The 141,194-nt window shown below is 54.5% G+C and overlaps 1 protein-coding gene across 1 annotated transcript; it reads left to right on the top strand.

Moving 5' to 3' along the window:
- Positions 1-49,217: 49,217 nt before the first annotated feature.
- Positions 49,218-130,875, top strand: UNC5B (unc-5 netrin receptor B). Its single transcript, XM_030335147.1, has 17 exons — positions 49,218-49,296; positions 110,566-110,790; positions 114,675-114,818; positions 115,278-115,381; positions 116,134-116,314; positions 116,944-117,111; positions 117,939-118,103; positions 118,345-118,377; positions 120,151-120,345; positions 120,555-120,944; positions 121,592-121,679; positions 122,566-122,734; positions 122,904-123,137; positions 124,524-124,673; positions 125,367-125,531; positions 126,283-126,464; positions 127,299-130,875. Exons 1-17 carry the CDS (start codon positions 49,218-49,220, stop codon positions 127,462-127,464), a joined length of 2,838 nt encoding a protein of 945 aa, XP_030191007.1. The 3' UTR covers positions 127,465-130,875.
- Positions 130,876-141,194: the final 10,319 nt, after the last annotated feature.

The raw sequence follows: 141,194 nt of genomic DNA, 5'->3' as shown, positions 1-141,194 counted from the left end.
CAGAACAGAGCAATTGTGTTTCCAGTGCTCAAAGTTAATCCTTAGTTTATTCCATAGGATTTCATTACCATTTTTAAAAATCTTAGGATAGTTTGGGATCATACTAGCCACCTATAAATTCTCAAAGCAGAGCAGGACTAAGCCAGTGAGCAAGGTTCCTTAGTTTTGTACCGACCCTGGGTAGCCAGGGGGACAGACCCCTGCTTTACCTGTAGGCTCTCAGTTATCTTACCATTAGGAGCTTCCTTCCATAGAATAAGAATAGCACAGCTCTACAGAAGAAAAAGCCACGTTTCAGGTTTCCGTGTTAAAGGTGGCAGCACAAGGATGGTCACAAGGGAGACACAGGGTTGGGTCCTTGATCTGGGGAGAAGGGACTGACCTTCAGTAAGTAACCTTCACATTAGTTTCTTCAAGTGTAAAGATGATACATATGCATGTGTTCCACATCCCTGGGACGTGTTAATTCAGTTGATATTTAAAACATGTCTGAGACACTTCTGCCTCCGTTCTCATGTGTGAACTATATAGGATCTACCTTCAAGGGGTTGAGAATAAGCAGTTAGTGAACCACTTGGTATTCTCTAGAGTATAATGTACCTTCAGATGCTCGTTAACACCTGGCACGTGAGAGCTCCAGAAGTACCAGTTCAAAGAAATATTCCCCTCAAACACCAGGGGAGAAGATATTACAAAATGCAGTGAGCAACACTCATCTGTACCCATAGGAGTCCAGACACTAGTACCTTGGGATAGTGACTATCCCTGAGGAAGAGACCTTAGAGGGGCTTCTGAGGATGCTGGCAAGAGGTTGTTTTCCTCCGAGTGCCAGTTACATGAATGTTTGCTTTGGAGGTTTATCCAGCTATAGGCTTGATTTGTGCACATTTCTACATGTCTTATATGTACTAGGATGTTCGTGGCGGGCATATCCAGAGTAAAATTATCTACAATTCCCCACATCTAGTATTAAAGGAAAAGGAGACAGTTTCCCTAGGAGCTAGGCTGTGTTAAGAGAAGGTAGTCAAGGATGTAGAAGGAAGTCCAGGGTACTGACAGGTGTAGGTTTTTACTCTCGTGGTAGTCAAACTGACACTTCTGTGACTATTTACTGTCAACGGTATTCGTGAATTGTTTAAGTTGCAAGTTTTCTGTTTACTAAAGAGCACGAACTTGGGGAAACCACAGGGTCTCCTTCATAGGTTACCCACAGTTGCCCAACTGCTTTGCACCCGGATGCACTGGGACATGAAGTGGCTGATGGGTGAAGGAGGAACAGAGTCAGACTTTCCTTCCCACTTAAGAGCCAAGCAGCTAAGAATTGCCACCCTTTCTTTTATATAGCTCTCCAGCAAGTGGGCTAGACCCACTCAGACACGTCCACGTGGATTGATCTCAAACTCCCCCCCTTTAAAAAGTCACTCAGCTTTCAGATACCTAATTTACTTTTAGTGGCTCATGCCTAACGGAGGTTTTTAGCTTAGAAGAAGCCATTAAAAGAGCTTAGAGGAAACTAAGCAGCATTTCGTGTTGAACAGTGCGGTTGGTTGGGTTAGTAGTTAATACTAGCCTTTTCAACAGACCTCCGACTCTGTGGCTGAGAAGAGTCTCATTCGCATCCCTGTTAGACTGTGGGGGTTTCTGGTCACCTGGTTCCTTTATGCCAGTTCAGGGACTGAGGCTCCCTTCGGATTGTGGCAGGAGCCTCCTCAGAGGGTACTACTCAGCCAAGAAAAAAGATCACAAGAGAAGCATAGGCTACCCTCACGCAAGTAGCCTACATCTGGTCATGCTCTACTGGACAGAACTCAGCCCGTGACCATAGCTAGGTCTAGGGGAGGCTAGAAACTGGCCAAGCTGGGCATCCAGGAGGAAACTTGCATGCTGGGGGAACCAACAATCTCAAGCACGAGTGTACACCCTGAGAGTATGCATTTAAGAAAAAAAAAAAATCAAGCCTGGGGTCTTTGAAAGCTGAGTAGGTATCTAATATACCCCACTAAATCCTATTTAACAGAACAAGTTTTAAGAGTCATTGACCATTTAGAGGAAACTAGAGTTTTACTGACAGGATCAGTAGTTTCCTTTTAAACAAACTGCTTGTCTGATCAGATCAGTGTAAGTACAAAATTCAAGGACTTTAGAAGTCGGACTAATAGGTCCCTAGTGCCTCAGAATTCTGCTTTTCCTTAGCATTAAGAATCTTGAGTACTTGCATTTCAGAAGCATCTCTTAGAAGTGGTTCTATGTGGGTGGGTGTATATGTATATATACATGTATACATATATGTATATATAGGTTTTAACCTGACAGCATTGTTTTGCTCAGGTTTCAATCTCCTACTTATTCTCAAAGGCCAACGATCTTACTCCCAGGCAGCTGTGACCTATACAAACTAATGCTGTTTTACAGATTTCTGTAGAAGCACTCCATGTTCTTTGAGCACCTGTAATGCCATGCCTTGTAATTGCTGCAGGACAGTAGTCTCCAGGAGACCTTTCTGTATTTAGCTGACCACCATGAGGATGTTTCAGTTGGCTTCCATCAGCTAAAGTTATTTAAGGAGACTATTTTTGGTTAAGATAGAACTGGTAAGTGAAGGCAAGGAATCCTGCATTTATGCTGCTTTTTAATGGGCTAGCTCTTTAGAGAGAACGCTGCCTAATTGCAATCCCTAGGAAGTAGACCTAGATCCTAATCCATGTGAAGTTCAGCAAGCAGCAGTACACATCTCTCGATGGTAGTACATGGCTATGGAAGTGGCAATCTTCAAGAAGTAAACTCGAATTTCCTCTTTCAGAGCCAACCACAGACTTACAGGAAACACAGGGAAGGAAATGTATTGAAGTACACCAGAGATACAGTTGGCAAAGTCCCAAATGGGGAGGATTCTGCAGGACAGGTGAACCTGCTTCAAAAGAATTGAAAGGAAAGATGGAGAAACCTATATATGGAGACAAGACTCCAAATGTGATAGCATATAGACCCTACAAAGGACCCTAATTCCAATTAGGGGTGGAAGGAACTAGAAGGTAACTGGTGAAACAGGACTCTGGAGATTAGTGATCACTTTGTTTGGTTGCAGTAGTATAGTTAGGGTTCCCTACCCAAGTCCTGTCTGAGAAATACTGAAGTAGTTGTAATAAGTTTAAGGAGCAGGTATTTTTAGAAGTAGGACTAGTCAGCCTTCTGTTTATAGGACACTAGGACAGGAGATAGCCAATTTGATATGCTCCCGAGTCCTTTTCTGAAGCTAATGTGGGAGAGGCTTCCCAGAACAGCACATAGAAGGTCACAGCACATTTCTCCAGAGAAATTCTTAGTACCCCTTAGGCCAAGGGAAGGTCAAAGTGGCTGGATCTAAGTCAGGCTAGCTCATTTAAGCACCCTATTGCTCTGTCTACCTCCAAGACTATCCGGCTTCCCCCTTCTTCCCTCCCCAGCACCCACAGCCACACAAACAAGACAAGGATCACTCCATAGAACATTTAAGAGCCGAAAGCCTATGCCCAAGCCCCAAGAAAACATGGCAGAGAATTTCCTGGATCAAGCAGGATTAGATGCTAGTGTATCCGGACCATCTTCTCCCATCCCTAGCACCCACCTCACATTTGTGACCAACAGATACACATGGGTGTGAGAGCACATTGCACGTGCTTGTCTCCATTCTGACAACTGTTCTCTCCTTAAGGTGGCAGGAAGAACTTTGTCACCGGCCTATGTATAGTCTATAATGACTGATCTGCCTTCTTACAGGATGTTCTCCTATAAAGCCTAGTTCTCTGCCTACATCAAACCTTTTGCATTTCTCTACAATCCCCTATCTTAGGTAGTCTTGTATGTTAAGGATAATGGAGAGGGTGATCCCACAGATTAATAGCGGACAGCTCTCATCTTGAGGCTCCATAAGATACCACCCTTATTTCTTCCCCTCTATTGTGCAAGAGTTGCTCTATTCCATCTTTACTTCTTTATGTGGTCCAGCCAAGCTTCTGGTTCCACTATTTTAACAGTATCTATGGGCACCAAGTTACCCGTTTTGATAAGGGCGAGACAGGATCCCATTCAACTCAGACACCCACATTTGACTTCTCTTGCTTTCCTTTGATCACCTTGTGGTAGTCTTTTTGTTCTTCAGTCTTCACGACCACCTACTTTCCCCCTTTTGCCTGTGTCCCTGCCCAACCATTAAGCGCAGAGACTTTTCTAGGTGCCCCATTTTGGCACATGGGCAGTTTGGGAAGTGGTTTGGTAATTATATGCTCCCTAGACCATGAATTCCACGTTTACCTTCAGGGTACAGTCCTTGCTTCAGGGGATTCTAAGTTCAGTGGTCTTAATTGCCTGTTTGAGGTTTGTACTGATGTCCCACAGGCAATACAAACCAAGATTGCCTGGGACTGAATTAATGACCCTCCCCCTGAATCCTCCAACTAGTACACGGCTGTTTAACTCATTAACTTAGCATATCTACATGCTTAATTTTGATTACCTAGTATTTGACACCACTTAGCTGTTCTTTTTCTCCTAAATTCACCACTAAGCCCACTCACTTCTATCCAAATCTTAAATCCTTCCATTTTTCCATTCAGTATTTCCAGCCAGTACAAGCTAGGAAGCCAGCCCCTACAGTGCTTGATCTTGCAACCAGAATGACCTTTACCATAACTGAGGACACCTACCTATTTCAATGGCTAGGTATTCTTAATATGACCTTAAGTCCTGGATGGGAGTCGAGGACTAGGAAACAAGCCATTCTGGCTATCTTAAGCAAGATTAAGTTTAAGAGGGCTTTGAAGACTAGCAGATTTTAGCTGTCTGAGAAGGATTGTCTGAATAGCACCATGAAACCTGCCCAGTAGGAGACCGGATACCTCTGCCAGGACCTAGAAGGTGAGAAACTAAAAGCTACCCAAATTCCTTGACCCCTACAAGCTAGTGCCAGTATTAGAACACCTCTCAAACAAGAAGGATACTCCCAGATCCTGGCTTGCTGAGATAGACTCAAGTGCATCTAGTTGGCAGAAACTGACTGCACGTCTAGTCTTAACTAGAAGAAGTAAATAGATCAAAGATTTGTTTCCCGTTTTCTGCAGTACAGGAAGCTGGATCTACCATGTTTACTATATATACACGGTTCTTTCCCCTAATCTACCTTTAACCACATTTTATGCCTCTTTGTCCTTTAAGGTGTGTTTTATTGCCTAACACTACCGCCCACCCTCCTGCCTTCATAGCTCAAGGACCAAATGGAATTAGGGTGGCTTTTGAGCTCTGAGGGGAGCAGCCTTGAGGACTGGAGGTAAAGATATCCAAGACCCGCCAGATATCCTTCAGGACCCAACCAAGAGGCTAGGTCAAAAAACAGGAAGTCCTAGTATACCTAGGCTGGTCTTCTACATCCCAACAACCCCATTATTTGTGCTATGGCCCAGGGTAGTTGCAGTTCTATACTGAAATCCAAGGGAGATCGAGACCTCAGCCTCATGGTTAGAGACACACCAATTCTTTCTGGTCATAGAACAGCTGTTTAATAGCTATGGTCTCGCCATTCTATAGTCTCACTAGCAGTGTGAGAGGGTACTGGCCCCACCCCAGCTCCTCACCGATGACTGGTTCCATTATCGGTCTTTGTTGTCAACATACTGAGTGAAATGGTATTGGTAGATTGCCTAGGTCAATCCCCTTGGGTCCTTGAATGGGTTGTATGCACCCCTTTGTTTCTGACCCTATCCCCGTCTTTACCACCTGTATCGAGCATGCCCCTGACCCCTACTCCTGTAATAGTTCAGCTGATGCTTTTATTGGTATAAAGCAAAGCTGATGAAGTACATTCTTGTAATACAGGTCTATTTGAAAAAGACTTGTTCTAGATCAGCATTGACAAGTCAACTTTTGCTATCAATTTGATTGGGACCATGAACTTTGAACCTCAGTTCTCCAGAGACAAAATTCTATTTTTCTTATTAAAGCTGTACAAATTTTCATACCAGGTTTAATTTTACAAATCTTAAGTTTCCTCATCCTTCGTACCACCAGAATATTCTCAATTATTGCCTCAGTCCACAAAACCTAAGATCATTACTATCCAGACCTTTATAGAAAAGGTTTGCCAACCTATGTTCTAAGGGAAAAGAGATCACAAAAACTTCTAGCCTACTCTAGGTCAGCAACATACTTAAGTTTTCACATCTAGAATATAATAGAAGAGCTCCCCCAACCCCAGACAGGCAGGATATTTCAGTTGAAGATGTGACCATACTCAGGTCCAGGTGGCCTTTGGATTTAACAGACCAAGAACCGAAACTGGACAACAGCTAATTTAGGCTGGAAGGAACGGCGACCCCAAACCTCAACATCCTTAGCTAACTTGGTTGCCTTCGTTTGCTATTAAGTTGTCTCCTTGCAGTTTCCCTAAGCCTCTCACTATTTCCAGAGGAAAGATTCAATTTACAGGCTGTGAAGATCCCACATGGGAACACAGAAGCATGGGAGGTACTGCCATCTCACAGCCCCTGAAGCCTTATTCACTAGAACGGTTTTAAACTTAGGTGTGAATTCCAAAAGTTAGCTATGGCTGGTTACTTAAGATTAGCTCACTTGAGAGCTGGCAGATCAGGTGATAGGAAGTAAGAGCTGCGTCAAGAGACCTGCTACATTCACTTTCAGTCACCAGATCTTGGTAACACCAATAGATCAGGCTTTCTCCAGGAGACCGGAGGTTTTGTCTTGATACTATGGCATTAAAGGCTTAATTAAGAAAGTAGATTCAATTCCTTGCCTCCTTCCACCCTCCCCTAGTTACTCTACAGACTGAAGATATTTATAGCCCACCATACTCAGATTGAGGACTGGGCATAAAAGTGGACCAAACAAGCACTCCTTTTTAAGTCTTTACACAGTGAAGTGTAACCTCTAACTGTAAACATTTTAAGACCAATTTATGCAGCCTTCCCTGCAAGTGGAATACAGGTCTCTTTGAACTCCTGCCTCCATAGGCACTTTCTAGAAAAGCCCCCATGTCCGGTAGTCCTATGATACGGAGTTATTAAAATTCAGGACCGAAGCAAACCTGCAGCTCCAGCAGGACATTGCAGGGAAGTCACGGAAGCATAGTCTGTGTGCTCAAGACAGAACTCCAAAGTCGGAGATTGTTGATGCACACCCCAGACCTTTGAGGGCAGGGGAGAAGTCCAGTATTGGCCACAACATTAGTTAGGATCCAAGGAAGTAGGAGCACCATTGATAGCAGCCCCACAGGAATTTCAGAATTGAGAGGCTATCCTACTTTTATAGGCATTTGAAGTTCTGTACTGTTAAAGCTAGTAGAAAAAAGGAATAATGTTTGACCTTGAGGGTAAGAAATCCATTAACATCCAAGTCATGAGTCAGGAGAGGATGGAACAAGAATATTTAGGCTTGTTCTTTATCAGCCATATCAAGATTCCACTGGTGACTGGAAAAAAAAAAAAAAAAGGTCAGCAGCACTTAAAGTGGCAAGGGTTATCTAGAAGATACAGGGAACTCCCACCAAAGGAAAGAATGCCAATATAAGAGATTGACTATAGCAACAGGTAGTTCAGAAAAGACTTACAGATAAGGTATACTCCTTTATTAGTCAGAAATACAAGTTTGTAGGGTCATCTTTTACTGATCAGGTTAAGAAGGGTGTGTTCTGGTGGAGCTCTGGAGGTAGAAACATAGTCCACTCTGAGGAGTGGTAGTCTTTCAGGACACCGAATACCCTTATAACGCAGCATTCCCAGGTTAGGTACATACCTCAGATCTTGAACATGTAAGACCTTTAAAGGCCCTCCATTCCTCACAGCAGTCAGTTAAGCATGAACAGGCGAGCTGCACTGAATGGAGGGCTATGCCCATTAGCAGTTAATGCCTAGACTTCTATAGCAACAGCATGAAGCAGTTTCAGAAGTGACCAGGAGACATGTGCCTACTATTTATGTAGATACATATTCTAGCCACCCTCCAGGATAAACTCACTCCTCCCAGCATAGGAATTTCCCCTAGACATGAGTTTTTAGTTATTCCCCACAATAGAGTGAGGTGGGAATCCCTGCTGCTCCAAGGTGTCAAGGACACCACAAGTCTGACACTAGTGGGGTAGCCCATGACCAAAACACAGGCCAAGAGACAGCCATGCTTGTTGATTGGATAAGCTTCTCCAGTTCAGAGCCCAAGATCTATAGACCCAGGCCTAGCTTCCCCAGGCCACATGTTATTAGAGCACTTATTTGGGATTTGAGGTTCTCCTGATGGCTATAAATTCTCGAAGCTTCTACAGGAATCTAGAAAGAGCTGGACATTAAGTTTTGACATAGGAACAAAGGAGCACAGAATACTTCAGGTAAGAGCAAGACCTCAAACCAAATTCATATGCACCATGGCCAAGAGTTACCAGCAGGTTGGTCAATTGGTATAAGGCTAAGTTCAACTCAAGTCAGAGTCCCTGGAGTTACTGGCTTATCATTGGTTTAGGGACTCCTCCAGAACTCAGGAAAACACGGAGTCAGCAGCGAACAGCAGGTCCTCTGAAGAGACCAAGCTGAGAAGGCCAGCTCTATCCAAGCCAGAGGGAATTCTTTCCCACAGACCAGAGAGGTTAGAACCCCAAACAAAATCATGGAGGGGAGAACAACTTCAAAGCCCTCTTTAAAAAAAAAAAAATGCGGCCGAAGAGCTGGTATCCAGCAGAGCTAGGGAGAGAAGGGGACAGCTTGCCTCCCCCCAAGTATACAACCTCTACTTGGGAACAAGCCAGGCAGTGGTGAGGGTTCTAGTGTTCTGTATGCTGTACCTGAGGCTGAGTCCCCAACCTACACTGGGGGCTAGGGAAAAAGGGGGCCCCACCTCCTGACTGCACTTAGCTTCTGCCATAAGTCCTATCACACTTGGTTATGGCTTTGGCTTAGACATGGAAGGCCAGCTCCACCACAAGAGGCCTAGAGACAGCCTGGGTCCTTTTGCCATGTGAGCCCTCCAAATCATGGGAGAGAGTGGCTGCATGCCACGTTTTGTGACCAACAGAGATAAAGCTATTTAGATGAAAGCCAGTTCTAGCATGTGAAGAACTTGAAGGGATGGTTCACGCAAGAACACTGAGCAAAGTCAACAACTCCTTAGATCCATTAGAGTATTGGGGTCATAAAAGCAAGCTGCTGCCCTAAGACATGGAGACAGATACACAGAATCACAGCCAAGGCCAACTTCCCTGCAGAAGCCACTGGAACTGGTAGGAACACTTCGACAGCCTGCTGGAGGCCAAGTTGCTAGGCTAGCTTGAAGTGAGAAATTCTAGGGGTTGCAGTGGTGGGGGTCCCTTACTTTTGTAGAGTTTTACCTCCAGAAATCCCACCGGGTTCTCATGGTTAAGGTCAGACAAGAAAAAGTCCCCTCATTTCAGGCAGATGGAAGGAAAGGGTTACCATTTTGCAATCTGCCTAGAACATCCTCCAGGACAGAGGCTGTTCTTCCAAGGACCACTACATCAGGAGTCTTACTTAAGAGAAGGCTAGTTGGCTAACTCCAGCCCTTCTAGTCATCTCTGAAAGGAGAAAGGAAGCTGAGCTAGGCTTCTGAAGTTCAGCCTAAGCACCCAGACCCACTAAAAGTTCTAAAGCTTAGTCAGGAGACTGCGTATTACTTTTGCTATGGCTTACCCCTATACCCAATAGGGCTCTAGTCTAGACTGGGTTACAACAGAGCCACAAGACATGGACCCTATTTAAGAAGGAGTTCATAGGGAAAGTGAGGAACAGTGGAAGATTAGAGGAAACTAAAGCCTCCAGTCCTCACAGCTACCTCCATATTTTGTCCAACCTAATCATATCAGCTCCTACTTTCAACATTCACCACTCCCTCACACGGAGTGTCAAAGAGGCATGAAACACAATCGGAGGAAAGAGTAGACACCAGTAAGATTCAGATAGACCAATTTGGGAGTTTGCAAATACAGAATTTAAGATAACTGGTGAATATGTTAAGGGCTCAAATGGAAAAAGGCAATACACCACAGCAGAGGAGTAACATGCAGAGATGGAAACTCCAAGGATTAAGAAACGCTGGTGATCAAGAACACAAATAGAAGAATGCCTTTGTTGGGCTCATCAGTAGAGCCGACACCAAGGGAAGGAATGGAGAACTTGAAGTTAGGCCAATAGAAGCCTCATCCTCAAATACAAAGAGGAAAAACTTAAAAATGGACCCAAATCCCTGACCAGCAGGTGTTGAGTTAGTCTTCTTCCCCAAAGATTCAGGAGCAAAGTGTTCCTGGAATGAAGAGGCTCCTAGATCAGCCATACATCAGGTCCTCTATCCCTAGATCCTGTCCGTAGCCAACAGGCAGAACTCTAAAGGCTTCTCCATTCTCTACAAATCCCTGCCTCTCTGGATGCACCTGAGGACCAGCTGGGCTTCCCTGCCCAGTCTTGGCTCCTGGCTTGGGTCAGTGCTGGCCTCTTTTCTGCCAGCTTACTTGCTCAGGAGGAATAGAGAACAGGTAGGTTCTGGATCCCTGTACTTGTTACTTTCCTCTCAGTTGAGGCAGGTTCTTGAGGATCTCCCAGAACCTTAGGGAGACTGCCCAGTTTCAGTGCATCTGATGCCCTAAGCTCAAGGCAAGGCACAGTTAGGACTATAGACCCGCAACTCTCCTTTGTAAGGACTCTTACACGGAGGTATATTCTAAATGGCCAGGTATCCTTGTCTTGTTAGCCCCATCCTGAAGCTTCCTCCCCTGCAAGGGGAAAACCTACCCAGATGCCATGTCCAAGGCCAGGCAAGTTATCTGCAGGTAAAGTGGGCACTTGGCCTATTCAAGATGGCCCTAGATAGACCTTCCACTTCTTCCCATAGCCTCTGGTCAAAACAATGGAGGGATAGACAGTCAGGAATCACAAAGGATGCCCAAAGTCTTAGCTGACAGTTTAACCTGGGTTCCCCTCCCAAATACCTGTACTTTGCCACAGGAATTCACTCTTATCAGTAGGGCAGTATCTTCTGCACCTAAGATCAGACTTTAAAGACTAGGAATTCTTAAGATGAAAGAGTCTAGAGAAACCAGTCAAGAATTAGAAGTTTTAGTAGCATTGGATGTTAAGCAAACCCAGCCTTTTCACCAAGAAAAAACAAAGCCAGCTTTCTTCCTTCAAGTATTGAAAGCAAAAGGCAAAGCTGATAGAGGGTAAGGGACTAGGGCCTCCTGAGTAGGCATCAGGCAGTTGTGACGGTTAGGGAACAGGACTAGGAGCCCCAGGTAGTGCCTGGATATTTGGGAGCAGGAGGGTTAGTCCCTAACACAACTGGAACCTAGGAGGGGCCACAGGAAGAGAACATCTTCTGACCGGTACAGACACCCACAGAAGGGGACCAGGATGTTCACATGGCTTATGCTTTACTGGATAGCAGTCTACCCTGACTTGATCTAGGACACCTTTCTGGTCTTGGTCACAGTACCGTCTTCTCTGGCCCCAGGAAAGCCGCTGGAATGTCTAGTTGAAGGACCTTGATCTTTCTTCTCCAAGTCAATACTTCAAGTCTTACCAGGTATATAGCATTTGTCCCACCTGTTCCCTAGAAGTGGCTCATGAAGCAGAAGCCAGAAGATAAGGGATTAAGCCTTCATCTCCAGAGCCAGTATGGTTTTCTTCCATGCCCTCCAAAATGAAAGATTCCTGCTGGTTAATTGTACCCTGCATGTCCTAAAGCAGCTCTCCCAGATCAAGGTTAAGCTTCCCGCCTTATTGTCCCTAGTATTGGAAACTTCACCACCCCCAGCTCAGGAAGCAGAAGACCACCTTTCTTCAGGTTAACAGTTTCAGCAAAAACCTAGAATTGAAATGGCTTTCAAGACTCCAGTGACTTCCTTTATGCCGAGCCAGGACTTAGAAGATCTCCCAAGTGTAGTCAGACACAGAAGAGAATAGGACAAAATGTTGAAAGTGGCCTAGAGCTTTCCAAAGGAGACAAGCCCAGATAGCCAAGAAGTTCAAACTTCAAATAGACGATCAAAATTCATACACCTAGACTTTAAGTCATTAGGTCAAGCCCCAAAAGCAGTCAAGGAAAAGACCATGAAGATTCATGATGGACTTCTCAAAAAAGAGAGCTGGAAGACTAGGATGACCTCTACAGTCTAGAGGGAAAGCCTCCCGACAAAGGTCCTTCAAAACTTATGAAGGAGATTTAGACAAAAGCTGAGAAGTTTACCAGCTAACCAGCTCTATGGGAAGTTAAGCCCAAAGGCAAGGGGTTTCGGGTGGAATCCCTAGCATCTGGAAGGAACACAGTTCACAGGGAAAGCCTCAAGTCAGAACGAAGCATCTCAATTCAGAGAAAGTAGGACCACGTAACCGAAGCCATGAGAAGTTAGCACGAACACCGCGGTCCTAGAGTGAAGGCTAAGGTGCATATCCGAGTAGCCGGTTACTAGAACAACTCTTCCCTGCAGGGTTGGAAGACCTGGACAAGCCTCACCAGGTCTTTGGACACAGGAGACTGTAGTAGGCTTTCAACAATGAAGGCAATTAAGTCCTTTGGATCTTGTGAAGGATTTTGCATCTTCCAAAGATGCTGGACCTGATTGTACATACAAGTCCTTACACAGGGTTTCCTAGGCCTTTCCACTGGCCCAAGATCAGCTGTTGGCCAGTCTTTGCATTTAGCAGTGAGGACACCAGGTCTGGTCTGGATGTCCTCACAACACTTGAGCAAGCAGAGACTGGAAAATGGGAATAAACCAAGGAAAAGACAGCCCTCAGGATCAAGGGTCGGCAGCCTTGCCAGACAGGTAGCGAAAGCCTAGAGGACCTTCCATAAACAGTTTAGGATAGTTTAGAGAGGCAGTTATAGGAAAGCAGCAAGGACCTAGGAATTTCACCATGTACCTCTTAGTACATTTTGTTAAATATTTGGTTTCCAGTTGCTAGAATGGTCACAACCAACAGTCACGTATATAAGACTTTGTCGAACTCCTTTGGGAAAGAAACAAGGAGTTGGGTCCCGTTCCTGCTCTAAGAATGTTGATCACAACTGCCAGCTCCTTCTACCAGGATCAGGCCAAGACAAGGAACAAGGTGGAGAAAAAGCTGAACACCCTCAGGGTGGGGGCCATGTGAACCTGTGAGGTGGGGGCTCTCCTCCAGGACAGGAGGCAGCCTGAAAGGCTGTGGAAGTTAGGAACCAAAGTCATTTGACTTTTGCTTCCCCATCTCCCCCAGGACATTGGGACAGGTCCTGCCCTCTACCTGGCCTTCTACAGGTCCCTCACTCATGCCTCCAGACCAGGGGTCTTCAGGAAGACAGCCAGGACCCAGCAGAAGCCCTGAGCTAAGAACAGAGGCTGGGAATCGCTTGGCAAAGGAAACTCCTCCCTTCTGCCACCTTCTCCCCAACACTGGGAGGTTGCAGTCTGACTCGGCCTAATGCCCTTCTGCCTGGCAGGCCCTGCCCTAAGAGGGGCAAGCCCTTTGTGGGGTGAAGGGTGAGGATTAGCTGGGTTCCCAGCATCTGCTTACTCCATCCCAGGGCTCTCTCCCCTCCCACCCATCATCTACACCAGCTCAGCAAGCCCTTGGAGCATCTGGCCTCCTCTGCCCCTCACAGACCTAATTGGAAGTAGGCACTGCTACTAGTGAGAAGGACTTCAACTAGTTTGAGATGCTAATTCTAGCAGATTCCAGAGGTAGAAGCTTTAAGCACAACAAGGGTTTTAATGGTATTAGCTGTATTAAGTTACACATGAAAATAGATAATTGAGGACCCCACTAAGGAACATACCACAGTAACTTGAGGTTGAAGGGTCTCCCGGAAGGAGAGCAATGTAAGAAAAGCAAAGACATGGAAGGTAGGCCAATATCCAGGCAGGCGACAGCTCAGTAGTATGTAGAGGAAAGCATCCCAAGGTTCAGAGATGTTGATTGTAAACAGGGCCGCAAGGAAGGAAGAGAGAAGGAAAACCCCAAGGCCCAGAGGAGTTGGCTGGGAGATTCTCCTACTTTACTATGAAGTCAGAAGCTGGAGGAAGGCAGATGCACACTGTGACAGCTTTGGGGGAGGGAGGGGTCGGGATGGGTGGGGAGGGGCAAGGCCAGGCTCTCTGGAGGTGGTGAGCTTCCAGAGAACAGAGCCAGGAGATGACTGCCAGGGCATACACAGCTGCACCTGCCTGGGGACAGACCTCCTGAAGCCCAGAGAATGGCCAAGATCCGGGCACCTAAACGAGGGCCCATCACAGCAAGGCTATGGTCAGAAAGGCTCGTCGTGGCCAAAGCAGAAGCACCCCGTCTCCCCGTAGGGGCTGCAGAGACAGCCAGGGGCGGCTGTGGGAACAGAGCAGCCTGGCTCACAGAGCCCCCACTGCCGACCCAGGCCTGGGAAGGGCAGGGCAGCCCGGCTGAGGGGTCTGCTTAGCCAGCTGGGGAGGGGGCCCCCTCAAGACATTCGATGCCGTTTAACCAGCTGCTTGTACTTAGCTTGGAGCCAGCCTCCCTCCAGCCCCTTGCGGTAACTTGTCCTTCCACACATAGCCTACCCACTCTCTTCGCCCTCAGCTTTCATTCTAGACCGGCCTCAGCTTCCTCAGTGGAGCTCAACTGGGTGTCCCACAGCCCAGCTGCTCTCCAGAAAGGGGAGGGGCATTAACACCCTTCATTGCTGTCAGGGCAAGAACACGCTTATCCCCCCCCCCCCCCCGTCACCCCACCTCCCTTCTACTCCATAGAGAACCCTTAGGCCTGCTCTTCCCCAGCAGCCAGCTAATTTGGCCTCTCAGCTCACAGAGCAAGACGGTCTTCATCCTTGGCTCTAGCACTCGTCACAGGGCCAGGATCGTGCTTCCTGGAGCCAGGGGCCTCCGAGGCAATCCAAGGGGCTGCCCCAGGCCAGAGACCAGGGACATGGGGGGAGAGGGGGAGAGAACCCCACCCAGTATTGGGGGGGGAATCTCCTGCCAAGGAGGCGTATACATTTGGGCAGCGGGCCAAGAGCTGTGACTGCTCATTGAGGAAACAAACACGTAGCCTGGTCTTCTCGGTCAAGCCCCCTGGTCCTAGAGCTCTCAGCCATTCCTTCTCCAGAAGGCAGAGCTCAAGAACACGGCCGAGCAGGTCCTCGGTATATCCGACTGAGGGGATGTTTCCTGGCCCTGGTCCCAGAGTAGGGAGTCCTCAAGCCACCAGTCTAGACTTCCAAGCTTCCAGGCCTCCTGTCCACAAGCTCATCTTCCCCAGGCAGCACCAAGGAACAGACGAAAGTTCTGCCTGCTTTACACACCAAAGCCCACCAGCGAAGCCTGGATGTTGGGGCAGCAGGTAGTCCAAGACTAGGGCTCCCACATAGGAGATGCACACCCAGGACCTGGGTCTCCACGTAGCACCGCATTTCAAGCGCCAGACTCCTGGCAGGTGTGCTGAGCCTTCATTCGCCAGCTCTTTCCCGAGAGCCACGGACTGAAACCCCATGTGGGTCTTCAGGAGAAAGCGAGGCTGCTGGCCACCTTATCATTGGCTTAACAAGCCAAGTAGCTGCTTAAGGACCTCGATCTCCTTTCCAAAACCCGGCCCTGCTCAGAGGGGACTTAGTTCTAACAGCCAGGCCCGAAGCATGTAACCCCAGGTGCAACAGGAGCATCCTCAGCAATCCTGCCGGTGACATTACTCAGACATCCGAGGCAGCAGATAAATGGCAGCCCCTTTAAGAACAGGAGTGCAGGGCCCGGAACCGGTCTCAGCTCAGCAGCCAATGTCAGGACGGCCTCTTTTTCCTGGCCAGCTCTCCGAGATCTGCCCAGCCCAGACTGGCCCAGACCTCCTCAGGAACGCAGTCTCTATCCCACACACCCGAGTTCAGGGCCATCCAGAGACTGCACCCAGCAGCCACTCCCCTCCACCTCTTGGTGGGGTCTGCTCCAGCCGCACACTCCGTAGCCAAGGTCAGGGTCCCTTCTAGACCGGGCTCCAGCTTCCTTTCTCCTTCCTACCTCCACTTTCATCAGGCGGAAGCCCTGCACAGCTGTGCCCCAGGGCTTTCTCAGCTCCGTAGTACTTTCTTTCAAAGCGGCTGCTGGACTGAGCACCATAGGCACCTCCCCTCCCCCAAGCAAGGGGGATGCAGGATTCCCCCCACTGAGGCAGGCTACCAGGCCCCATCCAACCAGAGCATCGTGGGGGGTGGGGGGGAGGACGCTGACCGAGGTGGGACCCACACCCCTCAGCACCTGTGCCCCGGCTGGCAGCCTCCCCCGCTGAGCACTGGTTCACTAGGGAACCCCACAGAGGGCAGGCTGGCCCTCAGGGTTCCCACACGGTCCTTATCCACAGCCCAAATCAAGGAGGCACAGCCAGTCACCCGGCCAGGGGTCTTCTCCCAGCCCAGAGCAAGCACATCACCTGGAGAGGCAGTCTTCGGCTGTCAGGAGACCACATCCCGTAGCCCAAACCTTCGGTCACATCTCCTCTCCTCTTTGCTCGGTGTGTGTGTCCTCCCAAGGTCATGGCTGTTGTAGAGCCTAGAGTCTCCTTCAGTCCCAGGCAGTCAGTGCTCCTCACCCACTGGTCATGGCCCATGAGCTTTACCCTCTTCACTCAGACGCAGAGCACTTCAGCCCTAGGCGGGCAGGCGAACCCATCAGCCCAGACAAGGGTCCACTTGACGGTTTTTATAGGGCTCTGATCCTGCCTCTTCTAGAACAGTAGTTCTCAGATGCTTTAACCTATATCAGAATCACCTGGAAGGCTCGTTAAGGCAAGATCGCTGGGCCCTATCCCCAGAGTTTCTGATTCCGTAGGTCTGGGGTAAGACTGGAGAGTTTGCATTTCAAACACGTTTCCAAGTGGTACCAATATTGTGAGTGTGAGGCCCACACATTGAGAAGCACTGTTCTAGAATTTCCAGAGATGCAGAGGGCCTGTGCCTCCCCCTTTCACGAAGACACAGGTGCAGCTGGGTTTATAGGAATAGTTTTACTGCTCTGGGGTTGGTTCCTCAGGGTTGGATAAGGAGAGTGGGCCGCCGTGGGTTTCAAGGGCTTTGGGGCCCCTAACTCCACAAACCCCAAGGGCTACTGATGTCTCTTGGGAAGGGGAAGGCAGTGCTGGGCACTCGTCCCTTTCCTACGTCTGGGCCCTCCTGGAGCAGAGTCTTGGCAGGTGGGAGAAGACGAGGTAAAGAGGGGGGTGGAGAATATGGGGAGCACACCCTGGAGAATAGAGCTGATGCGTCCCCTGCCCAGCTCTGCCACCAGCTCCCCCGGGACGTGGGTAGTCGCTTGCTGGGGCTGGGCCACGTCTGTCATCAGTTCGGCTAACCTTTACTGAGTGCGTGCTGTGTGGCGGGCACCGTGTGCTGGGAGGTGGCCGTAGAAGTTGTAGCCCTTTGTTGCCTGGGGGAGTGACAGGAAAGGGGGCGAAGGCAGGCGGCGGAGGGAGCCCCTCCTGTTCCCCTGCTGGGGGTCCTTCCATCCGGGACCTGAAGACAGGGGAAAGGCAGCCAGGGGGAAAAGGCCAGCGCGGTCATTATGAGGCAAGCCATCTCCCCAGCTCTGCAAAACAAGCACACCAGCTGTCTAGGGGAAAGGGTGATCCTTAGACGCGAAATTCAGCTTTAAAAACTTATCTCCCCACCCCCGCTAGGCTCAGTCCGAGGCAAACTGCAGACTGTGTGTTTTATTATTTATCCTGAGCTTATAATTGGCCAAGTGTCATGTGGGGGCAGATATGCATGCCCAGGCTCCATCCCAGACCAGTGCCAGCAGACTTGGGGGGGTGGGCAGGACCCAGGCATCAGGAGGCTCTCTGTGCAGAATCCTTGGTTGCTTGGGGAATCACCGGTCTGGATTAGGAGGAAAAAGATGTGCAAAGAGACAGGCAGAGATGGGCACTTCCGGTGGCTGGGGAGGCAGCACGGACAGGGGTCCTGGAAAGGTGAAACCCCGTGGTGACTACGGGCAGGGCAGGAGTAACAGAGTAGAAATGTGGGTCAGGCCCAGTTTTGCAAAGCGTTTTCCTTGCGAAGCCAGGGAACTTAGCTTTCTCCTCATGGCCAGCGGGGAGCCACTGAAGGTCTCTGAGGAGGGGCATGACATGTCAAAGCTGAGTACCAGCTACAGCAGCCTCAGCCTCCTCCCGCCTCTTCTCTCCCTCCTAGATTTTATTGTTTGTATCATGTGATAACGAGGAAGAAGGGCTGGATCTCAAGAGCCCATCCTGTTAGAAGGCGTCGCTTTGGGAGGACAAGAAGATCAGAGGCTGAGAACACTCAGCGCTGACTCGTGCCCCTTCAAAACCATTAGAAATCTCCGGTGTGGCCTTGGGCAAGTGAGTTAGCATCTCTGAGCCCAGTGGTCAAAGATAGCTCCTTGTGCCTGCCCAGGAACACAGTGTGCAGGAGCGTGCCTTGAACAAGCGAAAGCTGGGCCCAGAACGAGATACATTCGGTACCCTCTGCAGGAGGCGCGGAGGGGCCAAGGAAGCGGGTGATTGGGAGAACATCTGAGCAAGATCACCTCCTGTTAAGTCCCAAACCTGGAGAAAAGCATCAGGGCGGGTGGAGTAAACACATCTATTTTTCATGATCCCGAGCTCAAATGTGAGAAGACGGTAGCAGGGTGATGTGGGATAGAAAGCAGATGAAACATTGATAAGCGCCAGATTAATATTGCAGGAGGGGCCAGGCCGCAGGTGTGGAGGCAGGACCCTAGGGTCCCTCTCCCAGACGAGGCTTATCTGGAGTATATGCTTGGCAGCGGACTAAGGGGCTGGGGCTGGACGGGGCGTTACGATGAGGCGTTCACTCTTCAGAATTCAAGCCTCGATTTTGCTGTGTGACCCGAACACGTGGGGTCGTCTCTCCGGGCTTCATCGGTGTTAATTCACCTGCTCCCCCTCATTAGGCTAGAACTTGAACCCTCACTTGGCTTACCATTCACACACTGCTCTGATCAGGTGGGCGTCCGTATAGGACCACATGTTGCAAAGCGGTAAGAAGAGTCTAAAATGAGCCATGAGAAATAAAAGGCCAATTGGAATAACCAGAATCCTTCAAAGTGATTCCCTTGGCTCCCAGCCCCACCTCAGCCTCAGGCCCCAGGGAAGACTCAGCCAGCAGGGTGCTCCCCGGGCAGCCAGCCCCAAGGCAGCCCCCCTGTGGTCCTGTCTGATGCATCAGAGTCTAGCTCGTGGCCTGGGATGCGTCCTTTGAGTCCTAGCTCTGGAAAAAGGCTGCCCCCAGTTAAAGGTCTCGTCCCCAGGATGGGCTCACGGGTTGTACAGCCTGAGGCGAGCCAGCAGTCCCACCAGGAGGCTCCTCCCCTATGAGACCTCAGTCTCCTCCAACCCTCCCCACCCCCCCACGCCCAAGACCACCCCCCCTCCGTTCCCTTGCTGAGAGTCCGGGACTCACAGCCCCACCTCGGCTTTCTTGTTCTTTCTGTTTCCTTTTCTAACAGTTTTGGGTTTGTTTTTTTTTTTAACCAGTATGTCACATCAAACAGCCTAGCAGGTCACCTTATTTTAACAGCTGCCATGTTTCTGTCCCCAACCAAGACAGCAGGGAAATGGAGTGGTAATCAAGAAACCCATCTTCTCTTTCTATGTTCTCATTTGCACAAATGTTTACTGAGAACCTAACATGAGCCAGGCACGTCCACGTATGCCGTCAGCCTGAATTGTGGCAACAGCGCTACCAGGAGGAGGAGAGCCTCTGAGGGACGTGATGCCGGCAAAGCCAGGGCCCCAATCCGGGCTGACCATCCCCTGAGCTGTGCTCTTCCCGTGGCTCCGCCACTATGGGGTCAAAGCTCCACCATCGCCTCAATATTCCCCTCTGGACAATGGCTACGGTTTGCTCTGCCCTGCCCCCACCAGGGCGGCCTTGAGGAACTTGGGAGGCAGTGACCTTGAAAGCCCCATCGGACCACCCTGTGGCTTCATCCCAGCCTGGCAGAGGGTGGGCAGGCTTCTCTCCATGGAAATAACACTGTTCCTTCCTACCCATAGTGGTGAGTCCCGCTCCAGACAGGATCATCAAGGCAGCATGGTATTGGCACAAAAACAGACACGTAGACCAATTGAATAGAACAGAGAACCCAGAATAGGACCCACAAATGTGTGGCCAACTAATCTTTGGCAAAGCAGGAAAGGGGATCCAATGGAAAAAAGACAGTCTCGTGAGCAAATGGTGCTGGGAGAACTGGACAGCAACATGCGGAAGGTTGAGCCTAGACCACTTTCTCACACCGTACACAAAAATAAACTCGAAATGGTTGAAGGACCTAAATGTGAGACAGGATAAGAAGCCATAAGCCAGAAATCTAAAACCCACTTTGGGTCAGAAGAATGCAGCGAGGGATTGAGATTTGGGACTTGGTACACTTAGGTTTGAATTATGGCTCTCACGTTCACTGTCTCACGGTCTGTGTGACCTGGGGTAAGTGGCTTAACTTCTCTGAGCTTTAGGAGTTTCTGCTTATTATCTTTTCTTAATATTTTTTATGTTTATTTACTTATTTATGAGAGAGAGAGAGAGAGAGAGAGCCCACAAGGAGGGGAGGGGCAGAGAGAGAGAGACACACACAGAATGTGAAGCAGGCTCCAGGCTCCGAGCTGTCAGCGCAGAGCCCTATGTGGGGCGCCAACTCATGAACTGTGCGATCATGACCAAAGTTGAAGTCGGACCCTTAACCGACTGAGCCACCCAGGCACGCCAGTTTTTGCTTATTATTATTTTTGCCCTCTTAAGTAGGGATACTTCTCTCACAGGATTGGATACTTCTCTCACGTCTTCGTCGTGAAGACACACGGTTAGTTTAGCAGCATCCGTCTGCCAGGCAGAATCGGGCCCTCGAGGGGTTACCTGCAGGTAATTGCCAAAGACCAAAGAGGCCCAAGGGGGAGGGGCTTCCAAAGAGTGACCCACGGGCTGTGGCCTGCAGACACTGGGGAGACCTGCGTGTGCGTGTGTGTGTGTGTGTGTATGTATTTGCGCGCGCGCGTGCACACACGTGCGTGCTTGTCTGTTCCTGTCCCTCCCTCTACCCCTAGGAGGCACGTCTGAGCCCTTTCTTCCCCAACCCCAGACTGTCTGGCTGGACACCTGCTAAAAGCCAAGCGCCTAGACGCGGCCAGCCCGTCTGGAACTTTGGGATGTTTCCACGCTAGCCATAGCGCTGGAGGGAGCCTCCACCAGGCATCAAATCCGGCACCCCTATCGCACAGAGGGGAGATGAGAGTCAGAGAAGAGAAATCGCACAATCCAAAACAACCAGGTGGGGGCCGAGACCAGACCAGGGTCCCCGACTCCCATTCCAAAACTCCTTTACTTGCTCTGTGCTGGCTAGAAGTAATTCTTTTCTTGGAAGAACCCAGAAAACGCAACCACGGTGTGGCCCACGCTAGTAGCTGGGACCGATGTGGCCCACTGACGGGTTCGCTTTGCCAGCACCCCTCCTTTCAGTGTTTAAAATTTTTAACCCACATTCAAATAAAGGTCAGAGATTTTTTCACAGAAATCCACAGTCCCACTTCTCCCTGCTAGGGAAGTGAATATGGTAACACTGGTAGGCACCTATTTGGGATGGGATGTGCCACTTCTCCACAATCCCCAATCCCCACCACTCCCTATAGCCTCACACCCAGCCAGCTTCATTCACTGTATATGACCTGCCTGTCCCCTACCGGGGGGTGGGGGGGGGCGTGGGGGGCTTTTGAGGGCAGGGTCTCTGCATTCCTGTGTTCTCTTCCCTTTCTTTTTATTTATTTATTTATTTATTTTTTAATGTTTATTTATTTTTGAGAGAGACAGAGACAGAGTGCCAGCGGGGGAGGGCCAGAGAAAGGGGGGAGACACAGAATCCGAAGCGGGCTCCAGGCTCTGAGCCGTCAGCACAGACAACGCTCGAACCCACGAACCGTGAGATCATGACCTGAGCCGAAGTCGGATGCTTAACCCACTGAGCCACCCGGGGGCCCCTGTTCTCTCCCCCTTTCTAACCAGCCCCCAAAGCTTCTGGCCCAGATGCTGGCTAAATGGCAATAGTGCCTACCCTCAGACACACGTCCTGTCTTCAAAATGCTTGCAAAATGCTCTCCCAGCTCCCCAAGGCAGTATCACACCTGCCTCCCAAACCACAGCAAAGCATGGCAGGAAGGGGAGCAGCGGGTATCAGCAGCCCCATTCCGCCGATGAGGAAACTGATGGGCGAGTGGGTGCGGGGTTGGAGCTGAATAAACTGGTAGGTGTCCACTGGGGTGGGCTTTGGGGACCCTCGCTGCCTGTCTGAATTTTAGAACTGGGAGGCAGGCCGCGCCTGGAGGGGCCCGACGCGAGGCCTGGTCTGGCCACGGGATCTGGAAGAGGTAGCTCCGTGAGGTGGGCAGAGGGGACCTTCCGGCCTGACATCATCCCTTCCCGCCCTGGCTGGCCCAGCTCTTGTCTTGAGCCACTGGGGGGTCCTGCAGGGGGAGGAACCCAGCCCTGCATACATTAGGAGTAACACAATTGTGTGAGAGCTGTAGAACATTATTGCCTGTGCATTATTGATAGTTATTGTACCCTGCAAGCCATAAATTATTGACAGGATCCAGAGAATGGCGAGGTGGGGGCTGCAGCCTGGGCGGAGGGGAGGCGGCTAGGGCCAGCACGTGCATAATGCCCGCCGAGGTGAGGTGTGGTGGGTTAGGGTGGAGGACCCAGGTGGGGGGAGGGGGGGAAGAATGCACGTATGTTCACCCCCAGGCGGAAAAGTAATATGTGTGTGTCTCTCTCTTTCCTTCACGATTCGTCACTCGTTCCTCGATTTCCCCTTCCTACACACCTTTGCTTCTTCCCTCCCGCCCCTTCTTCCTCGTCCTCCTCCGGCTCCTGCTCTCTGACCTCAAAGATGGCCTCTGGTAGACGGTTGGCATCTAAAAGCGGCCTCAAGGACAATGCCAAGTGCTGGCCACCCAAGTGCCGGGGGCACAGTGGCCCAAGATGGGGCAAAGCTGGGGAACAGACGTTGGGCGGGTTGGAACACAGAATCCTGTTTCAGTCAGGTTGGGTTTGAGAAAACTGTCAGTCCTCCGGGTGGAGGTGGAGCGGTGCTTCCTCACCTCCACGACGGCCATCACTTAGTGGGTGCTGAGAGCGTTAGGCCTGTTTCCTTCTTCCTCACAGCAGTGACGGGAGGAAACCACAGAGGGGTTAAGGCACTTGTCCAAGGTCACACAGCCAGTTAGTGCAGCCCAGGTAGTTAGACCCCAAGGCTGGTCTCTTAACCATTACCCTGGAAATGTGAGTGAGACTGTCCCTGAATGGGGAGATTGGGGGGGGGGGGGATTTTTATTTGCTTTTTGCGCTTATCTCTACTTTCCAAATTTTCTACAATGAATATGCATTGGCTTGTAATCAGAAAAAACACACACAACAAATTACTTTTTTAATAGCATCTCCCCTCCTCCCAAGTCCCTTGATGCCTCTAACCTATCCCCTCCCCAACCCGTCGGCAGCCCCAGGGGCATTCCCCAAGCAGGCTGGAAGGAGGGAGGGGAGGAGGAGGAAGAAGGCGGCCAGCTGACCCCAGCATACCCCCTCCTGCAGGCTGGAGGGAGAGGTCAACATAGTGTCGCCACCTCCGTTTACCTCATCCAAGTCCAGGGCCCGGAGCACGGGCACGGGGTGTGGGGCCGCCTCCAGCCTGTCCGCCGGGCCTGGCAGCTTGTCCTGTGGCTCGTCAAGGACCGAGGGTCAGCCCCAACCTCAGCTCTATCTGCCCACAGCAGCTGGGCCGGCAGCCGGGCCCAGGGCCAGGCGGGTACTGCAGAAGGGACCCCGTAAGCCCTTCCGGGCCCCGACAGTGCCTCCCGGAACACCATTCTCACCTCTGGGCACCGAGTTCCCTGGATTGATTAGTGTTCCCAGCCTGGGTGTGCAGAGATTTTTCTCGTCCACACAGCTCCGGGAGAGAGACTCTCCTATGCCTCACCACCCCTGGCTCCCCCTGGAAAGACCACAGTCATCCAGGAGGGAGCGGGAGCCTGGGACGGGGCCTGCCGCCCATCTGCACACCCTGCCCGCCCTCCTTCCTAGCGGCGGGCACGCAAGTCACGGCACCGTCCTCACTGTCACCCAGGCCTCTAGGAGGGCGTCGCGAGGAGCGATGTAGACCTTTGTGTGGTGACCTCACAACGTCAGCGTGATCCCGTTAGGTGGGCACACAGACTGCGTCCCGATCTAAAGCGTGCGTACCCATTTTGTGCTTAAAAGTACATATTTGAGCCATGTCGATATCAATGACGCGTCCGTGTAATCTGGGGATTTGGTTTGAAAGGGCCCCCTGAAGCTGCTCATGGAGATTAGGAGGCTGGTTGTCGGCTGGGCAAGGACAACACTAAGAGAGAATGAACACATCTTGTTTTACATAATCCAAAAAAAGAAGTGATGACATTATGGGTTATTTTTTCCCCACCCAGAACAAATAAAACTTTAAAAAGAACTAAACATGGCGGGCAAATTTATGCCTCTAGCAAACTACTTGCAATCCCAGTGGCTGGAGAATAAGCGCTCCCGGGCTCCTGCCTGGGAGCAGTGTCCCCCTCCGGGGAGTGTTGGGCACCCCGTTGGCAAGGGCTACAGCCAGCGGTCCCCGTGGACAGGTGGCTCCGGGCTCCTTGGCAGGACTGGCCTTGGCTCTGGGAAGATCCAATCACCCACTCAACAGTGATGTCAGAGACACCACCCAGGTTCCGCCTCCCTCCCTGGATCCTTCTGTCACCTTTCCGGTCTATGCCCAAAGGCTCCATGCTGAGGACAGGGACCGCTGAGCTACTCAAAGGAGACCAGGTCTATGCCCTCTTTCCACTTATCAGGCCCCCGATATGTGCCAGACATTATGCTATGTTCCTCCATTTCCCCCTCTTGACATGCTTGTGTCACTATTCTCTGGGAGGAGGGATGGGACAGATAGAGGCCTCAGCCAGGGATGAGGTAGTCCTGTCCAGCTGGGAAATGCCCAGCTAACAAATCTATTGTTATAGATACGTCTGTCTTCCCACAAAAGACAGAGGGAAAGTGACTTTTCTTGAAAGGCTCAGAGACACCGGCCCGTTCACTGTTTGGAGCTGGTAGGACATCATATAAGTTCATAGGCCAGAATGGGGGGAAAAGTCCCCCAAGGGGAAGAAACTGAGGGACAGAGAGAGTTGGTCCTTTTTGGATGGGGAATGGATGGGGGAGGAGCTGGTGGTGAGGTGGGAGCACAACAGAAGGGCCTCAGCTCCCATCTGGGTTGAATGGGACACCTGGGGCGTGGCTGAGCAGATGCTCCTGGTGTCCATGGAGACAGCTGCAAGCATGTCCTGGATTTGGCAAGCCACCCTGCTGTCCCTCTCGCAGGTCACCTCTTTAAAGAATGAGAAGCTCCGTTGGGCAGATGGAAAGACTGAGGTCCAAAGAGGCTGTCCTGGGGTAACGACCATACCTCCCTGGGTGAGCCTCATGCCTCCTGTGAGCCCCCACGGTACCCTCCATTGTTCTGCTCCTACGTTCAGCCTTCTGGAGGAGGGGAGCAAGCTGTGTGGGCCACCCCCTCTGCGGGCAAGGCTGGAAAGCCCTAGATAAGGGAATCAGGGAGAATGCCCAGCCTTAGGTCTTAGAGCATCGTGGCCATACCTACCTCCTGTTGTCTGGCCAGGCTCCAGGAGGATGCAGGAAAGGGGACGTGGGGGGAGATCTGGGAAAAGGGAAGGGAACTTTCGGTCCCAGCTCTCCTGCCAACTTTCCGGGTGATGACAGACAGCCCTCACAGGCTTCGAGACAGGAAATGACAGTGACAGTCAGGGACTATCAGGGTGAGGGTCTTGTATCACACTCCCTGCTGGTGGGGGTGACCCCGGTGGGGTCTGGGAAGAGGGCTTATCCATGTGGAAGGGAGGAGAGGGAGCATCTCTATGACAGGACAGGAGGGCGGGTCCCCAGGCACATGCAGGGGAGGTGGAGGGAAGGGGAGATGAGCGTTGGGCGGAGGTGGCACTCTACCTGCGCTGTCCCATGAGGCAGCCACCAGCCAGAAGTGGCCACTGAGCACTTGAAATGCGGCTACAGTGACTAAGGAACCGAAACTTCCGTTTTAATTTTTTAATTTTGATTTTTTAAAAAAAAACTAATTTTGATGCATTTACATTTAAAATTTACTGTAAATTTAAAAACCAATACTCAATTCACTTATTGGAAAACTTTTGAGTATGTTTAGAACAGCATGGATACTTTGCTGCTGTAAATTTTGTGAAATGTAAACACTGATCAAGTATTTCAGTTGGAAACGTGGAATTCAAACTGAGATATACTTTAAGTATAAAATACACACCAGATTCTGAAGAGTGAGCACCTTAAAACTGTAATAACTGTTAACAGTGTTCATATTGGTTACACGGTGAAATAAAAATATATTGGGCATATTGAGTTAAATAAAATCATCAAATTAATTCCACTTGTTTCTTTTTACTTTTTAAAATGTAGCTGCTCAAAAATTCTACTTATTTTTTTTTAACTTTATTTATTTATTTCATTTTTTTAATGTTTATTTTTGAGAGAGAGAGAGAGAGACAGAGCTCTAGAGGGGAAGGGCCAGAGAGAGAGGGAGACACAGAATCCGAAGCAGGCCCCAGGCTCCGAGCTGTCAGCACAGAGCCCGACGTGGGGCTCGAACTCACGAATTGTGAGATCATGACCTGAGCTGAAGTCGGACGCTTAACCGACTGAGCCACTCAGGCGCCCCTTAACTTTTTTTAAATGTTTATTTTTGAGAGAGAGAGAGAGAGAGAGAGAGAGGGTGTGAGCGGGAGAGGAGCAGAGAGAGAGACGCACACAGAATCTGAAGCAGGCTCCAGGCTCTGAGCTGTCAGCACAGAGCCCGAGGCGGGGCTTGAACCCACGAACTGAGATCATGACCTGAGCCGAAGTCGGACGCTCAACCGACTGAGCCACCCAGGCATCACTGGAAAATTTTACATTACATACGTGACTTGTTTTATATTTTAGCTGTGCAGAGCTCAGAGTCTTGAATGCTGGCCTAAATTTAACATGAGAATACACGTTACCCACTAAATGGCTCCCATGTGACTGGCCCTGGAAGTCGTCCTTGCTCCCCAAGGGTGAGTAGGGCCCCTTCGGTGTGCTTCCAGAGGCCCCTGTGTGCATCTCAACATTGAAAAACAAAAAAGCACTCTGACTCTAAGGCTTTATAAGCGTATTTTACTCGAAATGTGCACTCTGTGACTGCAGCATGTGAGTTGGGGTTCTGCTTCTAGGCTCTGGTGTCCCACGCCACCACCCTGAGCTGTCAGCAGGCCCCATGCCCAGACTGTCCTAAATCCAGCCAAGCGTGAAGAGCAGGTGTCATCAGACAGGACCGGGGCAGGCGTCATCAGGCCAGGCCTCCGCAGGCTTCCTGTGGCCGGGTGCTGGTGGCGGGGGGGGGGGGGGGGGTGGAGGGGGGGTGGTCCCAGGGGAGCACATCATGACACACGACAGGCCTGTCAGCGCTGATGCTATAGAAGGGATATACAGGCCAGTGAAATATGACCCCAGTTCCTCCCTTGTAATATCTGGGCTTGGGTCACCCGTGTGCAGGGCCCCCTGCCAGAAACTCTCTAGCTTATCACGGATCTGCCTGAGGGGAGAGGACCCTGAGGGATGAGGAGTTGGGCCCAGAGAGGAACCAGATGGACTTGCCTGTCCTGTTACATTTCCCTCTGTCCCGAGTTTCTCTGGACCGTTTTCGTGGAGCAGGTTTTCACACAGTCCTTGAAACCACCTCTAACCTGGTCCTGCTCCCAGGGAGAGAATGTAAAGGCCAAAATTCCACACAAGGTAGTTTCTAGGGGCTGCAGTGCAAGACAGGAATTGCTGTGTGGCCCGGGGAGAGTCGCGCTGCTTCTCTGTGCCTATTTTCCCAAGCAGGAAGATAATGCCGGAATCCCCTCTTATGTCCCACACCTGACGTGGACCAGACCTCTACGGAGTGAAGAGATGCTGGGGAGAAAGGTCTGCCGGTGCAAGCATGTAGAGATTGGAGACCTGAGCCCGTGGCCGATGACCCAATCCTAGACCCAATACCCAAAGGAAGCAGATACGCTGTGGAGAGCTTGGTCTGCAAAGCAAGATGTTAAGTGAAAGCTACAGACATCCTGCTTCCCACTTCTCTTCAAGGATTCCTCTGGCTCTCCCTCCCCCACCCCCCACTCTATCCCCGCTTCTTCTCTGTACAGGAATAGACCCACCTTTTCACTTATTCGGTCAACAAACATCAATTTAATATTTATCATGAAAAGTGGCCAGTACAACGCTGAAAGCACACTGGATTTTATTACGATGATAAGACTGAAGATCACTTGGGTGAACAAAGACTGGGAGTCAGAAAGACAGGGCTACATAGCATAGGGCATTTGTCGTGCTGTGCAACTTCAGGCAAGTTCCTACCCTCTCTGGGCTTCAGGAGTCAGAAAGATAGGGCTACGTAGCATAGGCCGTTTGTCGCGCTGTGCGACTTCAGGCAAGTTCCTACCCTCTCTGGGCTTCAGGTCCATTCTGGTCCAACGAGGGGTGTGGGGTGGGTGAGTCAGAAGAGATGACCACGATCCTACAACGGGGAGAAGGGAGACAGTGACGATTAGCATGGGTGAGACAGCCGCCTCGCCCTTCCTGAAACAGGTGACCAGGGAGCAGCCGTATCTCTTCCCCATCTGGAGTGAGTCACTGCACACCAGGAAGGCTTTGAGGTCCTGCTTAGACACTAACTGCCCCAAAATATGTCTCCTCTAGTCTTTCACAATGTCTAAAATTCCACCATTAGCACCGCATCCCTTTGGATCCCCAGCACGTTATGTTCCACTCAGATCTCATGAAAATATAGAGAGCTATAGAGAAGACACAGAAATAGCTCATCGGTAAGACACTGGTGAAAATAAGCCGGCAGGGCGGGGCTTGGTTTGGCAGTCAAGAGGGGGCATCCCAAGAACCAAAGGCTAACTTCACCAACTTCATCATGATGATCAGCCGGGCAAACTTGAGGTCCGGACCTACTTCAAGGCCAACCCAGGGCAGCCAAGTTTGCCCTACAGACTCACCTCCCACCCCAGCCCGGTTCCCACCTCTCAACCCGGCCACCACGCTGTGCGAATTGAACAGCAGCAGCCGCCACGGCCCGGGCACCTGCTGTCACCAGGCACCGTTCTCTGTGCCGGGATTCGACCCTGAGAGGACAGACTGCCCGCTGCCCTCGGGGGAAGACACGCGATAAACAAATAAACAAGGTCCCTGCAGATTGTGCAAGTACTACGATCAGGTTTATGCTTTAGAGGGTCACTGGTTGCGGGATGAAGAAGGGATTTTTAAGGGGACAAGTGTAGAGGCATGTGTCCAGAAAGCTCGCCACCTGCTCCGATCCCCCATTTCACAGCTGGGGAGACGGGCACCCAGCAAGGTGTGGTGAAAACAATCAGAGTCGACTGGTCTCATCATAAACCCTGGCCTTGATGTTACTCACTGGGTGGCATTGCTGGAGTTCTTCAGCCTCTCTGAGCCTCAGCGCCCACGTCTGCTAGTGGGGCTCCCACACCCCTTGTAGCCATTTGTGCACATCCATCCACACCCTGTGAGCACGGGTGAGATGACCGGTGCAGAGAGCCCAGAGCAGAGCAGTGCCCAGTAGACGGGACCGTCCGCATCAGGGTGACCTGCCCAAGTTCACACAGGGAGTGAGGACACACGCCAGAACTGGACCCCCGACCTCCCAGTGCCCTGTGCACCCCAGTGAGATCCAGTCAGCTATCAGTGAAGTTTCCAGGGCACACGATGGAGGATGGAAAAAAATTAATAGGATGTTATGCAATTGACTAACATCAGAATAAGCGATTTTTAAAAAGAGGGCGGGGAGGAAAGAACCTCGGAGGACGCTCTGTCTTCACAAGCTGCTGCTCTCTGCTTCCCAGCGTGTTTTTCCCTGGGGTAAGTAAGCTCAGTGCGAAACACAGTAAATTAGTGTTCAACAGGAAAAGACCATCCCAGCCCGGGGCGGGGGGCTCCTGCCTGAGCAGAACCACGAGGAAGGGAGCTTGCTTCTCTAGCAAGAATGCCTGAAGACAGCGGGAGAGTCCAGCCGGCCCTGCAGGCCTGCCGGGATGGCCTCAGGGAGGACAGCAGCCCAGGGGAGGGGCCGGCTTGCGGCACTGGCACCGGCCTGGGGCACCGCACGGAGGAAGGTGATGAGTGACCCCTGAGCCTGGTTCTTGACGCTCCCTTCATGAGCCGGTCGTCTTCAGGCAGGTTACCCAACTGCCGTGAGCCTCGGTGTCTCCATGTTTAAGCACTGGGCCGGCAGCACCCTCCTGTGCAAGGGGGCTGTGGGATCCCACGGGACCACCTACTGCAGAGCCCAGGAGGGCTCCCGGAGGGTCGGGGTCTCCCCCTTTGGACAGTGAGGAGAGAGGGGGTTCCTCGCAGGTGAGAGCAGGCTGGGACCAGAGATTGGGGGCGGAAGGAGCCGGATGCAGGGGAACCGGTAGCTGCTTGTCTGGGTGGGGCTGGGCAGAGCCAGCTGCACAGCCCCCTCACTTAGTAGGGTGGGGGGCGGGGGCGGGGAAGACACTCAGATACTGAGGGAGCACAGAGCGGGGCAGGTAGGGGACTTGCACTTGGTTGTATGTAGAGGTTTTAAAGCAGCACTTTAAGGTACTTGTGTTAGCTTCCTGGGTGGCTCAGTCGGTTAAGCCTCTGACTTGGGCTCAGGTCATGATCTCACGGTTTGTGAGTTCAAGCCCCGCGATGGGCTCTGTGCTGACAGCTCGGAGCCTGGAGCCTGTTTCAGATTCTGTGTCTCCCTCTCTCTCTGCCCCTTCCCCCCTCACAAACATATACACTCTCTCTCTCTCTCTCTCTCTCTCTCTCAAAAGTAAACACTAAAATTTTTTTTTTTTTTTTTAAAAAAAGGACATTTATTGTCCCACTGCTCTGAAGGCTGGAAGCCTGAGATCAGCGTGTCCACAAGGGCTTTTGCGGAGACTGGGGACAAACCCTCCTCGGCTCTCCCTGGCTTCTGGAGGTGGCCAGCAGACTCCCTTGGCCTGTGGCTGCCACCCTCTGTCTTCACGTGGCTCTTCCTGCCTGTTCACAGCCTCTTCCCTCCGTGTGAGTTCGGATTTCTCCTTGCAGGACACCAGTCATGCTGGATTAGGGCCCGCCCCAAACACCTCATCCTAACTTGGTTACATCTGCAAAGACCCTATTTCCAAATAGGGCACAGTGTGAGATAATGCGAGTTAGGACTTCAACATACCTGTTTTTGTTTTGTTTTGTTTTGTTTTTGAGGATGAGGGGACACAACACAACCCATAACAGTGCTTTTAGATAGACTTACCTATAAGCTGGAGAAAAAAGTGCCTATTTTCCTTACCAAGCTATATTATGTGGGGGACAGCTTGGAAGCAGAGACAGGTAGCAATTACGGGGTGTGGGGGGGGACTAAAGGTCCTGCAGGGTCCCTTTGCTGTTGCCAGTGCTAAGGGTTGGGACTGAGGCAGCCCCTCAGAGAGAGACAGGTACTCTGACCTCAGGTCTAGAATAATTAAGACGGAAAAGGAGTTGATGTGTGTCAAGCCCCCGACTCCTCATACCACAAAGCCCAACTCATTTCCTTCTCGCCATGACCCCACAAGGCAGGTGTTGCACCCGCTTCCCGCTTCCCGGAGAGGGAACTGAGGGTTAGCCAGACTAGAGGGCTTTTTAAGGCCACACAAGCGTCTGTCGTGACGAGCGCTGGGTGACGTTTGGAACTGTCGAATCACTATAATGTACACCTGAAACTGCTGTAACACTACATCGACTGCCCTGGAAGGAAGATTAAATTAAATTAATTTTTTAAAAAAAATCGTGGGGCGCCTGGGTGGCTCAGTCGGTTAAGCGTCCGACTTCGGCTCAGGTCATGATCTCGCGGTCCGTGAGTTCGAGCCCCGCGTCGGGCTCTGTGCTGACAGCTCGGAGCCTGGAGCCTGTTTCAGATTCTGTGTCTCCCTCTCTCTCTGCCCCTCCCCTGTTCATGCTCTGTCTCTCTCTGTCTCAAAAATAAATAAACGTTAAAAAAAATTAAAAAAAAAAGAAACGCATTGATTTCTAAATATATTGATCTTATATGCTGCAGCCTTGCAAAATTTGCTTCTTAATTCTTGTGGCTGTCTTAGAGATTCCGTCAGATTTTTCACATAGGCCATCATGTTGCAAATAAAGACGGTGGTAGTTATTTCTCACCAATTTCCTTGCCTCTGATTTCTCTTCCTTGCCTAATTGTACCGGCTAGAACCTATATGATGTTTTCGGCTTTACTGAGATATAATTGACATATAACATTGTGCAAGTTTAAGGTGGACAACCTGTTGATTTGATACACTCGTTTATTGCAAAAAACGGTATCACCTCCATCACACCACATAATGAACATTCCTTTTTTTTTTTTTATAGTGAGGACATTTAAGATCTTAGCAACTTTCGAGTCTATAATATACTACTATTAGCTATAATCACCAGGGTGTACATTAGATCCTCAGAACTTACTCGATCTTGTAACTGGAAGTTCGTACCCTTTGACCTGAATCTCCCCATTTCCCCCTCCCGCAGCTCCTGGCCACCACCACTCTACTCTGCTTCTATAAACTTGGCCGTTTAAGATTCTCCATATAAGTGATACCATACAGTATTTGTCTTTCTCCATCTGACTTACTTCACCCAGCATAATGCCCTTAAGTTTCATCCATGGTGTTGCAAATGGCAGGATTTCCTTTCTTCTGAGCCAGTGTATATATATCTCAAACGTGTATATATATTTCAATTATATAAATGTATCTCTCTCAAATCTCAACAGTGAGAAAATAAAGAGCCAATTGAGAGATGAACAAAAGACTGAAACAGGTGTTTCATCGTACCTAGTAGAATGGCTACAATGAAAAAGACTGACCATACCAAACATTGGCAAGAATGTGGAAAGACCGCAACTCTCACGCCCTACTGGTGGGAAGGTCAACTGGTACAACCGCTTTGGAAAACAGTTTGTCAGTATCTTAGAAGTTTAAATACACACCTAGTGTACAAACCAGGGATTCCATCCCTAGATAGTTAAGAGAAACGAAAGCACGTATCCATATAAAGGCTTGCACACAGGGGCAGATGCGGCTTCAGTCAGATGAGCATCTGACTCTTGGTCTCAGGGTTTTGAGTTTGAGCCCAACTTTGGGTATAGAGAATGCTTAAAAAAAGACTTGCATGCAAATACTCGGGATAGTTTTATTTGTAATAACTAGAAACAACCCACATGTCGAGAGGCGATTGAATAATCGAATTGCGGTATATCCATATAATATGTTACTACTCAGTAATAAAGAATCGACTATGGATATGCTTAACAACATGCATGAGTCTCAAAATAAGTATGCCGAGAGAAAGAAACCAAACAAAAGAAGAGTACATCTTGTGTGATTCCATGTTTAGAAAACGCAAACTAACACCCAGTGAAAGAAAGCAGACTGGTGTTTGCTTGGGAGGGTGGGGAAGATAAAGGGACAGGAGGGTGGGATTACAAAGGAGCATGAGGAAGCTTGCAGGAGCAATAGATAGGGTCACAATCTTGGGGTGGTCATGGTTCCATGGGTGGTGTCTAAACTTACAAGTTATACACGTCAAATATGTGCAGTTTATTATACGTTAACATACATTTAGGTTCCAATAAAACTGTCCACATTGTTTAGAGTATATGTTCTGGTCCATATGTATAACAAATACACAAAGTTTATAGCAATCAATTTGATAGACTTGTTTGCCTTTTCTCTTATTGCTCAAGGCAGCTATATTTTCTATTTAAAATATTGTACTCTAACATATAAAACACATTTTTCTTATTACGTAGGAAAAGGTTGTTGCTATGGTAATACCAGACAAACCAGCCTTCAAAAGAAAGTGTTACTAGCAAAAAAGAGACATTACACCATGATAAATGGTCAATTTATCGAGGAGACTTGACCTTCCCAAATGTCTATGTTCTAAAGTACTTCAAAGTGCTTCAAAGTACATGAAGCGAGTATTCAGACAACTAAAAGCAATAGAACATTCTAACATTATTCTTTGAGTATTTGAATAAGATTAAAAAGGAAATATGATTTGAACAAAGGAAGTAGATTTGAAGAAAACTATCAGTTTGTCAGTTGTTTTCAACAAATTACCTGACATTTATAGAACATTACATTTAACAATTACAGAATATACATTATTTATATATGTACACAGAATACTTATTGTGATATTATATAGATTATGGTTACAGATATTCATCAAAAACACATTATAGTAAATTTTAAACATTTTTAAAGTTTATTTTATTTATTTTGAGAGATAGAACACAAGCAGGGGAGGGGCAGAGAGAGGGAGGGAGAGGGAGCAAGGGAGAGAGAAAGACTCCCAAGCGGGCTCTGCACTGTCAGTGTGAACCCCAATGTGGGGCTCGAACTCACACACCACGAGATCATGACCTGAGCCGAAACCAAGAGCTGAACACTTAACCGACTGAACCACCCAGGCACTCCACATTATAATAAATTTTAAAGGACTGAAGTCATGAAAAGTTTGTTCTGTGACCACACTTGGATAAATTAAATGTCAATAACAAAAAGGTGTCTAGAAAACATCACATATTTGCCAATTAAATAGCACACTTCTAAATAACTCATTGGTCAAAGAATAATGCTCTGGGAAGTTAGATAATATTTTGAACTAAGGGAAATTATTTTGAGATCTTTCCTCTTTTCTGACATAAGTATTCAGGGCTATGAATTTCCCTCTCAGCACTGTTTTTGCTGCATCTCACAATTATGCTGTACTATCATTATAATTCAGTTCTAAGTATTTTTTTTAAGTGTTAGGAGATTTTCCTGTTATCATTCTATCATTAATTTCCAGTTTGATTCCCCTCGTGGTCAGACTACATGATTTCAATTCTTTTAATTTGTTGGAATCTGCTTTAAAATCCAGGATATGGTACACTTTTGTGAATTTTGCATGAGCACCTGAAAGAATACGTATTCTACTGTTTGGGGACAGTGTTTTATAAATACCTATTAGATCTGTTGTCTGACACTATTGCTCACTTTTTCTATATCTTTATTGATTTTTTTTGTCTGGTAGAGAGAAAGGGATGTTAAGGTCTCCAACTGTAACTGCAGATAGATCTATTTCTATTTCTCCTTCCAGTTTTGTCAGTGTTTGCTTCATAGATTTTGAAGCTCTGTCGTCTGGTGCATACATTTTTAGGATTTCTATGTCTTCTTGGTGTGTTTTCTCTTTTATCAATATTTAATGTCCTTCTTTGTCCCTGGTAATTTCCTTTGTTCTGAAGTCCACTTGATCTTATTAATACAGCCACTCTGCTTTTTAAAAATTAGTGATTGCACAGTATAGTTTTTTCTCTTTTTACCTATATTGCTATATGTGAAGTGGGTGTCTTGTAGATACTATATGACTAGGTAATTTTCTACCCACTGTGCCAATCTCCATCTTTTAATTGATGTATTTAGATGATTTACGTTTAAAGTAATTATTAGATGGGTGCCTGGTTGGCTCAGTCAGTAGAGCATGTGACTCTTGATCTTGGGGTTGTAAGTCTGAGCCCCACGTTGGGTATAGAGATGACTTACAAACAAAATCTTTAAAAAAAAAAATAAAGTAGGGGCACATGGGTGGCTCGGTTGGTTAAGCATCTGACTCTTGATTTCTGTTCAGGTCATGGTTCTGCTCTCATGGTTCATGCGTTCGAGCCCCACATCAGGCTCAGCACTTACAACCTGCAGCCTGCTTGGGATTCTCGCTCTCCCTCTCTCTCTTTCTGCCCCTTCCCCACTCACACTTGCAGCACACTCTCAATAAACAAACAAACAAACAAACAAACAAACTTTTTAAAAAGATAAAGTAATAATTGATATGTTATGGCTTACATTGGCCACTTTATTATTTGTTTTGTTCGTTCATTCTATTCCTTATTCCTTTGTCGCCCCATGCCTTTTCTTCCTCCTTGTAAGTATTTGAAGAAACTAAACGAGATGGAAAAGAAAACATATCAAGATGAATGGAATGTGAATAAAGTGCTGCTAAAAAGAAAGCGTAGCTCTAACTGCTTGTATTAGACAGGAATAAAGCGAAAGATCAACGAGCCAAGAGTGCATGTTAAGAAGTAAGAAGATCAAGTTCCATAGTAAGTAGAAAGAAAGAATTAATAGAGCGGAAAACAGGGGCACCTGGGTGGCTCAGGCGGTGAAGCGTCCAACTCTTGGTTTCAGGTCAGGTCATGATCTCACGGTTTGTGGGTTTGAGCCCTGCATCGGGCTCTGAGCTGACAGTGTGAAGCTTGCTTGGGATCCTATCTCTCTCTCCCTCTCTCTCTGCCTCTCCCAAGCTCCCTCTCCCTCTCCCTCTCTCTCTCTCTCTCTCAAAATAAATACATAAGCTTAAAAAAAATAGAGCAAAAAACAATAATATAAAGAATAGAGAGATAAAAGAAAAAGTCCTCAAAGACAAATCTGATCATTTGAAAGATTGAAAGAGATCTTATCAAAAGAATGATAACCCCTTAACTGGACTGAAAAAGAAAGAAAGAGAACAAGAAGACACTCAAATTGCCAATACCAAAAACAAAACAGGGGATATAATTAGTTCTGTACTAAAACCATACACAAATAAATATGACAATTTAGATGAACTGGAGAAATTCCATCAACGTAAAGCTTACCAAAACTGGCCCAAGAAGAAATAGAAAATATTAACGGGCCTGAATCCATTATAGAATTGGGTTAACAACTAAAACCTTCAACAAAGAAAACACTAGTTTCAAGTGGCTTCACTGAAAATTCTTTCAAATATGTAAGGAAGAAATAATGCCAGGGCGCCTGGGTGGCTCAGTCGGTTGAGCGACCGACTTCATCTCAGGTCATGATCTCGCGGTTTGTGAGTTCGAGCCCCACACGGGGCTCTGTGCTGACAGCTCAGAGCCTGGAACCTGCTTTGGATTCTGTGTCTCCCTCTCTCTCTGCCCCTCCCCTGCTCATGCTCTGTCCCTCTCTGTCTCTTAATAATAAATAAACGTTTAAAAAAACTTTATTTTTTTAATTTTTTTTCAACGTTTATTTATTTTTGGGACAGAGAGAGACAGAGCATGAACGGGGGAGGGGCAGAGAGAGAGGGAGACACAGAATCGGAAACAGGCTCCAGGCTCCGAGCCATCAGCCCAGAGCCTGACGCGGGGCTCGAACTCACGGACCGCGAGATCGTGACCTGGCTGAAGTCGGACGCTTAACCGACTGCGCCACCCAGGCGCCCCTAAAAAAACTTAAAAAAAAAAAAAAGAAATAATACCAATGCCAATCTCACACCAACTTTTTCTAAAACTAGAAAGGAGGAAATGCTCCCCTACTCACTTTATGATACCAGCCTGACTCACCAGTGAAACCTCACAACACTATTACAAAAAATAAAAGTATAGACCAACATCCCTCATGAACATCAATGTAAACATGCCTTACCAAAATATGGGCAAGTTGAATTCAGAAAGATACCAAAAGGATAATATAGGATGACAAAATGTGGTTTATCCCAGTAATGAAAGGCTAGCTTCTCACCTGAAAATAAATCACTGTAATTTACCACAGGAACCAAAGAAAGAAGAAAAAAGTTATGATCATCTCAATCAATGCAGAAAAAACATCGGACAAAATCCAATCCCCATTCATCATCTAAAAAAATATAAATAAATAAATAAATAAATAAATAAATAAATAAATAAATAAAAACTAAGCAAAGTGGGAATAAAATAGAAGGAAAACAGCTGTGGAAAGCTGACGGACGGCTGACGTCATACTTAATGATGAAATATGAACACTTTCCCCCTATGATCCAGAACATGTGTATAATGTCTGCCCTCATCACTGCTGTTCAACACTGTGCTGGAGATTTTAGCCAGTACAGTAAGGCATGAGAAATAAATACAATTCATAACACTTAGTATGGAGTGAGTAAAATGCTTTTTATTCACAGACGATATGTTTGCGCATGAACAGAACCCAGATAAAACAGCTAGTATTAATTAGTAAATTTAGTAATGCACAATATACAAGGTCATTATACAGAATCAATTGTATCTTTATACAGTCAATTAGAAAATGCCAGAAAAACCATTTTAATAGCATAAAAACCTGTAAGATATATAGGAATACGTTTAATAAAAATATACAAAGTCTCTACATTGAAAATGACAGAATAAGGCCCAGAGAAGTTAAGAAAATGAAGAGATGCCTGTTTGCAGATTGGAAAACTCAGTGTTAAGAAGGCCAGTTCTCCCCAAACGGATGTATACATTCGATGACATCTTATCAAAATCTTAACTTTTTTCATGAAAATTAACAAGTTGCTTCTAAAGGTAATAAAAATGTGTGTGATCTAGAATCCAAAATAATATTGGAAAAAAAAGAAGGTTAGAGAGTTAACAGGTTAACTGTAAATCTACGGTAGTGAAGATGGTGTGGTATTGGGGTAAGGATAGACAAATGGATTAATGAAACAGAACAGAGGATCAAGAAATAGATTCACACTTTCACAGTTCATTGATTTCTGATAAAGGGGGCCAAAGCAATTCAATGCGGAAGGGAAAGTCTTTTCGAAAAAATGACGCTGGAGGCAGTGAATATAAATATGGGGGGAAAATGATCCTCGACCTCCATCTCACACTACACATTAAACATAATTAGCGACGGATAATAGACTTAAACAAAAATGCTAATTACAATAAACGTTCTGGAAGGCAACAGAAGAATATCTCTATCACACAAAACGCAGTAATCATAAAAGAAGAAATATAAAACATTCGATCTTTATCAACATTGAAAATGTCGGCTCTTTAAAACACACTTGTAACAAAATGCAAAAGCAAACTGTAGGCGGAAGGACTCATCTGACAAGGGATGTGTACTCAGAATGTTCAAAGAACTCCTACAAACCAATAGTAAAAGGAGAAACATCCCAAGAAAGATTGGGCAACAGGTTTGAACAGATCCATCATAAAAGAAGACACTGAGTGGCTAATAAGCATATGAAAAGGTGGCCAGCATCACAGTTAAAACCAGAACGAGATATCACTTCACACCCGCTGGTTTCGTCAAAAACACCGACAATATCAAATGCTGGTGAGGACTAAAACTGGAGCTCTCCAGCATTGAAGGTGGGAGCACAAACTGAAACAATCACTTTTGAAAAACTGCTGTGGCCATTTTCTCTAAAATTAAATATATTTTTCCCTGAGGAGCCAGCAATTTCACTCTTGCTTACTGTAGAAAAATGGACACCTATGTTTCCAAAAAAAAAAAAAAAAAAAAGAATTTGTTCCAGAATATTCATAGAGGCTTTACTCATACCAGATTAATCTGGTAAACAATCCAAATGTCCATTACAAGAGAGTGAATAAACAAATCGGGATATGTCCGAATAATTAATACTATTTAGTAATAACAAGGAACGAACTTCGTTACCACAGCAAGCTGGAATGGATCTCAGTCATTACGGTAAACAAAAGGAGCCAGTCACAGAAGAGTCCACATTATCTGATTCCATGCATGCCGCATTCAGGAATAAGCAAAATTCATCTACGCTGTTAAAAAACGGAACAGTGGTTGCCTCTGCAGGGTGAGGACTGACTGGGAAGGAGACCAGGGAATTTTCCCAGATGATGGAAATGTTCATACCTTGATTGGGAGCGTGGTTACTAGGTGTGTTTGCTTGTCAAAGTCATAGAACTCTACACTCAAGATCTGTGCATTTCCTTGTATGTAACTTACACCTCAGCCGAATTTTTTAAAAGACAGAAGAGGAAGCAGTGGGCAGGAACGTGGGTGTATCAGTTCTTGAACTTTCCTTTCCTTGACCTTGACCTCCTCCACCATTTGGGATCTCCTGGTTCCAGTAGGTCACTCCAACCAGAAAGCACCAGTTTAAGTACCGATTTTTGCACAGGTCCTTTTTTTTTTTTTTTTAATTTTGAGAGAGAGAGAGAGCGCACAGGCAAGAAGGGAAGAGGGGCAGAAGGGGAGAGAGAGATAGAGAGATTAAGAATCCCAAGCAGGCTCCACACTCAGCACAGAGCCCAACACGGGGCTCGATCCCACAACCCTGGGATCACGAGCAGAGCCGAAATCAAGAGTCAGAAGCTCAACCAACTACGCCATCCAGGCACTCCCCTGCCCTGGTCCTTGAGTGATAGAATTCTGGACAGCAATCATTAGAACTTTTTACAGCTCTCTTAACTTGGAGCAGAAGTTCTCACTGGTTTAGAAATCTCTCACCATACAACTTACCTAACTACTCGAAAGAAAAGGTAAAGCCCTTGAAAAGCTTAGCCATTTTAAGAAAGAATATGCATACCCATGCACACCGGCAGACTCGGCATCTGCTTAAAAGATACCAGCGGTGATAAAGAGTCATCAGCAACCACAGACTGAGAAGCAACCAATGAAAGGCTTAATAGGTCTAAATTCATAGTTCACAGTGGAATCGATTTTATGGCAAAAGAGTGGAACAAAGAGAAATCTAAATATCCAGAACCAGATGAGCTGACTGCTGATATTACAAGATGGGGCAGAGGAAGTGACAAGGGGTGCTCCCTATATGGCCCTTCGCTGTAGAGTCAGTGTGCAACAGAAAGGAAAGGTTTATAACTATCCCTCTCCTCAAATACACACACACACACACACACACACACACACACACACACACACACACAGTCTATTCCACCACGGGGATTTTTTCCTTTCCCTCTTCTTCCAATTAAGATGTTCATTGCCCGTGCAGCCAATTCACAACTTGGGAGGCCCACCTCAAGAATACTCTCCCCAGAATAATTTCTTTGGCATTTACCCTGACAATAGTAGTGAGTTACTTTCAAAAGAACCAGCTACTGAAAACCCAGAGCCCCGCAATCCCAGAAACATGGGAATTTTGTCTCTTACAGATTAATTTTGAATTACCTCTCAGTTTCAGTTCGAGGAACTGCTAGAACTCAGTAATTATACTTTTGCCCAGATGAAAGTTTTACAGAATTGTAATTATCAAGACAGTGATTTGTAAATAAAGTCGATTTACATATTAATCTCGGCAAGTGAATTATCTTATACTCTCTGGATAGTATGAATACTGTGTTTAATTTGATTAGCAGCCCATTATTCCATGAACAATACTAGAAGCATCACATGAGCAGTTCTGAAATCAAAGGGCAAAAGGCATTCCTATACATGCCAATGCTGTATTATTATAGTTTTCAGACAAACATGAAGTGTCTTGATGTTTTCATTAGACAAACTAACTTGATGTTACCTGAATACATTTAAACCAGAATGTTCAGTCTTTTTAAAAAAAAATTTTAGTGTTTTTATTTATTTTTGAGACGGAGAGAGACAGAGCATGAGCAGGGGAGGGGCAGAGAGAGAGGGAGGCACAGAATCCGAAGCAGGCTCCAGGCTCTAAGCTGTCAGCACGGAGCCCGACACAGGGCTTGAACTCACAGACTGTGAGATCATGACCTGAGCTGAAGTCAGATGCCCAACCGACTGAGCCACCCAGGCACCCCAAGTCTTTTTTTTTTTTTAGAGAGAGAGAGAAAGCACAGGAGTGGGGGAGGGGGGCAGAGAGAGAGGGGGAGAGAGAATCTTAAGCAGGCTTCACGCTCAGCACAGAGCCTGACGCAAGGCTTGATCCCATGACCCTGGGATCATGATCTGAGCTGAATCAACAGTCGGATACTCAACCGCCTGAGCCACCCAGGCACCCCATTAACTACAATGTTTGAAACAGAGAATACCAAAGTTTAAAAGGTCTATCTTGCTATTTTAATAATAGCAAGTCCTTGTTAGACCATACCCTCTCCTCTTCCTCCTCCCTCTACAGAGATAATTCCCCATTCACAACTCCAGACTTCATCAGAAGAGGCTGGTAGTGTGGACCAGTCCTAAGAATGTGAGTTTAAAGTTCAGAGTCAGTACTGGCTCTGACTGTCCCTTTCCTTCTCCCAGCCTCAGTTTCCATTTCAATTAGTCCAGGATCAACACTCACCTCCAAGAACAATGGAGAGGAAGAACGGGAAATCATGTGGTTACAAGAACACAGGGGGAACTTACACAGGCGGTTCTGTGTGTTAGTTAGGTAGTCGTTTGGGCTCTGGAACCAGACTGCTGGGGTTTCAGTCTGGCCTCTGTCTCCCACTAACTGGGGAAAACTGAGTCACAGTTTTCTCATTTAAAATTTCCTTTATTGTTTATTTATTCTTGAGAGAGAGAGAGAGACAGAGCACAAGTGGGGGAGGGGCAGAGAGAGGGAGACACAGAATCTGAAGCAGGCTCCAGGCTCTGAGCTGTCAGCACAGAGCCTGACACGGGGCTCGAACTCAAGGACCGCGAGATCATGACCTGAGCCGAAGTCGGACGCTCAACCGACTGAGCCACCGAGGCACCCATCGGTTTTCTCATTTTTAAAATGGGGATAAGCATAGCATCCACTTCGCAGGTCATCATGGAGATCAAAAGAACTAATTCATGTAGAGCTCTTGGCTTGGCATCTGGCTCGCTGTTAAGTGCTTAGTACACGTTAGCTGGCTTTTTTAAGACAGTGGCCACTCCCCTAAGCACTGGTCAGTCCTGCGTTCACACAGGTACGTTGGGGGGTCCACAGGCACCTTGAATTTACCACGTCCAGACCCCAATTCTCCACCTTCTCCCCAACCCACCCCTCCTACACTTTTCACTACTCTTGCCATTGCAATCCTGCCTTCCCCTGCCCGGCTCCCCCGGCCCCCATTCTGTCCCCTAGCCCCAAGTTCCCACGCTCAGTGAGGCCCCAAAGTCCAGAGTCCCCAGGTCCCACCCCCGCTGCCCCAGGCCAGTCACACTGCCTGGGCAACAAACCCCTGGCTTCCCTGCCCTGGGCTGTCCTCCTCAGTCTGCCCCCGACACCCCAGCCTCAAATATGCTCCCACAGCTCAGTTCCCATCAGGCCTTTCTCCAGCTCAGTCAGAACCCATGACTCTCCATTTCCTACAGAATGCATCTCTAACACAGCAACCCTTGCCTTTGCTGGGAGCTTTCCCCTCCTGCCTTCTCTGCCCTTTTGTCCCCTGGTGGAGCCACAAGGGCCTCGCCACACCCTGACCACACCATCCACATTCCTGACCCTGCAATCTTCTCACACTGTCCCCTCAGCCTGGAATGCAATCTTCTTCCAGGTTTATGGCTTCCTTCTCACCCTGGGTCTTTCATCCAGCACTCCCTGTACAGAGCTCAAAGGCCCCTCAGGGCAGGACGGAGACCTGCCAGCCACAGCCTGGGGGCGCATCCCAGGCCCTGCTTTGGGGCCTTTTCTCTGTCCTGTAAGCAGGACCTTCATTTGTAGAACCCAATGCAAAATTATTTTGAAGAGGCCTCTTTGTTCCAAAGTTATTAAGAATGTTAAGATGGACAAATCCCAACTGAGGAACATTCTACAAAATACCTGACCAATAATAATCCTCAAAACTGTCAAGATCACATAAACAAAGAAAAGGCTGAGAAAATTTCAAAGCCAAAAGTAGCCTCTGAGGTCATGATCACTATGTGTAACGTAGCATGCTGGATGGGATCCCGGAGCAGAAAAAGAATATTAAGTAAAAACTAAGAAAATATGAAGTTTAGTTCATAATAATACATCAATATCGGTTCATTAATTGTAGCAAAGATACTACGTACTAACGTAAGATATTAAAAGTAGGGGGAACTGGATAAGAACTTTCTATACTATTTTGACAATTTTGCTGTATATCTAAAAGTGTTTTAAAATTCAAAGTTTTTTTTTTTTTTTTAATTAATTAACAGAAGCAAAACAAAGAATTCTGAGAAGGCAACAGCAGAGACAATGAGTAAATTGTCCAAGACAGAGCCAGGATTTAAACCCGGATCTGCCTGACCCCAAGGCTTTTGTGACTAACTGCTTCTGTTGCTTGAACCCCAGGGAGAAGGCCCTCGCCTGGGGACAAGAGAAAAGATGTGTGTCTGGGTGGGGGTGGGGGGGGAGGGGGCTGTCACAGTATTTAGCGGAGGTTAAGAACCCAAGCCTGATGGTCACATAGTGTTATGCATCTGTTCATACGAAATTCCCAGAATAGGTAAGTGCACAGAAACAAGAAAGTAGATTCATGGTTGCCAGGGGCTGGGAGAGGGAAGAATGTGAAAGGGACACAGCGGAGGTAACTGCTTAATGGTGTGGGATTTCTTTTTTGGAGGGACAGGATTGCTGTTGAATTAGACGATGATGATGGCCGTCCAGCATCATGAATATACTAGGAAACACGGAATCATATTTATTTATTTATTTACTTATCTATTAAGCTCAATGCCCAACATGGAGCTTGAACTCATGACCCCAAGATCATTGGGGTCTGAATTGTACACTCTTAAATGATAAGTTTCATGTGATACAAAATTGAAAAAGAGTATAAGCTTGAGATCCATTCCGTCTGGATTTGAATCTCCACTGGCCCATTTGCCAGCTGTATGTGACCGTGGGCCAGTTGCCTCTCTGTGCCTCAGTTCCTTTATCTGGCAAATAAATAGGGGTAACAGTGCCTGTCTCATAAGGTTGTTGTCAGCATATAAAGGACTCAGGATAGTACCTGGCACATAGAAAGCAATCAACATTAGCTACAATAATATTACAAAGAGACGGTAGAGCTTCAAAGGCCTCAACGTTAGGTGCCTCCCCACCAGGGTCCAGGTGTTTGGGGTCCATAATGGACTGGATGGGCCAGGGGGGGAATTACGAATTCATCCTTAAACCTCCCGCCCCATCCCAAACCCCACTCCCCAACCTCCCCACCCCCTCCTCCCCCCCTCACGCAACAAGATCCTCGAAACCGAGCAGTCTGAGAGCTCCCTTCCCCAGACCACCCAGGGGCCCAAGAACCACTCCTGGGCGGCTCCCGGGTGGAAGCAAGTCTCTCTTCCTGACCCATGGCCTTCTCTCCCTTCTCTCCCTTCCTTACCCGCGGCCTTAGAACGGAGGTTGCAGCGGCAGGCCGCGGGAAATGAGCTGCAGCGCGCCGCCTAGTGGCAGCTGCGAGCACACGGGTCCTGGTCACAGAAGGAGGGGCCAACCCGGAGCCGCCAGCCCCGCCGGCCGAGACAACCCCGACAGCGGCTCTTAAATCAGCATTGTTACTAAATAAATAGCTTGTGTTCAGCCAGATAAGGGGCTTTGTGTGTATTCTTTTTAATTCTAGGAGATAGTGTTTCCATTTTACAATCGAGGAAACTGATGCTAGGAAAGGCTCAGCAGACAGCCCCCCCTTTCTCCCAGCAGGTAAGAGCTGTCCCTGGACCATCAAACGTCAATCAGCTCAACTCCAGATTCCACAGCTCTGGCTCCCACAGGCTCTTCTGGTTCGGGAGAAATGAGGGTAGTCCGTGGAAGCATCTGCAGCCCCCAATGAGGGTCAGAGCTGGTTCTGGAACTGATTTCAAAGCAGCTGTGTTGCAGAAAGGTGCCCCCCGCCCACCTTCCTCCAGCCCTAGGTCCCAGGCCCCCAGGAAATGGAGGGGGAGGCGCAAGGTTCCTTCTAGGGCCCATTTGACAAGTCTGGGGACCCTTTGCTCAGTAGCCCCTCTTTTTCCAGCCTCATTGATGTTTCCACTCAACCGATATTGATTGTAGGCCTACCATGTGCAGGATGCTGTCTTACAAGCCAGATACATGATAGTGAACAGGAAAGGAGGGGCCCTGCCTCTAAGCAGCTCATCACCTCCTCCTCCTCCTCCTTAACTCACAGCAGGAACACCTTTACTGCGAGTGTGATGGCTCTGGGTTTGGGAACACCTTGGTAATTCTTAATCCAGTTACACTAATGACTCATCCCAGGGCCTGGGCCTTGCCCATTCTTCACCCATCCCAGGGAAAGGTGTGGGCTCAGGGCCTCTGAAGGCCTTTCCCTGACCCCAGCTGAGGGCCAGCACTCACACTGTTACAGCATGGCGGGGGGGGGGGGGGGGGGGGCAGGGAATTACAGAGGGATCCCCAGTGTGGTAAGTTCCCCACCCTGATGCTGGAGTCCTGGAGGGAAAACCGGGCCCAGGACCCCCACCCCCCTCCATGGGGATATTTTAAGAGTTGACAGAGTTTTTAGGCTGGGGAGGAAAGTGGGACAGCCGGGAGGAGAGGGGCAAATAAATGACCATATTTATTTTGCTTGCCCTCCCATCCCCCCCTGCCCTGCCGCCAGGAATTAAACAAAGTCATGAAACCAGGCTAGAAGGGCCTACCTGGTGCAGCTACTGCCTGAACAGCAAAGTCCAGAGGACTGAAAGTTTTTGGAAAAATCTCCAATTCCCACCGGCTTTCTGATTAAGAAAGAGAGAGCACGTGTGTGCCCATCAGCCCTGTGCTCCCCGCCTGCCATGTTTCTGCTGAGGTCCCTCCCTGCCGAGTTGTCCACCACAGTGTCCTTGACCATGTGTCTGCACCCAGACGGTGATGGTCAGTTGTGGGTCCCGGTACCTGTGTTCCTGTATGGGTTTCCTCGTGGTAGTCAGGCATCTAAGTATCTACTGCTTCCGTGTCATCTTAGGAGTATGTTTGTTCTTTTGGGGGTGTATGTCTGTGTATATGTCTGTGGCTGTGACAAGGGGTGTGCGTGTGCCTTTTTTGGTCCTGTGTCTTAGGTATGTGGTCGTCTCTGCAGCTGGGTGCCCATTTGTAGGTGTTTCTGGGAGGGTCAGTTTGCATTTGCACCTGTGGGTCTTTGCTGTGTGTTTACCTGTGTGTGCTTTTGTAGGTGTGTATCAGTGAGGTATGCCTGTAACTGTGTCCAGAGGTATGTGTACGTATGTGTGCTTATAGTTATATGGACGGGTGGAGCTGGCTTGGTGTGATCAGCTATTGACTCTCTCATCCACTACCCTTGCCTGGGCTGCCCTGGGCCAAGCTAAAAATAACCCGCCTACCTTTGCCCACAGGGACCTTTCTCGGTTGGCCAAAGTTCTTCCCAGGGAGTCCGGCACTACCCGCATTCCCCCTCGTGATCCTGAGTACCCAGCCACAGAGGGCGGAAGGGGCAGACTGACTATAGGAACCCTGCCCCAGAGGCTCTGGACCCCAACCTGTGGGGCAGGGTGTGTGGAGGAGGGTATGGGCAATACTTGTTGTTCCTCTGTCCCCACCAGGTCCTCTCTGGTCCCCAAATCCTTTCTTCTTCAGCCTAGAAAGTATCCCTGGGCATACTTGGCTCTATTTCAGCCCATCCCCTACAGGCTCCTCGGCCCAGCTGGACCAATCTCAGGCTTCCTTCACCCCTTCCTGAAGCTGCCCACGGCACCTGTATTTGAGGAGCTATTCTAGATCCCAGCTCCAGAAAAATCCCAAGTAGAGAACAGATCAGAGCTAGGGAGAAGAGGCATTCCTGCTGGCTGGCAATATCCTTCTCTGCCAGGCCAGCCCCTGAGAGGTGGGGAGGCTCCCCAGCTCAGAGTTTCTTTCTAATCCCATCTTTCCTGCCCCCTTCATTCACTCATTCTCTCCAAGCTGTGTGATCTTGAGCAAATGACTTTACATCTCTGTGCCTCTATTCCTTCATCTATAAAATGGGGATAGAGTTGTTGTGAGGACTGAGGTCATGCGTATCAAGTGCTTAACCCCATTCCTGGGGCACAAGTCTTTGCCAGTGTTAGCTGGCCCACCACTTCTGACGTCTCTGTGTTTCAATCTTAAAATACCACCATCCCTCAAACTCCACCTAAATGGCCTTTGGCCTACCCTTGGAAGGCCAGGACTGGTATACCCCCCAGGAATCAGCCTGGCAGGGAGGGGAGATCTTGGAAAGAGAGATTACTGACATTTCATGCAGTTTCCATACATAATTTTTTTTTCATTCAATCCTATGCCCCCTTATGAAATAATTATAATTTTTTCTCTATTTTAGATGATGATGAAGGGAGCATCAGAATGATTAAGTAACTTGCTCAGTTCAAGGTCACACAGAAGGTAAGGAACAGAGCCCAAGTTTCTCTGAACCAAAAATGTTTGTACCCGTGCCCTCTACCCCACTGTTCCTTGGAGGACAAGTTTTTAACGCCCTAGTCCCCTAAAGTGCTACAAGAGGTTTAGAGGCAGTTCTGCCTGAGGTTATTCAGACAAGTAGACCCATCCAGGATGATCTACATCCCAGGTTCATACCCAAGTTCACCTAGCTGTAAGCCCCAGCTTGATCACGACTTCGGCGTTCAAGATTTTCTCATTTAGAGAGTCAGTTTTGGAAACATCCCAACATGTAGAAGGCATGGGACGTAATACAGACGAAGGGAGCCAAAAGTGAGACTCCTCAGTTTGATCAGACGAGAAAGCTGACACAGCCAAGCCAAAGGAGAGCTTAGATACACTTCCTTAGTTTTTGGAAAAGAAAATTGGCCAGACTCCACTTCCAGCTGATTTCCAGCGGCCGGGTTTTCCAAGTCGCCAGGCCCACCGGCTCGCGAGGACCCCCCTGAAAGGCCCCCAGCTCGGCAGAGGCCGCGCCCGGGTGGCCCTCGGTTCCCCCCCTCCGGGGCCCCCTGCCGGCCCCGCCCCTGCCCGCCCAGGCCCCGCCCCGGCCGCGCGCCGTCCCCCTCCGCTCGCGGACTCACTAGGGCGAGCGAGCGGCGGCGCTCGGCATTGTGGCAGGCGGCGGAGGCCGGCGAGGGCGCCGGAGCCGCGGGTAGCGGCGGGGCGCAGAGAGGCGCGCGCGGGGGTTCGGACGGCGCGGCGCGGGCTGCTGCGAGTGTCGCTGAGTGCACTCACCTTCTGTCTCGCAACTTCGAAGCCAGGGCGTGGGAGCGCGGGGAGCGCTCGGAGCCCCAGAGCCTGAGGAGCGCAGAGAGGGGCGCGCCGGAGCCTGGCGGGAGAGCGGGCGCCGGGCACCCACTGCGCTCCGAGCGCCCGGCAGCCCTCTGCGCAGCGTGGCTGCCGCTGTCCCCACGGAGGGCACGGGCTGGCGCGGCCGGGCGCCGGGGAGGACGGCGAGGAGGAGGCGGCGGCGGCGGAGACGGCGGCGGCGAGGCTGGGGCCAGGGAGAGAGCCCCGGGGGAGAGGCGCCCGAGCCTGGCCGCGGGAGCATGTGGGCCCGGAGCGGAGCGCGGGGCGCGCTGCTGCTGGCGCTGCTGCTCTGCTGGGACCCGAGGCTGAGCCAAGCAGGTAGGGAGCGATCGGGCGTGGGGGCGGACATACGTATAGGGGACATTTGCGCCCCAGTCTCCCGAAGTTGAAGTGGTCCATCACCGCGTCGGTGTGCACAGGGAAAGCGCCACGGCACCCAAGTTAGAAGGTAGATTTCTCCGCCCACCAAAGTGGGCGATGGCGCAGCCACCCCTCGGGCGGCGCAGGCCAGGTGGTTCAGAGTAAGCTTCCTGCCCCCGCCTAGAAGGGATCACTTCTTTTCCTTGGAACGGGTGCCCGAGTCGAGGTCTGCTCCTACCGGAGGACTGGCCTCCAGGGGACCCCAGGTTCCCCGCGCACGGAGACCCGGGGTGGGGGGGGGGGAGACTCGCCGCTTCGGTCAGGTGTGCGTTTATGTGCGGTTCGCCGGAAACTTCCTAGTCGGGGTCCGGGCTCGTCCAGGCTCCTACGCGCTGCACTCTCCGGAATCAGCAAACGGGAGGGAGGGATAGAGAGACCTGCGGAGCACTGGAAGTGCGGGTCTGCTCGGCCTGCCGGAGGAGGCAGGCTTGAAAGGCTTTGGCTATCGAAGGGGGAAGGGCCGAATACTGCTCGCACAGCTTTCCCTGCGACCGCAGGATCCTCTGGTCTGGAGGAATATTTTCTGGGGTTTGGTATGTATGTGTGTTGGGGTGGAGGGGAGTACATAGTGATCCTGCCAAGTTTCCGTCTAAATGGGTCACTGACATTCTCCCGGTCCGGGGAGCGGACGAGGTGCGCGTATCTACATTGGGCCTGTAGGATGCCTTAAGGGGGTTGGTGGGCTCCTGAAATAAAGTGCCTACCGCCACCGCCTCCAGCACCTCGCCGTGGTCGTGTACACGTCTCCCTCGTCTGTGGCTGGGCCCCGCGTCGCTGTCTGGGCTGTGTCTTCCCGGCGAGCCGGTGGACGCAGAGGAGCCAACCTTTCTTTGGTGCCGGAACCCAAGTAGGTGAGCTGGCAGCGGCGGCCGGACACCTCCGCTCCCTGGGCGGGGCGGGGCGAGGCGAGGCGAGGCGAGGCCAGGCGAGGCGAGGCGGGGTGGAGTGGGTTGGGTAGGGGGCGTCCCGCGCGGAGCCCTCTGAGTTGAGGCTGAGAATGGGGCTGGAAACCTGGCGCAGAAAGTAGACGAGGTGACGCAGCCCTCCCCCTCCACCTCCGCCGTGCTGTTGGCATCCGCCCCCCACGTACACCCCAATAGCCGAAGATTCCTCACTCTGGAATTAATGATTCCCACGACCTTGGAGCGAGGGCTTGGTTTTAGCACATCCTCCACTTTTTTTTTTTTCCCCCAGCCCTGTGTTGTAAAGTTACGACACAATCATTTGATCCAGGTTAATTACGATTTGGGCAGACTCTGGTATTTAAAGCAGTGTTTTGAAGTTGGAAGGTACTGGTGGGGGAGGGGGCAGGCTGCTGAATGACCAACCTTGTTTTAAAGAGCGCAGTTTAATGCGGGAGGTGCTGGGCTGGGGTGTTGGTTTCTGGTTTGAGGGTGTTTGAGGGGAGGTGATTGAAGGGTAGGGTGAAGTCTTTGTGAACTTGGGCAGGATTGGCGCTTGGGAAACTGTTTTAGAACCAACCGGGCAATGGGATGGGGAATAAATACTGAGGTTACTGAGGGTGGGGGGAGGGTCTCCGCTGGGCAGGAAAAAGACAAGACTGGTTGGCCGAGAGTTCTCCGGAGCCAGGTTCCGCTGGGGAGGCTGGGGGTGGCCTGCCTTTCCTGCTTAACAAAGCATCCAGCCCCCACCTTTCCCAGAGGAAACCCCAGGCCCAGGGCTTTGATGGATTTGGGCACAAACGGAGCCCAGCCAGAAATGGCCTCTAATACCAGGCTTTGATTTCTCACTCGTGAGCAGAACCGGTGTTGGAATTGTGCTCATTACTTAGCACGGCAGGGGCTGCCTGCCCACCAGCCTAGAGAGGGGCCAACTGGTGGGGTTGGCCTGCAGCCTTCCCTCGGCCCAGAGCGTAAAGCCCTTAGAAATCTGCCTTCAGGAGGGAGAACCGGCGCCTTCCTCCTACACAGCTCATCTCTCTGATGCCACAGGCACAGAACTTCTTTCAGAATGTTCTTTGGGTCTGCCCATTGGATCCTTCATGAGTCCCATTTCACTGATGGGGAAAACCAAGGCCAGCGTGTTGCCTTTCCTCAAATCTTGCCTTCACTTGACCACAGGTTGCAGACGTGCGCACAGGGCTGCTCCTCTCCAATAGTCAGGCTGGTTCAGGTCACATTGGATTCCTCCTCGGAGCCCTCCTCGGGGCCCCATCCACCTCTGCCTCGAGGTTTATATCAAGCTGTGGGAGATAAGGCTGTCTCCATAGAAGGTGGGGGGGTGGGTCTTTCTGGGAGATGTGCAAGCTCCCCTCAGGTAGCAGGCGCCGCTCTTTCCTCTCACCGCCCCCCTCCCCAGTAAATATGGAGATGAGCTCCCTTTACAGCACTGAGGATTTTTAAGCCATAAAGTTTGATGGTGGAGAAATCAAACCCAGAACCATAAAACCCCAGACCCTTAGAAGCGGATGTCAGCAAGTGACTGGCCAGCAGAGGCCACTTCAAAAGCCTGGGTTAGCCCTGAGGATCTCCTGTCACCCCACCCACCTGTTAGCCTTTCCTGGAGCTTTTTTTTTTTTTTTTTTTTTTTTATTTTTTTTTTTTTCCAACGTTTATTTATTTTTGGGACAGAGAGAGACAGAGCATGAACGGGGGAGGGGCAGAGAGAGAGGGAGACACAGAATCGGAAACAGGCTCCAGGCTCTGAGCCATCAGCCCAGAGCCCGACGCGGGGCTCGAACTCCCGTACCGCGAGATCGTGACCTGGCTGAAGTCGGACGCGACGCTTAACCGACTGCGCCACCCAGGCGCCCCTCCTGGAGCTTTTAATGAGTCTTGCCATGGCCTCTGGCTGGGATGGTTGAGAAGGGACCACGGTGTCATGATAACATTTCCTTTTAAGATGCAATTAAAAATCTGAGTTTTCCGAGTGTCTCTGCTCTGTGTGCATGTGTGTGTGTGTGTGGGGGGGTGGTAGTGTAGTGTGGTGTGGTGGCCCATCCGTGTCTCTCTCTACACGATAGCAAACACCCATCTCAAAAAAATGGAAAATCTAGAGGGTCTTAATGAGATTTCTCATATAGTGAAAGTATCACAGCAGGGGAGGAATTTCGGAGGTAATTTCTCTCCTCCCCCCCCTCCACCCCCACCCCTCCGGAATTCCGGAGGACAAAACAATTCCTCTCTTTTCCAACCCCCTTATTTATGCTGAAGCTTTGGAACAGGCCCGGACGTGCCCCCCGGGGTTACTCGGGGACTCAGGGATAGATCTGGAATCTGAACTCAGGCCTCAAACCTCAGGCTAGTTGTGGCTCCTTCATTCCACTAGCCTGCAGACTGGCCAGCATGGATCTGGGACCGAGATGCCAAATTGAGGCCCCACAGAAGGCCAGCGGCTAAAGATAAGGTTTGTTGGGTAGTTAGGTCAGATGGGACTTGTATAGCAGGAGAAGGAGAAGGTGTATAGCAGGTGAAGAGATAGAGTCAGGAACTCAGACCCCAGACGGGTGGAACAGGGCTGGGCCAGACATCAGAAGTAAGGTCCTGAGACTAGCCAAGTGCCCAAAGTTTGCTCCACTCCTGGTGCTTAATCTGCCCTGGGTGAGACGAATCACAGGCCAAGCTCCCTTGGGCTCTGAGACTACCTGGCTCTACATTTTAAAGCTTTGCCTTCATATAAATGGGGCAGAATATATTTTTACTTTCTATTTTCAAGCTTTGGGGGGCCCCATCTCCTCCCCACCCTGTGGCTGTTGGCTGTCGGGCCTAAGATGAGATCTGCTTCCCATCTCTCCTTCCCTCCTCATCAGTGTCTTCTAAGGAGGGCGTGGGCTGCCTAGGAATTTGGGGATGAGGCTAGAGGAAGACCCCTTCTGTTCCCAAGTGCTTAGAGTAACTTTAGGGATTCTGAATGGCCCGACCTGGAGCGCCCCCCTCCTACCCTGCCGGTGGCTAAGCGCGTTCTTTAGACTCTCAGCTCTGGAGTTGGGCTGGAGACACCCTGTAGGAAAGGGAGTGAGGCAGGGGCCAGGGTTGGGACTGGGGCTGGGGAGTGGAGTCATCTCAACCAGGTGCCTCGGCTGGGGTAGCCTCCGGGGGAGAAAGGAGGAAGCGGGCATCCCAGGCCACAGTCCCGGCCCCCTCTTCACCAGTTTCCTAAACAGCTTCCACAAATGGAGTCATTAAAGCTGTGAAGGCAGAATGAAACCAAACAAGTGCCTTCTGTGCTTTTTCTGTTTCGTTTCTTTATTTTTTTTTTAAAGGGAAATTTAAAATACCGTAATGAAGATAATACGAGGAAGGGCACTTTCGGGCAGGTGGGGGGAATTCATGCACTGCCCCCTTCGATTTGCTTCCGGAGTTGCGGCTGGGGCGCCCCCCTCCCCCCGTGGGCCTGCGCTCGGGGGCGGGGAGCCCCGGCCGCCCGGGGAATGCCTCCCGACCCTCACTTTGCCGAGCCACTTTGCGGAGCCGGGCCCCGGGCGGGCGGGCGAGTCAGATTCGCACTCGGCCCCGCTCCGTCGCGGCCAATGCGCCCCCATGGGGTGGGCAAACCGCGGGTCCCACGGCGCTCCTTTCTCTCCCAGTCTGGGCTTTTCTCTCGCTAATGGCAGCGAAAACACATGCTGAAGTGCAGGCATAAATCAACCACCTCCCTGCTCCCATACCCCTTTTGTTCCCTCTTGCTTCTTTCCGAAAGCGCCGAGGTGCTGGAAGCCCCCGAATCGACCCTTGCGGACAGCGCGGCCTGAGCCTGACCCTGACCGTGATTAGCCCTCTCCGCGGGGGTGGACTCCGTGGCGCCCCGCCGGCCTCGCGCTTACCTGGGGGCCCTGCACCTGGGCGTCCCTGCTCCCTCTTCTCTCCCGCACCCCACCGAGCTCCTCCCGCTCCTCCTCGGCACCGCCCCCCCCCCCAACCAGCCTTCCGGTCTTCTCTCCCCTCCCCTGGGCTGTATCCGTCCACACTGCACCGCCTCTCGACCTCCCAACAGCGCCAGTGCGCCCAGCCACCCTCCTCATCTCCCTGAACGGGCTGCCCCCAGTGCCTCACAACTTTTCCTGAGCCCTGTGGCTCGGTTCTCGGAGAAGGCAAGCTGTGGGTGTGAAAATGTGTATTAGGGACGTGGGCCGAGGTGGGAATGTGCGGTGGGAGGTGAGGATGGGTGTGGGGTGTTAGGCTGTGGAGGTGAAGGTGCAGGAGGAGGGGATGTGTAGGGGAGAGGTATGCCTTTTGTATATGGGGGTGTGATGTACGTGGCTATGTGTGTTTGGGTGTGTGCAATGTGCATATGGGCACAGCTGTGGTGTGTTTGTGTATAAATAGGTATGTGTAGTGTGGGGACAGTGAGTCACCACCAGGCATGGGAAGCTCCATCCATTGTATGCTGTTGGGGATGTCTCTTCCTGGTGGGACCCAGGCCATTTGCCCTTCAGCACTAAGGAGGCCTGATTTTGCCCTCTGCTGGGGGTTGTGAGCAGGATTTGGTTCAAGTGCCAGGTTCCGGAGTTGGAAGGGCAGAGGCCAGCATCCCCCATTGAGGACAGATAGAACAGGCCTGATTGAGGGTAGGTCCCGCTGCCCCAGAAGGAGGAAGGTCAGCCATAGATAGGTCCTAAAGCCAGTCCAGGAGCTTGACTGACAGCCCCCAGGACAAGCGTCTGAGTCCTTGGGTCGCCTCCAGTTGACTTCCAGCTTACCAAGAACAGTGGCGGCACCTAGGGTTTGGAGATCTGCTCTCTGACCTGGGTCAGGCTCATGCTGCAGCCCTCTAGGGGCAGTGGGGTCTCCTCTGGAATTTGCTAGAGAAGAGGCAGACAGAGCTGGAGTGAGTGGCACCCCTGATGGAAAGCAACATAAGCAGGCATGGCTGGGGCCGGGACTCTCGGTGGAGGCGATTGAAGGAGGACACATGTGCACCCAGACACACACAGGAGTCCTACTCCACTGTCTTACCACCTCCTTGGTCACCAAGGGTTCCCCCTGCCTTCGCACTTTGGCCTATATTGACTGCCACCCTTAGCTCTCAGATAAGAGATGAGCCAATGTGGAGCAGGGAGACCTATAGGAAAGTCACAGCCCCACTGCTGGTGCATATGGCTTTAGTGTTATCAACCCTCTTAGAGGTGGGACCTCGCTTGGTCCTTGTGAGAACCCCACAGGACGGGAGGATGCTCACTAGGAAACTGACCTGGGACCCAGATCAGAGCGGGAGCCGCCCTGGCCCCAGCCCTCAAGGTGGTGACTATGCTGGATGCTGATGTCCACTTCAGAACCATGAAATGCCATTCAGGGAGCCTCAGATGCCAAATGGGGGCAGTGACCATATAGGTAGGGAGAGCACAGCAAAGTGTAAACTTTGTAAGCCCTGGGGCTTCCTGGAGGAGGTGATGGGAGCCAGACCTTGACTCTCTCTTTTTCAGGTCTTTCTAACAGCATGTCCTGAAAAGATGGGATGGGGGCTAAGCCAGCTAGCTGGGGCACCTGGGCAGGGGTGGCCGGCCCCAGGCCTCTCCCACTCTCAGAGAATTGGCCGTATCGGCATCTGCTCGGCCACCATCTTGGGCAAGCCCGGTCCTTGGTGAGGCACCCCCTGGCCATATTTCCACTCATGGGCCTCTCAGCCTCATCCGAAGGGGTGCACCTTGGGGACCTGACCCTCAGCTACCTCTGACTGCAGGCTGGGACCTGGGGTGGAGGCTTGAGAGGAAAAGATATCTCATTTTTTGATTCGTTCCCTGTGGCTCTTTTTTTTTTTTTTTAATTTTTTTTTTCCAACATGTTTTATTTTTGGGACAGAGAGAGACAGAGCATGAACGGGGGAGGGGCAGAGAGAGAGGGAGACACAGAATCGGAAACAGGCTCCAGGCTCTGAGCCATCAGCCCAGAGCCCGACGCGGGGCTCGAACTCATGGACCGTGAGATCGTGACCTGGCTGAAGTCGGACGCTTAACCGACTGCGCCACCCAGGCGCCCCTGTTCCCTGTGGCTCTTAAAGATGGAGTGAGCTCAGAAAATACTTCTTAAGCACTAGAAGGCATGGTGTCGGGGGTGGGAGCATGGGATGGTATGCTTCCGTGCCTTCTGCTGTGCCCCCAGGGCGGACAAGAAGGGAAGGACAGAACCCTGTGCCCAGGAACTTCTATGAGCCGGCCAGAGGGGAAGGTTCACTTGTCATTACCGCGGGCCTCAGTTTCCTCATCTGTAAAATGGGGGCAATAATACCATCCTCATGGAGCTGTTTCAAGGATCCTGCGCCCTGGTTATGATAAAGTACTTTGCACAGTGCATGGCACACAGTGGTTACTCGGGTGCATCCTCCTCAGGAGACAGCCCTGTGACGCCAGAGACGGCTTCCTCTAGAGGCCTGGGGGGAGGAGAAAGGATGGAGGCTTATGGCCTGGAGGCCCAGCAACTCCTGGCCTGGGAATTAGGAGGTTCTGGTGTTTGCTGTTCTGCTGCTGTGGGACAAGTGCCTTTTCTTCTCTGGGTCCTGGTTGGTCTCCCCTTCTGTAAGTTTAAGGTTGGGGAAGGTGGAAGGATGGCCTTTAAGGGCCTCAGGTTTTGTTTTGTTTTGTTTTTGTTTTTTGTTTTTGTTTTTTTTTTTTGCTTGGTTCCAGCTGAAGAGGCCCCAGCAGCCAGCAAGAGACAGAGGTAGCTGAGGCCCAGAACCACTTGTGTTTACAGAGGCCCCTCTAGAACATCAGTATATCGACTGGAATGCCCTTGTGAGCATTATGTGGCCCTGGGTCTCTCTCTGAAGCCATAAATTACCCTTCAGGACCTCAGTCCCTTTTTCCTGTTCCATAAGCATCTCCTGTCTCAGAGGCAGAGAGCCCCAGATGCCAAGCAGGGCCCAGGGGACAGAGAAGGACCCTGTGGCAGACAGCCTGAGCATTTGAGAGAAGAGGCCCTTGTTCTCCCCGACCCTGCCAGGCTCAGGGGGGCCCCGTGGAGGATGTGGGAGGAACACACTCTCAGACCTAGCCAGACCATTCATTGTTTCATTTCTCAGGGATGGAGGGTGACTGATCTCGGGGTGGGGAACGAGGGATCTGTCTCCACCTCCCCCCTGGAATATTGGCCTAGCCCTAAAACTTGGTGCACCCTCACATTCGTTCAGAGTGAGCAGGCACTGGGCTCTGCGGTGAAAGTTGGGCAAAGCCTGGGCCTGACCCTTGAATTGGTTTGTGTCCCTTCTTGAGGCACGAGCCGTGCATCAGGTGTGCGCTGCCGGGTGCAAGAGTGAGTGAGACGGCGGAGAGGAGCTCACTCAAAGATGAGCCAGGCCACGTGTGGCCTGGGAGGGATCCAGTGCCACGCTCAGGGGGCAGGCTGTGCAGTCAGACCGCTTGGGTTCAAATCCTGGCCGGGGCATCCTCCGGCTGTGTGCCCTAGAGCAAGTTGCCCTCCCTTCCTGAGCTTTAGTTTCTTCATTGGTAAAGGGGGACTGCTAACAATGCCAGTCCTCATCAGATTGGACGAGGGGAGACGATTGGATTGTGGGGAAGAACGAGGTCACACACACAAGAACTTTGCACGTTCTCAAGTGCTCAGTAGCCTCGCTGTCCTCCTCAGCGTCATTATTACTGGTGCCACGTATCGAGTGGTACAACAGGGAGTGTTGCTTCTGTTAAGGAGTGTTGCTCCTGGGGGCGCCTGGGTGGCTCAGTCAGTTAAGCGGCCGACTTCGGCTCAGGTCATGATCTCACGGTCCGTGAGTTCAAGCCCCGCATCGGGCTCTGGACTGATAGCTCAGAGCCTGGAGCCTGTTTCAGATTCTGTGTCTCCCTCTCTCTGACCCTCCCCCATGCATGCTCTGTCTCTCTCTGTCTCAAAAATAAATAAATAAATGTTAAAAAAAAAAAATTAAAAAAAAAAAAAGAGAAGGCTCCTGTGCGCCTGCGTGGCTGGTCAGGGAAGGCTTCCTGCAGGAGGAAGGGTGTCGTTTGGCCTTTGAAAGATGAGCAGAGTTTGGGTAAGCAGAGAGGGCATTCCTACGAGGGGGTATATTTGCAATCGGCTGGGGGTGGGACATGTGGCATGTCCATCCAGGAAACAGATTCCAAATTCAGCCACTGATTAGTATCTGAACATCTGGTACAGTAAGAATTCTGGGGCCAGGGGTCCCTTAGTGCTGTGGAAAGAGCCACGGCTTTGGAATTGAAAGCATTCATTCACTGAGTGCCTGGGCCAGGTGGCTCAGTGTCTCTGGACCTGCACATCCCCACCTGTGAGGTGGCCTGCCACCTTCACTGGGCCCTGGTGTGCTGTGAGATGGCATATGGCTCTCCCCTACCCTGATCCGGCTGACCCCTGCTTTTCTCCCTGTACATCTCTGGGCAGGAGAGCAAGCGGGCAGAGTGACAGCTTCTAGGTTGACCAGAGAGCATGGGAGAGGTGGCAGGATGAGAGAGGCTGCCTGCCTTTTCTGGTCCCCTAGGCCTGGTGGCATCACCAGGTCTGGGAGGAAGGCATCACCAAGGTCTGGGAGGAACATCTTCTACTGAGATCACCCAGGAGCCAGCAACCCCCTGAGGCCCTGAGTGGCGTCTAGAGGCATTACCGGAGTCAGGAGACAGCCGAAGGAAAGCAGCTCTGTAATGTGATCAGAGGCGCCCGCCTGCCCAGCCTGGGGCCAGAGCACCCATGGAAGATGCAGAACTTACCAGAAATTCAGTCAGAAATTCCAGGAAAGTCGTGCCTGGCTCCTTCCCCCATCCCACCTTGGAGCATTCTGTGACACACAGCAGGGCAGAGCGAGGCTCACAGAGTGGGCAGTGGCCCAGGACCAGGTGGCAAGGGTTCCATGGGACAGCCTGGCACCCTTCCCTTTCCTTGTCACTGAGCCAGGGCCCCGGGGACCTGGGTGGAGGCAGGATGGGGTTGAACAACCAGCTAATGAAAGAGCAGCTGTGACACTAGGTGACTAGGAGACTGGGTCTGAGTTCACTCCCTTGTGTGTCCCTGGCACCCAGCACAGACCCCAGCACCTAGAAGGTGCTCGATGAACACTCGTAGAACGGATGGATGCGAACTCGCGGTCAGGCCTTACTCACCCAGGTGCCGCTACGATTCAGTCCCTACCGTGTTTGGACTTGACCGTTGTCGACGTAACCAAAGAGCCAGAAGATTCTTGCTGCTTTGCTTGCAGCCTCCCCACCCCCACCCCACCCCCGCCTTTGCCTGCCTCTCTCCCTTCATCCTCTTCTGCTTCTGCCTCGGAGCACTTACTACGTACCAGTGACAAAAGTCAGAGCCCCCGGGTGTGAGAGAGTTGACTCACTAAGTCCAGTGGAGCCACAAGGAATTAACCAAGTAGTGCAGTCAAGTGCCTTTGACCCCTTTGTGTGGAGAGAGGGGACTCTAGCAGGCATTTGCCGGGCTGGTAAACGTTGTACTTCTCTGCAAGGTGGCCTTCACCAGGTGCAGCTGGCCCAGGCCCTCGCGCAATGTTTGCTTCCTGCTTGCATTCCCAGGCCCATTGATCATTCCCCTCCAGCTTGCCTTCTAGGGCTCAAGAGAACGCCTGTCGCATGCACCTGGGCTCTGGGGCCCGGGAGTAGGTGTGGGCCGAGAGGGTGTTTCTAAAGGCCCATGGGTAGGGTCTGACCGCAGCCCTCCGCCTTCCATGGCAGCTACTGCCAGCTCCTTGGCTGGAGCTGGGTTTGGTGCAGGGGAGCAGTTTTGGCTGCTGGGCGTGGCCGAGCCAGGTCGTCCCTGGCTCTGTGTTCAGTGCTAACACTCAGGGAGCCTCCCTGGGAGATTAAACACCCTGAGGACCTTGGCTGAGGCCGCGGTAGCCCTGGCCAGTATCACGCTCCCAGCTGGGCACCCCCTGGTCCTTGCCAGGAGCCCCTGTCCCAGGCTAATCTGGAATTCCTGCCTGGCAGCCAGACAGCCAGGGCTGCTGGGCACAGTGACCCCTGCTGTAAATCTGACCTGGCCCCGTGTTCTCCTGCTGGTGCGCAGCAGAAAGAGCCCGGAGCTAAGGGTTGGGAAGCCTGGATTCTAATCCTGTCTACCAGTTAATGTGCTGTGTGGCATTGAAGTGGTCCCTTTCCCTCTCTGGGCCTTCAGTGCCCTCCTCTGTCCAAAGGATCTGCCCTAGAATTAGAAAACGGGGTTCAAGTCCTGTCTCCGCCCTTAACTGTAATTTTCTGAGCCTACATCTCCTCGCTATAAAAAAAAGAAGCCCTGATTGGTTGTTGGGGAGATCGAATGAGATGGGGCACGGTCAGTAAAAGTTGGTTTCCTTTTCTTTCTGCCGAGGAAGAAATCAATCTCAAGTTGCTGGTTACACCCCTTGTTTCTTTCTAATAGTCCCCTCTTGACCTGGGGCGCATTAGACATAAGGTACAGGGTGGCCCACAGCACGACTTGGTTGATCCACCTGGGGTTACAGCGAGGGGGAGAAGCCTGCGGGTCATTATGCATTTAGAAGGGCCCTGGACTAGAGATCTGCAAGCTTCAGCTCTAAGGCCAACTCTGTGTGACAGAGAAGTCACTCGCCCTCTTTGAGCCTCCGTTTACCCATCAGCAAAAGGAATAAAAGAAGCTGAATGTCAGATAGGGCCAAAGGAGAACCGCCCCCCCCCCCCCCCGGAGTTAGACAAACCGTTCTCCAAACCTCCGGAGCCGATCTGCGATGGAAGGAGGCGGGCAGAGCAGGGTCTGTTGCCCCAGACACCGTGTGGTTCATCCGAGAGCTGCTTGCTATGGGGCTGGAAGGGTCCACGATTTCACTTCCCTGGCTGGAACCTCCCGCTGGTAGGTAGGCCCTGGCCTTTCCCCTAACCCGGCTGGCCATGGCTATTGAGCTAGATGACAGCGTTTGGGTCACTTCCCATCCTTCTGCGTGCTCCACACCCCAGAGCAGAGGAGGCCGGGGTGCCACGTCAGGGAAGGTTAGCGTCAGGGCCGGCTTTGATGTGTCTGAGCCAGCACACCATCTGCCATGCCCACCAGAACTTACATAATCCCTCGGCCGGCTGCCCGTTCTTAGAAAACGGGGCAGGCAGGACCAGCGGGGAGTAGAGGACTAGGGTTTTCTTCTCTGCACTGTATTCCCTGGCAGCCCTCACCTCCCCAGCCCGGTGTTCGTTCTCTGAGTTGCTCCCACACCATCCGGTGCCCGAGACATGAATGCAGGGTCAGAGCAAGACCGAGGTTGGGTGGGGACGTGGCGGGCCTCGAGGGCTGCTTGCTGCCTGGCCTCGCAGACCTCGGGGGCCTCCGGCAGGCTGTTTGCTGACGGCACCTGGCCCGCAGCTCACCAGCCCCTTGCTCGTTCCTCTGCTGAGCTCTGATGGGGTGGGGCCAGGGGGGCAGCTCACGATTCCGGGAAGCAAGGGCAGACCCTCCCGCAGTTGCTACAGAGACATTCCCCTTCCCACATTTTGTCGTGTAGTGAGCATTTTTAATATATCTAAGTAACAGCCACATAATGCTATCCACTTATTTCCAAGACCCAAGACCCAAGATCCAGTCCTGTCTTTCTCATTTGCTAGCTGTGTGATATCGGCCAGGTTTCTTCGACATTGTTGGTCTTTGTTTCCTCATCTGTGAAATGAGAATGATAAAGCCTGCTTCACATAGCTCTCTTGAGGACTGAATCAGATAATAAGGCATGCAGAGGACAGAGAAAGCATCCAATAAATGGTAGTTGTCATCCTTGGTTTCCATTTCCACTCTCTCTCTCTCTCTTTTTTTTTCCTAAGAAAATGATACAGAATGACCAACTCTGATCCATTCTAGGAATGCAAGGTTGGTTCAAAATCCATTAATATTAATAACATATGCCAAATTAATATCATATACCATCTTTATGAATCTAAGGAAACAAAATCATATGATTAGCTCTATAAATGCTGAAAAGCGTTGGTCAGAATTCACCACCCATTCATCATATAAACACTCAAGAAACCAGCAACTTAAGGGATTCTTTTTTGCATGATAAAATATATACATACCTAGTCCTAAAGCCAGTATCTTCTCTAATGGGAAAACACTAAAGGCATTTCCATTGAGATCACTAGTGAAGCGCGGGCACCCATCATCTCTTCTATTCAACACTGTGCTAGAAGCATTAGCCAATGTGATTAAATGAGAAATCACCTAGAGGCATAAAAATGGGTAAAGATGAAGTAAAACTATCCCTACCAGATGTTAAAGCCATACTGGAGCACCTCCATAATTAAAGCTGTGGCACAAATGTGTGAATGTCAGGCCAGTGAAACGTAATAGAAAAGTCCAGAATGAGACCCAGTGCGTAGAGAAATCCAGCATACGACAAAGATCGTGTGACGGCCTACTGAGACAAGGCCAGACTTTGAAATAACTAGTGATGGGACAACTGGGTAGTCATTTGGAAAAAGGTAAACTTTGATCCACATTTCGTACCATAGAGAAAAACAAAAACAAAACAAAACTCCAAATGGATTAGAGATCCAGATGTAAAGAGTGACACTATACAAAACAGAGGGTGAATTCCTCTTTAACACTGGGGTAGGAAAGGCATTCTCACTAGGATTCAGGATCTAGAGGCAACAAAATAAAAGAACGATCGCGTTTATCATATAAATATTAAAGAAAAAAATTTTTTGACAATAAAGCACCCAAAACTAGTCGAAAGACAAAATATGTGACCAACCAGGAGGAAATGTTTGTAACGTATACCTCAGACAAAAAAAAACTAATATCCCAGTATAGAAAGCACTCTAAAATATTGAGGAACAAAGGCCCAAAAACCTGATAAAAAGATAAAGAGGGGGAAAAAAGACATGAATAGATAATTCACAAGATAAGATAATAAAACAATGACCCTTAAACACATAAAAACATATTAAAACTCATAGTTAGAAAAACGCAGAGTAGGGGCGCCTGGGTGGCTCGGTCGGTTAAGCGTCCGACTTCGGCTCAGGTCATGATCTCACAGTCTGTGAGTTCGAGCCCCGCGTCGGGCTCTGTGCTGACAGCTCGGAGCCTGGAGCCTGTTTCAGATTCTGTGTCTCCCTCTCTCTCTGCCCCTCCCCTGTTCATGCTCTGTCTCTCTCTGTCTCAAAAATAAATAAACGTTAAAAAAAAAAATTAGAAAAGAAAAACGCAGACTAAAACGCAACCCTGAGATCCCACTTCCCGCTTTGTAAGACTGGAAAACATTAAAAGTTATGACCACACCTTGTGTTGGAATCACATTGGCGCATGTTCCTGCCTGGAACTGCTCATTGGTGCAAGCCTTCGGGTACGTAAACTGACGATATTTAACAACCGCACATGCATCCTATATTTTTCGGCCCAACCACCTTCTAGAAATCTTCCCTTCAGGGTACCTGGACGGCTCAGTCGGTCGAGCATCTGACTCTTGATTTTGGCTCAGGTCATGATCTTGCGGTTGTGAGTTCAGACTCCACATCGGGCTCTGCACTGACGGTGGATCCTGCATGGGATTCTCTTCCCCTCCCTCCCTTCTCTCTCTCTCCGTCTCTCTCTCTCTTTCTGTCTCTCTCAAAATAAATAAACTTAAAAAAAAAATAGAAATCTTCCCTTCAGGTACACCTTTATCAATACAAAAACACATACGCACGTTGTTTGTAATTGCAAAATATTGGAAATCACCGGAGTGCCCCGGTGGAGGCCTTGAGTCAGCTCCGGGACAAGCACATCCTGGGCACCGAGGCAGCTATGAAAAATGATAGCATTCTTTGGGGACTGATAGGGTGTGACTTCCCGGACATATGGAGAAGCAAAGGAAGCACAAGATAGTATCTATAGGATGCTACCTTTCACGTAAGAAAGAAGTGGGTGTGAGACCAGGCCAGATCCGCACCTGCCTTCTCATTGTGTTTTCACGGCTATTTGAATACTTTCCGCTTCCTCATGCGTGCTCGTAGGTCCAAGCAGTGAGCGCTGCGTGGGGGGACAGCTTCCCGTGCTTCTCCCAGGGAAGATGGAGAGGGCAGGACCCACAGGTGCTGTCCCTGCCCTGGCTTCCTGTGGTCCTGAGCGCATCCCGTCGGCCCCCTCCCTCGGACTCGATTTCCCCTTCTGTAAAATGGGGGCTAATGAATCCCACACCGCTTGCCTCGCAGAGAGGAGGTGGGGTCATCACAGTTCATGTGTGTGCAAAGGGTTCTGCACGTTATTTATTATTTACCCCCGGGGTCCGCAGGTTGATCTTTGGGCCTCAGATAAGCCTTGGATCCTCCCTTTCCAGTCCCTTGCCACACACATGCATGCACACACACAGGCACACACACACACACACACAAACCCTCCATTCTATGCAGAGCCGCAGAACATGCTGAGGTGGCTGCTTAGTTGGCTTTCACCTTGATTAGTGAGGGTCCCACCCGCACGCACTCCATCTGTGTGCCAGGTGTAGTGTAGGCCCTCTGCGGCCCCGGCCTCCCTCCCGCTCTGGGTCTGTTCTCTTGCCCCCATCAGCCAGTTTGCACATGCTGTCTCATTTCGTCCTTTTAATGACTCTGCGAAGAAGGTCTTAGAGGACCAAACCGGGGCTCAGGGAAGTGACATGACCCACCCCAGTCTTCCAGCAATTATGTCAGAGCCTAGTCTGGGTGTTCCCCTAGTCTGGACTCCACATTCCGTGTTCCTTCCGGGAACCCACTCTGCATCCACTGCCCGGGATGGGAGCAGGTCTTCCCCCCTGTGAACGTCCCTGGATATCCCCGTGAGAGCTGGCCACGCAGTGATGATGTCTGGAGTGATTGCGTGGTGACGCTCGGGAGCACCGGAGCCGCTTTGCCAAAGGCAGAAGCCCCACCGGGGTGACAGTGGTCTCAGTAAAGAGCTGATGTGCAGAACTGGGCTCTTCCCACCGGCCTGTCCCGGCCAGCACGCCAGCCTTGTCTCTCCAGCCTGTGCCATTTTAAGGGTTGGTCCAAGAGGGTGCATGCTCACGTGGGTACATGAGGAGGAACATTGGCAGCCCCAGGGGCACCTTGTCTGCATGCCTCGGGCCCCTGCAGGTCGGGCATAGTCTGAGGGGAAGGCGCCGAGGCAGGCCTAAGCCTCCACAGAGAGGGAGGGGGCCTCGGGCAGGCAGTGGAGGGCATAATTGCCGGAAGGTCATGCTCCGAGCCCTGAGAACTCTGCTTACCAGTCAATAAGTCGTTTATTACACCCTTGACAGCGTCCTCCTCTGCCTCCGCCCTGAGCCCTGTGCAGTTTGCAGAGGGAAGGGCCTGGCCAGCTCAGGGTCTGGCCTCTCCAGGGAGAGGGGCCGCTGGAAGCCTGAAGTAACTCCCCCACCTCTCCAGCACGGCCCACTGGACCAGAGTGCTCGCCCAAGCCCCTGGCGGTGGGGGGGAGGGGGTTGCGGATCTCTGCTGAAAAGAGCTGGCTGAACAAGTTCCCAGGAGCTTGAGCCTGTCCACCTCACTGCCCTGGACTTCATTTCCAAGGCTTCTCCTAGGGAACCCTAGTGCTTGTGGGGGAGGGCCAGCCTTCAGAGCTTCGCAGAAACCACAGCCCGGCAGACCTCGCGAAGGGGCCCGTGAGGGCCCGTTTCTGGCTCTCCCGCCCACCACATGCCAAGGTGGTGCCCATTATTGCTCACGGGCGTGGAGCACTTCGAGCAAAGAGCACCTTCAGTGGAAATCTGAGCTTCTTCACAGCCCAGGAGGTCCTCAGGGTGAGTGTTTTCACTTCCCTCTTACAGGTGGGGGAACTGAGGCAGAGAGAGAGAGAGAGGGATGGCTTGCCCGAGTTATTGGGTGTTGCTTTGTGGCTGGCTGATTTTTCACCCTTACCAGGCCCTCTCTGCCCTTGCACGGCTGAGAAAGGTTAAGAAAAGAATCATTTGAGACTATTCTAGATTGCCTTTCCAGGACACCCTGTCATACCTGCAGGTATTACCTCCAGGGAACTCAGCAGGAGTTGAGAGGGGCTGTTGGGGCTTTAGGTCTGACTGGTCCGAGAGGCTAAGGGTGTTTACCTGTTCAGGGCCTGGGGAAGCTGGTGGTCCCAGAATAGGCAGCGCCCCCCACCTCCACCGGCCTCTAGCCCTCCTGGCTATACCACCTCCAAAGAAGGAAATCAAGCTCGAGGAAGATTGAGCCAGTGGCCGCTTTCAGTGGTCTGTGCAGAGTGACCTGGTGAGCTAGCTTGCTTCTGGGAAGAAATGTTGCAGAGACAGCCAGCCGCCTTCTCTCTGCCCATTTTGCCCTCCCTGCCACATCAGGCCTCTGAGTCTGGGTACCTGGGCCACCTGTCCCCTCCCCGGAATATGTCACACCCTTCCCATGGATGCTCACCACGGGTGAACAGCTGGAGACAGCTTGCGAAGGGAAATTCCGGATCCCACTAAACTCCGAATTCCATGGCCTTCTCTGGCACCATTCTGTCTGGCCTTCGATGGGCTTCCTGGTGTGGGAAGAAGCTCCCCGGGTGTGTCACGGGTCTCGGCCATGGCTGGGACACACGGGTTGCTTCTGTGAAGAGCAGCAAACAGCACCTGGGGGGAGGGGAGGACAGTAGGCTTGACCGCAGCAAGCAGGCGCGCTCCACAGTGGAGTCATTGTCCCACGTCACCCTCTTGGGAGCGGAGATGCCACATCAGAGCACACCACTGTCTCTTGCTAAGCCTCGGTTTCCCCGTTTGTTAAGTGAGGGGTTTGAACCTGTGAACTCTGAGGCCCTTGAAAGCTTTCAGCTGCACATTTTCTAACCGCCCCCCCCCCCCCCTTAGCCCAGCAGCCTGTAGAATTTCCTGAGGTCCCAAGAGGGCAGTTGCGACACTGACTGGCTCTTTCCCAGCACATCCTGTCTAGCCAGGACCCTGTCAACAGAGGGGCTGATGAGAGACTTGGCCCTGTAGCTGCAGGGGTGCGTGGTCCCCATGTCTGTAGGCATGCCTCCACACAGAGTGCCCCCCTCAACCCACTGAACTCGGCACGGCTGGCTCCTCCCTGTCATCCTGGTCTTAGCCCCGCTGTCCCTTCCTCAGAGAGCCCTTCCCTGATCCCCTGCCCCTTTTACTTTTCTTCTAGCACCTACTGCCACCTGGGATGATCAAACGAGCACGGACTCCCACGCTAGCTGGTTTATTATCGGTACCCTCCAGCATGTAAAGTCCACGCAGGCAGGCCACATACGTCACCCTCACCCGGTAATATACCTGCAGGCCTGGAACAGTGCCTGGCACAGAGTGGGCCCTTGGTGAACAGGGGCTCGGTGAATGAATACGCAGGGTCGTGTGTGTGAATCTCCTAGAGTTTTTTTCAAAATTCACGTGTCTGGCCTTCACCCCTGGCAGTTCGTACTCAGGGAGTCTGGGCATACGAATTTTGACGTTTCAGACGCACACCCCTTGTTGAGAAGAGACCTGCTCGGTGGTATGATGGGATCACCTCTGCCTGGGTCCCCCCACGCTGAGATTCTGACTTAATTGGTCTTAGGGTCTGCCCTGGACACTGGGAATCTTAAAAGCACCCCAGGTGACCCTGTTTTGCTGCCAAGGTAGAGGGCCCAGGATCCAATCCTCTCCAAGGCCTTTCTGGTCCAAAGTTCTGTCATTCTTGGAAAGCCCTGCAAGTTTAAACCCCTCTGTGTCCCGCATGGCAAACCCAAACCTCCAGTGGGGGGGAACCTCCTTGCCCTACCCTCCTGCACAGATAAAGAAAGCGATGCCCTGTTCGACGGTCACAGGCAGGCAGGCAGGGGTGTGCCCAGGGCCCCGTGGCCCTTCTCCTCCAGCGACTCCCCAGGAGCACTGGTGGCTCTGTGCACAGCCCAGCACCTCCTTTTCCTGGCAAGAGGGCTGAGCTGTGTTGGAACCTGTCTCTTCCCCTCCCTTGGTAGCACACAGCTTTAAATAAGATCTTCATTTACCAGAAGTTCACACCACAGCTTATGTGTTATATGAGAAGCAGCAATCTTGTGCTCGTGGGGAAGTGCACTGAGACGTAGTGGGGGGGGGCAGGGAAGAGGGGGGCGCTGGAGGAGAAGCGGCTGCAGGGGGCGTGCGGGAGGAAGGAGAGACCCGTGGAATCCTAGCTGGCGTCCTGCCCCGGCCCTGGTAGTGCCATGCTCCTCTGGGCTCAGCGCGTGGCGGGTGGGGGAGGTGCCCCCACTCTGCCGGCTGACCTCATGGCTGCTGGAAGGCTCGGAGCTGGGTGGGAGTGTGAGGTCACCAGCAGCTCTGCCAGCGGTGGGGGGAGGGGGGACCCTCCACTGTGCTGCTCCGGGTCATTTACATGTTGTCAGTTGCTGTTGCTGTTGACCTGTTAGTTGCCTCCTGCCCCGCCTTGGAGGCTGTGATAAGGGAGGGATTCGGTGGCCATGGACAGATGCGGCTCCTCCTCCGCGGTGTCCTGCCTCTGTTCTTTCTTTTTGATGGCATCAACATCAATAAACCAGTTCCAGTTGTCCAGGACTCTACAGGTTCCAAGGTGTCGTCCTGCACTTCCCCCAGCCACTCTGTGAGGTGGGTGTGATTACGTCGCTTGTGCCGAGGAAGAAACTGAGGCTCGGGAGCGCTGAGTACCTCGTGAAGGCTCCCGTGGCAGAGCGGCGACCTTGGGCCGAGATTTCTCTTGGCTCCGCCTACACCTGGTGGGGGACTGGAGGGCAGATCACCATCACATCTCTGTGTGCCCTGCAGTATTTTTACTCCCATCGGTATTTGTGCTGGTGACCTGAAAGCCGAGAGATCAGAGACGGAGTATCCGAGTGCCTGAGATGACCTTGAGCAAGGCTGCTTCCCTCTTGGGGCCTCAGTTTCCCCAAAGATAAACCAAAAGAGTTGGATTAGGTGGTCTTTCGGGAAGGCGCTACCTCTTAGCTGCCCCTTGCAGGTTTCCGAGTGCGCCCTAGCATTGAGAAGCTGGGGAGGAGGGTCTTACGGTGGCCCCGTCACGGGATCTGTGGTACAAGGCCGAAGTGCATGTAATAAATATTGAGCCGACAAATGCTAAGCCGCATCCCCAGCCTCTGAATAAATAAAAAGTTGCCCAGAATAACAGCCCGGAAAATGCTGGGGCTCCAGCCAGCACTAACCTTCACCCCTCCCGCTGGCCATGGCTTTGTGCCTCCTCCTCGCACTGTCTCCCCTCCCCCTCCCGTCCACTGTCCATCACTCACTCCAGCCCCAGAGGCAGGCACTGTCCCAGACTGGCCTTAGTTCATGGCTCTGCGGATGACAGCTGGAGCTCACACCAGCCAGACCCTCATGCAGCTAGGGGTGGGGCTGGGGGGTGTGCTTTTAATCCCCAGTGCCAGCCAGAAGTCTTTCCTTCTTTGTGGGATCCTCCCTAGCATTGCCAGCCCCCTCCCTGGGAGATGAACTAGCCAACTCCAGCAAGAAGTCTTCTACTGTGATTGCTCCTGGCTGAGGCTAGCAGGAAATTAGGGCCTGGGATGCATAGGTGGCCCCAGGATGCTCCGGGATCCATTGGTCACACTTAGTGATAGTGCTTTGATGTGTATATGAGGGTGTATTTCCTGTCTCTTTGCGTTACAGCTCAGCATTTATAGGAGCAGAGACCCAACTGTCAGGTCAAACATAAAATCACAGATTGTCAGAGCTCTCTCTCTTTTCATAGACAAGGAAATTGAGGCCCCAGGTGAGCATGTGGGGGGTGAGGAACATTTTCCCAGGGTCACACAGCTAGAAAGTGGCAGAGCCACTAGATTTGAATGAACATCTAGGGCCTGTGCCCTTGACCCCCACTGACAGTGCTCTCCTCCCAAGGCCTTTGTTGGAACCCCACAGATGACCCGTCATCCTTGGGATTCAGTCTAGCCCCAGAGGAGAAGTCCAAGCCTGGGAGAACGAGGCTCCTTGGTGCTATTCTTGGTTTATGGACCACCCTGGGAAGACAATGCCCCATCAGGAAACTTTTCCGCTTCGTGAAAGGGACCACTGTCACGTCATGGGGTTGCACTGAGAGTGTAGGGGCCAGTCCCAAGAAGCAGAGCCCCTCTGTGGCCTTGCAGGCCCCCAAGCTGTGTGAGAGGCGAGCGGCAGCCTCCTGGCATAGAAGGCTCTCAGCACCAGGCAGAACACAGCCCCCCTTTCCGTGGCCCTTTTTAGTCTTCACGGACCATGTCTCCATGGAGGGTTCCAGTAGTTCAGTGGTGGTTTTAGCCCCCATCCTACAGGTGAGAGCACCAAAGCACAGCTAGTCAGGGAACTTGGCCCGGGTCTGAGGGCTAAGGCCACGGCCCAGCCAGCTCAGGTGTGGCTGGGAACCTGAGGGGGGAGTTCAGCTCAGCCCTCCTCTCCTGTTGTCTCCTGAAGGTCCCAGGGCCAGCCTGAACTGGCCTGGAGCCTTGGTATCTAGACACCCTCCGGGGCAGGGCCAGATTCCGTTGGTCCTCAGGCTCTGCAGGCCCAGAACAGACCACCCTATCCCCCTCCTCCCCAGCACCCAGGGCAGGTCCCCTCCTCCCCTCTGGCTGCCACAAAGCAAATGCCGGGGCCTCCTTGCAGGACTCCTGCCCTGTTGCTGCTGCCTCTGACATCCCGCCCCAGAAGATAAGGATCCTGTCTGGCGCCTGAGTGCTTTTTTTCCTCCTTCTTTCCGAATCTGTTCCCTGATTATCTGCAGACAGCCCCTCACTGGGGGGCCACCAGGGAGAGGGCCCAGCTCACAGAGAAAGACAGGAGGGGGTGGTGCCCAGGAGGCCTGTAGCCACCAATAGGCCCTGCTGGCCAGACCCGCCCCCTCACCCCCTGCACGCATCTGGGGGCCTGACGGCCATTTACTAAGCCCTCACTCTAGCCTGAGCCCTCAGCTTAGCAGAGAGCTGAAGGCTAATATCTCTGGGTGGACTGACCCACTTTAGTGGGAAGAGGGGTATGTGGACGGAGTGGGCCAGAGGGTGGGGTCGCTTCCGTGGTCAGCGTTCCTCAGCATTGGGCCTGGATGGTGCCCAGAGGGGATGTGGTAGCGGCTACAGCCAGCCAGACAGCCACATCCTGTGGGAGACGCTGGCCCTTCCCAGGCCAGACAGGGGCTGAGGACACTTAGGGACAGAAGAGGGAGGGTGCTCAAGGGCTCCTAGAGCCTCTCCCCCAGCTCTGGGGACTGGTCTCAGAGATGGCCAGGGCTGGCAGGGCCTCCTGGCTTCAACCAGGAAATGAGGGGTGACTCCCCATCACCTGGGCCTAGGACCTGGCTCCATGGTAGAACCCCAGCCTTAGACTGCCAGGGCCACCCCTAGAGAGCAGCGAGTCACATTCAGGCAATGTACACAGATAGGGAGACCTGTTCAGAGCAAGAAGGGATCATGCCCCTGTGGCCCGCTGGCAAGTTGGATGCTCTTCCGTTTCCCAGGGGTCAGGAGTCTGCATCACGGGTCCACTGCACTGGGAGTTGGGAGCCCTAGATTCAGGTCAGTGTGTTAACGCTAACATGCTGTGTGACCTTGGGCAAGTTCCTTTTCCTCTCTGGGCCTTACACTCTTCAGCTGTAAACTGGGGAGGCAGCCCACGTGGGATGAGGACATACGGCCTCGTGTTGGAGGTAATATTCTGGCTTGGAGTAGGTGCCCCATAAAAACGATCGTGTCCAGCCATGAGCAGGGACCTCAGGACTGGCAAAGCCCGCTGCAGGAGCCTGGGTGGCGGTCTGTCAGGAGGCTGGAGATCAGCCATTTCCCTCCATGAGTCTTTTTGCCCGTGCGGGCTTTGGAAAAGGCCCTACATCTTCCCTGCTCCCAAGCTCCGCTCGCCATCCCCTCCCCCAGCCCCCTAAAACCATTTGGGGGGAGGGAAGCCATGCAAGATCATTTTTTATGGCTTCCTGGCCCCGGAGCCAGAGGGCTGAGGATTGGGTGGTGTGGGCTGAATTCCTGAGCCTCCCCGTCCGGAGCCTTCAGCTCGTAAATATGAAGCCCGGGGCTGAGAGGATCTGGCCGTTAAGCTGTCAGCAGAGCGCCCACTTAGAAAGTCATAATGTGGTTCTCGGAGCTCCTCGGAGCTGGGCCCAGGGCTCTCCCACCCCACCCTGACGGCTGTGGGGCTCCCTCTGCCTGGGCCCCCCGCTTGAGCCACCAGTCACCCGTGCTTCCTCCTGCTGCCACCCTTAGCTGTGCCTTGGTTTCTTCTATGTGCAAGGACCCTTCTCTCTTGGTCACCAAGACTGGCGCTTATGTGGACAAGCTCTGGCAGCAGAAGGGGTCAGTTGTCACCTTTCCCACTCCTTAGCCGTGTGTCCTTAGGCACGTCAGCCCATCTGACACCCCCCTTCAACCTCAGAATGGAATTAGTAGCAATCTACTCCCATAGCACCTGTTGCCGTGGAGTTGAAATGACGTTATGTTGAGAGGGGAGGTATCACTCGGTGGTTAGGGGGCTCTGGAGTTTGGGAGCCTGGATTCAAAACTCAGTTGCACCCCTCTCTGACCATAGGGCCTTGGGTGATCATTTTACCTCTGGTGGCCCCCGTTCTCCCGTCTGTAAAGCGGCGCACATACAGCATCTGTCTCGGGGTCGGTGTCTCCGTCCTCAGCTTGTGGCCTCTATGGGGTCGGGAAGGGACCGCTTTATTGGGAGCAGGAATGGTCTTTATTAGGGCTCCTCCTTAAGTCCCCCCCCCCGCCCCCCGTCTTGAGAAATGTTTAATGCTTACCTTAAGGCAAGTAAAAACAAATGCCTGTCCATTTCCCTCATTTGTGGTGAGCTGGGTGGGTCGGGGGAGGAGGCGGGGGAGGAGGGACGGTCACCTGAGCTGGGGGAGAGGGAGTGAGGTGGGAGCAGCCCCACTGGGCAGGTAATTGGGGACGGAGGGGCCTCCTCTGTCTTCCCACAGTGGGTGGGAGAGAAGACGGCTTCTGTGTCACTTCATTAAACTCCACCACAAATAGCCCGACTGCCTAAAACTCCCTGAGGCAGAAATCGGGGGGCCATTCAGCAATGAAAGAAATAAATAGGAGTGTGATCATTAAAAATAAGACAGACCCGGTTGCCCTGCTCCAGGTGGAAACACCGGTCTCCCAGCGATCTGGAGCCCCAGGAAGGCATTGCTGACTGCACACAGGGGTCGACCATTCTGGAAAGTGCCTCCTGCTCCCGTAGGGGACGTGACAGCCAGGACGCTGGCACACAGGCTTGGTTATGGCCCGGGGCGGGGGGGGGGGGGGCCTGTTCCTGGGCGGCTTCCCGAGAGATGTTCTTGTCTTCCCGAAGCTTCCACGGACTGCAGGCTTTTCTGCTCACACTCACTCTTGTCCTCTCTCCTCTGCACTTGCCTTGACCTTGCTCCACGAGTTCTGTCCCCCTCCCATTCCATCTACACTCTCCTGCGGGGCCTACTGGGCCCAGACTTAGAAACTGAGGCCCGATAACTCCTGGCTAACTTCCCCGCCGCTGAGCCGCCCTGGATGGTGGATGGTAGGGGAGAGGGTGGGTTCAGGTTTGAGTGGCCAGTCCTCCTCCGGCCACCATAAACCTGCCCTCTGTCCCCCGGGGCGGGGAGGGGCCTCTGACCCAGGAGAAGCTGGCTTCTCACCGTCTCTCACCTCACAGACACCTCATAGTCTGGGGTTTATAAGGCAGCAGATAACTTTGCGGGGAGCGGGGTGAGTTTTGGCAGCGGCCCTGGGAAGAGGCAACCTCTTCCGAACCTGAGGTCAACAGAGACCTCTCCCCGTGGGGAAAGGGCTCCTGAAGCAGCAGGACGGCTCAGGCCCAAGGGGTGAGTGAGGCTGACAGTAGCCATCTCATTTGCAGGAGGGGTGGGAAAAGGGACGGCTGGAGAGCGGGCTGTGGTTCCTCGTCGTGCTGAGCAGTCAGGAGCCCCCCACGTGTGTCACTGGGCAGATCGCTTCACCTTGTGCCCCGTTTCCCCCTTCCCAGCAGCACCTACCTCAAAGGAGGTTGGAGGAGCCCCAAGAAGTTCAGCCCAGGGCCGGGAGGCTGGAAGTGCTCAGAAGTGCACCCCATGTCCCTCCCAGTGCCTGCGGGCTAGTAGTATTTAGGGCTACGCTAGACAGGGCCCAGCCAAGACAACCAACTCTGTCACCCCTCCTGCCACCCTGCCCCGTTCTCTGTTCAGCAGCACAAGAGCAGAGAGTTTCCCCAGGTGGGCAGTGGGCAGCAGGCTTCTCCTGGGCCATGAGTGACAGCCAGTGCCAGAGGGTTCCTGGTGAGTCTGAAGCCCCGATTTCTCAGGGCAGCTACATAGGCCTCTCTCCTGCTTCTCCACAGGCACCCTGTACATGTAAACCTCCGGGCCTGCCCTCGGGGAGCTCTCTGCTCCGCGGGGGAGATTGGCCTTGGCCTTGAGGGAAAATAAGCAGGTATTCTATGTGGGGTGCTGGGAGGCGGGAACAGCTGGGCTGTAGGAGCTTCAGGCTGGTGCAGGAGGGCGGCACATTGGATGTCGAGCCAGCCTCCCCTCCTCTCCCCACCCCTGTGCTGTGGTTTCTCCCCTCCGCCAAAAAGCTCTGCCTCTGAAACAGCCCCAGAGATCGTAAGCCACGCTTCTCACGTGCCAACCTGCTCCACACCCCCGAGTGGCACTATTGCTCTCCTGCCATGTGGCCTGCTCGGTTTTGGGACAACTTGGGCAGCTGTCGGTCAAGCCTAAATCTGCCTCCTCTGGCTTCCACCCGCTGGCCCTCGGCCAGCCACTTGCCGCTATGGTTCCTCTGCTAGCATAACCTGCTGAGCCTTAAATTCCCCTTTCCCTGGGACCCAAATATCCCCAGTGAGGAAGGAAGCTCCCAGGGCATGGCCAGTGGTCCCAGACATTGAGGCACTGCGTGTGGCCTGCCTCTGGTAGGCTCCAGTGTGGGCACAGGGCCAGCATGGAGGGTGTGGGTGGTGAGGCTTGGAAGGGCCAGCTTTATCCCTCGCCCTGCTTTCTGCTCCCTCTGACTCCAGCCTCCCAAGGGGCCCATGCATTGCTTCCCGTTAGGCTCACGGCAAGCAGAGGCCAGCAGCAATGATTTCCTCCCTGCCCAGCAGATGCCTGCCTTCTCTCTGACCCGAGCAGATAGATACCCACCCCATTCCTGCCCTCCCATCTGCCCCCCATTCCTCCTCCTACTACGTGGTCTCATTTCTAGGAGATCGGGGCGGAGGGGGGGCGGGTGATGGGGGCAAAGGCAAGGGGAAAGCATATTTGATATTTCTGGCCATCCTTGTCTAGCCTGAGAATGCTTGTGACTGAGAAATCAGAAGAAAGTTCCTTTGATGGCCCTTAGAAGTAAGAGGAGGCAGGTTCTTTGGTACCAGTCCCCAAGAGCCAAAGACAACTTTGGTAGGGATTCCTCCCTGGAGGGAGATTCAGGCAGGCCTGCTAAGCTTGTTTTCATTTAACAGCCTGGGAGTCCACGATTCCCTGATTTTCTTGCTTTGGGGCTTGATATTTCTAAGTTGTTTTTTTTTTTTTTAAACGTGTATTTATTCTTTGAGAGAGAGAGAGAGAGAGAGAGCGCACAAGCAGGGGGGGAGGGGCAGAGAGAGGGAGACACAGAATCGGAAGTAGGTCCCAGGCTCCGAGCTGTCATCACAGAGCCCGACGCGGAGCTCAGACTGATGAACCGCGAGATCGTGACCCGAGCCAAAGTCAGACACTTAACTGACTGAGCCACCCGGGCGCCGGGGGGGTTGATATTTCTGAGTTGGTCGTCACAGGAGCGAGCCTCCACGTCTCCGAGTTCCATGCGCTCTCCGTGTATCGACCCCATTCATCCCGAAAGCCTCCTTAGGCAGGAATTCTGTCCCCATCTTCCAGAGAAGCCGGGTGCCCAGCTGGGGTTTCACACTCTGCCAGCACACCTCCAGACCCCACACCATAATCCCTGCATTGCTGCCGTGCTTGCATTATGCCTGGCTGCCTTCTGTGGTGCCCAGAGCCTGTGTCTTGAGATTCGGTTCCCTGTCACGGGCTTCAGCCAGAGGAGAGGTTGCCCAAGCATCCTTGAGAAGCCTGGTGGGCCACACGTGCCCAAAGGACCCCCTAGAGAGGCCACAACTGCAGCAGGGGCCCCCTGCAGACATCCTAGACATTGCTTCGGCTTGTTGCAAAGGCCCCCTCCACCACCCCAGGTTGGTACTGCAGCTCAGCCTTCTGGAATCAGGCTCGCGTCAGGGAGCCTGGTGGCCGGCCATGTCCCAAGGTCAGTGCTGGCTCCAGTGGCCCTCGGTCTGTTCGAGGAATGGGCCAGAGGCCACAGCAAGCACGCGAACCCGAGGGCCGAGGGCCGCCCTTAGGAATGACCTTGCTGTCCTCCCCCACGCTGAGCGCTGCCCAGGTAGCCCTGGATTAGCTGAGTAGGGGGAAGGCGCGCAGGGGAAGGTGCTATCGGGCATACTAGCTTTTTGTCCCTGGGAGCACGGCCTGGACTTGAACAGCAACAGTAGTAACGGGCACCAAGACACGAGGCTCGCCTTCTTCTCGGCCTGGCAGTGCACCAGGAGATCCGTGTCTTTAAATCACAGGCTGTCAGAGCCGGAAGGAGCCTTCTATCCCCGTGGCCCAAGTCGAGGCCCCAAGCCTGTAAGTGCCGCCCAAGGACACGGGATCATAATGGTGCTCCTGGGCCATTCGAGTGGGTTAAGGCCAGGTTCCCCTTAATAATAAACCTCCAACAATGGGGATAATAACAGCCCAGGCCCCTGCCCTGTTATCTCGCACACCACCTCAGATGAGATTACAGCCCAGAGAGGATGCGGGGCTGGCCCGGAGCCACGGAACGTGGAGGTGAGACTTCCCCGGGAGTCCCCGGCTCCTACTGACACGCTCACCCGTGGCCTGGTGCTCCAGGAGGCCACCCCGAGGAGCTCCCTGAAGTGACAGGCGTGTTCCCTACCCGCACTGTTCAGCCCTGGCAGCATTGGCTGCATGTGGCTGTTGAGCACTGGAAAGATGGCTATGCAACTAAGGACCTGAATTTTTCATTCTAATTAATTAAAGATTAAACAGCTAGTGGCGGCCGTGTCGGATGGCGCGGCTCTGGAGGTTCTGGGAAGATGCCATCCGTTGTGTGTTTAGTACGGCATCAGCATCCGCCGGGGAGTTAGTCCCCTCTCTCCTCCCCACAGGGGCTCCTCAGACACCACTCCCCACCCCACCCGACCTGAATGGCCAGGGCAGGGGGACCCGAGAGGCCAGGGCAGGCCAGAAGTCTGTCTGCTTGACTCAGGAAGGCCCTCCACAACACAGAGGAAAACCGCAGCTGCGGCGCTGGGGGTCGGGGACGGTGGCGGCCGCTCGCTCTTAAAATCTTAAAATCTCCCCCTTGCCTCGTCATAGTGGCAACGTATCGAGTCCTAACTGAGCAGCAGACGCCATGCGAAGGGCCTGACGTTTCGCGCCACTTCAGCTGAGCGTGGTTCTCTCCATTTTGTAGTGGAGGGTGCCGGGGCCCAGAGAGGTGAAGCAACCAGCCAGAGGTCACACAGCTAGCGTGCAACAGCACCAGCATCCGTACCCAGGTTTGTCTGTCTCCAGAGTCCATGCCCTTTCCCAACCCCCCGTGGCCCCTTTTTTTTTTTTTTTTTTTTTTTTTTTTTTTCCCTCCACTATTCTTCTGTGGCCAGCCCTGGGCCGGGCAGCTCTGGGCACACGGACTTGTACGGTGCCGGATCCCTGCCCTTCAAGTCTCCTTCACGCATCACTCCCTGTACAGAAGTGGTAAGGGATGCCCCGAGCTGTGTGAGCTCCAGCCTCCACAGGGTGTGCAGGGGCTGTTGCCAGCCTGGGCGGGCAAAGCCCCCAGGGAGACGGTGGCTTCCCACCCTGGGGCCACTCAGCCATTATGACTGCGTCCTAAACCTGGATGCCGAGGTTTGTATCGTAGTCTCTTAACAGGACACCCAGCACCCAGCAGTTTTCTGGCATTGCAGAAGGCTTGCAGCAAATATCTGTTGCATGAACATTCTCTAGCGTTCTGTCTTCGGTGAGCCAGGCCGCAGGATCACGTCTCATTTTTCAGGGGAGTGGACGGAGACTTAGAGGAGCCTCAAGACTCGGCCTCGGTCATGCCCTTGCTCAGGGCAAAGCAGGAGGGCTCCCCGGCTCTCCCGACGCCTCCTCCAGGTCTCTCGCGCGGGCTCCCGCGGCTGCTTTTCTAGGATAACCAGGGAGCAGGTGGAAGGAAAGCTCTCTCAGCTTGCGTAGAGAGGCGAGTCATAAATATAATAACATCCAGGAGGGGGAGACGAGGGAGGAGGGGAGGCGGATGCTGAGAGCAAGGATGTCCGCTTCCGAGAACCCATGTTCTCCGGACCCACTGTGAGCAAGGATCCTGCAGGTCACTGAAACTGCTCCGAGAGGGAGAGAGAGGGGGAGAGCGTATGCATGTGCGTGCACGCGTGCCCCACGTCCTGCTGGCGTGGCAGCGCGCATCTGTGGGTGATCACGGCACATAGACCGTCTCCAGCTCTCTCTGCGCCCCCCCCAACCCACTTCCCAGTTCTCCGGCAGCCAGATGTCTCCCAGATGTTTCTCACTTCCTGCCTGGCTCCGTGCAGTGCGTGTGTGTGTTTATTTTGGACAGCCCACTAAATAATAACCATTTTAAGAAAAGCTTTTCATAACCCCGTTCCCACGGCGAGTCAGAGTTCAGGAAATAATCCCAACTCTATTCACTATTGTCCCCAGGCTCTCTTCTGTCTGACCTCTGCTCCCCCCACCCTCGGGGACCACTTTTGAAAAGATTTCTTTTTATTCTACATGACGTGTCCTCTCTTTGTGACGCTGGCTCTCTGGGAAGCTGAGGCTGGGCATCTCTGAAGGCTGTAGGGAAGCTGGGGCTCAGAGCACGGAGCCCCTTAGGGCTCTGCTACTCAAAGTGTGGTCCCCAGACCAGCATCACCTGAGAGCTTGTTAAGCATGTGAAGTCTCAGCCCTGCCCCAGACCTCCTGAATCACAGTCTACATGGCAACAAGCTCCAAGGTGATGACCCAGGCTTGGGCTCAACTTCAGGTTAACTGGTGGCTTAAGTGGGGGCAACAAGATTCCCGCCTTCGGAAGGTTGAGGAAAAATTCAGTCCCAGGCCAGGAGACCACCAGCTGTCAAAGGCTGCCCGTCGAGCAAGGACATGAATGCCTTCCTGGCCAAGATGGGGTTGCAGGGAGGGGGGCTACAGGCTTCGAGAGGTGAGATTCTGAGGGAGTGAGGATGAGGAGAGGCCCAAGCAAGGGGGAGACCCCAGGGCGAGAGGCCCCCAGAGGTTCCTTAGGGATGGGTCCGAGGGCACGAGGTGAGTCCCTCATGGGATGGGGCTCAGGATGATATTGGGGCCCTCCCTGAGGAGGTGGGACCCGGGTGAGGACCGCTCTTGCGGGCACTCTGGCTCCTTCGCCGTGGAAGGTGACCAAATCGTGTGTCAGAGTAGGTGCACATTATACATCGGCTGTCAGTGGATGAGTGTCCAGGTGAGTGAGTGGATGGAGAGGAGAGAGGGGGGGGGGACGAGTGCATGGGTGGATGGATGGACGGACAGACGGACGGACAGACGGACGGATGGATGGGTGGAAGGATCGTCCTAACATTCTATACTGGTCGAAACCTCTCACCCCACCATGCCTTTGCTCCCACGCTTGCCGTCTGCGGGAGAAAAGCCATGAGTATTTCTCCACCAGACTAAGACCCAGACCCAGAGAGTTGCAGCCGACCTGCCAGCGGTCTCCCACGAAGAGCGCTTCTTTAGCACCCCTGCCTCCTAGTGCCCCGCCGCGGAGGGGGGCTGGGCACCAAGTCATCCATCCTCCCCGGCCCATTCCCCGGCCCTGCAGGCAGTCCACAACCCGCCTCATCATGCCCCTGTGGCTCACAGGACGCGGGTGCCAGCATGGCCAGCCCCTTCCGTCCCCAGACTGCAGCACGAATCAAATGAGAAAGTCAGTGGCCCTGATTGTCCACCAGAGGCATGTCTGGGCCCAGCAGCGCTGTCCAGGAAGCTCGTCACTGAGCATGTATTGAGCACCAGCTGTTTGTCAGTGGCTCCTCAAGACAATAAAGGATAGAGAACGGTTTCTGCTGCAAAGGTGCCCACGGTGTCTGAGAACAAAGCGGTCGCGCAGAGGTAGCAAGCAGCGGCTCGGGCTGTGGTGCAGACGTCCCCAGAACATCAGGGTAGGCTTCTTGGAGCAGGTGCCGCTGGAGCTGGGCCTGAAGGGAGGGTTGGGGCCCGTGGAGAAGGCACCGTTCGATCTGGCCAGCCACTTGAGCAGGCCCCCACCACCCGGGCCCGGTAACATGCTGGAGAGGAAAGGTGAATGGGCAGGCCTGGCTTGTTTCTTTTCTCTGCCACTGAGCGCTCTACTCTTGGATGATCTCCCAGACGGGCACTGTCAGCCAGGGGCCTCCCCCTCTGAGCTCCCCAGACCTGTCCCTGTGCACTGTTGATCTGAGACCGGGTCTTCCTCGCCTCTGCGCCCCCAGCCCCCCGGGCCCTGGCGAGGATATAAGCAATGACCATACTCCTCACACTGGAACCCGCGCGTGGTTGGGAATTCTGTGCCGTATGGGTCTATGAGAAACCGGCAGCAAGTCCCAGACATCAGACAGAGTGCCTTAGGAAACACGTGCTTTCTTCGGTTTGCCCTGGTGTCTGTTGCCAGGGGGGTAAAGCTCCCCAGTGATTTGGGGTGTTACTTGTGTTCCAGGATACCCTCTCAAGGCCTCGGAATAGGAGAGAGGACAGGGAATGTCACATCTGCCTTTGGCGAGCTGCCGAGTCCCTCCTCCTGTGTGCTTTTATCTTTCTCCTCTGTGTAACAAGGTGGGGGGACTCATGACCCCCACCCAGAGTCCCTCTTTTAGTGCTGCCTTGCCAGGTGTGTGATACCTCGGGGAAGGAGATGCTGGCTTCACCCTGGGGACCTGTCCGAGGGCCCCAGCCCCTGGACCAGCTCTCATCTCCTGGTGGCACAGCCTCTGAGCAGGGGACAGTCAGCACCCCCCCCCCCTCCTGGGCAAGCAGCCTTACCTCTGGCCTCAGCAGCGCTTACCCAAGCAGGAATGCCCTGGGAGGCTGCAGCCGGAGAGGAGGGAGGAAGACAAGGAGGGAGGCAGTACAGACAGTGTGGAGAGAACAGTCCCGGAGCAGGAGAAGGCCCTCCACTGCCCGGGTTCCTCTTGGGACCTGCACATCCTCACTCTCATCCAGGAGGGATGGGCCGCTGGGGGGCCCGCCCTCCGCTTCTTCCCCTGAGTTGGCACTTTTTTTTTTCTCCGGGTGTTAAACTCAGCTCTTCCTTTTTCTCCCATTCCCTACTGCCTGTTAAATAATTTAAATATTTGGGCCTAAAGGGCTTCAATTATCCTTTAATTTACATTAGTAATTTATGTATTAGGCAGAATGGACACGCGGTTAGTGTAACAGCCCCCAGAAGACCAGCTAGTATCTGCTGCACTTGATGTTCTTAAGAATCTCATCATTTTCCTTTGCAGCCCAAGGTCTTTGTTTTAAAAGCAGTTCCTGTGCATGTACATTGACACAGCCCCATGCACGGGGTCATGTGTGCCCAGGGGAGGATGCCTGAACTCACGGTGAACACTGACGTGCACCCACTTACATGCACGTACACCGAGGCAGAGGACACGGGCGACACACACACACACACACACACACACACACACTCACACAGCAAGATGTAAAGCCCACACCTCATTGGCCTACAGTCTCCAACCCCACTGTCCACCCTTCCTTATTCCTACAGGCAATGGTTTGTATTTGCATATGTTTGTATTTGCATCGGCTGGCCAGGTGGTCCCTAATATAGCTCCTTCTGGCAAAGAGGTGGGTGGGCTCCAGCTGGCGTTCAGGTGGACCGTTCTGTGCCCTAGTTTTCCATCCCTCGTGCGCAGCCCCACATGGGTGCCTGACCGAGCCCGGGGTTGAACACACACATGAGAGCAAGATCGTGGCCATGTCTCCACCCCACTCACACACCATGGGCTGGCACCAGCACCAGACTCCTACGAGTCTCTGGTAGAGACTGGGCTGCCCACCCAGTCTTGGCAACAGAGCCTTACAGCCTGGGCACGACAGACTGAAGCTAGGCTGCCCCGAAGCTAGGCTGCCAAGGGGAACCCATTAGGGATTGCCAGCTCCCTGCTGCCCCTCCAATCCTGGCCCAGCTGCCCCAATGCCAGCTTGTAAGGGCGGGGGCTTTCCGGGGGCGGGGGGGGGGGGACAGTAATGACCGAAAACAGTGTTCCTTCGGGTGAGTGTTATATTTCCGAGCTTGTCAGCTGAGATGGGGCCCTAGCCCTGTGGGAACGTACCTTGCGGCTCTGTGCTGAGACCACGCTTTCCAGGCAAGCCGCTTTGGATCCAGAACTGTCCTGGAGGTTGTGGCTTCCAAGCTGTCGTCCCTAGCTCTAGGAGAGCCCCCAGCATGGCCCCTCCCTCCCATCACTTCCCACTTGTCCCCTACAGCCCCCAAAGCACAAGTTGGCTAGGGGACAGGTGGCCCTCTGTGCAGTGCAGCCTCCAGTTGGTGGGAGCAAGCCCATTATACAGAGGGAAAACCAAGACTGCCTCTTAGGTCACGGGATAACACTTAGAGAACCCCCCAGAAAAGTCCCTCATAGGGTACTGGCCATGCATCCAAGTGCCCGTGGGGCCTTTTGGAGCCCCGATTTCTCTCTTCCTGCCCTGGTGCTCAGACTGTTGCCCTGCTACCTGGGCTGGGGTGGGGATATGGTTCTCTTCCCTGACACATGTCCGGGCTCAGAAGAACAGCCCATGGGAGCCAGGTGGAAAATGTGTGGGCCACAGGTGCCCATCTCCTGCCCCCTCAGGAGGCTCCCGTAGCACAAGCACTGCCCCACTCCTGAGCAGAGCAGGGGCACTGGGAGCCTGGGGTACACTGGGCCTGGGTCCCCCGGCCACTGAAGTCCTCCTACTTGTGGGGGCCCCGGCTCCCAGCTCCTGATCCCAGAATGCCTTTAATGTGGGGGCAGTGCCAGTGGGTCAGACACCAGAGCCCCTTCGACTTGGCCCTCAGGACAATCCTGACCTTCCAGCTGCTCTATCCAAACAGGACGCTCCCCGCCTTAGGTGGTATGTTTCCCGGTCCTCCTGGGGATTCCCACCATTGCCTTTCTCCCGGCCTTGGCCTCTCTCTCCTTCATCTGTCTGGTCTGGCTTGGGTGCTTGGGTACTTCCCAAGTCCCAGCTTAATTCCTGCCTCTCCGGGAAGCCTTTCCTGATAACCCCGGCGTCCCTAGTCCTGTAGCCTGTAGCTCAAAATGCAGGGCAGCAATGGCAAAAACGGTTCATCTCCGGTGGCTGTTTTGAAAGCTGGAGGGTGACCGCCTGATATGTGACATTCAGAAGACTTCTAGGGCCGCATCTGGCCTCGTCTGTAAAAGTGGCCTCAGTTAGGAATGTCTGCTCTGGGCACGAGTTTGGAGTTCGTGGCGCTGAGGCCAGGAATTTACCATCCATTCTAGGCCTCCGTCACGGTCTTGTTAACCACTGTCTCGTGGTTTCACCAAGGCTTATCCCCCTCCTGACCCCCAGCACAACAACATAGGGCGGAACTTACTTCTGCCCCTCACAGATTCTAACATAGGCCTAGATGTAGCAGAAACTGAGGAGGGGAATACTTAAGAGTATGCTAGGGGTGGAAGAAACCCCAGAGACCATCAAGTTCAAGGATGACAGATAGGCTACCTCTTGCCAGCCAACCCTGACCAAGAAGTAGTGACTTCCAAGAGTTGTGCTGATTCTGAGGCTAAGATCAGGCTCAGCTGGAAAGGGGAGAGAGTGCCGTAAGCAGCTAGTGATGTCTGTTACCGGCTCTGCCGTGGCAACAATACCAGGGTATTGCTGTCTGGGCTCGATTTCAGTCTTCTAAATATACTGATCTGGAGTTAGGACCCTGAGAGGGGCACTCCGTCAGAGCCCGCTGCATCGCTTGGTTGAATGATTCTAGAATCCTAGCTCCTGCTAAGATAGTCAAAGTAAAGACAGCAGATTTCCCAGTCCATTCAGTTTTCACTTGTGCTTAACGGTATTCACGGTCCCACACACATGTGCTCCCAAATACATACAAACGCAAACGCACACACACTCTGCCTTCTCCCCCGGTAAACCTCGTCCTTGCTCAGCTGGTCAGTAGGACATGGACAGACACCCTGGCGATATGTCTGTCTGAGTCTGCTCCCCGTAGCTGCGGTCTTCATTAGTCTCCGTGCAGCTTTTAAACTTTTACCTCTCACCCTTTTATACCGTAGGTGGTCGGTGTGACAGAAACACTCTGTAAATGGCATTTAAAGGCAAATTGGGGGCGCCTGGGTGGCTCAGTCGGTTAAGCGTCCGACTTCAGCTCAGGTCACGATCTCGTGGTCCGTGAGTTCGAGCCCCGAGTCGGGCTCTGGGCTGACAGCTCAGAGCCTGGAGCCTGCTTCCGATTCTGTGTCTCCCTCTCTCTCTGACCCTCCCCCATTCATGCTCTGTCTCTCTCTGTCTCAAAAATAAATAAACGTTAAAAAAAATAAATAAATAAATAAAGGCAAATTGGATTTTCTTCCGGCAGCTGCCCTGGACTTGGGACTCGCGGGCCACAGAACGCAGCCCCCCATCTGCCAGAGCAATTTTCCATTTGCCCAACGATGGGAGATGAGACTGACTTGGGCCAGTGTGTCACGAAAGTGGCCGGCACTTTAATAAGTTTGCTTTGACATGCCGTCTCTCAAATGCTTCGCGCGTGCCTGTGGACAAGGTGATCTAAGTTGCAGAGTTGTATACGGCCCCTAAGGAGACCTTAAGCTCTGTCTCCATCGGAACCCTCTGCCACCCAGTCCTGAGCAGACAGAGGGATGAATGAACGAAGCAGGAACTCCTGTGCTGGGGGGGGGGGGTCTTCTGTCTGCACACCCTGGGGCTCAGGCGGGGAAGAAGTGAAAATGATCTTTGTTCTCCTGGAAGCGTTGTGGTTTTTTTTTTTTCCTCTGAAAAAATCCACAGGCTGGGATGTATATTTCAAGCCTGTCATTTCATTCGCTGTCAGATTGACTGTACTTTTCTGGGACTCTGAAAGCAGCAGAGTGCCGTTTTTGTAAGTAAATGAAGGGAGATGCAGTGAGTTTTGTAAGTACGTGAAGTGAGCGCTTTCTTTCCCTCCTCGACAAAAAAAAGTGACTTGGGATCTGGGTTAAAATAAGTATCGTATGTATTACAATATTCTGCCCCGTGTCTGCCCTTTAAAAACGGGAAAAGGAGAAGAAGTGCTCTCCTCAGTGGGACCTGAATCTTGAGTTTTATCTTTCCGGGTCTGGTTCCTTCACAGTTGCTCACTCGCTGTGTGCCGTGACCGTGGGCTGGTCTGTCGCCCTCTCTGGGCCTCTGTTTTTTCACCCATCAAACGGGATGACTTTGGGCTTGGGGCAGCAGAAATCGTGACGGAGCACCTGGCCACGGTATGCGGCTCCCTTTTGTGGCTCTGTGCTAGGGTGGGGCAGGCTTGACCTGTGCCTCCCAGGGGCCGGGCATCAGTCCCAGAGCACACGGCCTCATGCCCTCTGCACGTTTACAACATGCATTCGTATCGTGCCTCCCATCTGTTTTATTTGTTTGTTTGTTTGTTTGTTTATTTAGAGCATGCAAGTGGGGAAGGGACAGAGAGAGAGGGAGAATCTCAAGCAGAAACCAGTGCAGAGCCCGACGCGGGGCTCGAACTCACAAACCACAAGATCATGACCTGAACCGAAGTCAGACACTTCACCGACTGAGCCACCCGGCCTCCGCTCCCCCCCCCCACCCCGCCCCAATCTCTTTCTACTCTCAGTCGCCCTGTGAAGGCAGGACTTGTATTGCATTGTACAAAAGAGGAAACCGAGGCTCTAAGAGGTTGCTAATAATAACAGCCATGGGCTGTTACTATTTTATGTGCCAGGCTCTGTGCTGAGCTTATTTAAATCACCCCCCCCCTCCCATTTAGCTTGTTTAAATCACGCAAGAGGTTGACATCCTCTCTCCTATTTGGAGTGGAGGAAACAGGCTCAGAGAGGTGAAGTGATCTGTCCCAGTCCAGAGTCTTTCATGGGGACTTGCCTCACTAGACAGCATTTGTGAACTCTGGGGGAGAGTGAAGGCGGTGGAAGCATTAAAGTACATTCCAGAGACAACCAGAACCTAAGTCAGACCCTGGCAGTCTGTTCTCTCCAGAGGAGTAGAGGGCAAGCAGGGAAGAAGGGTACGGGTTGGGGAGAAGAGGGGCTTTTCCTGGAGGACTTCGGGGGCAAGAAGAGATAGGGCAGAGCACGGGCTCCAGGGTGCTGAGGTCTAAGGGCTTTTCTACCCTCTCCCTCTTAGCTCTTTGCCTCTGCAGCTCAGACCCCGACTCCTCCCCTACACCCTACCCCGCATCGGCTGTGGGCTCAGGGGATCCCCAGAGGCCCAGCCCTTCCCAGCACTGAGGATCAGAGGTGCTCCACCCCCCAGCAAGGCCATACTCACCACCCCACTCACAAGGCCAAGGCCCGGGCACCGGAGTAGACCGTTCCCTGAGCTTTGGCCCTTCCCCTGGCACCATGCCCCAGAGATCCTGATGCAAGGAGCAGCAATGGCACTTTCCAGAGATGAGGCTTGCTTTCCAGCAGCCCCTTTTCCATTGCCCAGGCGATACCTCGCAGGCAAGGCTTGGGTGCTACACGTCAGGAGTGGCGCTGTTTTGGTCCAGGCTAGAGTGTGTGTTGGGGGGAGTGGTACCTGTGTCTGTGAGTGTGTGTACGTACGTGTGCTGAGTCCACTCACTCCCTGGACAGCCTGGGCTTTGCCTCCCTTTCCCTCAGGCCCTGCCAGGCTCCCTGGCACCTGGTTCACAACATTTCCAGGGTGTCAGAAGCTGGGCTTCCCCAAGGGCTGCCGAGGGGAGCAGGAGCAGGAGAGCTGGATGGGGCTGTGAGCCCTCACCCGTCCGCCCTCCCTCCCAAGGGATCCCCACAGCCTGAGGGCGAGAGGGCGCCCAGAGGTTGGAGCAGCTGTCTCAGGAATGTCTCCCAAGAGGTGTTCAGGGAGCACCTGTCACAGGTGGGGTCACAGCTTGGGAGGGGCATCCAGGGCTCCCCCTCCCTGCTCCACGTGTGTCCTTGCTCACTGTATCATTTCAGCTCACAGACCAGCAGCGCAGTCCCCGGAAATCTGTTCAAGGTCACATCGAGTTGGTGGTATTGTTAGGACTGGACTCCAAGGTTTCTGACTTTTGGTTCAGTGCTCTTTCCACTATAGCAGGTGGTTATCAAATTAATGTAAATTGTATGCAAATGTCCATGGCTCTCTACCCCTAGCATGGTGGGGGAGGGGGGGGGTGTCGCAGGGGAGCTGATGGTGATCTCTTCCCTTCACAGACGATCAGATCCAATAAGGCCCATGGAGATCATCCTGCCCACCCCAAGGCTCGAGTCCCAGCGGGCTGTGGTGAAAGAGGAGGGGTGTGTGTTGACTCTGGGACTGTGGGCGCCTGGCGTCCTGCTGCGGGGATGACAACGCCAGGAAGTAGCCAGAGGAAGCCTCCAGGATGGGCCCCCAGAGTCTATAAGACGCCATGGGCCCAGCACAGGGAGGTTTTCTCACGCATCCTGGGAAGGTGACTAGCTCTCCCCAGGCCCCCTGGGTCCCCATCAATAAGCTGGCCTGAATGGAGAGGCTGGGTTGTGGAGATTTATTTCCTGGCTTTGGAACAAGCCATTCTCCCTGCCTCCCCCCCCCCCCCCCGCCACCTTCCTTCTGGCCAGAGAACAATGGGACATCCCCAGAGAGGCCTTCCTGGGGCAACAGGTGCACAGAGCAGGGGGGATGGCCTCTGGCCCCCACAAGCTCCAGCCCCAAGTCTGTTATACACTCCATGAGCCTGGCTCATGTTTGCTAGGCTCTCAGAACAGCAGCCCGAGGGTTACTTGTTACAATCTGTAAGGCTCTTTGAAAGACCAGGCTCCAGCCCTCTCCCCACTGGGTCCAAGATGTATTTGTTTGTTTGCTTGTTTGCTTGCTTATACAGTCCAGATAATGTTGCCATCTTGCCCCAGATAATGGGGAACAAGGGTCTGAAAAAGAAGCATTCCTAATCCTCCCCACTCCACCCCCCCGCCGCCCCCCAGACCTAGCCACTGATTGCATATGCGTGTATAAACTTCCAGGCTCAGGCCTCAGTTTGTTTTATGGTGAAATCAAAGCGAGCCCTCCATCTCACCTCCTGGCCTCCTCACTTAACCCGATCCCACCAGCCTTTCCCGTGTGGTTGCACAGACTTCGTACTTAGCGCTCTCCCTACTTCAGCATCCTCCACGCTGGGGACATATACTTTCATTTACTCAACCATTTCCCCCATCGTTGGGTATTTTGCCCTGGTAAGTAGCACCGCAGTGCTCTTCGGGAGAGCTTCCCAGAAGTGGAATTCTGAGGACGTGCCGTCCGTGACACATGTGGCCACAGAGTTTTGCGGATTTGTAGTAAGAGTTTATCCGCAGGTTGTCCTTCTTCGATGAATGCAAAACAGTATTTTGCAGACTTCACACGCTGCCGGACCCCACCAGGTGCCCCTCGTTATGGGGCAGGGGGATGTGAGTCGCCAGGGCCCTGCCTCAGAAACACTGGGGGGCCCCTAGGGACCTGCTTTACCGAGCGGGTCCCTCCTCATTGGTAATTAGCGCCATCCGTCTGCAGTGAGATCTGGAATGAGCGGAAGCCCTTTAAAGCAATTTGCTCTTTTAATCTCACCCCTGTGATCTCATTTAATTTTCGCAGCCAAACTTGGTTCGCTGAGGGTGCCAGAGGCTTCCGTGCTCCACCAGCCGGGCTGAGTCCTCACCCTTTCCAGGCAGGGTCTGACTCCCAAAACACTGCTGGCATCTGTTTCACCCCAAGCAGAAGACCTATCCCCGTCCAGCTACAAGAGGGAAGGGTATAGCGTAAGAGACATGGCTTCACACGTAGGCACACAGGCCACCCTCCCCTGCTACAGGGAAGGCGGGACTGTCTACTGATGTCTACTCTTTGGCGTTCTCCATGTGTGTGCGGGCTGCCGTGGGCCGGGGGGGACCTCGGGCGCCCTCCCATGCAGTTGGTGTATGATCACCCCATTTTAAAGACCAGGAAACTGAAGCTTTGAGTCCCAATGACTTGCCAAGGTCCCTACCACATCCCCTTCCCTGAATGATTACCAGGTGGCACCCCACAGGGAGCTGAGGTGCTGCCACAATGTCTTACCCCGAGGTGACGGGGTAAGTGGCCATGAACCCACCACACCCTGCACCAGTGCCCCTCACACAGCCACTCCAGCCCTGGCCCCAGCTCCTCCGGGACAGGAGACTCAGCTGAGCCAGCAGAGCTCCTAGGCGGTCAGCAGTCAGGCTAAGAGAGAGAGCCATGGTGATTTACGGCCGCCTTGTCCCCTAGCGCCCTGCCCGGGCCCGGTGTACTTACTGACTAATGGAAGGCCCAGCACAGAGGGAAATAATTCTGCCAGGAGTTGGCTCCGGTGACAGGGGCAACCACCCTTGCCTGGGGGTAAGGACGGGATAGGGAACAGAGGGAAGTAGAGCAGAGGCCAGAGACAGAGGCACACGGAAGGCTCTGAGAAAACAGATGGAACCCAGGCAGGGACTAAGAGGTGTAGAGGATAGCCCCGCCTGGCAGTCCAGTCCCTGGACCAGCTTCTTCAGGGCCCCGGTGGGGAGCCAAGAGGTGAGCCAGGAGCCCAAGGTCCCAGATGTCCACCGGCGCACCAGCTTGAACATTTGGTGGGGATTTTGATATTCACAGAACATCGGAACTTCTCACCGAACCCCTCGATGACAGACGAGCAAGCAGAGACCCAGAGAGGGTCAGGGACTTGTTCAAGGTCACACAGCAGTTGACTACCGAACTGAGACAAGAGCCCAGGTCCCCTGCCTCCCTGGGATGTCACAAGAACACACGAGCTAGTGTGGAGCCCAGGGGGATGGCAAGGAAGGCCGTAAAAAAGGCACAGAGTATGAGACAAAGTGGAGAGTGTGGAATGTGGGGGTGGGCCATCCTGTCCAGGGAGAGGGAGGGGCGCAGGATGAAGGAAGTATACTAAGGAGGAGAATTGGGACAGCCCCAGTAGCAGGAGGGGAAGGGGTCCAGCAGCCAGTATAGGCCATCCTGGCAAGGACAGGTTAAGGGGGAGACCCTGGAAAGCTACACCTCGATGGATCCCTTCTGTTAGTTAGCAGGTGCTCCCTGAGGTCCTTTGCCAAGCACTAAGGGACAAGCCGAGCACCCCTAGATCCCGCCTTGCTCCTCTCCACTAGCAACCCCCCCCCCCCCGCCCCCCGCCAGCGTGTCTGGCCTTGTGGTGAGACGAGGAGAGCCCGGGGTAAAATCTCAGCTTTGCCACCAGCCCAGCTTCTGAGCCAGGCATGCCATTCAACCTCTGTGAGCCTCTGTTTCCTTATCTGTTAAGTGGGACCATTCTGCCCACCTACCAAACAGATGGTGAACTAGGAAGTTTGAGTTGAGAGGAAGCCTGAGTGAGGAGTTGCCGCCGGCCTCAAATCGGGTGTCTAAGGACCCCCGTGTCTCTCTGGGACCCCTTTCCCCTTCAGGTCACCCAGACCAGTCACGTAGGTGGCTAGCCACCTTGGTGATGCGTCCCGTCTGTGGAATGGGCAGAATCGAGGCCGCCGCGCCGGGCTCCCGGGCTGGAAGGCAAACTTGGTTCTGCCGGACCGGGCAGTGAGCTCCCGCCTCTGCACTCCAGGTGCCGTGCGGAGGTGCTGTGTGGGTGTGGAAGGTGTTGCCCCTGGCTGGGGACCCAGCAGCCATCTGGGCCTGACAGCCAGAAGGAGGGAGCCAACCCGTGCCTGTTGCAGGGCAGAGGCGAGGCTCTGTTCCCTCCCTGGAGCTGGGGCAGGCTGCGGCCAGGTGTGTGGGGAGCTCTGCCAGGCCACCCAGCCTCAGCGGCTCCCGCAGACGCCCAGTGTGCCTGCCGTGCACCAGACCGGTGCCTGCCGTACGTGTGGTCTGTTCGAGGAGGGCGACGCCCTGATGCCCACTTCACAGATGCAGCACAGGGGCCCAGAGTCTTGGAGCGACATGGCCCAGGATGGCACTGAGGTGACCGGGCATGGTTGGTGAATGTCTCAGTCCAGGCACTGGACTAAAGCGTTCCACATGCGGTCACGCTCATTCCTCCCAGCTATCTTTCAGGCCGGGGCTCCTCACAGCTCCGTTTTCCAGGTCTGGAAATCGAGGCCCGAAGAGGGAAAATCAGTTGCCTAAAATCCCACAACCGTAGCTGCCAAGATTCTCCCCCGGGGTGCTGGGGCTCTTTCCGCTGAGAGCAAGGGCCCCCACCCTCCTGGCGAGACGTGGGTGCCCTCAGCTCCAAGCGGAGCTCCCACCTCCTGGTCCGGGCTGGAGGAATCCGTGCATTGCCTCGTGCTTGTCTCTGGCCGCCTGCTGGCCAAGTGCAGGATGGGAGGCGAGGGCTTGCAGATCAGGGGGTCCCGGAGTGATGCCCTGGTGCTTCAACAACTCTTGCTTCTTGAGTGTCCAGAGGCCACCCTACGTCCCTTCAGACCCAGCCCTGGGGCCCCCAGGACACCTGGCTTGTCACTGAGCTGTGTGGAGGGGATGGCTTCCTTTGTGTCTTTGCCAGTGTGTCTTTGTCAGAGCCCTCTACTCCCAGCATCCGAGAGCAGCAGGACAAACCATGTCCTTGGAGAGTGTCCTTATAGAAGAAGAAGGTCCAGAGAGAGGAAGGGACTTGACCCAAGGTCACACTGCTTGGGGCCTCCCAAGGAACCTCTAGAGTTCCCTCAGAGAAAGGGCAGGAAGAACCAAGGATGGGCTTTGCCCATCTGGCTCCCACCCACCCACCTGCTCCCATGGTCACTCAGGTCACCACCCTTGTCCCCACCCTACCCCAAAATTGTCTTTTCTCTTAGGTTGATGCCCAGATGAGCAGAGGATTCACCAGTGGGCACAGACTTCTTCCCCAGAGAACTAAACATCCTGAGCCCCTCTTCCCCCTCGCTGTCCAAGGACCCGCAGTCACCAACCTGTCCGAGAGCCAGCTGGAAAATGACAAGAGATAGGCTGAGCCCGAGAGTGGGAAGCTGGGAAATGTCCCAGCCTCCCCTCGTGGGCAGGGTGAAGGGAGGGCAGGTGTAGCTGTTCATTAGAAAAAGAATCATGGCTAATCTCAGCCGTGGACAGCCCTTTACCGGTTCTAAAGCACTTTCTCTAAGGAGAACCTACTGTTCACCCCATCTGAAGATTAAGAAACTCAGGCTCAGAGAGGTGAGGTGGTTTGCCCAGGGCCACACAGCCTGTTCATGTATGAGCAGGACTGAGTTTCCTAAGCTCTCCAGCCAGACTCCGTTGTGATTACTTTTACATACGTGACTGTTTAGCTGAACAACAGGCCTGGGAGATTCACGTACGCCTCCCCATTTTATAGAAAGGAACTTAGCGCACAGAGAAGACCTGTGGGCACAGTGCCTCTCAGCCACAGCCAAGCGCACCAGGTCGGTGGGCCTACGCCCCCCACCCCACTCCTGCATTTAGAGGCAGACAACCCTAGGCAGCTCCAAATCTGCCGTCGTGGATGTGGGACCACTGCTGATGCCTGGAACAGCACGGTCTGGGTCTGAGCCAGAGCCTCTAGGAGACAGACCTTCGTCGTTGGCCCTTGAGGTGGAGAGAGGTGGGGGGCACACAGGGCCAGGGGTGGGAGCTCTAGGGCCCAGTCCGTTTCATGGCCCAGCACAGGGGTGGCCCAGAACTGCTCCCGCCTCCTGCCCAGAGGGTGGCTTCTCTGCTTTTGCCAACTGTCTCCAGCCCTTGTGTTTCCACGCCTGAGATCTAAAACTTCAGCTCAAGAAAGCATACCTGAGACATCCAGTCTTTCTTTCCGGGGGCCCCACCCTGGGGGCAGCAAGCAGGGGTGCTCAGGGCCCCCACCTCCCTTCCTCACAATCCCAGGGAGGAGATGGCAGTAGGTGGAGGCAAAAAGAGGCAGGCTGGGCCTGGGAGTTTAGAGGCCTCTGATGGCACCGGGTGTGGCCTGTAATCCCGCTGGCTGGCCGCCCTGTTCCCTAATTAAAGTGTCCTTTTGAAAATGCCCTCCGGTCCAGGCCTGGCAGGGCTGGGAGAGGCAGGCCCCTCCCAGAAACCTCAGCAGCTTTCTCACCTCTTCTGGAGGGCCTCTAGGCTCAGGGCCTTTGGTCATCCTGGTGAGGCTGGGGGAGTCCTGTGAAAGTGAGGACCTCAGGGTCGTGCCCGGCTTTTCAGGGTACTGGCGCCCCAGACCCACCTCTCCCACACCCCTTGCTGAAGGCACCAGGCTGTCCTTGTCCGGAGAGCCTGGATCAAAGGCACTATTGAAGAGGCTTGTTAGAGCGGGGGATGCCAGGGGCAGAACGGCGCTCGGGTGGGGGGCGGGGGGGAGTTGGTAACCAGAAGACTGAGTCACCACGGGCCAATTGTGGTGAGTGGGCAGCGGGTGGCTGGAGCCAGCTTTTCGGGCTGGGAGGAGAGCCCAGCCAAGAGGCCCAGGAAAGGGGTGTGCTGGCAGCCCTGTGGAGAGGTTGCCACTGGCTCACCGGGACACCTCCACGGGTGAGCAAGCCTGTTCCTCTGCAGTCCCTTACGCAAGCTGCCTTAGGTCAGGGCAGCAGACCAGACGGCCAGGTCAGTACGGCGGGGGCGGGGGCGGGGGTGGGCTTGAGTCTCTTGAGTCTCCCCCACACTGGAAGCCCAGAGTTGGGACTGGGCTGAGGGTGCAGTGAGAGTGGCCAGTGTGCACCCACGGAGGCTGGTCATTGAGTAAGAGCCGCTCCATTACTGGGACGAGTCACCCCCAACTCTCTGGGCCCTGTTTCCCCCTTGGGTTAAGTAGGGGTGAGTGGGGACAGTTCAAGCCAGAGATAGTGGAATCTGTTTTTCATCACTTGATTGGTGTGACTGGGTGTAGCCCTGTGTTGAGAAGGAGTCTGAGGCCCTGTCCAGGCAGGTGGAGATTGATGATTGATTAGTAATGTCTGCCACAGCCTCTGGATGGGCCCTGCTGCTGTGTCTTTGCACATGAACTAGGTTTTCTCTACAACCCTCATATTCTCTACCATCCTGAGATTCCGAGGCTTGTCTGACAAGGCCTCCCACATCCTGGTGCTGCCTCTGGATCCTGAGATGCCAGTGGAAATGGGTCTCGATTTTTCTATCTCCAAAAGGGAGAGAAGGCCTTCACTGAGCCGTTCAGGCCTTGACTCTAAAACTCATCGTTCTCAGGGTCACCGAGCCCTTTCTTGTGCCCCGCTGTGTGCAAGATGGAGCGTGCCCGTGTTCCACAGCCTTCTCCCTGTGTGAACCTGGCTGAGCCCTGGGAGTTTCCCTTTTACTGGCTGTGTGATTCGGGACAAGTCAGTTAAGCACTGACCCGTGTGGTTGGTAAAGTGGGGGTGATGGTGTCCGTGCCCGTGGAACACAACTGCGTGTGTAGCGTGCTCAGCCCCAAGATGGGGGTGCTCGTGAAAGGCTCAGAAGAGCCAGTTTCTTTGCCCATTCTTGACCTGGGCTTTGGATGGGAATTTTGATGAGGGTGGGCGGGGGAAGTTCAAGGGCAGTTTCAAAGCATCACAGGCCCAGACTTTCGGCTCTCCGCCGCGCTCTGCGGTGCCGAAACCATAGCCCCAGCCTGAGCTGGCTTCTCCGTAAACTCCCCAGTCCCTCCCTCTAACCAGCCCCATAAAAAGGGAGCAGGGCAGGAGGGAGTCCGGCTGCAGACTTTGTAATTTGGCTTGGAGGCGGCTCCTGTTCGTTTTAACCAGGCTGTAATTAGGGCTGGCACCCGACACCCCTCATTACCGGAGCCTGGAAGGAGGACTCTAATTATAGCATGCTGGGTCCCGGCTGGAGTGGTGGGGGGCCAGGCAGAGCAGGGGGGGGGGGGCTGCAAGGCCAGCAAACGGCTCTCCGGGGTGGGGCCGCAGTGCGTTCCCCAAGGCTCCTCATTTCTCTAGCTTCCAGAGCCATTCATGGGCAGGGTGGGGCATAGGTTGAATGGAGGCCTCTTCCCCAGGGAGAAGAGGACCCAGAGGAGCCCAGGAGGCTCATCCATTCATGCAAAAAGCATTTATTAAGCATCTACTGTGTGCCATGCTGGCGCTGGGAGTCAGCAGGAGGCACACGTGTCCCACCCAGCCAGGGATGGTGTTCAGGCAGAAAGTGCCACTAAGGACATCTTGCTGCTGAAAACATCTGAGTATGTCCACCCGGGGTGGCAAACAGCCCCTGTCTCGAGGCTTGAGGGTCCCCAGTGGCCCCATTCACTCTCCGAGGACCCTGGCCCAGAGCCCACACAGGTGGTTAAATGCTGCGACTGCCACCGTGCATCTGGCCCCTGGGACGAGGATTGGTGGAGACCCGGGCATTGAACAAGGAAATGCACGGATGAGTATGTAACTCGAAAAGGTGATGAGGGCAATAAGGAAAAGAAATACTAGAGGAAGAGCCAGGGCCCCGGTGTAGCTGGGAAGGGCAGGCAGGGCCGGGCTCTCTGGAGAAGTGACCTTCCAGGCGAGACCTGAAGGCAGAAGGACTCAGCCGGGCGAAGACGGTGGGGTGATGACGCAGCATTCCAGGTGTCTCCACTGGAGGCCAAAAGAATGGAGGCCTGCAGTCTGGGAGCTTCTGCTCTGAGGTGTCCCCATGCCAGGTGGAGGCATAGATGCGGTGGGATTTCTCCTGCACGTGGCGCAAAGAGGGCTCGACCGTGATTGTGGATGTACAGTCCCGGCCCAGCTCTGCCAGAGTCCTGTGTGACCTGAGGCCAGTCACACCCTCTCTGGGCCTTGGCATCCTCATCTGTCCCCTGGGAGGCCCCTGCAGCCTGCAAGCCCTCCTTCCCTGCCACCACCCCTGGCTATTTGAGGAGGCTGTGAGTAGCAAATCCCATTGAAATACCACATTTTGGGATGCCCTGACTGAAGCGAGGGCCCTGCAGCCAGGGTGGGGGTAGGGAGGCCCGGGAGCTCTGGCTGAGAGGCTGAGAGCTTGGGACTGAGAACTCCAGGCTGACCCATTCTCTTTGCTGAGTTAAGAGCCACCCGGAAGCAGACACAAAGGCAATTGTCCTGAGCTGGAGTCTGCCCCTAGCCCCCCAGCCGAGAACAATCGGGGAGGAAAAGCAAGGCCATTTGTCCAGCATGGAGTGCGGCAGTGACGGCGGCTGGGAAAATGCCGAGTATTTCTCAGCTAAAATTAGACACCTACTAAACCTTTACATCAAGGGCAACCTGAAGCCTCTATTGTTTTGAACTTGAGATCCCAGAGGACATGGGAACAAGAGGGTCTCAGGACAAGCACGTGACCTTCTCTCTCCCAGGGGCTGGACCAGCCAATCCCAAGCCATCCCTCACACCTCGAGGGTGCCCAGTAAGGAGGAGCAGGCTAGGGGACAGAGGGACAGACGGGGAGGGAAGGGGTCTGGCTGGCCAAGGGCACCAAGTGTGGTGGCTGTCACAGCTCTGGTTCTCTACTGGAGACCTTCTCCCTTCAGTAGTGACACCGTTGTGCCCTGGGCCGAGTGGCTGGAGCGGGAGGGTTGGGGGGGGGGGGTTGTTGAAGGAAGTGCAAGAAACACAAATAAGAAAACAACTCTCCATCCTTTGTGGAGGAAGTGGCCAGAGTAGGCATCTCTCTGCCTGTCAGGGACAGGTCCTACCACTGGGCTCCCAAACCTGGCTTAGAATCTCTCCTCTGCTGCTTGGGGACTCGGGCAAGTTCCTTACCCTCCCGAGTGGCTTCGGGTAAACGGTGGAGGTGGATAGGTGAAGAGTCACAGTGTTGGAAAGATGGTGACAATGGTGACAGTAAAAACAACAACGCAGCTTATACTCAATACGTCTTTGTGCTGCGTGCCAGGCGCTGCTCTGAGCGGTGTCATCACTCCCGTTTTGCCGATAACGACACTGAGGTCCGGAGGGGCTAAGTAGTAAGGTCCAAGGACGCAGGGGCAGGTGACGGCTGTCATTATCCTTACTGTCACTCGCCGGAACCCGAGTCAAAGCTGAGGTAGCGGGCACCATGCTGCCATGCGATTCCTTCGGTTCCTTTCGAAAAGCGTCCAGCGGAATCATAGAAGCTCAGGGAAAGGGAGCTGACTCCATCAAGCACTGTTAGGTGGGCTAAGCGTTTGATACTTCTGTTGGGAGACACGAGAGCATAGAGGACCGGCAGCAGCCCCTGGAAACCTGTTAGAAATACACGTTTCGCTTGTTAGAAATGCCCCGCCGTCGACCCGCTGAGGGGGGGACCTGGTGGGAGAGGAGGAGGAAGGCCACGGTACGCCGGGATTTACAAGCCTCCAGGTGACCCTGGTGCATGTGGCGGTTTGAGAACGCCTGGCATAGAGGTTAACGAGCAGGGGCTTAGAGTCGGCGAGATCCAGATTTAAGTGCCGACGACCCTGCTCTGTGACCTTGGGCAAGTGACGTAGCCTCTCTGTGCCTCAGTTGCCTGGGTACCGGGGATCGTGCTGCCTCAAAGGTTGTTGGGAGTATTCAGTTGGATGATGTATGCCAAGCGCCCTGGGCAGTGTCTGGGAACGGGCTGGCCTGTACACAGCAGGGGACCCGCTATGACTCAAGGCCATTGCAAAGGGAAAGGTGGACCTGTGTGGCCAGGGAAGCCCACGCGTCCCAGCTGGAGTGCAGCTCTCCCTCCGAAGCAGCCTAGCAGAGCTGAAGGTAACCCCACTGGCCCGGGGGCTGAGGGGTCGAGGGTGGCTGACCTCCTCCCCACCGGGCTGGCTCCCCGGCTTTCAGGAGCCTTCAGTGTTCATCAAAGAGACACATGAACCGCATGAGGCCCTTTTCTCCTCCCCTTTCTCAGGGAAAGAGCAGAGGCGTCTCCAGGGAAACCAGGTTTGAGAATTAGTCTGGAGTCAGGGAGATCTCCAGACCTTGGGCTCATGGGGTCAGGGCCCTCGGCTGCACGTGGGTGGCCTTGCGGTTTCCAGGAGAGTGTCCTGGCTCTTGTCCTCACCACCTGCGTGTTTTTGATGGCTCCTTGGAGGTCTCTGGGGAGGCCTGTTCCCTTTCATGCCCTTCCTCCCCAAGAGGAGGCTCCTGGGGCCGGGCCCGGCAGGGAGCACAGCCCTACCTCCAGGATCCTGGTGGGAACCCTCCCACAACTGTCCCCAGGTCCCCCGAGCCACCTACACGCTTCAGTGGCCGCAGCTCTCGCTGCGAAGTGAGCACACGCGTTCATGAGATTGTGTCCGTTTTCCAGATAAGCCAAGGCCCCAGAGGGTGAGGCAGCCGGCCTAGCCGCACGGTGAGCGGGAGGCCAGCCCGGGACTATTCTGGTTTTTCCTTCCACGGAGCCACGCTTCTCCCTTTTCTCCTTTCCCCTCTCAGACTCCCTTACCCCCTGGGAGAAATCCACCAAAGAGTGGCACATTGAGGGCTGTGGTGGAACAGGCTCAGAGCCATGGGACATCTGCCCTGAAGTGACACGGTGGCAAAGCTGGGGTTGACCGGGTCCTACTCTTCTTCATACTGTGTTTCAGGCCCTTTCCTCCCCTCTGCCCTCACTGGGGCCCAGCTGCCCTTCTCTGGAGAAGAGCTCCGTCACTCAGAGGTCAAGGTGAGCAGGCCGAGCCCTGAGCCAAGGAGGCCCAGGGATTACATCAGCAGGTACAAACAAGCAGGCAGGAGCAGGGCTGGGAGTCCCGCGGGGCCGGGGGTGGAGCTCCACCCGCCCCACGCGAGTCTGTTTCATTCCCTTCTTCCAGCTTGCATCAGCCTTTTGCGGCTCCTGTCATCACCGCGTGGGCCGGGGCAGCGGCCGGGAGGCTGGGGCAGGGTGGGCAGCGAGTGGGGCGGCTGGCGGGCACCTCGAGCCCAGAGGAACAACCTAGATCTACTGGTCAAGATGTCAGCCAGTGATCCCGGCAGGCCCCGGCAAGACACGCCCACCATTTCTTACTGCAAAACTCAACGATAAAGAATTATCCGGAGCACTGGGCCGCCCACCTGGCAAAATAGTTTCACACTTGGGACCTTGATATTGCCAACAACCCTGGGCGGGGGGGTGGGTGAGGGGAAGCAAGTAAAAGTGGCCCCATTTCCCAGAAGGCAAGATTGAGGCCCAGAGGGAAGCGGCTTACCCAGGGTTGCTTCAGAAGCCAATGACAGCACCATGTGTTTCGGCTTGAGAAAAATATGAGGGGTTATGGGGGCCTGGAGAATGAGAAATCCCTATGGCAGTCGAGGTGGGAGTAGTCAAAGCATGCTTCCTGGAGGAGGTGGGCCGGCTCCCTGACTGAGAAGGAGGGAGCTTCAGACACAGCTATAGCTCTGTTTCTGCACTGATGGTGGGTCAGCAGGCAGAAGGGCTGTCACAGGACTGTGAGGCTAGGCTAGAGGCAGACGGAGCGGGAGCCTGAGTCAAGATTTGGGATCCTTAACTTTGAACTTTTGCTGTCAGCTTCTCCTGGGTGGGACTGAAGCTTGGCCATTGCTCTCCAAGGCCCTCCCATAGGCGTGATCAAGGGGAGGCGAGGATGTTTGATGAATGAATGAAAGAGTAGGGGTGAGTCCCTGCCCACCACCCTGTCCCCCTCGAGGTATACCCGAGTGGCCATCTGGGTCTTCCCCTTGGCTTGAGACACCTGTCTCCCCGTGTCTTAACTGCTGACAACTCAGCTGTTCACCGGGCCCAGGGCCAGGGTCTTCTCCACCAGTGGAACCAGAGGGAGGCAAGGACAAGAGCACTGGGCCGAGTGCCAGGATGCCCACGTTCCTGTCCAGCTTTGCTTCCAACCTGCTGTGTGACCTGAACCCAGTTGCTCCCACCTCTGGGAGGCTGAGTCCACAAGGTCCGCCTTCCTTGGGGTCACGGAACCTCAGCCCAGTCCTGGCCGCGTGGAAGAGGCAGAGCAGGAGTGTAGGAGTGTGGACGAAGGCCCGTGATGGATGGCCACCTTCTTCCCCTGCTCTCAGGGCCTGAGTGCAAACCCAGGTGGATTCCAGGCTCAGAAACGTACGAGGAGAAGCCCCCGCACTGCTCCGCTCACCCTCGGCCGCGGGCGCCGTCAGGTTTCTCTTCCTCTGTTCCTCTCCCCGTGACTCGGCCTCCACCTCTATTCATCTCTCCTCCTTCGTCCCATGCCCCATTTCACAGATGGGCAAAGGCCAGAGTCTGCACCCCCTTTCTCTCTGTCCCTGCCATGGTTCTCTTTGTGCGAACGTGATGCCAAGATACCAGGGTCGCTGTAGCCACTGACTGGCTGTTTGCCCTTGGACAAGTCACTGCTCCTCTCTGGACGTGAAGGCCTTAGACTCAGGTCTAAGGGCCCTCAGCCCAGGGTCTGAGCTGCCTCCCCGGTGCCTGCCAGGCGGCCCACAGCCAGCACCGGGGCAGGGTCTGGCCGGGCGTGGTGATGGTGCCAACGGCAGCGGGCAAGGATCGTAGCAGATTTTCCACTTTGCAAAGTGTTGGCAGTTGTCTCCCCCCTGCGAGGAGGGCTTGTGCAGCCCTAGAGCATGATGTGATGCCGAGAAGGCAGGGGAAATTTGTGCCTCGGAGCGCCCTAAGAACAGGCCTGACTCCAGACTTCCCGGGAGAACATGCAGGCACCTTGCCTGCAAGGGGAGTCTGTCAGGCAGCCCCCGAGCCAGAGGCTGCATGCACGGGCTTTTTGACTTTTCCAGAACACAGGGACAGGATGCTGGCATCCTTCTGCCCAGAGCCCAAACGTGCAAAGCCAACCTCACGTCACCGCCCAGTGGCTCCCACACCAGCTCTGCGTCCGCATCCTGCGGCTTCTCCGGCGGCCCGGAAAGCTGTGCCAGGGGCAGCCGGGCCAGCTGGCCTGCGCCCGTGACGTGATGTGTGGGACTGTGCCGAGCGCCAGAGAGATGCCTTGTGCATTTCGCTGTGGGTTCAAAGCGGCTTAAAAGTCTTCGGTTAACAGCCTTGCAAGGGAAACAGAATATGCCGCTGTATATGGTGACACCTCATTAAGTAACAAAATATGTGTTGTGTCTAGAAAAGTCCAAGAGGACCGATGTCCCGTGTTCATTCTGGGACACAGGGGGGTGGGAATGGGTTGGTTTTATTTTCATTCTTGTTTCTTCCCAAATTGTCATCAGAAAAGGCCAAGGGAAAAAAAGCATTTTCATTAGAAGGACAAGGAGGATTTTTTTTTATGTTAATTTATTTATTTTGAGAGAGAGAGTGCACAAGAGAGGGGGGAGGGGTGGGGGGGCAGAGAGAGAGAGAAAGGGAGAGAGCGAGAATCCCAGGCTGACAACCTGGAGCCAGATAAGGGGGCTCAGCCTCACCAACTGTAAGATCATGACCTGAGCTGAAATCAAGAGTTGGACACTTAGCCGACCGAGCCACCCAGGCGCCCCTAAGGAGGTTTTTTAAAATACAGTCCCTTCTCCTCCCCTGGGAGTCTAGAGTCCAGTTTTTTCTACTGGCTCTGCTGCTCAGGTGCTGTGTGATTTTCAGGCCAGGCCACACCCTCTCTGATCTCCATTCTAGAGGACAGGAATTAGATGGTCCCTGAGGTTAGTGGCATCCTTCAGCATAGGGTTTCCAAAGGGGCTGCCCCCCCATGGCTCAGGTCAGCCCAACCGGTGGGCATCCCCTCTGGCCACTCCCTCCCACCTCCACCTGCCACCCCAGGTGTTAGAGAAAGTCCTGCGTCCCCAGGAGGCCCAGCTAAACAAGCAAACAGGATTTCCAGGTTCTCCAGGAGCTTGCCTTCCAGAGAGCAGACCTGTCCAGACACAGACAGCAGACAATCAAATACAGGAAGAAGGTATTTCAGAGAGAGATGAACTCTGTCCAGAAAAACAGACAAACAAACAAAACAACCGTAAATCCCAGGACAGTGCAGACCTAGCACCGGGGAGAGCAGAGGATGACCAGAGTACATTGGCGGGTCAGGGAAGGCCTCACCTGGGAAGGAGCAGGTGGCACTGAGGTCTCCGTGACAGAGAGTCACCACAGGAGCACAGGGAGATTGGCCGGCGGGGCGCGTGCATTCCAGAAGGAGACAACTGCAAAGGCCCTGCGGTGGGAATAAAGGAGGCACGTTCAAGGGGCAGGAAACACGCATGGGTGGCTTAGAGCACAGCGGTGACGGGTGAGCATCTGAAATCAGACTGTTCAGTGAGGGGTAGGACTTCATTCCAGGTGCAAATGGAAGCCATGGGGGGGGGTAGGCAGGGGAGGAATTTATTTCTGTCTCATAAGATGGTACCGGCTGCTGTGAGGGGAGTGGAGGGAAGAAGGGAGCACAGTGAGGAGGTCTGAGCGGGAGCACATGGGCTTGGAGACTGGAGGGGGTGGTGGGGGCAGCCATGTGGTTGAGGCACATCTAGAAGGTTTATCTAGCAGCCTCCAGGTCCATCAGCAATGTGGGCGGGATGCCAGGGAGAGAAAGGAGGCCTCCTGACATAGGACTCCCAGCAGCTGGGTGTTTGGTAGAGGCTGAAAGTGCAGCTCAGACCCACCCCCCCCACCCCATCCTAACTCTGAACGGAGGAGAGATGACCAAACACAGGGGTCCCCACAGGCCTGAGCCACTGCTGTTGTCTTAGAGCATGGACGTAAACGGCCTAGAGAAAGGAGTCACTGTCCCAGCCCAGTTGGGGCTCCCTGGGCATCCAGGGGAGAGAGGTTGTGGACTGGGACCGTGCATGGGGGTCTGCGTGTGTCTGTTGGTATGAGTATGTGTGTCTGACTGTGATGTCTTGGGGGCTGCACCGGGCGAGAATGGATCCCTGTTTGGCCCGGGCACCCAGAACAAGTCTAGGACTTGTCAGGCCCATGGAGGTAGGGAGGCCAGGTGCTGGGGTCAGGAAGCCAAGACCCTGTTCCCTTCCAGCCAAGCTAGTAAACTCTGGAGAGACTCCGTTTGCTCATCTGCAAAATGGGCAGGAAAATAGCTGCCCCCCTGCTAATCCCTCGGGGGCGTGGTGGGCCAAAGGAGGCCTGTGGTTTAACAAGAAGAGCTTTGGGTTTCTTGGCAGCTATGGGTCTGAGCATGTCTTTTTTATTCATTTCCTTGAGCTTCAGGGTCCTCATCTGTGAAATGGACCGCCTACATCCCAGGATTGTCGTGCTGCTCACGTGTGTTATCCCATCGTGTGCTGGCAACTGGTCATTATCTGGAATGTGATGGATGAGAGGGCTTTGAGCCCATTGTCAGAGAGAAGAGGGGGAAGCAGAATGCCCCCTCCTGAGGGCCCAAGCCTCCAGGTGTAGTGACACGCTGGGACCCGGGGCTCGGAAGGGGAGCCTAAAATTAGCCCTAGAGACGCCCAGGCCGAGGGAGTCCAGTGACCGAAGGAAAGGTGGGGAGGGAGGGCCTGGACCCTTGAGTGTGGAATACAGCCTCCCCAGGTACCCCTGGGAGCCTGAGCCCAGTAACTGTAGTGTCCCTCCCAACTTTGTAAGCAGTGGGACCCCCAATAAAATGGGCCTGGGCTCCATTCCAGGATTCTGAGCCCACCCTGGGGCCTCATCTCCAGCCTCCCGTCAGTTCCTTCGCTTGCCCCTGAGCCCTTCCAGGGGAGACATTGAGGATCAGCCAGACACCCCCCTTCAGGATGCAGGCTCCTGCCACAGCTGGCCGTCTCCGTGAGGCCACTTCCTGTGGCCAGCACAGGAAGTGATGTCATGGGCACAGGCAGGTCTACAGAGGGTATGGGAAAAGGGCTGCGCAAGGGGCCTCCTTTGTTGGAAGTAGCTCCGCGTCCCCCAAGCCCGCCAGCCCCCATTTGTCATCAGTAACAGCCATTGTAACCACCTCTGAGGGGGGCCCCAGCCTGAACCCCACAGCCGCCAGAAGCCAGGGCCAGATGGAAGAAGGGCTTTGTGTCCAGGGAGGGGTCCTTCCATGGGGGGTTTATGTGTTTTTAAAATATAATAATAAGTGGCCTCCGTCCCCCCCACCCTCCCCACTCCCCACTGAGCACATCAGCCTCACGGTGAATGGAAGAGATTTTCCATGCAGTGGGAGGTCAAGTCTGGCGGGAATTAGCCCGTGTCCAGGGGCTAGAGAAAGACTGATTGCTGATGATAAATGTGCCCAGCGTGGGGTGTTTCTCGCTCCCTCACCTCCCGCCTGCTCCCCTTCTCTCCTCCCAGTCCTGCCCCACCGGGTGTGGGCACCGCCTCCCGCCAGCCAGCCCTGGAGACACAGCCCTGGAGATGCCCGCCTCTTCGTGCTGAGCCTAGGGGGGCTCAGGGCTGGCCTTGTCACCCACCTGGGGACAAAAAGAGTGGGCGGGGATGTCAAGGCCCCACATACCACCTCAGCCTCATGCTGAGGTCTCTGCCCTGGGCCAGGCCAGAGCGGACCCGGCTGAGATGGATGGTAGTGAGTTTCCATCCCAGGCAGGGGGCTTACGGAGACCGCGCGTTTCCCCGCAGCCCTGCGCTGGCTGTGCTGTCTGCCCTCCTCAGTCCCGAATCAGAAGCCGCGCTCTGGCCCGGCTTGGCTACTGATTTGCTGTGTGATGTTGATCAGTCGCTTTCCTTCTCTGAGCTGATAGAATGCGAGACTCCAGGCCCCTCTGATTGTGACTTCCTGTGCTTCTGCCTGTTCTCCCCTTTCTTACAGGCGGGGAAACTGAGGCCCCAAGGGGTGAAACAACCTCCCCAAGGTCTCAGTGGCAGAGTGGGCGTTTGAACCCATTCCTCTTGGGGTCCCCGGAAGGGAAGCAGAAGCCCTCTGTGAGGGTTTCTCATTCAGGAATATCTGAGCACACAGGTCTAGCCTCTCGCTCCTCTCAGCAGCAGCTCTGGAACATACGGTTTCTTCCCTTTGGTCCTGAAGCCACGTCCTTCGCCTCCAAGGCCCTGGCTCCTGCTTATTCCAGTGGCTTAGGTGCTGGTACCTCTTAAACAAGCCTGTGGCCTTGACTTCTTCCCTGTCAGGTGGGAGCCTATGTCTCCACACTGAGTCCTGCCCGGGTCCAGCACCTGGCCGGGTCCTCCTGTCAGGCTCACAGCTCTGTTCTGCCAGCTCCGCTCCCCTCCTAGGGCCTGGTTACCCCATCCTGAACATTTCGGGGGTGGGGGGGGGGACACCGACGCTGCCAGACCCCACCCTGGTTACCTCTCCTCCCGCATTTTAAGTGGGTTGTGAGCAAAACAGAACTCGTCCGTGAGGAAGCCAGCTTGGTGGTGAGGGGGTGTCAAGCCGTGTCTCGTGAATATTTGAAAGCAAGGCGACAAGGCCAGGGCAGGCAGCTGCACGCCCCAGAGGCTGGAAGCTGTCACGCGGGAGAGGAAGCACGCTGTTTTGCGTGACCTCAGAGGTTAAACTTGTAGCAATGGTTGGAACCTCAGACAGCAGATTTCAGCCGAAAGTAAGGAGGACTTTTCCGTTAGGTCTGTTCAAAGGAGAACCTGGCTGAGAAAAGCAGTGGTGAGTTCCCCGTCCCTGGAGGTACGTGAGTCAAGGTTGGATAGAGTGGATGGGGGATGTTGTTCAAGATGGCCCTTGAAGTAACCTCTATTCCTGTGAGGCTGCATCCAAGTGAGACAGGCTGATAGGAGCCCTCATGCAGGCAGCTATGGGGAAATTGGAAGTGAGGGTTTGAATGGCACCCACAAGAGGTCCCCCCTGGAGGTGCTGGCGGTCCTCAATCTGAGACCTGGGGCGGGAGAACCTGGGCACGGCCGGGAGAGTCCAGCAGCAAATAGTTCCTCCTCCTCCCTCCCTCCTGCCCCCAGGCTCCCCTCACCTTCTGCTTTACGACCACAGTCTGTGCTGGGCCTTTGAGCTAGGAATAACAGTGGCCAAAAAGGTGACCCCGCTTTAGGGAAATTGGCTTCAGGAAGAAAAAATCTACCCAGTAGGACACCGTCACACGCTGACAGATTCCATCTCAAAGTGATGGAACCAGAGTAGGCCTTGAGGGGTTGGCTCGACCAGCTTCCTGGCCAAATGGGGGCCAAGAGCAATGCCAGTCCCCAGCTGGGGTGCAAGCCCCGAGCCCCTGGCCCCAGGGGTTGCTCTTCTCCAGCGTGTGTGGTCACATCTGTGTGTCTTCCATACCTTCATCTTGGGACGGCTGGGCCACTCGCGTCTGTGGCTGCGAAGGCAGGTTGCATTTTAAATGAGTTCTGTTAGAAAAACGCACTTCACGTGGGACATCTTCCCGCCAGCAGGAAACCCAGATCCGGATCTGGCCTGGCAGGTGCAAGCTCCCTTCCGAGGGGGACTCTCCTGAGGTGTCTGTCTCTTCTGTAAAGATGGAGCTAAGGGGAGGACCGTAGTGGAAACCAGGGAGGCAGGTGAGGGAGGGACCTGGCGCTTCCTCCCACTGACGAGGCGACCTCGGGCAAGTCCCGTGATGCCCCGTGGCTTCGTCTGGAAAATGGGAAGATAATCCTCACCTTGGGGTTTGTGGGGAGTAAGTGGGGTGAAGGGTGGCAAGTACCTGGCACGTAGTTCCACACTTTCGTCGTAGAAATAAATGCCAGTTACGGTTCAGAAGTCGGATTCCGGTATCCGGCTGCCCGGATTTGCTCCCTAGCTCTCTGCCACTGACTAGCTGTGTCGCTCTGTGCCATTTACTTCACCTCGCTTGGTCTCCGTTTCTCATCTGTAGCATGGGCATAATGATCGTGCCTAATAGGGCATAGGGGCTGTGGTTCCCAAACCGTGCGCCAAAGCACCCCAGGGTGCCGCGACACATTCCCAGGGGGCGCAGCGGGGTATTATTAACCTTCGAGGAAACACAGACCCACTAAACAGCTGCAAGACACAGCGGCAACTGTTGATTCGAGGTAGCTTATGATTTCGACATCGCATCGCGCTTTTTCCCTTTACGTGGCCTCACGTCTTTGCAAAGGTGGGATTTGGGCGTTTGGAGGTACTCTGAGACAGACCAGGAGGGTGGAGGCTCCAGTCTGATTCCAAGATTTGAGAACTTGTGCAGCGCCCAAGTGGTGCATACACGCCCGTTGGTAAGTCATCGGGGCCGTTTAGGAATGGAGTACAAATGTTATTTGTTTCTTTCGGTTTAGGTGTATAATTTTTTCAAACGGTTACCAACTTGTTAGGACACACACACACACACACACACACGCAAGTTGTTCAGAGCTAACTGCTTAATAAACCATTAGGAATTCCTTTTGAATCTTGGGGTAAAAATTACCAAGACGCTAAAAACCAAAGAAGTTGAGGGGCCTCTGTCAGCCTTGTTGCAGGGACTCCGTGAGTTCGTATGAAGTGCCCTGTGACAGCATCGGGCAGGGTAAGCATCCGGGAACCCTGAGACGCCATTACTCTTCTCCCTCCAGGCTGGCCCCCACACGGCAGGCTCAGGTGGCCCTCAGCCGCGAGGACCCAAGCCAGGGCCAAGGTGGAGGAAAAGTGTCCACTGATGAGGGCGGGGACCCAGCTCAGCTGTTCCCCAGGCTCTGGCAGCACTCCCCCACCCCCACTTTTATTTAATCTGCTTTCACTGAGCACCTACTACGTGCCTGGCAAGCCTGTAGGCTGCCGGTGGTCCACCTGGGGAGGAACTCTCAGGTCAGACCTGGTTCTGGTCTCCTGGCGGCATCCGAATCCAGGATGCCTGGGGGGCGGGGGCATCGCAAAGGGGAAGCAGCTACATCTAGAGCCAGCCTGCACTGCCATGCCAGAGACGCATCGATGAGGATGCCCTGCCAAGGCCAGAGATGAAGCTTCGTGCAGGGGTGGAGAAGAGGGCTGGGGCAGGAGGGCGGGGCCGGGGGCCGCCAGACTCGGGGCCTGCTGCACTAATGGATGTCTAATGTTTACTTTGCTCAGCCGCGTCTGCGCCTGCTTTATAAATGAGCCGCATTAGGGTGATAAAACAAAGTCGTAAATACAGCCCGCAGTGCCGCAGAGAGCCACGGCAGCCATCACCTGGGGGCCGGGGGCCGCGTGGCTGGAAGGCAGAGCTGGCATGCACCTGCACCACGGGCTCCCACGCACCTTCTCTGATGGCCGCCACCCCCCAGAGGGAGGCCCGGTACCCCATGTCACGGACGGGGTGCCTGAGGTCAGTAAGGGCGACTTCAGACCCAGGGGTGTCTCAGTCTCAAGCCTGCACCTGCCTCTCACCCCTCGGGCTGAGACAGAAGCAGGGTGCCGGCAGCGGGAGGTGGGCATGGGGCTCTGCCGCCCACACGACCACTTGGCTGCACCCTGCGCTCTGGCCACTGGGAGGCCTGGGCATTGTTTCATCTTGCCATCAACCGCTCAAGCTCCCAGAACCTAGGGGCTGCCGGTTTACCTACCAAGAAGGTGCCTCCCTGCCTGGCAGAGGGAAGTTTGTTTTATGACCCGGAATGCTTCGGTGCTCTTCCCGGGGCAGCTGCTCACTAAGCGGGGACCTCGCGTCCGTCATCGCCCCGTTTGGATGGTCTTCAGTTTCTTCAGCTTTGAAACAAGGGCAGTTCCGGCCTTGCTGACCCTTTAATGAGAGAGCTCTTGGAATTGTAGGGTCTTGGCCAGTGTCAGGATCTGTTAAGATCCTCAGATTTGGGGACACCCGCCATGTCCCAGAGCTACTCCAGTGAAGGCGGTGTGGAGCCCTGGGCGGCTCCCCAAACGCCAGGGTCTGTTTATTGGGTCTGCTTCTTGCTGGCTCTGTGCCCTCGAGCAAGTTGCTTAACTTCTCTGAGCCTCAGCTTCCCCATCTACAAACTGAAGACTAATATTAAATACCTTACAGAATTATTAACTAAAAATACAGCACCGAGTGGGAGGTGAGCATTCGTTGCCATTTTCACGCTGCGACTTGTACCTACTGTGCGCCAGGCCGCTCCTGGGCACTCATGCTTGTCGTGTGGCCCCCAAAACAGTCCAGAGGAGGGTGTTTACCTCCTGCCATCTTCAGAGATGAGGTAATGACGTCGGAGTTCTGTCCTAGGGGCACACAGAACGTGCTGGATGGAGCTGGATTCACACCTTCTTGCCAGCTTCGCCTTTGTTCCCATAGATCACACACACACACACACACACACACACACACACACACACACACAGCTGCCCCACTCCCTGGGACCCAGAGCCAGCAGCCAGTGACAACCTGGTCCACTGAGGGATGGCCTAGCTTGGGCATTTTAGCCCCCTTGGCCCATAGGGGGATGCCTTGGCACTGAGCATGTCCCATCGTGGCCTCCTGGGTTGAAAGACAAGTGCCTGATCCCAGGGACCACTTGCGCCTCTGGGGAACCCCCCCCCCCCAAATCAAGCTAGGGCAGTGACAGGGCCACGGTTGGCTCTAAGGGGCTGGACAAATGCACACCCCTGCAGCTTAATTCATGGTTTCCTCTGGAGCTTAGCAGAGGAGGACAGCCCCCCACCGCTTGTCCCAGCCACCTGATTATTTGGCACTTGGTGTTGGAAAGTCATTTTTCCTAAGTGGATTGCAAACCAATAGCCTGGCCTGGCCTGGTTTCCCTCCCTCCCACTACTGGTGGTGGCCAGCCCCTCTCCCTTCCTGTTTGTCTCACCTCCTGAGGCGCTGTTCTTTCCAGGGATGCAGGCGGGCCAGGGTTTCCATCTGGCCCCTTTTGGGGGAGGACATTGCTGCGGGCACAGCCTATCTGCATTCCCAGGCTCTGAAGTTTCCTTGTCTGTTGTTAGGGTGGAGGGTGTGGATTTTGCTGCGGCAGAGACAACAGTCCAGAGGAGGGGAGGCTCTGGGTAAAGGCTGCTGGGAAGAGGGGCTCCATTTCTATGCGGCTGTCTGCCTTGGGCTTCCTGGAGGAGGGGGCGGGCCAAGCACCAAGGAGCCCAGGCCCGGCGCGACCGCCCCACGTCACCCCTCGCCACGCCTCTGTGGACCCCGGCTTGTCTCCCCACTTCCATCAGCCTGGCTGCCTGCAAAGGGCAGCTGTGCCTGCAGGGCAGAGCTGGCCTGGTTTGTGCTCCAGGCACAGTCACCCACTCCCACCCTTCACCTGCTGCGACATCGCCGCGGGACCCTGGAGGGAGGCTCCGGAGGTCCAGTGCAGGGGACGTTGGAGAAGGCTAGGGGGGTGGTATCCTCGCCCGGATGGATCGCTTCAGCATCCCGGGCCACCCTGACTGCTCCTCCTGGAAACAAGTCAAATCACACAGTATCAGAGAGCTAGGACTGGTGTGTCCAAAGCACAGTCTCTTAAAAGCTGGGTGGGATGGGGAAACTGAGGCCCCCGGGAGGTCACGGAGGGCATCCCAGCTGGTCTCCAGCTGCCCACCCCTCCTCCGAGCCTGCAGCCTCACGAAGCCCGCCTTCCCTCCACAGGCACTGATTCCGGCAGCGAGGTGCTCCCCGACTCCTTCCCCTCGGCGCCGGCTGAGCCCCTGCCCCACTTCCTGCAGGAGCCACAGGATGCCTACATCGTGAAGAACAAGCCCGTGGAGCTGCGCTGCCGCGCCTTCCCCGCCACGCAGATCTACTTCAAGTGTAACGGCGAGTGGGTCAGCCAGAATGACCACGTCATGCAGGAGGGCCTGGATGAGGCCACGGGTGAGCCTGCCCCCCCTTGTCCGGTCACCCCCAGCACACCTGGGCCCAGGGGTTCCACCCTGGGCTCCCTGTGAGAATTCACATGGCCGTGGCTTCCCCCCCCCCCCGCCCCCATCCGCCACCTCAGTTTCCCCTCTGGGATTCACCCTTGATCAGTATTTCCCCAAGGGTTGTCCCAGTCTGACTTTGGGTTACCAAATGAAAGTGCACCGAATCCTTGCTGAGTGCTCACTCTTTTTCTGGTTTCTCTCTGTCTCTGGCTTACATCACGGAGCAGTCTGGGGGCGGGGGTGGGGGTGGGGGGCTAGAGCTCTTACACACACGCACGCACACCCCAGCACCTGCTGTGCTCCCCGTTTAACAAAGAGCTCCCCCCCCAGCCCCCCACCGGCACGCAACTAGAATCCTAGACCATCGTGAGTGCGGGAGGGCCTCAGTGTCTGTGGGAAGTGATTCTGTTTCTTTTCATAAGAATGCTGCGTTTCCTTCATAGACATCAGTTGTTTTCAGTTTAAACAAGAGGTTGGTGATGTCACGTAAATAACCACGGAGGGTGTGCTATAGGATGTAGCCCAGATCCCGAGGGTGAGGTGAACTTGGGGTCTCTGGGGCACCCCCAGTGGGGCCCCCGAGGCCAGGTGGTTGCTTATCTGTCCCCAGGCCCCTGTTTACAGTACAGGACCCTCTGGGGTGGAGAGCCTATCCGGGGTTCGGGCCAGGGAGGGGGCGTCCGCTGCTGGTTACCTGCAGGTGGCCAGTGTCGGGCAGGCCCAGCCAAGCCCGGGCTCCGGGGGTCCTTCGCCCCACAGCCCGCCTCAGCTTTGGTTTTGAGGCTTTCACCCCTTCCCTCGTCCTTCTCCTCCTTTCTTAGCCGTCTCTCCTCTCCTTCTGTCTCTCCTGCCTCTCCCCCTTCTCACCCCTGTCTCTCTGTGTCCATCTTTTTTCCCTTATGTCTGTCTGTCTGCCACCACCCCCCCCCCCCCGCCACCACATACTCTCTCTCCTTTCTGCCTCCTTCCGACTTCTTTTTTCCTGGAAAAAGCTCGCAGATTTCAGAACCACCCAGGCTTAAAACCATACCCCAGAATGTACTTAATGCCACCCCAAACCGTATATGTTAAAACGGTAAGTTTTGAGTTATGTATATTTTACCAAAATTCTGAAAGCATTTTAAAAAATAGATTTAGAGTGTCAGGCTCACCCAAAATCTAAAAATAAAAAAAAAGGAATGTTGAAAAGAGAAAAAAAAGGAACATACCCCAGCTGCCCCTGTTCCCTGTTCTGTGTGGCTCTGGGAAAGTCACCCACCCTCTCTGAGCCCCAGGTCCTCTCGTTGTAAACTGGGATGTTAACGGAAGGTCCCGGTGGGTGTGGAACAAGGTGGCGTTAAGTGCCAGGCGCTCAGTAAACCCCCATTTCCTCCGTCCTCTTTCTGGCTTTTTCTTGGCCTCTTTCCTCTTGAAGCCTGTTCTTCTTTCTCTGTCCCCCTGAGCCCCTCCAGCCTGTATCAGAGGTCATTTGTGGGGGTCCAGGCAGAGCAGAGGGATGGTGTACCCCCCCTGGGGCCTCTCAAAAACCCTGCAATTAGTAGTAATAGTAACAGCATGGCATCTACTCCCCTGGTACCGGGCTCATGAGCCATGCCAGCCCGAGAAATTGGGGCACTCTTGTCCCCATTAGCTACAAAGAATAGACTGTGGTCCTGTGGGCACTCCCTTGGCAGCAGTATGGCTGGTTTCATCCTCCTGCTCCCCACCCTGGCCCTCTCTGTGGCTCTGGAAAGACAGGGGATGATAGCCGTGGGCCAGAAGAGGCAGGACGAGCCCACCCTACCAGCTCGTGCCAGGTCAGGACAAGAGCCCAGTCCTGGGTGTCCTGACCCAGGTCCCACCTGCCCCTTAACCACCATGCTGGAGGAGGTGGGCATGGGGGCGGGGGCACCTGGTGCTGGGGACCAAGTCAGAGAGACTGCAGGTCCCTGTCCTCCTTCTGGGTGATGATTTCTCTGTCCAGCGGTTGGGCTGGATGGATGACCCCCTTGAGAGGGACCCCCCCTGTCAGTTTCACAGCCTAGTGAATAAGGGGCGGGGGCCCCCTCTGTGCCGCCCTGGGCTGTGCAACATTGGTCAAAGGCCAGGACTCCAGGCAGCCCCTGTGAGCAGCCAGCGTCATCCCTCTGAAGCAGCCTCTGCCCTCCTGGTGCTCCCCAGGGGCAGAACCCCAGCCCCCTCGCATTTAGATCCCTGGCCGTCGGGAGGGGGTTTCCCTCACTGTCTGGGCTCCTCGGGCAAAGGGCATCCTACCCCATGGGGCGGGAGAGTTAAGGCAATGAGTTCACTGGAAAGGTCCAAAGAGGTCACGCATCTGGAGACAGAGCTTTAACCAGGGCAAGATACCAGATAGCTGATCTCAGCTCTGCCGGTACCTTGAGGTGGGACTTTGGGCCTGCCACTGACGCTCTCTGAGCCTCAGTTTCTTCATATGTGGAAGGAAGGGGCTGGATGAGACCCAAATGACCTTCCTGAGTAGATTTGTGTTCGGCCTTGGCTGGGTGCTATGGCAGAGTGATTGCCATGATCGCTCTAGAGTTTACCCCGAGTGTTTTACTATGAGGGAACAGAAGCTCAGAGAGGCTGAGTAACTTAGTGAAGGTCACACAGCTGGGGAGTGAGGGTGGGGCCAGGACTCAAACCTGCCCAGCCACCCAACCCTACACTTGACCATCATGCCACAGTACCACAGAGTGGACAGCTGACAATCCCACCTTCGAGAGGCTCATCAGAGCCCATGTGCGGGCATGAGAGGGTGAGCTGGGACACGTGGCAGGGAGGAACAGCTTTAGGAATTCTGAGACGGGGACAGTCAGGAAGGGCTTCCTGGAGGAGGGGGCCTCACAGTCCTCCCACAAGCTTTGGGGAAGAGCTTTGGATGGGCATCGTCATCCAGAGGGTTCACTCGTTCCCTGAGCACAAGGGGCTTTTATCGAGGGTTGGCAGGAGAGTGTGTGACCCCTCTCTGGGTAGGCTGGTGGATGCTGTTATGCAGGGAAGCCCCCAGGCCCTGGTTGGGAGCTGTTGAGAGGTCCTAGGAAGAGGGGCCTCCCCCCAGCTCCAGCTCCTAACCAGAGACAGGCCACCTGCTTTCTTCACGTATTTCTGGAGCACCTTTCCTGGGCCAGGTCCTGGGCCACAGCAGTGAGCAGGGCAAAGCCCTGCTTTATTCTCCCGCAGGAAATATTTAACAAACAAAGTATCAGTAGATAATACAGTTCCGGATAGCAGTCAGGGCCGTGGGGAAGTCAGGCTGGGCGGGGGTTGATAACTACACAGCCCAGTGTCCAGTATGGTGCTTTGAGAGTGGGTGGAGATGGGCCAGGGTCAGAGAGGCGTTCCCTCAGGAAGTGAGGCCCAAGCCCAGAGCTGATGGCGACCGGGAGTCCACTGGGCACAGAGGTGACGGAAGAGGGTTCCAGGCAGGAGACTGGGTGTGCAAAGGCCCTGTGGCCGGGGAGACCATGAGGAACTGGAAGATGCCCGGTGAGGCTGTAGTGGATAGACTGTGCAGGGCCAGAAGGCCACGTGGGGGATCTGGGTCTTCACGTCGTGAGGACTGGAGGCACAGCCAGGGGACGCGTGGCATTGTGCGCTGTGAGGAGCGCACGCCAGCTGCGGGGCAGGAAGCGGACTGGACGGGGCAGAGGGCTTGTGTTAGCCCTTGCAGTCTCCAGGGGAGTGGCAGTGGTGGCTGGGGCCAGGGTGGAGTCGGAAGAGACGAGAAAATAGATGGAAATGGAAGCGCTTGGCAGAGACAGAGGTCCTGGTGCCACGTCCCATGCTTCCTATCCTCAGACCCGCCCCCTGATGCCATCTGTCTCCTCCTCTCAGGCCTGCGGGTACGAGAGGTACAGATCGAGGTGTCGCGGCAGCAGGTGGAGGAGCTGTTCGGGCTGGAGGATTACTGGTGCCAGTGCGTGGCCTGGAGCTCCGCGGGCACCACCAAGAGTCGCCGGGCCTACGTCCGCATCGCATGTAGGCCGTCCTGACACCCCCACCCCGCTCCCCTGGGCCCGTTCCCCCTGCCCACGCCCCCTGGAGAGGAAACTCCACAGCTGTGGGGGCATCCCTTGCCCGCTGCAGAGACATGAGGGCACACGGATGCCAGCTCAGAAGAGGCCTCCTGGACCCAGAACTTAAGCCACCTCTGGCCTCAGGATTTCTAACAGCCTTTTGTAGCTACGTCTGTATAAGGGAGCTGCCAGCTTCCTCACCAGCCTGGGTTGTTGTGTGCTTAGGATCCCAGCGTCAGGGAGGGAGACCTGTTCCCCCAACCCCACCGGGTGAGGCCCCCACTTTGGAGGAGATGCCCAGGCAGAGCCCAGTTTCCTTGGCGTGCACTGCCCCCTAGTGGCTAGAGTGGGACGCGTGAGGCTTCTGTTCAGCCCAATTGTGCCTGGTGACCCCACTTCCTTCTTCCACTCCTTCTTCCAGACCTGCGCAAGAACTTCGATCAGGAGCCTCTGGGCAAGGAGGTGCCCCTGGACCAGGAGGTTCTCCTACAGTGCCGCCCACCAGAGGGCGTGCCTGTGGCTGAGGTGAGCGGGGACGAGGAGAATACTCGGCATGGCAGAGACCATGATGCCTCAGCCTTCCAGAGCTCTCCCCGTTTCATAGATGGGAATATCGAGGCTTGAGACAGAGAACTACGGCCTCTGCAGAACTCGGCGTGTGCTAGACCCCAGCTCGGCCCTCCACAGGCATAACCTCTCGGGATGGGGAAGAGCTGGGGCCAGATCCCCACGGGCTACTTGAGCAGGCCCCAGGCTGAGTCTCTTGCAACGGAGGTGCCTGTGGCTGTATCTTCCTCCCCCGCCCAGAAGCCAAAGTCCCAGCTTTGTGGATGCCAAAGGGCCTCACCGTGCATGTGTCTGAGCACGTGGCCTTTGCCCTAACGGCGAAGGGCTAACACTTGTGTTGCACGTCCAGGGAGTCAAGTACCGTCCTCCACACTTTGCACACTAACTTGTTTAATCCTTGCATCAGCCCTATGCGGTGGGTGCTAATAAATTCTGCCTTACGAATGATGAAATCGAGGCTGGTGTTAAGCCCCTCCCTAGGGCCGTCTAGCTGGTGGGGTGCTCGTCGCAACCACTGTGTTCTGCAGTATTCGCCACGGGGCCCGGCCCGTGGAGGTCCAGCCTCACTCTGTCACCACCGCGGGTAGACACGGATAGAACTGCGGTCCTGTTTATGGCCGGGCCTCCCTTCCCCTCCAGAGAGGGCCCACTCCCTGAGATGCAGGTAAGCAGGTAGCGGGCCCTCATGCCCCCCACCCCCATCCCTGTAGGTAGAATGGCTCAAGAATGAGGACATCATCGACCCCACCCAGGACACCAACTTCCTGCTCACCATCGACCACAACCTCATCATCCGCCAGGCCCGCCTGGCAGATACGGCCAACTACACCTGTGTGGCCAAGAACATCGTGGCCAAGCGTCGCAGCACCACTGCCACGGTCATTGTCTTCGGTACGGGTCCTGGGGGGGGGCAGCTTGGGCCATATGCCCACCTCACCCCACCCTACACAGGAGGTCGGCAGGACCCTGGTGGACAGGAGAGGGGAGGTGCCTTCCCCAAGATCACACAGCAAAGCTAGTGGTCGAGTCAGGCACTCGTGGGCTTGGGGCTAGAACAGGGCCTCGTCAGCATCCTCACTCCCAAGCCTGGTGACCCAGCAGAGTGCGGAACCGCTGCCCAGGCCTGTAGGATGTTCCTTGCTGTTCCCTCCGCTGGGAGGGGCAGAGCTATAGCTGAGATGCCCCGAGTATGGTAGAAAGAACCCTGCGTCGGGTTTCAGGCACAGGTCGCCCGTTACCAGGTGACCCTGGGTAAGCGTCAGCCCTCCCTGGACCTTTGCTTGCCATCGCACAATGGCGCTGGGAACAGACAGTAACCACCCTCCCCCCCCCGGTCCCCTCCAGTGTTGACGGTCACAGCCAGATTTGTCTGCTGGAAACTGAGCCCCCAGTGCCGCAGCAGGTGGGGTCCAGTTAGGAAAGGCCTCAGCAGAAGGGCCTTGTCAGGACTGGAGATGGGGTCTAGGGGACCCACGGGCCGCAGAGCCAGGCTGACCAGGTGACACGTGCTGCCCTTGCAGTGAACGGTGGCTGGTCCAGCTGGGCGGAGTGGTCACCCTGCTCCAACCGCTGCGGCCGTGGCTGGCAGAAACGTACACGGACCTGCACCAACCCGGCCCCGCTCAACGGAGGTGCCTTCTGCGAGGGCCAGGCCTTCCAAAAGACCGCCTGCACCACCGTGTGCCCAGGTGAGGCCCCGGGCCGGCGGGCGTCCTGCCCACGCCCAGCCCGCCACGGTCCCCAGCCCTGCCTTCTGTGCCGTGGGGTCTGCTGCGGTCAGGACAGCCGCTCTCTCCCCATGGTGGTGCTTGTTCTGGGGCCCACGGCTGGCCGAGCAGGCTGGACATGATGCTGTGGCCTGTGCCCTCTCGTTCCGCGCCCGGCTGCTAGAGGGACGGAGAGAGAGGCTCTGAGCTGCAGTCTGCTGGCGGGGGGGAGTGAGGGGAGCCCTTCCACCCTCCGTGCCGTGGGCCAGGGTCCCAGCGCTGCCCGGGGTCAGAGAGCCTGTCCTCCTGCCCGAGACTTTGGCTGCCGCCCCTAATCCTGCAAAGGTCCTCTCTCCCCTCACCTTTGTCTCAGTCTGCGCCTCCGCGTCTGTGGGTCTATGCGCGCCTGGTTTTGTCCCGCCCCTTCCGCGTTTGCGTGAACCATGTGGTATATTTCCCTTGGGTTTGTGTCTTCGCGGATGCACCGGGCTGTGTCTGTGTGAGTGGCCTCCTGTGTCTGTTTGTGTCCTCTCTGCCCGCACGGTGCCCCTGACTGCGTTGGAAGGGGCCATGTGGCCATGGGTGGATGGATCTCTTCGTGTGGCTTCTGTGTCCTAGTCTCCCGTCCTGCTGGAGTGTGTGTGTGTGTGTGTGTGTGTGTGTGTGTGTGTGTGCGCGCGCGCACCGCTGTGTGCCCTGGGCTCCCCTCCTGCCGTAGTGTGTGTGTGCGCGTGCGCGTGCACCGCTGTGCTCTGCACGCATACCTGTGCACGCATGTGCCCCACGTGCCGTGTGTTGTGCTCCTGCAGTGGACGGAGCGTGGACGGAGTGGAGCAAGTGGTCAGCCTGCAGCACTGAGTGTGCCCACTGGCGCAGCCGCGAGTGCATGGCGCCCCCGCCCCAGAACGGAGGCCGAGACTGCAGCGGGACCCTGCTCGACTCCAAGAACTGCACCGACGGGCTGTGCATACAGAGTGAGTCCCTGCGCCGGCGGGGCCCGGGGGCGGGAGCTCCAGCCGGATGAGGCCCCTCCCACCCCGCCCCGCCCCGCCCCACCGGCCGGCCCCAGGCCTCCGGCGCTGGCCTCGGTGGAGCAGCCCCTGGGGCCTCTGCCCACTCGCCGCGTGCATCACCTCATCTGCGCGTTTCCTGTCACGTTCACCATCCTTTCTTTGCCACCTGTGTCATTGTCTTTCCCTTTATTTCCCTCGACAGATAAGAAAACTCTAAGTGACCCCAAAAGCCACCGTAAGTCCCATTTCATGGCTGTCCTTTCTTCTCTGGGGGACCCTTGCTCTCCTTGGCTGGCTTTTCCAGGGTGTGGGGTGCAGGGCAGGGCAGGGCACAGGGAGACTTGAAGGTGCCCCCCCCCACCAACCGTCCATGGGCCCCCCCCTTGGCCCCCAATGCTGCACGTGCCACGCCCTCCGTCATGTGCAGACAGGCAGACTCTCAGCCCACAGAAAGGACACCATCCCCACCCTCCCATTACGGGAGAAGATGAGCCTCAGAGAGAAGGGACTTATCCAAGGACTCAGCCAGGATTTGAGCATCAGTACTTACGTGACCCACGCCGGTGCTCTTAGCCTTGTCCCCTCAGCCTTCCTCTCCGCAACAGAGCCGGTGCAGAGGCCCATACCGTCCCTTCCGGTGCCCCTACTGTATCCCCCAGCGAGGTTCTCCTAGCGTCAGCCCCGAGGGGGTCTGGTCCACTTACCCCCCAGGCCGTCCTGCGGCCACACCAGAGCAGTAAATCTGCTCGGGCAGATCGGCCTGTGGTAATTAAACCATAATTTCCAAATAATTCCGGGTTCATAAAATCAGCAGTGGGCCCCTGGGCCCAGCTCACAGGGGGACCAGGCTCGTGACTGGTGAGCGATTATCAGGTGACCCTCGATGGTTAGGGAGAGCATCAGGAGGCAGAGCCGAGCCCCGAGGGCCTCCTGGCAGCTCTCCCGGGTGCCAGGGCCCTCCGGGGAGCCCAAGAGTGAGGGCCACCGAGGAGAGATGGGGCCAGAAGGTGGCAGAAGTGGGCGGACACCAGGACTGAGCCGTGCCCTGCCTCCCAAAGGCTCAGTCGGCACCAGGAAAGTGGAGCTTGGAAGGGTCCAGGCAGGGAAAGCAGGCCTCCCTGTCCGCGGGCCCTCCCAGGAGGGGAGACCGGACGTTGGCTTCCTGGAGGTCCCCAAACAAAAGAGGGAAGAGCAGGCATCTTGGCTCGGCCTGTGGGCTGTCCAGTGTCCTAGCCACTCACCACGCGTGGCTCTTCCCACTTCCATTTAACTTGGTTAAAACTAAATACATTTTTAAAGACTGAGTGCCTCAGTCAGAGCGGCCACGTTTTAGTTGTTCGTTAGCCACACGTGGCTAGTGGCTGTCACGGGGGACAACGCAGACACAGAATGCCTGTCATCGTGTCAATGCCACCTCCCTGCCTGGGCCGTGTGGGGTTACTTGCAGCTGTGTGGCAGCCTGCCTGGGGAAGGAAAGTGTAGCCGGTGGGTGGCCCCCCCTGAGCCCCTTCCTTCCCCTCCACCTGCTCACCTCCTCTCCACCCCATCGCCTTGCATCTCATTCCCTCCTCCTGCTCCCCCTCTGCCGACATCCCCTCCCCTCAGCCCAGGATGCAAGTTGAGCTCAGGGTGGCTGCTTACAGAGATTACCGGGAGCCGGGACCTCCGGCCCTGGGATGTGCTGCAGGCCACAGCAAGGGCCTCCGTTTGCATCCTGGCTGGGACAGGACACTGTCTCTTTCTCAGCAGTGAGCAAGGAGTTACCTGTTGGGACTGCCCATGAGTCCTCTTGCGTTTTTCTGCACGGGGCGGGGGGGGGGGGGGGGAAGCAAGACAGTAACGGATCTGAGGCCGTTTTACTGGTCGAGACTGATGCGCAGAGAGGTTGAGGCTTGCCTGCGGTCCCGGCCAGTCACGAGGGCTCAGACTAGGACCTAGCATAGCGCCGGTCTGTCCCAGGACCTGGGTCTCTGCCCCTGCCCCTCACCCAGCCCTCCTGTCCCTGCAGTGCTGGAGACCTCGGGGGACGTGGCGCTGTACGCGGGCCTCGTGGTGTCCATCTTCGTCGTCGTGGGCGTCGTCATGGTGGTGGGGGTGGTGGTTTACCGCCGCAACTGCCGGGACTTTGACACGGACATCACCGACTCGTCGGCCGCCCTCACTGGCGGCTTCCACCCCGTCAACTTCAAGACTGCGAGGCCCAGTAAGGACCTGGGAGTACCCGGGGTGGCAGATGCAGGCAGGGTACCCAGAGGGGCACGGCAGCCAGCCACACCGGCCAGACTGGAGTGGGGCCTCCCCCACTGGACTTTTGGGTGGGATTTTGCAACAGAAGGGCCCCCGGCGGGAGCAGAGGATGGGACCGGGCCAGCGAGGCACAGCTGGGTCTGACTGTAGCCCCAACCCCTGCAGACAATCCACAGCTCCTGCACCCATCCGTGCCTCCAGACCTCACGGCCAGTGCCGGCATCTACCGCGGGCCCGTGTATGCCCTGCAGGACTCCGCCGACAAGATCCCCATGACCAACTCGCCCCTGCTGGATCCCCTGCCTAGTCTCAAGATCAAGGTCTACAACTCCAGCACCACCGGCTCGGGGCCAGGCCTGCCAGATGGGGCTGACCTGCTAGGGGTCCTGCCGCCCGGCACGTATTCCGGCGACTACACCCGGGATGCCCACTTACTGCACCTGCGCAGTGCCAGCCTCGGCTCCCAGCAGCTCCTGGGCCTGCCCCGCGACCCGGGGAGCAGCGTCAGCGGCACTTTTGGCTGCCTGGGTGGGAGGCTCAGCATCCCGGGCACAGGTGGGCTCCTCCTGCCCCGCTCGCCTGTCAGCCCGGCCTCCGCATGTCCCCTCTGGGCATCCCCAGCCCCTCCCCCCTCTCCCCGCAGCAGAAGATAGGGCTTCCCCGATCCCATTTCACAGATGGGGAACATGCGGTCCAGGGGAAAGAAGGGACTATAACATAGAAGACTTGGGGTCCAGGCGTTTCTGTCTCACGAAAGCAGGGGAACCTTGGACCAGCCCCTCTCTAAACCTTATCTGTTAGGTGGGAGGGAATATGTCTTTGTAATTCAGCAGGCCTACAGAGCACTACTGAGAAGGCAGAGCCATCAGCTGATAGTTTCCCAGTGTGACACTGATCTGGGGCTGGAGCTGGCCCTGGGGCCTTTGAACTTTGGCACTTTGCCCCATCTCTATACCCCACCGCAGTGCTAGAGGCCCGTGTGTTAGCAGATGTACCCACAGCTGTCAGTGGCCTGGGCTCCCCCTTGTACCTAGTCCCCGAGCTTCTGTCCCCCAACCTTGCTGGTGGCCACCTGGAGTTCAGGAGATGCCTTTCCCCCCCTGCCCCAAGCTAGGAGCCAACCAACCCCCTCCCCCACCCCCCCCATCCCCCATTCTAGGCTTTTAGATTCCCTCCAGCTGCTGACCTCCTTCTGCCCCTAGGGGTCAGCCTGCTGGTACCCAATGGAGCCATCCCCCAGGGCAAGTTCTACGAGATGTACCTCCTTATCAACAAGGCAGAAAACACCCTGTGAGTGGACAGACCTCAGTCTGGCATGGGCTGCCCCCCTTCTCTTCCTCTCCCTGCTGCCTGGCCACCTTGGGTTCAAATATCACCATCTGAGCCAGATCCTAAAGTAGCCCTCCAAGCAAAACATTGACAGATCTTATTACGTCCACATTTAAAATGTGCAGCACCGACACAGCGAATCATAAAACTGAAAGGCGATTGACAAAGTAGCTACAATACGACAAGAGGCTTATCCTTACTATGTAAAGAGGCTTTAGAGACCAATAAAAAAAGTAAATATTTCACTACAAGAATGGGCAAAGGATACGAACAAGTGATTCACACATACTCTCTGATGCAAGCACGTATACACACACACACACACACACACACACACACACACACAGTGGCCAGTAGATTATGAAAAAATGGCCAGCCTACTTTGTAGTCAGAGAAATAGAAATTCAAACAGCCATGAGACACTAGGAGTTTTTTGTTTCTCGAATTTGCAAAGATTTTTTTCAAACGGCCTGACCTCCATATTGACAAGAGTGTGGGACCTCGGCCCTCCCATGACACGCAGGAGGGAGCACGGGCTGGTACCAGCTCCCCAGAGGGCAGTTTAGCAACGCTTAACCAAAAGCATCCCAAGCGTGCAGAACCTTTGAAAATACGAGCAAAGACATAGCTGAGAACGCTGCAGTGGAATAGCAGAAATCTGAACACACTTTCAAGGCCTAGGCCGTCTTTCTGCCTCTCCTTAACCCCTCACCTCCGGGGGCCCAGGGGTGCAGACCTGCCTCTGTCACCCAAGAGCCGGGGTAGAGGTGGCAGGCCCACACCGGTCCCTTGCTGAGCTTCAGGCCTGCCCTCACTGCCTCCCCCCTGCCCTCTGCCCTGTCCCCAGCCCGCTTTCAGAAGGGACCCAGACGGTATTGAGCCCCTCAGTGACCTGTGGGCCCACGGGCCTCCTGCTGTGCCGCCCCGTCATCCTCACGGTACCCCACTGTGCTGAAGTCCGTGCCGGCGACTGGATCTTCCAGCTCAAGACCCAGGCCCACCAGGGCCACTGGGAGGTGAGGAGCCAAGGCTGGGGGGGGGGGGGGGGGCGGGGAAAGCGGGGCAGATCTATCTGAACCTGCCCTGGGAGGCCTCAGAAGCTGAAAGAAAGCCCCTCTTCTCCCAGCCCAACCTGGGTGGATCTCTCCATGGCCTTGACTGTGACCTCTTTGCCTCCCCGTGTAGGAGGTGGTGACCCTGGACGAGGAAACCCTGAACACGCCCTGCTACTGCCAGCTGGAGGCCAGGTCCTGCCACATCCTGTTGGACCAGCTGGGCACCTACGTGTTCACGGGTGAGTCCTATTCCCGCTCGGCAGTCAAGCGTCTCCAGCTGGCCATCTTCGCCCCTGCCCTCTGCACCTCCCTGGAGTACAGCCTCAGGGTCTACTGCCTAGAGGACACGCCCGTAGCGCTGAAGGTAAGGCCAGGCCGTCGGTAGCACACAGCCCTGGCACACGGTGGGTGTATCACCCCCTCCCCCCAGCTGACCGGCTGTGCGGTACCTTCCAGTGCCCCCGCCCCCCAGAATCGTGGTACTTTCCAGGCACCCCTCTACCGCCATCAACCTCATTAATCACTCATTGCTCAAACATTGAAACGGCATCAGACTCGCGAGATACAGTTTTGCCCTCACCAAACTGCAGGCTAGAGGCGGGGGAAATGACAGGGGGCCTCGCTGATGGAGGGCTAAGCGAGCACCAGCCTGGGAGGGAGAGGATCTGAGAAGGCTTCACGGCACATTAACCTTAGACCTGTGCTCCAAAAGCCAAGGAAGGGTGCCCGGAAGAGAAGGGTGAAGGCCATCCCAGTGGGCGCGGCCGCTGACGCAAAGGCAGGTGTGTTGTCCCATGTGACCGAAGCACGCAGGGGCTGTTTCTAAGACCTCGAGCTCATCCTGACACTGGAAGAGCATAGCCCCTTGGCCTTGTGTTGACCTTCTCCTGCCGCCCACTTCTCTGCGAAGCCTCCGGGGCCTTTCCTGTGGCTCCAGACCTCCCTTGACCCAGGTCTAGGGTCCCCTCTAGCTCCTGTCTCCCAGTCTCGCGTGACTTGTCCCCAGCTCCAAGTTGAGGACTGATGCAACATGGGTGAAAAGGCCTCATGGGGGAGTGAGTGTCTTCTGCTGGGCCAGGCTGGCCTGAAACTGCAGAAGGCCCACAAGGGATCGGGGGTTCCGAGGAGAGGCTCTCGCGGCCTGGATCTCTGAGTACTGGGACACTGGCCAGTGTCCAGCTTTGATCAGAGAATGGAGGGGACGGCAGGAGGAAAGCCACCACATTTGAGCTTGATGGCATCACTTATTTATTCAGTCCCCGTCTGTCTGTCCGTCCGTCCATCCATCCATCCATCCAGCTTGCTGCCCATCTATCTGTATACTCATTCACTCAGCAGTCCATCTGTCTGTGCAGCCATCGCCAACCATCCCTTCGTCTTTCCTTCCGTCTGTCCTTCTGTTTGTATATCCATCTGTTTGCATATCCATCTACACATCCATCGTCTGTCTGTATCTATCTACCCAACTATTTATCCATCCATTCATTCATCTACCTGTCCAGTCATCTATAAATCCAGTTATCTATCCATCTGTCCCATTATCTGTCCATTCCCCCGTCTATTCACACAGTGTGTCTTCTCCGAGCACTTACCAAATGCCCAGCCCTGTGCTCCGATGGTGGCCTGCCCTCAGTCTTACAGCCTGGCTCCTACTGCCCGCCTGTGTCCCCACACCCCGAGCTTGCAGCAGGAAAGACCCCAACTGGCCAAGTATGACGGGCTCCCCCTTCCCGTTGCCTCCTGCCCACAGGAGGTGCTGGAACTGGAGCGGACCCTGGGTGGCTACCTAGTGGAAGAGCCAAAACCCCTGCTGTTTAAAGACAGTTACCACAATCTGCGCCTGTCTCTGCATGACATCCCCCATGCCCACTGGAGAAGCAAGCTGCTGGCCAAGTACCAGGTGAGGGCTGGGCCACAGGAGGTGGCGAATGACGCCGGGGCAAGGGGAGCATTCGGTCTGCCCGCGGAAGATCGGTTCCCCCTCCCGGGCCTTGGCCTTCCTGTCTCCTTCCTCTAGCCTTGCCCCCGCCTCCCCGAGTCTCTGTCTCCCTCCCACCCCACTCTCCATGCCCCTAGTCGTCCCTAGGCACGTCGTCACGTTCGGTGCCACCGACAGCCACGTTCCCCCCCCCCCCCACCCCGTCACACTCCCACACACAGATGTCTACAGACAACGTCATCTTCAAAGAGGCCTTGCCATCTCTAAGAGTGCTCATGCCTGGCTGACCATCCAGAGTCGTCTCGGATGGTCACTCCCCTGTGCCTACACTCACCTGAGCAACCCCATGGACTCTGCAGGGCCTCCAGCCCCAGACGTACATGCGCATGTGTGCATACGCATACACATACACACGTGCGCACACGCATCCAGACTTGTGCCACCTTCCCCAGACACTCGTTTCTCGGCTGAAGGGCCCCTGACCAGCTCTTCCTCTTCCTCTCTGGACGGAGAGGCCTGCCCTGCCCCCTGGGGGGGGGGGGGTCCCATCGCTCCCTGAGGTTGGCCCCCTGACCGGCCTCTGCCTCCATTCCCTGAGGGTAGGGCAGGGCAGGGCAGGCTGGCCTCACCTTGACCCTGACGCCCCTCCCTCAGGAGATCCCCTTCTATCACATTTGGAGTGGCAACCAGAAGGCCCTGCACTGCACCTTCACCCTGGAGAGGCACAGCCTGGCCTCCACAGAGCTCTCCTGCAAGATCTGTGTGCGGCAGGTGGAAGGAGAGGGCCAGATCTGCCAGCTGCACACCACGCTGGCAGAGGTGAGGCGGGAGGACAGATACCCCGTGGGGCCGGGGGAGGCAGCGTTCAGACCCGCGTGCATGGGGATGCTGCCTTCCGTAGATATGTCCCCGTCATATCTACGGTCTGGGCTGGGACTCTGTCACTTCCTGCACACTTATTGAGTCCTGTGCTTGGCCGGTACCAGGCAACAGAAATCACTAAGTCAGAAGGTAGATCTTAGGGAGGAAGAGACCATCGACCTTGTGTCAGGTCAGTGCTTAGCCCAAGCCTATGGCTCTCCTCCACTATACATCCACATTGAGGTTTACAAAACCCAGGCCACCCAGGCCAGCAGCGCGAGAAGTTTCTTGGGCAATGTAAAAAGCGCCGATCAGAGGCCTAGACCCAGCTCTCTACCGAACTTGGCACGTGACCATGGGCAAGTCACTTCCCCGTTCTGGACTTCATTCCCACGTGTGTCAACGTGCGTCTGTGTGGAGTAGACTGTGGCTGAGGCTCCTTATGGCTTTGGAATCACGAGCCTGCACCCGCATCAGCCTGGGACAGCGCATTCGCCTGGTCCGCCGCAAGGACCGTTGGGCACGCAGCCCTGGCCCTTGGAAGCCGACCTAATGGGGGAGGAGGTTTTTGAGCAGCTGACCTGCCCAGAGCGTGGGGAGGAACCTCCACGAGCTCACAGTCCCCGTGCAGGAAGGTCGGAGGGGCGGATGCTAGTGCTGTGCATGGGGGAGCCCCCTGCCCCTCTCACCTTGCCCCCTGCCCTTCTAGACACCTGCTGGCTCCCTGGATGCCTTCTGCTCTGCCCCTGGCAGCACGGTCACCACCCAGCTGGGACCCTATGCCTTCAAGATTCCACTGTCCATCCGCCAGAAGATATGCAACAGCCTGGATGCCCCCAACTCGCGGGGCAATGACTGGCGGCTATTGGCGCAGAAGCTCTCCATGGACCGGTGGGTGTTGGGCCAGGCCGGCCCCACCCCAACCTCCCTTTGTCCCCCAAGGGGCAGGTGGGGCAGGCAGCCCGACAGTCCAGGATCAGATCCTTCCATTTGCGGTAGATCAGGAGCTGAGGCTTGGGTGTGCTCAGTCTGAGAAGCCCATTTTTGGGGAGTGCCATACTCAGCGTGCTGGCCCGTGAGGATCAGGTGAGGCCAGGACACCAGGGGTCATCACCATCTGCACCCCCGGGCCCAGGATGGAACAGGTGTTCTGGAAATGTTTGCTGAGTGACGGTGTATTTTGGTGCCGAAGCCCTTCTGGAGAATCTAAAATGCTGCATAAATATAATGGCAATAGTAATTATTAGAATTACATTATACTTACTGAGAAACCATTTAATAAACGTGCATTGAGCAGATGCCACGTAGAAGACACCTGACTAGAGATGGATGGGCTTTACAAAGAGTCTAAGGCTCTGTTCCTGCTCTCGGGGTAGTGTGTGGGGCAAAACCAAGCAGGGAACAGATGCGGGAGGAGGAAAGATTGGAATTCTAGGTTTGGACAGTCTCTCCTGGGGCCAGTGTCTTTCAACGGGTAATAATAACAATGATGATGGATGATGATGAGCAAGACAGTTTCCATCTTAGGGATGAGGAAACCGAGGCTCAGAAAGGAGCAGTGGCTTTCCCAGGGCCACACAGCCCCCAAGCAGAGGGGCTAGGGTTCCGACCCAGGGTCGGGGGACCTCAGAGCCTTCCCACTTCCTGGTGCTCTGTCCACTTCCAAGCTCCCGGGAGGTGCTGAGTGTTGGGGGAGCCCAGTGACCCTCTCCTTCCCTCCGCCAGGTACCTGAACTACTTTGCCACCAAAGCGAGCCCCACGGGTGTAATCCTGGACCTCTGGGAAGCTCTGCAGCAGGATGACGGGGACCTCAACAGCCTGGCGAGTGCCTTGGAGGAGATGGGCAAGAGTGAGATGCTGGTGGCCATGGCCACTGACGGGGACTGCTGAGCCGCCCCGGACCGTGGACTGGGAGGGCTGGCAGGAGGCGGGCACAGAGGAGGCAGCCTCGTGTGAGGCAGTGCGGCCCCTGCTGCCCCCCAGCTCACAGCCAGAGGCGCCCCCTCCTCCTCCTCCCCCTGCCCCATTCCCAGACCACAACCAGCCTTAGCAAATCCATGTACTCTGTTGTCAGGAAGACCCAGTGTTCCTTCTCCACCCCTTGCTGTCCCCCCTGCCCTTGGATCTCCGTGGAGGAACCGAGACGAGGCCTCTGGAGGCAGCGAGGGGAGCCAGGAGGTGGCCCTCCCTCCCTCCTCCCACCCCCACCAGCCACCTCCGCCCCAGGAGCTCTGGGTGACGTTTGTCTTAGATGCGTTCTTCGGTTTCTTCCTCAGTTACTGGTTTCTCCCTCCCGCCTAAGTCCTCTTCTCCTTTCACACCGTTTTCCTCTTTGAAGAGTCAAGTACAATTCAGACGAACTGCTTTCTGTCGTCCAAAGCAAAAAGGAAAAGGAAAGGAAGAAAGAAAGCTTCAGACCCCTAGTCAGGCTCAAAGAAGAAAAAAGAGGAACACCAAAACCACAAGGGAAAAGAAAAACCCAGTTTCTTAGGAAACGCAAATGATTTATTATCCAGATATTTGGATAAGTCCTTTTTAAGAAAAAAAAAAAAAAAAAAAGAAAATGAAAAACAACACAAAAAAATAGAAAACTCTTTTCTTGAGTGTGGATGAGTGTGGGCTTGCTCATGGTTCTGGCCAGGAGTGAGCGTGTGTGCATGTGTGGGGGGTGTGTGTGTGTGTGTGAGAGAGAGAGAGAGAGATTATCAGGGAGAGAGAGACAGAACAGGGAACACCTTGCTGCTAATGATTCTGTCTTAGGCTAAATTCCTACAAGGCCTCAGTTTCCCCAGGTGTACAGGGTCGAACGGGGTTTTAGCCACGGTACCACGTTTCCCTCTAAAATTCTGAGCAGATGCTGAATCTTTAAAGGCAAGGAGCCCTGAGATCTGGAGTGGGCTGGGGTCCTCCCTCCCGCATCCCCAGGCAGATGCCCCACAGGCTCCCTGGGCTGGGCAGACCAGGCCAGCTGTGAGCCAGGGACAATGTTTCCAGTGCCCCGGTCTGGTGGCTCCTGGAAAAGGGGGTGGGGCCCAGCAGTGGGGCTCTAGCAGAGAAAGAAGTGGGCGGGGAGAGTCTCCCGTGGGCACTTCTCTCCTTCACCCCAGGGTGGGAGCAGCCAAGTCACCCCTCTACCTAACAGCCCCAGACCAGGTGGGCTGGCGCAAATTGACATTCCGCTAATGAATGCCCAGGAATCCGGGAACTGGTCTCCCCCAGCCTCAGTTTCTCCGTCTATAAAGCAGGAGGGCTGGATAAGCGGGCCTCTGACTGCAGAAGCCTGGGCTTCTGGGCCTCAGCGTGGCTTTACGGAATGTGTGAGCAGTCAGCCCTGTGGGCCGGGAGGCTGGGAGGTGGGCGGGCTGGCTGTGCTCTACGTGCACGCCCCAGTGAAGGAGGACCTGGGGAGGGCTGTTTTCCCAGCTCTGACCTCCACCGGCAGCTCCCTTAGCCCTGTTCTCACCCTCCCACTGCAGTCTGGGAGGTCTGAACAGGTGGGACTGCCAGAGTGGAGGGGGCTGGTACCTCCTCACCAGCCTGCTCCGGGATGCTCCAAGGGCCCAGCAGGATCCCTTTTGGGCTGGCTGATCATGGCCGGGACCAGGCTCTTACGGCTGGCACAGAGGCCTCCTCGCAGGCCTCTCCCTGGCACCCGGGGCAAAGCAAGAAGTTCTGGGCACTGACCCCAGGGCTTGCCCCAGCTGGTCCATGACCAGCCTGGGCGCATCCTGGCCCTTGAAAGTCTGGTCTCCAGGGAGGAGAACAGGTTTGGGGGCTCCAGTCCTAGCCGGCAACCTCAGCCTACCCTTCCCTGCCATGGACTCGGGCTCATGGGGGTTCTCGCCCCCTGCCGGCGACCCTGGGGGGGGGGGGTAGGTTGGCCACGGACAGACAGAGGCCTGCTCGGTTTGAGAGAGGATCTCTCCTATCAGCGCTGCTGAAGGAGCCGGGCCTGCACTCAGGGCTTGGCAACAATGGCTCTCTGCCCCGGGGCCTGTGTGGTGTTGCCTCGCAGGCCTCGAGGCTTCCCTGCCCATCCACTGTGGGCTCAGCATCCCTGATGAGTCCTGGCCTGAGCTGTGCAGGCAGGGGTGACAGCATGGCCCGGAGAGAGCAGCCTGACCAGTGCCACGAGAGGCTTTACCCGGACCCTTCCCATCAGTCTCTGCTCACAGGCAGCCTGAAGTCCAAAGACCAGCACCCCAGCTCCAGCTGTGCCAGTAAACTGCTGTGTGACCTTGGGCATAGGACTGCCTTCTCTGGGCCTCACTTCCTTTTTACACCTGCAGCTGCTGTCTGGCTGCCCTTGGGTTCTGACATACACGGTCATTCTGGGTTTCTCGTGGGAGGGAACCAGGCCGTGTTCTGCCGGGCCCCTCCTGCCTGCCCCGCTCGCTCAGCAGCCACGATGGGAGCTCTTGGTGGATGAGGCCAAGCCAGCCGCACGCGTGCCATTTCTCATCTGATTTCCAGAAATCGTGCACCAGGGCCTGGAGCACAGAACCGATTGGCTGGGGCCTCCTGGGAGGGTTCAAATTGTCCAGCTTTATAAGAAACGCCGAGAAAGGGTTTGCTGCCTCCATCAATCAAACCTCTGCTGAGGCTGCTGTGGCTGCGTCCCTACGCTGCCCGCCTTAGGGTAGGATCAAGATTTCTCCTCTGATTCAGGCCTGAGAGGCAGCCCCACGTGGCCTGTGTACCGCCAAGAGTGGCAGATCAGGGGCCACCGCAGGCTTGCAGGGCCCTCCCGTGGGCGTTTACGTCTCTCATCTCCGGGGTGTGTGCTTGCGTGTGTGCGTGCCCCGCACGCGTGGGCTTTTATCTGCAGGCACATCAGGGTACCCCTCCGGGAACGTGTCCCCACCCGGGTGCGAGCGTGTGCCCTCTCCGAGTCCACAGGGTCAGTTGGTGTATCTTCTACGTGCCTCTCCCTCTGCTTTCTCTCGCAGTGACCCGGGCTCTGGAGCTCCGGGCCAGGGGTCCTCCTGAGGGTGTGGGGGACCCCATCCCCTGGACGATCCAGGACCCTCTGGTCCTTTCCCCAGCAACCAGGCAGCTGAGCTAGGTCCCTTAGTAGGCCCTCTGAGGGAAGGTGACCAGGAGTTCGGCTGCAGGGAGATCTCCTGGGGGCAAAGGGCTGGACCCCCTGCCTGGGCCGTGGACACGCGTTATGTGTCCCAGGGATGTAGGGCTGCAGGGATGGCCCAATCCCACCACTGTTGAGTCTGTAAACTTCGATCTGTAAATAACGTTTAGCATTCCTATTGTAACAAAATTAATTTTTACAAAATAAATTATATTTCCTAGTCTAATTTAAAAAAAAACAAAAAACCCTGGTTGTCTTCTGTTGTCTTCTTGACTGTCTTTCTATCAGCAGTTGGAACGACCTTCCTGCTTTCCTCAAAATTCCACGGGTTTGGGATCGGGCAGTCGCTCTCAGAGCTCTCTGAGCTCCTGGAAACGATCAACGTCAACTGCTTCATTTTGCAGAAGGGAAAACTGGCCCAGAGAGGGGTTAAGGATTTCTCTGGGGTCGCGCAGCAAGTTAGAGCCCGTGCTGGATGCCAATCCCTGCTCCCCAGTCAGCACTCTCCATGCATAAGCACCCAAGGAGTGTGTTCAGGGGTCAGTCCGTTGAGCCTGCTGTGGGCTAGGTGATCGGTGGAGATACCCATAAGAAATTCAAAAGGGCTGAGGCAGAGAGGTCAGTTTAGAGTACTCACCTGGAACATAATCATGCACGTAGAAAGGGATTGATGGGTGGGCTGCGATCGCGTGACTTTGGACCCAGGGCTGCTATGCGTGGCTGGGCAGGTTACACACTGAACAAGAGTACCGTGCCTAAAGGGGAGGATGGGGCCATTCCCCCAGAGGGTAGATTTGCGTGTTTATTGCGGGATGTTTCCAGCAGGTGGCAGTAGAGGGTCTTGTTCTAATAAAATCAACCTCTTGGTGTTGTTAATCTTCCCATAGGTGGAAGTATTTCGAAGGGGCGTTTTTTTCCCCCTACTTTGCAGGAAGGTGCCGAATGACCGGCAGGGGCCCTGTGAGTTGGTCCTCAGGCCTCCCTGTGTGCGTTGAGTCTAGTCCCAGCATTTTCCAGCTTGCAGTGCCTGCTTCGTGGGGGATTCTGTGATCTCTGAAGTGTGGGGGTGAGAGTACCCTCTGGTCTCAGAGTAGAGACATAGTGTTCATTAGCGCAAGAGGGACTCTGAGAAGTCCTATGAGAACAAGCCGGGTCTCTTCATGTCCATGTAGTGCGTCCCCGGTGTATCTGGCCTTTTTAACCTTTCCACGCCCCGAAGTATATGTATATGGTACGCATAGGCCCTGCCAGCTCTCTCAGGAACCTGTGGCAGGTGTCATTTTGTCGTCCCCCCAGGGGTAGGGAGCACCTGTGGGCAAGTCCCCTCGGAGCTCATGGCCTAGTGGGGCCGGCAGGACAGTCAAGGCACACACCCCCGCCACTCAGATCACCGTCATTCCCTGGGGACCCAGGAACATCCGCATCGTCTGGGGCGGGTGTGTAGGAAGAGGGGTATCGCCTGAGGTGAGGCAGCGGCGCAGGGAGGAGGTGGGCAGAGTCAGGTGAGGGACAGTTATTTCATGCAAGTAGCCCCCACCAGCAGGCAGATTGTCTAGGGTCCCCTAGGAGTCAGGGGTACCCATTTAAACCACTCCCCCTCTGCCCACTACCTAAGCGGGAGGGCCTCTCCTTGCCACCTGCCTCTTGTCGGGTGACAAGAGCTCTGGCCTGGGGAGCAGGGACCTGGGTTCTAGTTCTGATGCTGTGTGGGTCCCCGTCCCTCCCGAGGCCTCAGTTTCCTTACCCATGAAATGTGGGCCTTAGACCCACTGGTCTGTGAGTTCCTTTTGGCTGGTATAGTTCCGTAATTTGGGTGTCCTGGTTCCAGGCGGGCTGGGACAACCCCACCCGGTGGTCCCTCCTCTGTCACAGTCCTGGGGGTGCATGAGGAAAAACCAGAAGCCAGCAGAAGATGGGCTGGTTCTGACCCTGTAACTGACTGGCTGCCCCATGAGGTGTCCTAGAGCAGGGCTGTGAGGTGACAAAGCTGGCCACCAGCTGCCCCCCTCCCCCACGAGGGGCCATGAGAAAACCCAGTCCAACCCCAGCCTAGGGCTTGAGATCGTGCGTAGGGAGACCTCAACCAGTTCCATTTAGCAAACTGGCCAAAACTCCTGCCCGTTTCAAGAGGTGACACATGTTTATGGCTAAAAACATTTTTTAAGGGGCGCCTGGGTGGCGCAGTCGGTTAAGCGTCCGACTTCAGCCAGGTCACAATCTCGCGGTCCGTGAGTTCAAGCCCCGCGTCAGGCTCTGGGCTGATGGCTCAGAGCCTGGAGCCTGTTTCCGATTCTGTGTCTCCCTCTCTCTCTGCCCCTCCCCCGTTCATGCTCTGTCTCTCTGTGTCCCAAAAATAAATAAACGTTGAAAAAAATTTAAAAAAAAAACCATTTTTTAAGGAACAAAAGAATAGGTAAGAAGCAGATGCCTCTCACTCAGGTATCACCTCCTCCCCCCGCTCCCTCCTTGTCCCCAGTACCCACCCCCCCACCCCCACCCCCCCGCCACCGCCAACCCCGAGAGATAATTGGTTCATTTTTTATATATCTTCTCAGGAAGATCTATGCAAATACAAACACACACGTCTGCACGTAAATATTTAAATATAATGGATCTGAGCCAAGAGTCTCAACCCCTTGAGGTATAAACATGAAATAGTTTTATTTTTCCAATAACTGCTCGGAAATTCGTTTTGCCGACACTGTGTTTCCCACAGGATAACAGGCCCCCTTAATGACGTCCCCATGGAGGTCCCTAACTTTTCCCTCCCTGGCTGTCATCAAGACGGTCTCGGTCTCGTTCTGGTTGCTAAGGCTCTACCCATCCATCTCGGATCTCCAGCCTCCTGTTTAACTAAAGCCTTTGGCGCGCCTGCGTAGGCCTCTGGGGGCTGCGGCTGCCTGTTCTCCATGCTGTTCCCTTCGCAGCCTCGGCCCAGGGGCACCTGCCTCCCTCCAGACCACTCCACGGGAGAAGCTGCCGTGAAACCCGGCACTCTGAGCTGGGCACAGGCATCTCACACCAAGAGCCCAGGCTTCTTAGCACTTGGCCCTGGAGAACTGAGTGACTGTCTTCAACAGAAGTCTGTTTCTCTCACAATCGCTGTCCTGGATTCAGCATTCCAGGGACAGGAGGCACTGGAGATTAGGAGCTTCCCCAGTCCTAACTTTTCCAAACACAAACTGTCGGGGCAGGGAGTGGGGTTCCACGGTCATCCAGCACACCGTGTCTGTCGGTCAGCCCTGGGCATGAGGGCTAGGCCTCACACACTGCCCTCAGAGCCTGTGGCCTAATGGAGAGACAGAGAAACCAGTGGACAAGGGGGCCACGGAAGCCCAGAGAGGCTGCTGACTCAGCCTGGGAGTCAAGAAAGGCTTTCTGGAACAGTGATATTTTAGAACACGGGGGTTGGTTTCCCTGAGCCATAGTTTCTCAATTATGTATTTTAGGGGAGATGCTTTTAGGCAAAAGTCTGCAGCAACTTTCTTTTATGAAATGTCTTGCTAAGAGAAGATACGGATGCCCCTTCAGCAGGTAATGGGCCAGATGTCAAGGCTGCTGTCAGCCGCAGGTGCTGAAATAGTCTCAGGGCCCTATCTGGGTGTGGGGGGGGGGGGTGGGGGGAGTGTGAGTTGGTGACCTCTCAGAGACCCCGACCCAGGAGATGGGGGTAATCCCCGGGAGGGGGCACCCGTGAGTCTGTGCTCCTCCAGCAGCCATGAGGGCCCGACCCAGCCCAGGCCTCACTGCAGGTAGCTTGAATCTACCCATCACAGCTCCTCAGCCTGGGGAGCTTCCCCAAGAGAGGGTCCGGGATTCCTGGAAATTCAGTCAATGTTTATGGATCTAATCCATAGATGGGCACAGCACAGGGGGTACAGGGCGTTAAGTCATGCCTGGACTTGGACTTGGACTTCTGCAGCTCACCGCAGAATAAGCAGCCAGCTGGGAGTGGCTCCAACACGGCACGAACACGAAGCAGGGATGGGGTCATTCCGGCTGCCTGCCTTGTGGTGGTGTCTAGGCTGGTGGGGGGATAGGGGTGGAGGGCTGGGTGCAATGAACCACCAGGTAGCAGGGACCGTGTGATCAGAGGTATGGAGGTGAGAAAGCTCGTAGCGGACAGACTGAAGGATCAGGTTGGGATCTGGGAAGGTCAGAGGGGCCATCCTGACCCAGCTGCCAGGGGCCACCCACTCCAGGTTCACGCAGATCTGTTCCTCGACATTGGAGTCGAGGGCTCGGTCTAGAAGCCTGGCTCAAAAACAAATGCCTCCAGGATCCAGGCTGCGCATCATATGGATAGAGAAGCAGCCATATTAATACTTTTGCCCCCTTGGCCAGTTCTTGAGACGCAAGGCCGTCTTAGCTCGCTTGCTTCCTCCTTTTGTTGGGAGCATGGATCTCCATCAAGCGGCCTCTCACATGTGGCCTCAGCGTGCTAGGGAGCGATAGGGAGACGTGGAGACTGTAGCTAAGCGGAGACCATACAGCCGAGTGGAGAGGAAGGCCCTCACCACTGGCTCTAAGTTGTGGTTCCAAATAAGACCCCCCCCCAGTCTAGGATCTGCTGGGCACCAGTGGGCTGTAGAAAGGTGCTGAAGCAGGGGAGGGTCAGGCTCAGAGCTGCTCTGGTTCAGGGCTTTGCTGGCTGGGACGGTCCGGAGCCCCCGGCCCTCTGTGCAGACCGCCAAGAGGCCCTTGCCTGCGTGCCACTTGGCGGGGATTGCGTCGGGGGACAGTGGCGCCTGCCTCGGTGCCCCTCCGCATCCCTTCACGGGATGGTGGCCGTGGCTGGTCCTCTTCCCAAGGGCTTCCCCACCGCCTGATGAAACCCGAGACAGGGCTTAGCTGCCAGGCCCCGGGGCCCCAGCAATTCCCCTACCACCAGGTCCCCAGGGACAGATAGATGCCCAGTACTCAGATCAGTAAATACTGTGATTACCCAAGGGGGTTACAGTGGGCAGAGGCTGTCGCTATGAACTGCAAAGGTTCACTGGGATCAGTTTCCCTGACTTTTAGAAGAGCCGAGGTCGGGGGCGGTGGAAGGGGGGGGGGGGTTGTCCTTGGCCACCGTCTACTTCCATTTCACCTGATGCCAGAATTCCCTCCACAATAGCCCAGACACAGGCTTGTCCAGACTCCACTTGACGACTTCCAGAGATGCTGAACACACTACTTACTAAAAGAATAGTGATAAATGTTATTGATTGGGTGCTTACTTATTTTCACTGTAAGGGCTAATTAACAAAAAAAAAAATTTAATGTTAATTTTTGAGAGAGAGAGAGAGAGAGAAAGTGGGGGAGGTGCAGAGAGAGGGAGACAGAATCGGAAGCAGGCTCCAGGCTCCGAGGTGTCAGCACAGAGCCCGACACGGGGCTCGAACTCACGGACCGTGAGATCATGACCTGAGCCGAAGTCGGACGCTCAACCGACTGAGCCACCCAAGGCGCCCCTGTAAGGGCTAATTTTACCCTCAGCTAGTTTTACCATCACTAGGAGGACGTCTAAGTGTTACACTCCCTGCCAGCTTCTCAAAGATTTGGACACAGCTCTCACGCTCCACCCTGAAGCCATTCTCCCTCCATCCAAACACTGCCAGGTCCTCACGTGACGTGGGTCGGCCTCCACATGCTCTTTTGCTCTCCCTCCGGCTCCTGGTGGCCTGTCCCCCTTCCTTCGACTCCCGCGGGGGCGTTATGATGGGCCAACCTCACAGGGTCGGGGAGGCATAGAGCCGCTGGCAACTGGGAGGTGCTGAGCACAGGGCTTGGTCTGACCCTCTCCTGGCTCCGGATCCCATCCGCTCCCTCGGACGGAGGACAGCAACGGCCCTGTTGTAACTGGAGAGAGGAAAACAGAAGCCGACGGGGCACATTTGGTGTGGAGAAATGAGGATGTGCCTCCCTGGTGACTTCTGTGTTCTTCATCGAGTGGGAGGCGGGAGGCAAGGCCATCTCGGGGCGGGGTGCGTTCGGGGGTCTGAAGCCAGCGAAGGAGGAAGGTGGCAACAGTTCTGACGGAGAGCAGGAGCTGAGATGTGCCACGGGACCGCTGGCATCCCGGAGGCCCATCGCAGGTTGGTAAGCGCGACCTCGGAGTGGAACCCTTGCCTGCTGTGCACTTTCTCCAGCAAGGCTCATCCGCTCAGATGTAGGTGGCCGCATCCCGGGTTGGCCAGCGGTACCACCAGGAGAGGATGGGCATGGGAGTGTCGGGCATTGCTGAGACTCTATTGCAATTATGGACCATGGGCTCCAAGCTGACTTGGGGTGGAGGGAAAGATGCCCGAGGCATGGAGGGGAGACGGAAGGGTCAAGGGCTGGCATCTCCAGGAATCTCCAGCAATCGTCCCCAAAGGGAGCCGTTGGACGCAGAAGGGGAGGTAGAGTGGGGGTGTTGAACTGGTGACGCGAGAGCAGAGAATTTAGGCTCGGCAGTTGTGGAGGAGTCCCTGTCTCCCAGGATCCACGTGCCCCGCTGGCGGGCCCAGTAAAAACCCCGAAAGGCAGGACGTGCAGCCGCACTGAGCCAGCCCGCACGCACTGCAGTGACGGGGCGTGATCACAAGATGGCCTGCCAACCCCATGCCTGGAAGCCTTAGCACACACCCGGCTGACCTCCTAAGCGCTGGCTGCGTGAATCTGCAGGAAGAACCTGCAGACAGGTCAGCGGGCTTTGGGTAAGAGCTTGTGTGACCCACCCCTCTGACGATGCCCCTGACTTGGCTTTCAGTAAGGTGCCAATCTGAATCTGGGCTCTGCCACTTAGCTGCGCGGCTCTGAGCGAGATACTAACCTCTCGGTACCCCAGGGTCCTCATATGCAAAATGAGGCTAATCAGAGTACCTCCCTCATGGAGCTGTACGTTGGACTCGAGCCGGTGGTCCCCGCGCGACGGGGCGGGGGCAGCCGGAGCAGAGCTCTGTGAAGTCTCGCCTTCCTTGCCAGGCATCGGTACTGCTTACTGAACACCTCCTCTGTGGCGTTGCTCTGAGTCAAGCTCTGGGTCTCTCGAAAAAACATCCGCCCAGCCCTGGGAGGCCAAGTACAACAAGCGGGACCTCCCGACTGTGCCCCCTCCCCATCAGGGACAGCGTCCAGGAACAGTCTTCAGCCTTCAGGTTCTTGTCATTTCCCTGTGGACAGTGGCCATTGTCTCAGCTGTGCAGGACGGTATATAGGTAGGAGCCTCTTGGGGAAATCTGGCTGCCCTCCCCGATCTGGACATCGCATCGGCTCCACGGAACAGCCAGCTTGCTTGAGCAAATGTAGATTCAAGACAGGTCTTCTGCCTTCCCCCCAGCGACCACACAGGGGCCCCCAAATCCCCCAAAAGAGTGTCCTGGAGCCCCCTGCACCTCCCTCCTCCTGCCCACCCCATCTCCAGATTGCAGGTAGGGTCCAGGTGTCTGGGGCAGGGTGTTACCGACTGTATAGACTTGGGTGGCGGAGGCGGGGCTGGGAGCCAGGACGGTTCAAGGCCTAGAAGGGATAAGATGCTAAGTTAAAACTTCCCAAATGTGGATCTGATTGCTTAGGCTGGACGAATCCGTCGGATATTGAAGCCAAGTGGCCCCAGCCTCCAGTCCGTTGCCCTGACTTTGATCACCATGGTCGCCTCTCTAACCCGCCCTGGGACCCGTTCTCCTCGTCTGCAAACCCTTACGGAAGGCTGTCGCCTACAGGGCGATGTGCACATGTCCATTCTGGCTTTCGTGACCATCCCAGCCCGGGCCCAGCCTCTCAGCCCTCCCTCCGTGGACATGTTGCTGCTCTGCCCTCTGCCTTTGTTCAGCCTTCTGCTCCTTCTGGAAGGTCCTCCCTGCTCTCCTCAATGGGCCACAAGCATCCTATAGATTCAGTTCCAAGGTCACCTCTTCTGAGAAACCCTTTGTAGAGGCTACTTTTAGGCAACCGGCTTGGGCAAGGTAAAAGGGCCCACGGTGACCACCCAAACAGGCTCCTTAGAGAACCCAAGGGGGCTTGTACCAAAAAAGGAAAATTCCATACATTCCCACACCTCCTCACTCTCTCCCCTTAACTACAGCTCCTCCCCCACCACTGCCTCCAGACCGACAGGCCCTCCTTTGTTCCCTTGCAGTGTATTCTGTAAACTTCTATCTCCTTTGTTCTGCCTGGGGCCAATCCTTTCACTGCCCCCGACACCAGCCCACCCGATCCACCCTTCTCCCTCCATCCCACTTCCCACCCCACCCGCCTCCAGACCCTTGGGAAAGGCACATGATGGACCCGCAAACAGGTGCCAACTTTAGAGTCAGACACACCTGGGGGGCAAACACAGGCCCCACCGTCCTGTGACCTCGGGCCCGCTACTTAACCTTACAACCTTGGACTTGCACCCTGTGAAATTGGGCTCACAAGGATGCGAGGCTTCAGCGAACGCGGACGGGTGCCCAGTCCTTGCTGACTCCGGTCACCGGCCCACCGCTGACCCCGCTGCACCAGGCACGTCCCTGCAGGGCTCCCAGTGTCCTCTGCGCTCACTGGCCTGTCTCCCCTGCGGAGGGTGGGAGCTCCTCCAACAGGAGAACCCAGCCCTTTGTACCTTTGGGCCTCTGCACGATTCTCGCCCTCGATACTTCTGACACCAAATGTGGGGGGCGGGGCGGGGGGGCGGTTCCCCACCAACAAACCGATTCTCCAACTCTCCAGACACCGTGGGGTGTCCTGCAATTCAGTTCAGTTCTGACGCGAACTACCTGGAGGTGGCATCAGTCCCGGAAGACTGTCCCCACTTGAGACACCAGTCGCAAGCATGGGGTGCCCAGGGCACCCAAACTTCTGTCTGACTTGGCTGTTGGCTACAAAGTCAGGGGTTCCTATGACGCCCATCCCTTCAGTTTCCGGAATTTGCTAGAATGGCTTACAGAACTCAAGAAAACACTATCACTGGCTTATCGTAAAGGATGCAGATGAACAGGGTCCAAGGTCCCAAACAAAGGAGCTTCTGTCCCCATGGAGTTAGGGTGCACAACCCTTCCAGCAAGTAGATGTGTTTGCCAACCCAGAAGCTCTCCAAACTGTCATTTAGGGGTTTCTATGGAGGCATACCGGCATGATTAATTAACTCATCGGCCATTAAGTCAATCTCCAGCCCCTCTTCTCTGCAGAGGTGGGGCCTGGTGTTCAAAGTCCCAACCTCTTAATTTCACACTTGCTTCCTTCGGCACAACCAGCCCCCATCCCGAAGCTATCTTGGGTCCCAGTAGGAGTCACTTGATTAGCATAAACCCTGGTGTGACTGAAAGGGGCTTGTTATAAACAAAAGCCACTCCTCTCACCCGTATTACCCAGGAAATTCCAAGAATTTCGGAAGCTCTCACGTCGGGAACTGGGACAGACCTATGTTAAATAACAAAATTCAACCAAGTAAATTTGAGAATCTAATTGGCTTTATTAAATGATCCATGGGGCCGGGAAGCAATCCATCTAGCAAGGAGAGAGGCACTCAGGAAAGTTGTACATAATGGAAGGTTTTTACAGACGGAGGGTGGGGGTGAGAACGTTATTAGCAAAACAAAGTAAATAAATAAAGATTGTTTCAGAGAAGGTTGTTTGCCAGGGGAAAAGCAAGAGCCTTATCATGCGGATTGCCTTATCTTTCTTTGAGGGAGGGGAATGGGGAGGACCCTAGGTGACAGATTCATTGGGGCTGACGGAAAGAAGTATTTCCTGACTGACCAGTTAAGGCCACCTTTCTGGAGGGGAGATTGAAACTGCGCTGAGTTTGGGGATTAAGCTCCGGTTTGGGAACCCAGTCTAAATGGCCATCTGGGACCTGTGGCTTTCTTTTCTTATATCACGATATCACAGGTCCCCATTGCAGGGCCTGGCACGCAGTAGGCCTATTGAATGAAGGGAAGCACGGTGTTCTGAGTCTCACCTTGCCCCAAGGGCACCTAGCACTGAGCCCACCCTGTGCCTTGGGGGGCATCCATCACAGGCCCGCAGGGGCTTTAGAACCGCGGCTGCATCTTGGTTTCCCATATGCCCAGCTCTCCTTGCCCCTCAGGAATGTGAGGGGTTAGGACACAGTGGAGGTAAGGGGCATGGCAGAGAGAGAGGGTACGTCTGGTAAAGGTGGCCCCCTCGGCCTGTCACTCAGACACAAATGTCTGGGGGCTGGTGGGAGGGCCTGGCAGACGATCCTGAGGACCGTGTGCCCTCCAGCCCAGCCACCCCTCTGCCTCAGCCAGACAAGGAGTCTCCGGAAGGCGGTGACAAGGCAAAGCGCCATGGCGCTGGCCTGGCATACAGAAGGCCGGACACCATGCGCAAAAGCTGGGTGGCTGGGCCAGCAGAGGGATCAGGGAGGAGTGAGGCGCTGCAGTTAGAGGGGGCGCCCTCTGCGGGAGTCTGGGGGCAAGGTGGAGCTCTTCTGGGTCCCGGGGTGCAGGCTTTGGAGACGATCGGGTCCCCGGGTCCGGCTTCCGCGGGGAGGAGGGGGCGGGGAAGGAGCGCGCAGAGCCCCCGCGAGCTCCGGGGCCAGCACCGGCGGTGCACCGGGCGG

The sequence above is a fragment of the Lynx canadensis genome, chromosome D2, assembly GCF_007474595.2.
Source record: "Lynx canadensis isolate LIC74 chromosome D2, mLynCan4.pri.v2, whole genome shotgun sequence".
NCBI lineage: Eukaryota > Metazoa > Chordata > Mammalia > Carnivora > Felidae > Lynx > Lynx canadensis.
The sequence above is the reverse complement of the archived record's forward strand: the minus strand, read 5'-3'. Positions and strand labels throughout refer to the sequence as shown.

What these genes read in the sequence shown, in the direction of transcription:
- UNC5B (XM_030335147.1), top strand. Translation starts at nt 49,218, where the DNA reads ATGTGGGCCCGGAGCGGAGCGCGGGGCGCGCTGCTGCTGGCGCTGCTG. An exon ending in CCCACCAGGGCCACTGGGAG is followed by an intron (nt 122,735 to 122,903) that starts GTGAGGAGCCAA and finishes CTCCCCGTGTAG; the next exon opens with GAGGTGGTGACCCTGGACGA. An exon ending in ACACGCCCGTAGCGCTGAAG is followed by an intron (nt 123,138 to 124,523) that starts GTAAGGCCAGGC and finishes TCCTGCCCACAG; the next exon opens with GAGGTGCTGGAACTGGAGCG.